This window comes from Rhinolophus hipposideros (assembly GCF_964194185.1).
Source record: "Rhinolophus hipposideros genome assembly, chromosome: 15".
Taxonomy (NCBI): Eukaryota; Metazoa; Chordata; class Mammalia; order Chiroptera; family Rhinolophidae; genus Rhinolophus; species Rhinolophus hipposideros.
The window spans coordinates 30,844,615-30,988,793 of NC_138061.1; the positions used below are offsets into that span (position 1 = coordinate 30,844,615).

Consider the following 144,179-nt stretch of genomic DNA (forward strand, 5'->3'; position numbering starts at 1 on the left):
TGATTGGTCCATTTTCATGCAAATGAGGAATCCAAATTTACACGGTTCTATCGGAATAGCATGGTCTGGTTTAGTCAGAATCATGCATTCTGATTGTATGGAGCAGTTCTGATTGGTCAGTAAAGATGCAAATGAGGATATAGCTGCAAGTTTCAGCCTGTTGGTTGAAATATGATACCAGGAACTCCTTTAAAAGGGTTGACTCAAATAGCAGGAACACAGTATAGGAGACTTGGCAACCCAGTCTCTTGCTTTTTCCTGAAATGCTGTGTGTGTGAGAGGCCTCTGTAAACAATGGTTGCTAGACTGAATATGAATTTGGGCCCAATTAACCACAGGGGGTCCTTTCGGATAGGTATATTCCTTCTCAGGGTCAACAGTGGTGTGTATCCCACACATTTAATGTTTCCTCATTTTTGGACTTCATATAAATGAACTCTCAACGATTGATAAATCAATTCTCCAACAATATAAAATTGTAGAACTATAATTTGCTAAGTACTCACCCACATATCTTATTCAAAGCAACTGTGAATTAAGTACTGTGTTTTTGTGGGTTTTTTTTTAGCAACAAATACATTTTACATTGGAGAAATCTAAGGCTTAGATAACAATGATTGAACTACGTGTGGTCCCAGGAGATGTGGTTCAGTTCTCACTTCGGATGTGGTCTCTCCCAGGCAAAGCAGGCAGAAAGGAGAGTTGGAGGCATGGAAAGGAGGAGGGAGAGAAGAGGAGGGAAAGGAAGAAAAGAATGGAGGGCTGGAGGAAAAGGAAAGAGGAAGTAGGGAAAGAGGACAGAGAGGAAGGAGTGGAAGAGGGAAGGGAAGAGTGAGAAGAGGGAAAAGATAAGACAGAATAGGGAACAAGGAAGAGGGGCTGATGCTGGCTTGGAGAGTAGCTGAGGCAGCAAGGATCTGAAGTTTGAAGAAAACCATGGAAATTTCTGACTAGAGAATAATAGTACTGTCTAACTACTCTAAGTACTTTGTTTCCATTATCTGATTTAATCCTCACAACCAACTGATGAGAGAAATACTGTTGTTCCTATTATATCAAGAAGGAGTCCTGGGTTCAGAGAGGATGATTCAAGTCATTGCTTCTTCCTTGGGAAACTTAGAAAGAGGGTGGGTTTGGCATTCAAAGCAAGCTTTGAGCCCTTCTCAGTCTTCCCAAAGTCTTCTCTTTCTCAAGCTGGGACCTACAATAAAAGTCAGTGTGTGTTCAGTTAGTCTTTGATCTTAACCTCTTTTAACTTGGTTTCCCTCTCTTGCGTGAACTGAGAAACATGCCACCAGGCCCCTGTCCTCTGGCAGCTTAAGGCTGAGGTGGGGCAAGGCAAGAAAGCGAGGTACATAATTTGCACAGATGTGACAGGAGCATCTGTGTGTCTTCTCCCCCAGATAGAGGGGAGTTTAAGAGATTTGGAGAGGATAAAGGAAAATTTACTGTAGGAAGTAATATTTGAATTAAATTTCAATGCATGAAATTGAAGAGCAATAAGATGTAGAGGTCTGGGGTATATCCAGAATTGGCCCAAAGTAGGTGGTACTCAGTCAAAAGTGGCAGAATCAATGATTGAACCCACATCAACACAATTATAGCACAGTTGGATATATCCAATTATCTAAACACATTCACTGAAAGCACATTTGCCAAAAAATTCATTGAACTGTGCATGTCGTACACTCGCATGATATACCAGCAACACAAACAGAACCCCCTTTCTTGTTTCCAATGATGAAGCACTTACAGGTACTCCTGGACAGGTCAAAAAAGATGCCTTCCTCCAGGCAGACTTGCATTTGCCCCTATTCACCACCTGCCTGGTAGGTCTGTGCAGTAAACCGCTGCCCAATTTCCCCCCAGAGGCCCTGATAAAGCATCCTAGAGGAGTTAATTGCTAAACCTAGAACTCTAATGGGACTTGACAGGACATCACCAATCCAGGAAGTCTCTCTCAATAATCCCTCCCTCCTTTTCTTGCCTTGCCCAGAAACTCCCATTACTGACCTGATATCATGAGAATCTGTCCATTTTCTGAGTTGGGGTAGTCTATCCCTGCTTGCAATGTTAGGTGTTGTTTTTTTTAAGTTCAATTAATATGAAAGTGAAATATTTTTTGTATCTATGTTTCCATCAAAAGTTTGAAAATGAAAGACAGATGTTGAAGGCTTGTATATTATAAAAATCAGCAGTGTGAAAATAAAGAGTATTCTTACGTCTTTAATATGTAATATATACCCATGACAAAGAATATAATTTAAGAAGTCATTATGAAAGAAATCAAAGGAAGAATTATAACTGGTATACAGAAAAGATATTTGATGATAAACTTAACGAGTGGAAAGAAAAGTACTGAAATTTCAACAGGTTGGCTTTTTAATGCAAGTAGAATAAATGATTGTATTAATCATGGTTCTCCAGGGAAACAGAACCATATATACATGTATATACATACATCTATACATGTATATATATATGTATGTATGTATATATGTATGTATGTGTATATATATTTACATATATATATGAATTGGCTTACAGTCTATGAAGGCTGACAAGTTCCAAATCAGCTGGCAAGCTGTGGGCCCAGGAGAGCTGATGGTGTAGTTTAAGTCCGAAAGTAGGCAGGTTCAAGGTACAGGAAGAGCTGATATTTCACTTTGAGTCCAATGACAGGAAAAAGCCATTGTCCCAATTTGAAAGCAGGCAGGCAGGCAGGAGGAATCCTGCTTTATTCGAAGAAAGGTCAGCCCTTTTGTTTTATTCAGGCCTTCAACAGATTGGATGAAGTCCACCTATATTAGGGAGGTTAACATGCTTTACTCAGTTTACTGTTTCAAATACTAATCTCATCCAGAAGAAACATCATACACACATCCAGAATAATGTTTAACCAAATATCTGGTACCCCACGGCCCCGTCAAGATGACAGGTAAAATTAACCATCACGGTGATGCTGCCTTGAAATTGTTGCATATTAAGTGGAAAAAAAATTGCTCAGAGAACTAAAACTTTTTATTGAAGGCAAGTTTACAAATAATATTTATTGAAGGCAAAAGAAAAAACAGGTCCTAAACAGAAACTAGCATTTGCAAATGTAATAACTATAAATTCTATTGCTCACTATGTTGGGGATATAGGTAGGAACTTACAGGATAAATTGCATGCAGAAATGAAATTATTTCTGGTATTTTCTATGGAAGCTGATAAGCAAGAAGATTTATAAAAGCTATTTTAATTGATGAGAGTTTTAACTTGCCTAAATATCTTTTGGAAATGGTGCACAAAATAGACACACCATTAGGAAATGGCTAATTTTTGTGTATGGAGAATTTTAAAGTAGACTTGTCAGAATTGGTAACCATAACTAACACTGACTCTTGCAGGGGTCAGTGTTAACATCAAACGATGCAACATAAGCACAATGTGACAAGATTTTGCCAACACACCAAATTTTAGCCTGTTTATTATACTACTGACCACTTAGAACTCTAAATGTAAAAACTATACAAATAATAGCCATGGTAATTAACCATGCCCCCTCATACAGTTCACGTTCCAAATAGCTGTTGTGGAGGCAGTGGATACTGAAGAAATTCTGAACTGCTAAATGATACACTCATTTATTAAACTTTCCACGGAAGTTCTCTTTTTTAGAGGAATAGATTGCCCACTAGGGGGTGTGCATGCACCACTTATATTTCAAAATGGTCAGCAGGAAAAAACTAAAAAAGTAAACAAGTGTTCTTGGATCTGTTATCTAATTTTCTATTCATCTTTTTTAAATGACATTTTTAAAGGTTACATTTATTTCACAAAGAGAATGAAATTTTTCTCAGTGGTAGGAGCCAAAGGGGAAAAAAGTACATTTCTGTAGTCAGTATTAAGGGATAATGTAAATGAAAGTAGCATAATTAAAGGACAGAAATATCTATATTAAAACAAAGCTCACAATTCACTTTTAAGCTGACTAATTATTTTAAATCATGAATGACTCTTGGTTACAGGCATTCTTCTACACTAAATTGTTTCAACAAATGTTTATTAAACACCTAGTATGTGGCAGAAACAAGAAAATATCCCTGCCTTTGGGGAGTTCACAGTCTAATGGAGAAGACAGTCACATAAATGTAAAGCCTAATGCTTTACATTTACAGTGAGTGCTGTATAAAGATTTGAAAAAAATATGCTTTAGGAGCCTAGGGAAGCTGAGATTAGCTATGGTGAGGGGGGATTGTCACAGAAGAGACATTCCTTTTTCCTACACTAACTGCTTTTATCCTAGTTGGGCCTCCTCAGTGCTTCTGTCAACAGATTTCAGTTCTTGTCACTAAGTTGTGTGTTCTGTCTCTGTGCTACTGCTTTATAGCTCTACTGGCAGCCACAGGGTAGTGTCTGCATATTTATATACAATGATCTTAGCACTACACCTGTCTAAGCATTCTGGTTTTCTACTCTTTTATCAACTAAGTCTGGGTTCAAGGGTCACCCAGACAATTAGTTTAGTTGAGTGTGTCAATGGGATGTAAAAGTGAGCAGCTGAAAAGCTTTGGAGAAGTGAAAGAATAGCCCTGTATGAAATCAGCTGTGTTGGCGTTGGAAATTACTAGAATCCCAGTCAGCATGACATTAGTATGCTTAACTGACTAGTAAGTTGCTAATGAATCCTATGACATAGAAGCCTTTATTTTACTTGTGTTTCTTAAATAAATCTAGATTGTCCAAGTATGCTGGTTTATGGGAAAATAAAGCTTATGTCCTATGGATGGGTATTTGTGGTTCTGCATAGATATGATTAAGTACATGAATTTAGATGAGCTAGATGAGTACCTAGAGGGAAAAAAAGGCTTATAAAAAGGCGTAATTCCTGTTGTAGGACTTAGCTGCTCTTTTGTACTGCCCCAGAGCAGTTTTGAGAGTGGGAGATTGCCAACTGGGAGATTATATCACAAAGCCGTAGTCTCAGGTGCGCTCGTTGACAATTTAATGAGAATGGTGTTACAAGCAATGAGAATCTGCACAAGGTTTGGTACTTTTTAATGCAGCAGAGTTATTTTTTAAATAAAATAAAAAAAAGAGATTGAAAACTAAAGACAACTCAATTTAGATGCCAACACTTCTCTTATTATCTGCAGCATAAGTGCCAAAGAGTGGGCAGGCAGTGGAGGAGGGAGTTGAAGGAAGCAACACCTTGATATGGATTTTAAAACACCAGGAAATCAAGGGCAAAACAAATAATAAATTTAGATGACTGTTTAGGTATTTTATAAGTATTTTATGAAATTGTATCTTTAGCTTTTCTTTCTGAGAAAATTATGGAAAAGTATACACAAGATTTTAGCATTTTTATGATTATTTGTTAGTCAAGGTTAGAAGGAAACTGAAAGAATTCCAGATTGTTCCATCAAGATTTTGGAATAATACAATGATAGATGAAATTTAAACTCAACATAAGCAAGGTAATGCTGCAGAAGCTGAGATTTTTCAATAACTATGTTTATGCATTGTGACAGCTTATAAATTAAAAACCTAGACCTCTTAGGAAATACACGCAGCCATCACCAGGGATGACATAATAGAGGTGGCTGCTCTATAAAACGAGGAGTTTGGATCTGATGCTCTATTGAAATGGAAGAGGAAGTAAGTTTGAAATTAGCATTTTACTGATCATTTGGTGAGTTTATATGACCTGCAATTAGAAAAGAAATGCAAAAGAATATCAGAAGCTGCTATGAAATATAAGTTGGTTGGGTAAAGGCTGGTAAGAGTGTAGGTGCAAATTATATTAACTGCAGATTCAAATAAAAGTAAAACTATTACTTTTCAAATTCTTTATCTGATTAAATAATGTGTAATGTTATTTAAAAGAACCATGACAGAATGTAAGCTGACCTGATTAGAGTACTCAAGGAAAAAAGCAAGAAAAGTCAGAATTATCTTGTGAAATTTACTACCTTGAGGAATTTTTAAGAGGTTTTGAGAGAATTCTAAACAGCAAAATCAAAAACGGAGACATTTCAATGCACTCATGATCTTGGACAAGGCATTCAACTTCTTCCTGTTTCTATTTCCTTCTCTGTATTGAAGGGTCAACAGATGGTTTCTTAAATGCCTTCCAACTATAAACGAGCTTTTCAGCTGAAATGTTAAAACTAACGTAAGTAAGATTGAAGAAATTTCCTCATCCATCTTCTTCACTACTAAACAGTATTGCTTTGTGGCCTAAATATTATCTTCTACTCTTCCTCTGACTCAATGTATTGATCTGCTTATCCCAGGCAGAAGAGAGCCTTTGACATTTTCATAATGAACAGTGGTCCACCATCTAGGGATTTTTTTTCCTACTCAAAAAAAAATTTTTTTTAATGTGTAGAGGGAAGAATATGGACATACCGTGTTCCCCCGAAAATAAGACCTACCCCGAAAATAAACCCCAGTTAAGATTGTCAGCCAGACGGACACATTTAGTACGTTATGATGATGTTCCAGAAGAAGATGACATGACTGTATTTGAATAAATGTAGATTGTTATACATGAAAAAATAAGACATCCCCTGAAAATACACCCTAATGCGTCTTTTAGAGTAAAAATTAATATAAGACCCGGTCTTATTTTTGGGAAAATATGGTAGTAATGGGAAAACCCTGACTTTGAAATCTATTGGTATTACTTCCCAGTTGATGGCAATAGAAATGTTTTCTTACCTGGAAAAATTGAGCTATTCCCACCTTGAAGAGGTTTCTGTTCTTTTTTTTATTTATAATATCTAGGGCCTAAATAGAAAACAGATTTGATTTTTAGTCTTAAACTACAGAAAGGCTTGCAATAAAACCTTTAAACAAAATCAAGGAAGTCTCACAAATACTACAAATCAGCCCTTCTGACAAGGTTTGAATAACAAGAGGATTTTAGGCAATAGGCATTAAATCAACATACACCTCCAGGATTCTTCTGCACAACATTAGAACTGGTCATTTCTTCCCTTCTGTGCAAGATTTCCAGAATGCCATGGGAAAATTAACCCTCATTTCAATGGTAGGGTTCGAAATCTGAATATAAAAGTAGACAGGGTCTATTTTCAGGCTTGCTTCTAGACGCCTGGAGGGTTAATCAGGATGGATTTCAGCGCCCTCCTGGCCCTATCCCCTTAATCCCCCTGCTTCTCCTTGGTGCCAGGACCCGATGACATCCCTCCCTCTCCCTTTTTCTTTCTTCTTCTTCGGAGCTCTCCCCTGTACCCCATTCGAATGCTTTTCCCTTTCCTCTTCGCTTTTTCCCATAAGTGGTCAAAATAGGAAACGGAAGTATCTATTTGTTGCTTGGTGTAGTGCTCGAAAAGACTATTTTAACTAAGGGGGGAAAAAAATTCCTCTCCAGGTTCTTCATTTAGCAATGAGTCCCCACGTCAACCAGCCCTAGTCCTCCCCCACCGAATGGTCGTTTACTACGGTGAGGAGGTTCGGCTCTGTCGGAGCGGGTCTGCACCTCCCGTTGCAAGGCAAAACCTGCGGGCGAGCCGGCTCGGGGTGCACGGAAGCGCGGGGAGCGCAGCCCCCCGCCCTGGGGGGCGGTGGCGGCCCCTGACGAGCGGGGGAAGCCCATCCCGGGAGCCCGAGGGGCGCCGGCAGCGGCCAGGCGGCGGTGGCGGCGGGGACGCGACGCGGCTGCCGCAGGGGAGCGCTGGCGGCGGCGGCGGCGGCGGGCGCGAGGGGCGGGGCGCCCTCCGCAACTTCAGCCGTTGCCTCCCGGGCGCTCTCGGCCGAGCCGCACGGCGGCTGCGGGTTGCGGGCTGCAGGCTGCCGTGCGGCCAGCAGAGGCCCGTCCGCCGGCACGCGAACCCGCGCGTCCCCGGCGTCCGTCGGGTGCCCGAGGCGACTCCTGAAGGGAGTCCCCGCGCGGCTGTCCTCCCGCGTGGTCCGCAGCGGCTGGGGGCCCGGGACGTGCGGGGTCGAGAGGCCGAGCCGGGCGCCCCCCAGCGGCCGGCGTGAGCCCCATGGCTGGACCGCGCAGAGCGGAACCCGCGAGGTGAAGCCCCTGGGCCGGCAGCCGGAACGTGTGGCGGGGGCGCCGGCTCCATGGGCAGCAGCGCACAGCGGCACGATGATGGACGTTAACAGCAGCGGCCGCCCGGACCTCTACGGACACCTGCGCTCTTTCCTCCTGCCAGAGGTGGGGCGTGGGCTGCCGGACCTGAGCCCCGACGGCGCCGGCCGGGTCTCGGGCTCCTGGGCTCCGCACCTGCTGCGCGGGGTCCCCGAGGTGACCGCCAGCCCCGTGCCCACCTGGGACGTACCCCCGGACAATGCTTCCGGCTGCGGGGAGCAGATCAACTACGGCAGAGTCGAGAAAGTTGTGATCGGCTCCATCCTGACGCTCATCACGCTGCTGACGATCGCCGGCAACTGCCTGGTAGTGATCTCGGTGTGCTTCGTCAAGAAGCTCCGCCAGCCCTCCAACTACCTGATCGTGTCCCTGGCATTGGCCGACCTCTCGGTGGCCGTGGCGGTCATGCCCTTCGTCAGCGTCACCGACCTCATCGGGGGCAAGTGGATCTTTGGCCAGTTCTTCTGCAACGTCTTCATCGCCATGGACGTCATGTGCTGCACTGCCTCGATCATGACCCTGTGCGTGATCAGCATCGACAGGTAAGGGTCCCGGCCGCCCCTTCCCGGGCTCCGGCGGGGCATGTGCTTTCTGGGAGCTCAGCCCCGCGCGCTCGCCTTTCCTGGGAGGATAAACCAGACTTCTCCGCGGGATGAAGGGCTGCGCTTAAACAGCCCCCACACATCAACCCTACACCAACCAACTTCGGTTACAGCAAAGCCTATGCACACTTCTAAAAGAAGAGCCCGAAATATTCTGGTTTACTGTAGTGAGGATTTTAAGACCAAAGTTAAAGACTATTTCAAGCATTAGCAGGTCCACCAGGGGGTCCCTTGTCTAGATTTTCAGGAGGAAGGAATTTGATCCGCTCGGAGCTGGGCAAACCCTTGCTGTGAGCCCGAAAGGGTCAATTATTGCTTAAATCAGTAGAGGAAAACCGCTTTGCATCTCGTATTGTAAGAGCTACTCCCTAGGCCAATGAAAAGACCTACGATGGTCCCCGATATGGGGTTCTACATGTCTTAGCGTTGCCACCCTATGATTGCAGATTTTGCCTCTCATTGTTTTGGAAGTCTGATTTTAGTGTTTGACAACGCAGTTTGCATCCAGCAGTCTTACTGACTGGAGCCTTTACTCCCCGTGTGAAGGGTTGGTTCTAGCCTTTCATCATATTCATCCCTTGGGAATCTTCTCTTGAGAACTCTGCCACTGGAGTAATTGAAAACAGAGGCTGACCATCTGTTAGGGATTCTGGGGAAAAAATTTCTGTCTTGAGTATCAGATTGGACTAGGAAGTCACCAGGGTTTCTTCAGTCTCCAGGAGTACAGGGTTCTGCAATGGAGCTGGTCGTTGGCCCTAAAAATATTGTGCAGTTGACAACTTGAAGTATGGTCCCCAAACCTTTTGGTCACAGAACAACTCTGCTTCTCTTGAAACTGAAATATTAAACCTTAACATTCACGCTCAGAATTCTGGTATTTTAAAACCAGCCAAGGACTGGTATCCTGTTGAGTTTAATGATTCAGAGAAACGGTTGCTTATTTTCTTTGTGGACCTACAGAAGCTTTAAATATGTAAACCTTTCAGCATAGGAGAAATAATTGATGGCTCCACACTTAAAATGACATTGCCTCAAAGGATGGTCTAGCACGAAACTGAGATTTTCCTCCATTTCCTCCCTGTAAACACTGCTACTTGTGGTTTGTTGATATTTAACATATTCTGCTATTTCGCTCCTTGATCAGGGTTTATAATTACTGAATAAAGGGAATGAATAATGGATAGGGGATATTTTCAAGGAAAAAATACATAGTAGCTGCATTTAGTTAAAGACCGATTATTTTTTAAAAGTTGATCCTTCCATTTTATGTGTATTGTGTTTGGAGCTTCTGACAGCAAACAAGGTATTATTTTTAATAGTAGAACATGAACTGCATACATGAGAATATTAGTTCCAAACTTCACAGCTGAAGTTTTGAATTACTGTAGTTAAGAATGACAGAAACATGCATTTACAGTCTGGCTGTGGCAACAGGAACTAGGAGAATGCACTCATTATACATAACAAATATAAACATGAATTACAAGTGCAAAAATCTGACGGCTCAGCCAACCCAAACGTGCTTCTTGTATGAATGGAGTCTTTTTTAAATGTAGCTTAGTGTAGTAAAACAAATCATTTTTGCTGCAAGTAATGCATTTATAATCTTTCTCTTTTCATTTTATAATTGATAAATGATAAATAAACAACACAGTGTGCTAACGTGTCTCCTAAGACATCCAGTACTTCTGTTCTTTTGGGCACATTCATGTGTGGCTGGGACCACCTTGAGATTCCTGTTCGTGAGCTAAAGGCTTTCTTCACTTAGTCTGCATGTATGACTTAGCAGCAGCAGCAGTAATATCTTGAGTACAGACAGAGAAGATTTAATTCTCCCTGGCAAGAGCTTCTAATTTCTTCATCAACTATATCCTTATGATGTCACAAATTGTGGGAATATAGGGATATTGATTCTGTCTCATTTCCTGTAAGAATTGTCCCCTTGATGAATTCTGCTTAAACATTATTTTAGAAGATGAACATCTCATTTTTTTAGATAAAGTGAAGACTTGATAACATTGGAAGCACAGATTGCTTTTCTTCCAAGAACACACAGAACTAAAAAAATGGGAAAAGGAAAATGCATTTGACATCTAAGGTCAAAATGAATCATTTTTGAAAAGACTTTTCTTCACTTCCATTGTAGAATATGACCATTTTATTCCATATTTTCTTAGCTATTATGTGCTAAGAAAGTGTGCTAATATGGAAAAAACTAATCTTCGTTCATTTGTTTATTCCTTCCCTCTTGAGTACCCAATACAGGTTATGCTGTGCTTTGTGCAGCATAATCAAAGGTGAATAATAATCCTGCTTTTGAGTTCATACTACATTGTGAGAGTTTGGATTTCTGTTGGGCATTTAAACTTTGATTAATGGAAACTTTGATTTTTCTTAACCACTCCCACCATTCCAAGGTGCTTTTCCCACCTTTTCCAATACAGTTGATGCCATTTTTCTTCACAGGCTTCCACACTCTTTTCAGGTTATGACTCATGATCTTTGAAAAAGTAGCAGCCATTGGATGAGAACTCCCTTATCTTTCCACCACCAAACAGTCTTTCCTGCATCTGTCCCCTTTTGATTTCCTTCTAGTTAAAAAGCAAGAGAACATTGTGTCCCAGCAAAGACCAGACCACCTGCACTACACCTCCCACCCCCTTTCACCTTCTCGAGAACTTTGTTCCTTCCTCCCTTGATCTTCCTTCCTCCCTTGATCCCTCATTTCTTCTTTGTCTTCGTTGTTTCCTCTCAGCTGGGTCAAGCTTGATCTTCTGTTTTTAAGAACTCATTCTTTGGCCTCACTTCTCTCTCTAGGCACTGCTCCCCTTCACAGTTAAGCTGCTCAAACCCATGTCCACAACCTCTCTTTATTTCCTTACTCCAAATAGGTGAGGTTGATACTGACTAAATCCACTGCAATGTTTTAACTGGCCTTCCTGCTTTCACTTCTGTCCACCCCTCTTTTATTGCCTATGAATAAGCTAGAAAGAGCTTTTTTAAATTTTTGTTTTTGTTTTAATGGGATACAATTTGGTGAGTTTTGACAAATGTAACCCATGTAACCACAACTCCAATCAAGGTATAGAATATTTTGCCATCCCAGAAATTTCCCTCGTGCCCCTTTTAGGATGATCTTTTAAAAATACCTTTCATATACAGTTTAAAAACATGCAAAACAGTTACATATGTTAATTAGGTGAACTTATACAGAGGGTGCCAAAAACGTGTATACACATTTTAAGAAAGGAAAAAATTGTGTTAAAATTGTAATACTCAATATATACCGATAGCAGATGATGAATACAAGTCATGTGTATACATGTTTTTGGCACCCCCAGTATAAGCAGTAAAAGTATGAAGCAGAGGAATGGTGAAGACCAAATTCCCGCAAGGGGTTATTTCTGGTAGGGTGGGTGGAAGTGTAATCTACAAGTAGCACACATATCAACTATATTTTTAATGGTAAAATATTGTTTTTAATATTAGTGGTTTATAGTCTTGTTATTTTTTGTATAACTTTCTGTATGTCTGAAATATATTTTTAAACTTTTTGGGGGGAGGGGGAAATAAATATGTATAGAAAAGTTAACTGTACTATACCTGTGTTCACAAGTGAACAAACACATTGGTGTAATCTGCAACTACGTAGATCAAGAAATTGAACATTACCAACCTCCCAGAGGTCCTCTCCTTTGCCTTCTCAGTTTCTAATACTACCAAAGATAACCATTGTCCTGACTTTTAGCATCATAAATTAGTCCTGCTTGTTCAGAACCTCATATAAATGGAATAGTATATTATGTACTCTGAAATCTGACTGCTTTTGCTCAATGTAATGTCTATGTGAAACATTCATAGTTTTTACCCTGTCAGTATTTTATTTATTTTCTTTTGCTTAGTATTCCATTTAAATTATTTATCAATTCACCTGTTGATGGACATTTGAATTGTTTCGAGTTTCAGGATATTACTAATAGTGATTCTCTAAACATTTATTTGTATACAAGTTATTTGGTGGACATGTTTTCATTTCTTTGGGGTAAATAAAAAGCTGGATAATACATTTTAATTCTATTTGCCTCCTCATACCATTTGTGTTACCGTTGTCATGCATTTAAATCCACGCTTTAAAAACCTATCAGATGTTATTTTTATTATTGTAAACAATTAGTATTCTTTCTTATTTATGCACATGTTTACCTTTTCCATTGCTCATTATGTTTCCCTACATTACCATGCTTTTATCCAGGATCATTTTCTTCTACTCACTTAGACTTTCATTATAATTTTCAAAAGTGAGTGCTGGTGACAAATTTTAGTTTTCATTTGCCCAGAAATGTCTTAATTTTACCATGATTTTTGAATGATAGTTTCTCTGAGTATGGATTTCTATATTTGATGGTTTTTCAGCACTTTAAACATTATTCTGCTGTTTTCCATCACTTCTGTTGAAAAAATCAGCCATTAATCAACATTATTATTAATCCTTTGAAGATAATGTGTCTTTTGTTCTTCTGGCTGCTTTTAGAATTTTCTCTTTGTCTTTAGTTTTTGTCTGCTTTTCTATGATGTCTCTAGGTCTGGCATTATTGATTATTATTTTGTTGTTGTTGTTGTTAATCCTGCTAGAGTTGTTAGTAATTTTTGTATTTGTGTATTGATATCTCTTAACCAGTTTGCAGTTATCTCTTAATACTTTTACTGTTGCATTCTTTATTCTTCTGTCTTCAAATTTAGACCTTTTTATTCTAGTACGTTTCTTACACTCTTTTCTTTATTTTCCATTTTGCGTTTTTCCCTGCGCTTCAGTTTTGAAAAATTTTGACCTGCCATCCAATTTATTAATCATCTCTTCTGCTATGTCTGTTGTTCATCCTTATCTAATAAGTTCTTAATTTCAGTCCTAGAAATTTCATTTGATTCTTTTTGTTGTTGTTTTGCATTCGATCCTTTTTATTAATTCTAATTCTCTGGTGAAATCCTCTGTGTGTTTTTTTTAAATCTAATTTCTCTACCTTGTTATTATATTTTTGGGTATATTAATCATAATTAAGTTTTTTTCTACAACTCCAGTATCTGAATCAATTGTAGTTTCTTTGTGTGTGAGCTCTTCCCCTTACCTCTCGGTTTTGGTTCTGTGTCTTGGTATGCCTAGTAAATTTTGATTGTGTACTCAGCATTTTGTATGAAAAATTATAAATATTGTAGATAATGTTATTTTCATCCAGAGACAATAGCTGCTAGGCAGGCATATTGTGGTACTGATTATTATAATCCGATTAGGGACTAAGCTGATTGTATACTATGTTTTAGTTTCGATAAGCTCTGTCTGTCTGATGCCTCTGGCTGATGCCTCATTCCACAGTGTAGAAGTCTTGGGATTTCAGCTAAGAACTTGGGTGTTCTGGATGACTTCTCCCCTTGGCTAGTTCAGAACTCTAATTTTTGTCTCCTCAGCACTGTGTTACTGTCAGAACTCCCACTGAAAGCTTTGTGGGAACTTTCTTTTTGGCTTCTTAGTGTCCTGCCCTGTACAGCTTCAGTATCAGTATTCAGCAAATGTTTTGATGGGGATATCAGCCAAGTGTTGGGCTTAATTTTCTGCTCCTTTCTTCTTACTGGGATTTTGGCCACTCAGGTGTCTAATGTTTGTCTTTCTATCCTCAAGAGGCTACCAAAATTTCTTCTGGTATTTTTGCCTCTTAAGAAACTTTGCTGAGGCACTTTACCTGGATCCCCAGCGCCTTACTCCTCACGTCATTTTAGAAAATGTCCCAAGGGAAAGAGTGGCTACAGAATTTTGGGTCACTTCTCTGTGGTTTTCTCTTCTCCAGGATTTTGTCCCCTCAACTTCTGGTTGTCTCAATAACTCTGTGATGCCTTTCAGCAGGGTGTGTGTGTGTGTGTGTGTGTGTGTGTGTGTGTGTGTGTGTGTATGTGTGTGTGTGTGCTTTATCCAGCTTTTCTAGTTGTTTTCATCAGAAGCATTGTTCTGAAGCATCAGGCAACCCCATCATAGCTAGGAGTGGATGTGTGCCTGAGCTATTTTAGATATGTACAAATATAGAAATGGGATAGTGTAAATTTCTGCTTAAAACCCTTCTTTGGCTTTTCACTTCATTGGAATAAAATTCACTCTTTAGCACACCTACAAGTTCCCTGATCTGTTCCTGCCTTACTCCTCACATTCCTTCTGGCTTTCCATAGTATAGTCATGTTGACCTTTTTGATTTCTCCATCATGCCAAATTCTTTCTTGCATCAGGCCAATTCCATGCAAACCCCCCAACTAATATATTTACTAAACTATAATTTCATGTCAGTTCTATTCCCTAATACATGTTTTTTGATCACAAGTTGGAAAGCTTAAAAGTGTTTAATTAACCCTCTAGAATGGCAACAATTAAAATGTCTTAAAAATACCAAGTTTTGGCAAGGATGTAGAGCCAAGGGAGCTTTCATACATTGTTTGTGGAATTGTGAATTGGTGAACCCCTTTGAAAATAGCTTGCATTATCATGTAATGTTGAAGATACATACACCTTATGATTCTGTTATTTTACCACTAGGTATATAAGAGAGATTCTTGTCACAAAAGTCTTATACAAGAATATTTATAATATCCAGAAACTTGAAATCCCCAAACTTGAGATAATAGATATGTGTATCAGGAGTAGGATGGATAAATGTATTGTGCATTCGCACAGTAGAACACTATTCGGTAGTGGTTATCAAACTTGAGCATGCATCACAACTCTCTGGAGAGTTTATTACAACACACATTATTAGGCTCCACCCCAGGAGTTTCTAATTTAGTGAATCTGGGGTGGAGCCCAATAATCTGCATTTCAAACAAGTCCCCGGATGATTCTGATACTCTTGGTTTGAAGACCTGACTTAGAGAACTGTTGCTATAAAGCAATTAAAATGAACAAACTGTAGCTAAAATGAATCTGACAAAGTAATTTAAACAATTTTTCATTATAAAAATTTTGAAAAATATTTAAAAGTCAAGAATATAGTATAAAAAGCTAGCGCATCTGTAACCTAGCATCAACAGTGATTAATTTATGGCCAATCTAGTCAACATATACTTTGCAACTCCTCTATCTTCACAATGTTTTAAGTCAAATTGCAGAGGTCATGTCATTTCACTCATAAATACTTCGGGTCACAAACATAACGCTGAGCAGGATGAAGCAGAGTACAAAAGAATATGTATAATGTGATTCTATTCATAAAGAAAAATTGAAATAGACAAATAACACTGTTTAGAGACATACATAAGTGAAAATATTGTAAAGAAAAGGAAACACATATCACAAAAATGAGAAGGGTGATTTCTTCTAGGTAGGAAGGAGGGGGTTGTGATTAGAGAGGTGTGCTTCTGTTGTAATGTTTTCTCTCGTGACAGTAGTGGTAGTTGCACCAGTGTTCACTTTTTAAATGACTATTGAAGTATCCATGCATATTTTAGGCACTTTCCTACGTAGTATTTTATAATAAAAGGGGCATTTTGTGAGGTGTATTTGGATGTACGTTAGATGTAGGATTAGTCTGAGCAGATGCAGTTGCTGTTTTAATGCTATCAGCAGCCATTAGTTTTTAGCTTCATGTGTGTAGACAGGGTCATCTTTAGGTTCTTTATGGTTACAGGAACTCATCTGGCTTATTAGCAAGAGCTGTAATGTTTAGTTCTGACTGGTGTGTGGCTGAGCTTTGCTTTCTGGCCAGGTACTATGACTCATTTGCTTCGATGATCTGAATTCTGCTTTTGGCTTTAGTTCTGCTGCGATCAGCAGTGCAGGGTGCATTCTGGATTCTCCGATCGCCTTTCTCTTTGAAGGAAGTCATCCTTATTCATCTCTACAATTAATTTTCAGCTTGTAGATACACTTTAAGAGTTGATAGAACCCTCTTCTACCTTTGCGATGGGAAGGTGAGAGTGAGGGGGAACCAAACAGGCCTGCTGTGTCCTCTCATGAGGTAACATTTCCCAAAAACTACTTTTGCTGCTTCTTATGTTCATTAACAGGAAGTAACACCTCAGGGTAGAAAAACTGGCAGCTAATAGATGGTTAGTGCTTTATTGTTCACAGACCACTTCGCAGGTATAGAAATCTTTTTTGATCCTCCCTACAACATTGTGAGGTGGGCATTATTATCCGGACTTAATGTAGGAGGAACAGGAGCAGGGAAGTGACTTGTCCAAGGACACACAGTTTGTATGGGTGGAACCAGTGCTATGCATTTATGAGTATGTGTGTGTATTTAAGGAAAATAGTAGAAGTTTAGACATGGGCTACAAAATAGGAGATAAATCCTGACTTAGGTCTTAAAAGTAATGTAGAATTAGGTGATAAAAAGCTACAAGAGTTTCCATGCAAGGGGAGTAGCAGATGCCAAGAGCATGGAGGCCGTGAGTCACTCTGTGAGTGAAATTATAGATAGGGAGCAGGGAGGCATTCCAAGTGAGGGAATAGCATAGGAAAAGCCCAAGTCCATCAGTCTTCACCTCTTGGGGCAAATGCTGCTGGTTGTCCATCCCAACCCCCATTCTCCCTTTCCTCCTTAGTTATGGGAATTCTTGTTTTTACCTTGGGTGTATGGCTGCCCAGAATAAAGACTACATTTCCTAGTCTTCCCTGCAGATAGGGGTGGCCATGTTACTAAATTTTGACCTAAGTAATGTGTTTCGGTGTCTTGGAAATTTCCTTCAGGACAGTTGGTATGTGACCTCGTCCTCATTTTTTTTTGTCCTTTCCTCCATCTTGTTGCCTGGAATGTAAATATGGTGGCTAGAACTCTGGCCATCAACTTGGTCAAAATGGACAACCAAGGCCACACTTAGGAAAGAGGACCAGTGCACTGGAAGGGTAGCCTGGATATGGGGTATTGTGTATGCCACAAGGAGCCCTGGAACCCTGACTTCTTACTACAATGAACAGATACCACTATGTTGTCTGGCACATGCAGCTGAACTCAGTCCCAACTGCTGAACCTCAGGACCAGTTCTTACCCCACTCGCTCATCCCTCCTACTATGTCCACATGCACTTCCAAATTCATCATCGTGAGGTTGTCACTGTGTCATTCTCCTTTGGAAACCTTTCAGGAATCACAAGTCATTTCTGAGGTCTTTTTATGCTATATGAATTCCTAGAGACTTTGCACTTGGTACCTAATTTATTCTTCGTAACACCCTTGTAAGGCTGTTCATTGAGTGTCTCTTCTAGCCAAAGGTGAACAAGACCGAGTGTGCCTATTTTTAATCTCATTCTGTAGATGAGGAAACTGAGGAAACACACATTCTATGTGGCAGGAACAGCGTCTGAATCAAAAGCCATGTGTGTCCCCCCTACATCATTGTAGCTATTGTCCGCTGCATGAGGAGAAGAGTGTTAGGATACAACATTCAAGGCCTTTTATAATTTGACTCCAGCTTCCCTCATAGCCTTACTCTGACTAACTCCATCATAGGTACCCTCTTTTTAAACAATACGTCAGAAGAGGACTAATGCACTTACCCTCCCCCACAAACTTGTTCCTTTTTCAAGGTTCCCATCCCAATAAATGGCATCAGTCTGCACACAGTGTCTTTACTAGCCATTTTGATATCATCTTTGAGACTTTTCACCAGCCCCTTGCTCTCACCAGATCATCACCAAGTCCTGCTCCTTGTCCCTCCACTTCCTTCTTTCCCCGTTCCGGTGCCAGCAGCTCAACCTGTGCCCCCATCATCTTGCATTTGGACCATTCAGAATAACCTCTCAGGGGTGTCCCTGTATCTACCCTTGCCCCTTGTTAATGCAGAGTACCCTGTTCCCCCCAAAATAAGATCTAGCTAGTTGGGCAGTCAGCTCTAATGTGTCTTTTGGAGCAAAATTAGTATAAGACACAGATATTATATTACATTACATTACATTATATTATATTATTATATATATCACATCATATCATACATCATATCATATCATATATCATATCATATCATATCGTATTATATAAGACCTGGTCTTATATTATAGTGAAATAAGGCCGGGTCTTATATTAATTTTTGCTCCAAAAGACTCATTAGAGCTGATTGTCCGGCTAGGTCTTATTTTCGGGGAAACACGGTACGTAACCCTCACTGCACGTTAGAATCACCTGGGCAATTAAAAAAAAGACCAATACTTGAACTACACATTCAGAGATCCTGATTTAATTGGTCTGGGTGGGCCTCTCAGCATGTTTGAAAATATCCCCCAGGTGATTCTAATGTGTAGTCAGAGGGAGCACCCCTGAGTTAGGGTGATCTTTAAAAAATGAAAATGTGGATTTATCCATGGTTCCCAAACTTACCTGCATGTTAGAATCACCTAGAAATCTTAAAAAAAAATACGAAAGCCCATATCCAGGCCATATACAAACCCAACCAATGCACTGTCTTGGGGTGGGACTCAGCATCCGTATTTTGGATGTTCCCTGGGTTAGTCCAATGTATAGACAGGTTTGGGCACTATTGGATTATACTGTTCTCCTGCTTCAAACTCTTCAATGGGTTAATAAGTTCCCCTGCTCTTGGGATATGATCCTGTATCTTTGATTGTTCTGAAAGATTGTATAATCTGACCATCCCTATTTTATTAGATCAGGGGTTGGTGAACTTTCTTCTGTAAAGGGCTGAATAGTAAATGTTCTAGGCTTGTGTGGTCTGTGATATCTGTTGCGATTACCCAGCTCTGCCACTGTAGCATGAAAGCGCATAGACAATATGTAAATATATGGGCATCACTGTGTTCTAATAAAACTTTATTTGTGAATACTGAAATTTGAATTTCATATAATTTTCATATATCATTAAATATTCTTCTTTTCAATGTTTTTCAACTATTTTAAAATATAAAAACCATTCTTAGCTGGAGGGCTGTAGAAAAACAGGCAGGGGCCAGATTTGACCTGCTGGAGTTTGCCGACTTCTGCCTAAGATCCCGTTCAATTCAATTCAGTTCAATTCTGTGATCTATTTATCTATCAATCTACCAAATATCTTTCGTCCTCCCACTGCCCTCCCCCAATTTTTTGGCAACTCTGGTCTTCTTTCAGTTCCCTGACATTTTGATGTTCAGGGCCTTCACAAGTCTTTTTGTTCCCTCAGTCCTCCACTCCCCAGCACACTTTTCCACCTCCTTGGCTGGTTAATTTTTGTCACTATTCAGATAGATGCTTGATTAGATGTTATTGTCTCATGGAAGTATTACTAGAACCCGCAGACTATCTTAAATAGTTTTATAACTCCCTGCATTTTTCCTCCTAGCACTCACCACCGTGTTCATCCAGGGCATTCCCTCACTCCAGTCTATCTGTTAGTTTTTGGGTTAGGGTTAAGGTGAGGTCATTATAGAATGTCAAGATCCACTCCTTCACAGGTTTAAGATAGGATCTGAGCACCGGTCCCTAACAGAGAAGCTAAGTGAGTGTGTGTGTGTGTGTGTGTGTGTATGAGAGAGAGAGAGAGAGAGAGAGAGAGAGAGAGAGAGAGAGAGAGAGAATGTATGAGCAAGCTAGAGGAGATGGTGGTGAGATTTATTTAATAAACAAACTTGTTATTTTTCTTCTAGGCGTATAAGCACTGTAGGGATACAAAGGTGAATAAAGACACAGCCCCGTCTTCAAGAGGTTATCTTGCTGATCATAAATTAAGATTATTTTATTCATATATCAGAAAATTTGGATCTTTAAAAAGTTAGGTTATACATAGTGCTTTGCAGTCAATCTCTGTGTGATATGACCTTTCTTGAAGGAGTTTATGAGTCATTTAGCTTCTGGTTGCAAACAGTTGGGTTTTTTGAGCACTTCCTTCAATAAAAACCCAGGTACTCTGTGGTCTGTTTTTGAGCAGCCTTGCTCGGAGAATTCTTGTTAAGGACTGCTGTGAAATGATGCCTCCTAAGTGCTCACTCTTCTGATGTTGTATGTTAAAGTACAGGCTGTCGGTCTCTGGGGGCTGAGCCGCGGTGGGCCTTTGCGGGGACATCTCTAGTGCCTCTCTTTGGGGAGCTTTATTTTGGTCCACTTAGCCAGTCTGCATCCTCACTTTTACTATAGCCTCTGTTCTGATTCAAATTATACGCATTGTACTCATATTTTTCTGGTACTTTCCGCTCTTTTAAAGTTGGACAGCTTTCTTCCTTCCAAGCGGTTCTTTCATCTGGAACATCAGGCAGAACCATCCACCTAAAAGGGCTTATCAATATTTATGGTTAAACATAGGGAGACTTAAACGGCATGCTCCAACCCATCTATAATAAATCTGATTTAACTGCCTGAATGTTTTAGGGAAATGTATATTCTGTATGTTTGGTTTGAAAAAGTCTCTGATAAACTCAACAAATGTCTTTGAAAGTTCTTCCATTTTGATGAATAGATTGCCTTGCAGTTTCATATTTGATCGTTTTCTGGATACTGCAAGCCCCTACCACTCTGGCTTCCTTTCTGGGTTACAAAGGTGATAGTCCTTTATTAGCAACTTCTTAACATATCAGAATTGCCTTTTCTTCTTATGGGAATCATAGGGATTCATCTATTCACTCCTTCAACATTTATTGATTATTTAATCTTTATTGGTTATACTTCCATATCCAAAACAAGGCAAATGAAGTCTTTGCTTTCTTGAGTCTTATATTCTAGTAAGAAGAAATAGGCAAGAAACAGATAAATTAAAACACACATACACATGCACACTAATTCGTTATAATAAGTGCCACAAGGAGAATTAAAATGGAGCAATGTGTTAGAGTGGGTGACCATGGATTGTCTTTCTGAGTAGGTGACATATACATTGAAATGTAAATGAAATGATGGAGCTGGCTCTATGAAGATCAGGAGGAAGAACATTCCAGGAGAAGGCAGCAGCTGGTGCAAAGGACCTGGGCCAGTGTGATTGGAGTAGAGAGGGATCATTTCCTTCTATTGGAGTAGAAGGAAATGAGAGCAGAGCAGTGGTCACAAATCATATTGGGATTTAGGCCAGGTAAAGAGTGGATTTTATTCTAAGTGCAGTGGAGCCCTTGGAGAGTTTGAAGTTTAGAGTGACATGATCTGATTTTTGGCTTTATAGTTCATGTGGTTACTCAATGGAGAATGAAATGGAAAGGGGTGAGAGTGAAAGCTGGGAGACCAATTAAAAAGCTTCTACAGTAGTCAAGGTAAGAGATAATTGGGAGTAGTGAAGATGGAGAAAAGTAGAAGGATTCAAGATAGGTCTTTGAGGTGCATTGGCAAGACTAACTGATCGATTGGATGTGGGAAGTAAGGGGCAGAAAAGAATAAAGGATGACTCTTGTGCATTGGCTCAAGCAACTTAGTAGATCGTGATGCTGTTTACTGAATTAGGGAGCAGTGGAACTGCTGGTAAAATGAGTTCACATTTGAGTGGTATGTGTGATATCAGTAGACATTTGGAAGTAAGAGTCTAGAATTCCAGCGAGAAGTCAGGACTAGAGATACAAATTTGAGTGTCATTGCAAATAGTATTTAAAGTCATAAGGTGACAGATAAGAGATAGGGAAAGGGATCTGATCTGGTGCCAAGCCTTAGGGAGACAAAATATTTAGAAGTCCATAGAAAGGATGATCTAGACTAGGAAAGTTTCAAAAGGGATGGTCAGTGAAATATGAGGAACACCTGGAGAGTATACTGTCATGCAGATTAAAGGAAATGTGTTTTTTTTAATTTTATTAAATTTGTTGGGGTAATATTGGTTAACAAAATTATATAGATTTCAAGTGTACAATTCTCTAATACATCATCTATATATTGCAGTGTGTTCACCACCCAAAATCAGGTCTCCTGTCACCATATATTTGACCCTCTTTACCTTCTTCTACTTCCTCCCACCCCCTTTCCTAATGGTAACCACCCTATTATTGTCTGTATCTATGAGTTTTTGTTTGTTTCTCTTGTTTTTTACTTTCAGTTTTATAGTCCACATATAAGTGAAATCATATGGTTCTTGACTTTTTCCATCTGACTTATTTTGCTTAGCATAATATTGTCAATAACCGTCCATGTTGTCACAAATGGCAGTATTTTATCTTTCCTTATGGTGGAGTAGTATTCCATTGTATATATGTACCACATTTTCTTTATCCAATTATCTGTCAAAGGATGTTTCTATGTCTTGACCACCATCAATAATGAATGCCTCAGTGAACACAGGAGCACATATATCTTTATGAGTAAATATTTTCAAATTTTGGGGGTAGATACCCAGAAGAGGGATTACTAGGTCATATGCTAACTCTATTCTTAATTTTTTGAGGAGCCTCGGTACTGTTTTCCATAGCGGCTGCACCAATTTACATTCCCTTCAGCAGTGTATGAGGGTTTCTGTTTTCCACAGCCTCTCCAACACTTGTTATTTTTTGTTGATAATAGCCATTCTAACAGGTGCGAGGTGGTATCTCATTGTAGTTTTGATTTGCATTCAAGAGCAATGTGCTTTGACAAAGATAAAATATCAACTATGTTAAACGCTTTGTAAGATAAGGTTAGAAAAATGACCAATCAACTTGATGACCTTAAAGTCACGGTGATCTTGAGAAGAGCACTTTCAGTGAAACAGTGGAATAGAAGCCCAGGTGGAGTGAGGTGATGAGAGAATGAGAGAATGGACCTAAAGGGGATTATGCTAAATGAAATAAGTCAGCGAAAGACAAATATACAAATACTGTATGATTTCACTTATATGTGGAATCTAAAACAAACAAACAAACAAAATAGACACTCATAGATAAGGAGAACATTTTGGTGGTTGACAGATGGGAGGTGGTTTGGGGGACTAGGTGAAAAAGGGGAGGGGACTAAGATGTGCAAATAGCCAGTTATAAAAAGTCACAGGGATGTAAAGTACAGCATAGAGAATATAGTCAATAATATTGTAATAACCATGTACAGTTGCAGGGAGGTACTAGACTTAATCGGGGATGATCACTTCATAAATTACACAAATGCTTAATCCCTATTTGTGTACCTGAAATGAAAATAATATATGTCAACTGTGATTGAAAAATAAAACTATATAAAAAACCAAAAAGCAAACAAAAGCTAGAGGAAAGAAGCAGAGACAGTGACTAGAAACAGCTTTCAAGAAGTTTTGCTGATATCTACTCACCTGGGAGTCAGGAAACCTAGATTCTAGCCCTATTATCTGCTGCATTGTACCCTAATGATTATTATTTATGTGCATGTCTTAAATTCCATTAGAATGGGCAGGAACTTTGACTTCATTTTTCACTTCTACTTCCTAGCACTTATAAAGTTCCTGGCACACAGTAGGTACTTAATCATATCAGATGAATGGATGGATGAATTGATGAATATTTTCCTGGAGTAGAAGCACTTTAGGCTGACACCATGTCTGATTCACCATGTACAGGCTCCTGTACACTAGTTAGGATGCAAAAATATTCCTGGATGAATAAGTGAGTCTGGTAAACTTGGGAAGGGTAGAATCTCCTGGATGTGCCATTGACTGAACCCAAACAGAAGCCAGAGAGCAGCATATCTGTTTCCCAGGGAAGAGAACAGAGTGGGGAAGGGTAGAGAGTAGACCTGCAGATGTGAACTGGAGGTCCCTTCCAGTTTTAACATTCTCGGATTCCGTTTGGCTGGTAATTTGGGGGAAACCTTGACCTCACTTGACCTCTGGCATGCCACAACTGGAACTTCTGGGCAATTGAGAATGGATGTGGACCAACATAGACCCTGTCCTATCTATCACTGTATAGACTATTTCAAGGTGCTGATATCATGCCCCTAGCTGAACCTCAAGTGTCCAGATGTTATTTGATCTTCATCTTTAGAAGAAGATACATGATCTATCAGGAATAGACCAGATTTTCCATTCCTTTCTCTGTGAAACATAAGAATTAAGACGTGAGCTCTGAAATCGGACATACCCCTGTTTGATTCCAGGTTCTGACCCTGGCTAACCAGGTTAAACTCTAAGCCTTTCCTCATTTGTAAAATGGGGATGATAGAACCTACTGCACGAGACTGTTGGGAAGATTCAGTGAAATGGTCAGCATGTAGCACAGGGTCTGACTGACAGAGAGTACGTTTAGTCCTTCACTGGGCATTATTTATCCAAAATTTCTTGCGGAGTTGTTAATGACTTTTACCTGAGTTCTTTCCTTTTTCTTCATTCTGACTCTGAAGGACTCCTTCACATGACTTTTAGGGTTCCCCAAATTGCCAACCTCCCATCGGGTTTTTACTGACTCTAAACATGAAATGAATTTGTTTGAAGAGTTATCACCATAGGCAAGGTGAAATTAATAGCTTTCAGTAGAAAAATTGTTCATTTTGAAACTAGGAACCTTACACATTGAAAATAAAATCAAATTTAAATAAAATAAAAATCAATCATCACATAATTCCATTTGAAAAATATAATTTAGAAAAAGGAAACTTGGATTCTTCTCAAAAGGCTTTCTTTTGGCTGCTGTTTTTTTTATGACCACATAACCCTATTTTTAAAAAACTTGGGGGACTTTGCTATTTTCTATAGACACACTTCCTGTAGGGTCACCTTTCCCTGACTGTGCCCCTTGACTGGAAGTCACTGCCCCTCTCAAGGTGGCCCTTGCTGCATAGAGGACTCCTTTCTTTTGGGTCCTGTAACTTCTTCCTTTCTCCTCCGTTCCTTCTATTCATGTAATTATTCCCCTTCCCTTTCTTGTAAATAGTCCCTGCCTTCACCTCCTAATCAGAACACTATTTGAATTTCTGCCTGAGTCAGTGCTTCCAGAATAGTTATTCTTTTGGATCTCAAATAAATGCTTGTTGCCTCTTACTTTGGCCTTTTATTTTTAGGTTAACAGCTGTAAGACATCATTTCACTTTTTTGGAGCCCCAATTTCCACACTATAAAGTTAGGTTCATAATACCTTTTGCATGGAGTATTTTGGTGGTTAAGTAAAAAATAAAAAAATATATGCAAAAGTGCTTTTTTTGTAAATTGTAGAGATTATTGCCTTTCCTGTAGTATTAGGGCGTTACACCGGTCCTTTGAATCGACAGACATGGCAGGACTGTCGTCCTCCGGGGCCTCGGTTAACATTTTGCTCGTGTGCTGTCCTAGTTCATATGCTTGGGATCTTCTCCCATTATCTGTAACACTCGCTTGTAGTTATGATTCTGAAGAGATAACTCAAGGAAATTCTCAGGAAACACATTTCCTCCAGCAGATACCCCCATCTTGTGGGCTAGGAGTCTGACAACCTCCAGGTCGCTGCTCCAAGTGGTCATGATGGTCTGAGTTTACATTCACTTCCTCTTCCTGTCAGAACGTTTCCCCCCAGCAACTCTTTCAATGTGTTGGGGGTCCTTCCTCCTCTTTTGCCTACTCATTCGCCCACACAACATAAACAAAATCTGAACGCTGCCCTGAAACAACTTAAAAGATCTTTGTTATTTTATTATGCAGAACAATTTATTTCCGTTCAGCCTGTGTTTCTCTCATCCAATTACCCTAGAACCTTCCCTTTCAGACCCGTGTCATCTTGAGCAAAAGAATGACTTTTTCCCCCCAAGGTGAAATCTGTACTTTCCCAGAATGCAGAAGCAGCTTTTTAAAAAAGTAGCATATTTTCCTTTCCAATAAATGTAGATGTGGTTATGATTAATAAAATGCAAATTTACTTAAGAGCATAAGCCATTATAGTAGTTTTTTGTCATTCTGTATTTTTTCAATCAACTTATACTAAAAGTACCATTACTATTAAGTATGGGTTTGAAAAATGTTTTGACATTTAAAAGGGGTCCTCATTTTTGAAGAAGGATGAGAATCCCTAGGATGTAGCTGTTAGCTTGGAAAATGCTGCCTGAACCTCACCCCTCCTCAGACCTAGTGGGAAGCTAGCTGGTGCCAATCTGAATGAGGTCCTTGGCCTGGGGTCTAAAGTCCTTGGTATTTAGGTTTTTGTTTCAGGTTTATGCACTGAGGAATAAGGCTGAACTAAAGCTAGTGTCTAGAGCAAAAGTGAGGTCGGGAACTCACTGAAGAGGATAGTTGGGCATTGGAAGACCCTAGGAGTAGAAACTAGATAGCAGGTTAAGCCTTCATGGGGCAACTTAGGTTGTAACTAAGTTATTCACAAATCATTGGATATGTGGGAGAAGTTTAGGGGGGATGGGGTACACTGTTTAAACACAGGGTCTCAAACCTAGAAAATTCCTGTTGACTTTGGGTCCCCATCCCTAGGCTTCCTTGCTTGCCATAGTGGATAAAGAAACAGTATTAGTGGTAAAAAAATAGGAGAGATTTTCTGGGAAGGGGTCCAAATGAACACAGTTGTTCATTTTCACATGGTTCCACAACACAGTGTGGAAACACATTTCCATGACGGTTTTTATTTGATATTTTTGTTGTTGAATAGCTTTAGTGAAGTATAATTTACATACCATAAAATTTACCCACTGTAAGTATACAAATCAGTGATTCTGAGTGAATGAACAGAGTGGTGTATCTATCACCACCATCCAGTTCTGGAACATTTCCAATACCCCCCAAAATTCTCTGTGCCCATCAGTCTATAGCCATTCCCATCCCCCAGTCCCAGGAAACCACTCTTCTGCTTTTTGTCTCTATAGATTTGCCCTTTTTGGAAATTTCATATGAAGAGAATTGTATAATAGGTGGTGTTTTGTGTCTTGCTTCTTTCACTTGGCATATTTCTGAGGTTCTTCCATATCGGAGTGTGTATCAGTAGCTCATTGATTTTTAGTGTTTTGCTGAATAGCATTCTATTGTATAGATATACCATATTTTTTTATTAGTTCAAGGACATTTGGAATGTTTCCACTTTTTTGGTTATTATGAATAGCTGTGTTATGAACATTTGTATGCAAGTCTTTGTGTGGACATTGTTTTTATTTCCCTTGGGTAGATAACTATAAGTATATGCTGCTTACTTTTTTACGATAGTGCCTGATTTCCAAAGTGGTTGTACATCTCCAAAAGAAGTGTTAGTGCCTGATTTCCAAAGTGGTTGTACATCTCCAAAAGAAGTGTATGGGAGTCCAGTTTCTTCACATTCATACCAGTACTTGGTTTTGCCAATCTTTTTTATTATAGTTACTCTAGTGGGTGTTTAGTGGAATTTCATTGTCATTTAAATTAGCGTTTTCCTACTGACTGATGTTGAGCATCTTATTAGCCAATTGTGTATCCTCTTTGGTGAGATGTCTGTTTAAAATTTCCCCTCACTTTTTAACTAGGTTGTCTGTGGTTTTATTATTGAGTTATAGTTCTTTATATATTCTGATACAAATCCTTTATCACATATATGATTTTCAGATATTTTATTCCATCCATAATCTGTTTTTAGTAGTATGTGAATTATTTTATTCATTTATTGCTGGCAAATATTTATTAGCACTTACTATGGAATGGATACTGTTTAACACAGAGGGAATAGAGAGTGAACAAAGCAGACCAAATCCTCTGTCTCACAGAACCTTGGATCTAATGGAGGGAGTTAAACAACACATAAAAAAAATGTAATAGGAAGTAATTCCTGCTATGCAGCAAAATAAAATATGGTAAAGCATACATGAAGAGACCCTACCTACATGAGAGGTTCAGAGACAGAAAGTTAAAATAAGGTACATATGGTATTCTGAGCTAAAGATGAGGTAAGACGCCTTGGGGCTTCAGAGTGTGGCAAGGTTATTCACCGGATAAGAGCAGATATTTCGTAATTTACAAGTTTGCCTGGCCCTATAGGTAGGTCATAAAAAGTTATTTCTGGTAATAATTCTTTTTATGGGCAAGGCCTCAAATTTAAATTCTTTAAGGGAGAGGTAAAAGTTTCTCATGATCCCACAGGTTCTCGACTGCCTTCAGCTCAATATAATTCACATGCCAAAGTGGCACATCTTAGGGAGGCCTGTTCTGAACTCCTTCAGTCCCACCTTTGAAACTTCCTGAGAAGTTTCACGTTCCAGAGGTTGGGTTGATAGATTGTTCCATATGTCATTAAACCAGTTTCAGTCTTGAGCATAGGTCAGTTCAGTTAAAGAGTTGTGTCTCATTTCAGGAGGTGGTGATGCAGGTGGGCCCCCAAAGTTAGGCCAATGGTGGAAGTAATCAGGTATTTTTTTTTTAATTAAATTTATTGGGGTGACAATGGTTAATAAATTTACATAGATTTCAGGTGTACAATTCTGTATTACATCGTCTATAAATCCCATTGTGTGTTCACCACCCAGAGTCAGTTCTCCTTCCATCCCCATATATTTGATCCCCTTTACCCTCATCACCCACCCCCCACCCCCTTACCCTCTGGTAACCACTAAATTATTGTCTGTGTCTATGAGTTTTTGTTTCTCATTTGTTTGTCTTGTTCTTTTTGGTTTATATACCACATATCAGTGAAATCATAGGGTTCTCTGCTTTTTCTGTCTGACCTATTTCACTTAGCATTATACTCTCAAGATCCATCCATGTTGTCACAAATGCTCCTATATCATCTTTCCTTAACGCCGAATAGTATTCCATTGTGTATATGTACCACAACTTCTTTATCCATTCATCTATCGAAGGACATTTTGGTTGTTTCCATGTCTTGGCCACTGTAAACAAAGCTGCAATGAACATTGGAGTACACGTGTCTCTATAGAGAAATGCTTTTATATTTTTGGGGTAGATTCCCAGGAGAGCGATTGCTGGGTCATATGGTAATTCTATTCATAATTTCTTGAGGAACCTCCACACTGCCTTCCATAGCGGCTGCACCAGTCTGCATTCCCACCAACGGTGTATGAGAGTTCCTTTTTCTCCACAGCCTCTCCAACACTTGTTACTATTTGTTTTGTTGATGAAAGCCATTCTGACTGGGGTGAGGTGATATCTCATTGTGGTTTTCATTTGCATTTCTCTGATGATTAGTGATGTTGAGCGTTTTTTCATATGTCTATTTGCCATTTGTATGTCCTCTTTGGAGAAATGTCTCTTCAGGTCCTCCTCCATTTTTCAGTTGGGTTGTTTGTTTTTTTGTTGTTGAGTTTCATGAGTTCCTTGTATATTTTGGATATTAGACCCTTATCGGAGGAACTGTTTGCAAAAATCTTCTCCCATTCAGTCGGTTGCCTCTTTATTTTGTCGATGGTTTCTTTTGCTGTGCAGAAACTTTTCAGTTTCATATAGTCCCATTTGTTTATTTTAGCTTTTACTTCCATTGCCTTTGGAGTCAAATTCATAAAATGCTGGAAGCCATTGCTTTTAAGTGTACTTTTAAGTGATCTGATTAATGAAATGTTTCTCATAATTGCCATTGTAATTTTAGGTTACAGTTTCATTAAAGGCTGGAAGCAGTTTGGTAGCTCCCTAGCCACGAATGGAGTTTAGCCTACATTTCTGTTGGGCCATATTTTGGAGTTTCCAAACTAACATTTAGGTTGGCTTTTAGTAAGATTTTGCCATTTTTTCCCTTTCTTTTTTCTTCTTAAGTACGGGTCAGTTGTACTTTCAATGTCCTGATTTATTTATTTGTTTGTTTTTTTTAGTTTAATATCTGCAAATATGTAAACAAATAGGAAGGAGTCTGAGTGAACTTTGATTTTTGTTCTAATTTCTGTCCTTCCATTCTATTAAGGGACTCTTAATGCCTGCCTATTATAACAATATGAGCTCTCTCTAAAATTTTGTTTTTCTTTTCAATTTAGAAGTTTTTCCAATTTAAAGGACCCACTGTTTGGCCTTGATGAATAGGCTCTTAATAGTGACTCAACCAGTAAGTCTTTTTATGACTTCACTGGGAATGCAAGAGACATCTCCAAAGGAGAGTGCAAAAAGATGCAGCCCTCACAAGATAAAGTTAAAAACTCGTTTGAGAGCTTGACACAGTTGGACAGAAAGACAAAGATATAAAGACAGGCGAAACCTTGTGCTTCTAACCTACTGTCAATGGCTGACCCAGTTGCAAGGCGCAAGTGCATTGCTGTGCTTCTGTCCTGCCGGATACAGTTTCCTGGAATCCCCAGTCTAATTGACTGACTGCTAAGGTGCACCTGGGCACCGATCACAGCGGTCAAGCTCTCAGGACATGTAACAAGATGACAGGAGAGACACCAGACAGAGACGGAGAAAAACAATTAATGAAGCCTGTGAGTACTCATACCAAATAACCAGGAGTTGCAAAGCCTAAGAAGGTAGTTCCACAAGTATTTTCTCTGGCTAATCTAAATTTAGCAAAAAAAAAAAAAAAAAAAAAAAAAAAAGGACTCTCACCACTCTGCTTACACCAAACTCTGCAGGGAGAGTCCTGGGAGTCTGACTGGGCAAACATTCTTACCTTCGTTGGCTCATGTTAGAAGTCTCAGGATCCTTCTGCTCCCACAGCTTCAGGTGACAGGGACTAGCCAGTGGTGAGGTGTCCTCCCAGCACCATCTGTAGGGGAGGAACACATTCTCTCCACTCTTCAAAGTTTGTTCAGCTGGTCTAACAATCCAATCGACATGAGACAGAGTAACAGGAGAAAAGAACCAAATTGAATTACATATGTACATATGGGAACCTCACATATATGAGAGAGTCAGAGACCCTAAGTATAGGAGAGATTCAGAGATAGCAAGTTAACATGTGGTGTGTATGGCTAAGGTGTTCTGAGCTAAGGATGGGGCAAGAAGCCTTAGGGCTTCAGGGGAAGATCATTCGCAGGATGATTAGAGCAGATGTTCAGTAATTACAAGTTTGCCTTGCCGGATAGATGGGTCATAAGAAGGTATTTCTGATGATAACACTTATTCTGGGCAAGGCCCCTGATGTAAATTCCTTAAGAGAGATGTGAATGTTTCTTGTGAGCCTACAGGGTCTCCATTGCCTTCAGCTCGAAATCATTCACATGCCAGAGTTGCACATCTTGGGGAGAGCTGTTCTGAACCCCTTCACAGTTTACCCCAAATCCCATAGTTCGTAAGGCAAAGTGTTCCTCTTTCTCAGAGGATTAGTGTTCTTTATGTGACAGTCCTGGAAACCTTAGTATTATATTGTAAACACATTCCCCAAACCTGAAGAATGGAAAAGAGGCCTCCACGTTACCACAATGTGTGGCCCAAGGGAACCACATTAAAATTCATACTTTGTATTCTTAGAATACCTTTTCATGTAGATCATGGTATAATTCTAACGAGGTTGCTTATCTGGTTTCCCAGTTGTCAGATTAGAAGCAGAAAATTAGGACAGGGAGGAGAGTTGCTCATGGTAGGTGCATTAAAACAGCAAAATGTTGAAGCCAGAGCCTCACAGTAGAGAAGGAAAATAGTCTCCTCTTCTGTAAGATGTGTGGGTCGAACTGGTTAATCTCTGAGGGCTCTTCCAGCTCTAAAATTCAGTGTGTTTAAGATAAAAGCTATAAAAAGCTGCCGAAGAACACATAAGAATGAAAAAAACCTAGAAATCTGGACCCAGTGTGGGGGAAAATAATCCTACAGAACTCAGTAGCTCCTGAGGGCATAACTGTATCATAGACAGTGCAATACTTGATGCTTTCGATGACGACACTGAGTTATCAGGAAAACATTACATTTTGTTTCAGAATGCAAAAAGCATGCAAATTACTTTTGAAAGATTTCACTCAAAAATGCTTATCAAAATGTTTGCTACTTAAACACGTACTGTTTGGAAAATTTACTTAGTGGGGCATCTTTGATAACTTATTTCATTGTTTTATGGGGTTTTTGTTCCTTGATAGACTAATTTGGATAGTTGTGACAATATCTTGCATCTATATATCGCTTTATACTAATTCAAAGAATTATTCCATCTTAGTTTGCAGTTAGCACTTTGACGAGATTTCCAGTTCTTCTACAGTGTATCCTTAGCACCTAGCCTTCGTCGTATAGTGCTTCTCACATGGTTTTATGGTGAGCTGTTAGAGTCTCGTGTGGCTTCTTAAGGGCAAGGATTTGGGTCTCCTTCATTTTGGTATCCTTTGAGTCTCAGAACATGTGTTACATCAATGAATCAGAGAATGAATGAACTATGTGAATACAGTTGCTCAGTGGTCCTGCTTCTAAATCCTGTAGATTTATGTTTGACAAGGCAATGCTTCTTGGTTATCTTTCTTTCCATTCCCATTACCAGTACCCTGTTTTTTTTCACTGCACTCTAAAACCACCACTAATAAATAAAATGCCACTTGCTGGTGGTAGAAAGTTTAGAAAGTACGTAAGTGAATACACATGAAAAGGAAAAAAGGATCACCAGGAGAGTCCCACTATCCAGAAATAACCAATGTTGACTTTTTAGGGTATGTTCTTCCAGTCTTTTTTTCTTAGACATTTTTTCCCCCAATTAAAGTTCACTGGGGTGACAATGGTTAGTAAAGTTACACAGGTTTCAAGTGTACAATTGTGTAATATATCATCTACAGATCACATTGTGTGTTCATCACCCTGAGTCAGTTCTCCTTCCATCACCATATATTTGATCCTGACATTTCTTATATAACCCAGATGTCAGCTGCTACCCTCCCTCCTGAGCTTCCTCAGAAGAATCTTTATACAAGAAAACACTTGTATAAAAGCGTTTATAAGCAATTTATGCAATATTGTAAATTGTATTTGACAATGGAGTTTTGGGTTTCTCTTTTAAGTTTCCCCTCTCTTTTGTGGACTACTTTCTATCTTGCTAGCTCCTGTCTTCTTCCTCCTAGTTTTTCCCTAGACTTCTGATACAGTTTTTGTTATTAATTATTCAGAGGACCTTTAAACATTTGTGTTCCTGTCATTGTTCCCCTTAGAAGATAGTGATGGTGGAGGTGGTAGAGGGAGGTGATTATGTTTTTCTCTTACATATAAATGTCTTTCAAAAGTGGATTCATACTTAGTTTTATTCCATTTAAAAAATTGTGGGAACTGCACATAATATAAAATTTACAGTCTTACCATTTTCAAGTACAGTTCAATGGTGTTAAGTACATTCACATTGTTGTGCAGCCAATCTCCAGAACTCTTTTTATCTTGCAAAACTGAAACTCCGTAACTATGAAACAACTTTCCACCCCCTTTTCCCATCAGCCCCTGGTAAGCACCATCCTATTTTCTGTCTCTGTGAATTTGACTACTCTAGGTTTCTCATATAAATGAAGATCATACATCATTTTTGTCTTTTTCCACTTAGTATAATGTCCTCAAATTTCATCCATGTTGTAGCGTGTGTCAGAATTTCCTTCCTTTTTAAGGTTGAATAATATTCCATTGTATACATGCACCACATCTTGCTTATCCGTTCATCTTTTGATGGACACTTGGTCACTTCCACCTTTTGGCTCTTGTGAAAAATGCTGCCGTGAATGTGGATGTGTAAATAATCTCTTTGAGACCCTGCTTCCTGTTCTCCAGGGTATATATCCAGAAGGGGAATTACTGGGTTATATCCTAATTCTGTATTTAATTTTTTTGAGAAACTACCACACTCTTTTCCACAGCAGCTCTACCATTTTACATTCCCACTGTATACAGAATTTTATGTCTTGCTGTTTTTCACTTAAAATTATGTTGAGAGCAATTGCCACACCATTAAGTCATTTTTCAAAATTATGATTTTTGGTGACTTTCAGCATAATTTTCTACCATAATTTATTTAGTAATTTCCCTAGATTTTGATATTTAGGTTGTTTCTAGTTTTTTACTATTATTAAGAATATGGTGAAAATACTTATTTGCTTCTCTGATTATTTTATCTGGATAATTTCTTATAAGTGGAAATTAAAAGAGTTGGTGGATTTTTAATATTTATGGCACATATTGCCACTTTCTTCAGAAAGGTTATATGAATTTATGTTCCTATACAAGTGTGTGTGAGAGTATCTGTTTCATTGCGTTCTTGCCAATACTGAATAGTATCATTAGAAAAAAAAATTTGTTTTTAAACTTTGACAATTTAAGAAACAAAAATAGCATCCAATTTTGGTTTGTAATTTTGATTAGAGATGTCCAACTTTATATTGGCTGATCTTGTATTTCTTTTGTTGTGTGAATTGTCTTTTGTGTTCATTTTCATTTTGTTGATTTAGAAATATCTTTGTTTCTGATTATAAGAATACTCCATTTGGGCTGGCCTGGTGGCTCAGGTGGTTGGAGCGTCGTGCTCCTAATGCCGAGGTTTATCATTTGTAAGTTTTATGGTATTTTTAATATACTCAAATCTAGTTTTTTGTATTTCTTACATTGCTTTTGTGCTTAAGGTGTCTTTGTTTATACTTTGACAATTTAAGTATTTGTAATTTATTTCAAATATTTCATGGATTTAAAAAAAAACAAAAACCATTTAGTTCTTTAGTTATTTTCATTGTAATAGGCTTAGTGCACACCCAGAGGCTCTGTCCCATGTTTCAGAAGTCATTTTCTCTGAGCGTTTTGGACTGTGGTTTCTCTTTTAATCTGATCCAGTCTATTTTCTGTATTTAAGGGATACCAGATGAGTTTTGGTTTGTTGCAGCGCACCCCTTCTTTCTCTCCAGTACTGTTATGGATTTTTAAAAAACTCTCTTTACACATCAAGGAATTGGTGTATAGGGGGTCTATGCTGCCATATACACTGGTCTATAATTCCGAGCTGATCTTAGTTTTTTGCTTTTTGGGAGGTTTTAAAAAAATTGGTTTTTAACATAGTTAAATTTCTTTTCACTATTTATGTATTCATGAATACATATTTTTAAATAGATTGATGTACTACTATATTATATAAATAAATTTCCTGACATTAAATTATGCTTACATTCATGGGATTAACCTCTGCTGTGGTCATTATGAATGATTCTTTCAGTTTATTTTGAAATTCTGTTTGTCAGCATTTTGTTGTGATTTTTCATATATCACATATCTAACCCATCACACTTATAATTACTTGTTTAATGGCTAGACTCTAAGTATCTGGAAGACAGAGACCATGTTTTTTTTTCTTGTGTTTTCACATAGTGCCTCGTAGATAACAGGCTCTATATAATATATATTAGAATTAAACACATGGGACTGGTCTGTAGATAATTTTGGCAGTTTGTTCTTATCTGGAGCTAGTTTTTTCAGATATTACAATTATATTAGATGCATAAAATGAATTGGGTGGATTTGCATCTTTTTGTCTGTATTAGAACATTTAGTTCTAGAACCTTTTTATTTTCTTTAATCTTTCAGTTTCCTTCTTTATTATTGATCTATTTACATTGTCTACTTCTTTTGGGGTCAGTTTGGGAAATTTATATTTTCCCATAGACGTCTCAAGGCAGCTGAATTATACACCCTGCTTTACCTGAAATTAATATGGCCATCGGTGCTTTTGTTTTTTTATTTAGTGTTTGCCCAATGAATCTACTTACCCTTTAATTCTCTGTGATATTAATAGGTATATTTATTTTAAGCTCTATCTCGTTGAATATTTTTAAAGCTAATCTGAGGGTCCTTGTTAATAGTTAGATTATTCTTTTAAGTGATTTTATAGTTTCTTATGTTTTTGTTTTTTCATGAGGGGTGGGTGTTTTTGTGGGAAGTGGGGAATGGCTACTACTGAAATGTTGATGTCAGATGTCATTTTTAGTGACATTTTCTTATACAACTCTGAACTGAACTTTCTAATTTTTGTTTCCCTCTCTTCAACCTATTGATTTTTGTTTCCCTCTCTTCCATCCTCTTGATTTCCCACAGCACAACTTTGACACTCATTTCCCTGTAGAGAGCCTCCCTGTTGCCTTCCGAATAAACTTAAGATACATTGCGTGGCATTTAGAGTTTTCTACCCATAAATATATCCTGTAGCGTCTATCATTAAGCCCTCACACACATTATTATTCCAGCTGAATTGATCATTGCATTCCCCCGACTTCCTCCCCAAACCTGCCTTGTAGTTTTTTATGTTTGAACTTTGTTCAAGCTTTTTCACATTTTTCACATTTCACATTTCATCTATACAAACACTACTGATCTGCCTTGGTGCAAATCTGACTAACTCCAGTGAGTCTTCCCCTATCATCATAGGAGTGGACTTTTCTTCCTGTGCGAGGGAAAGCAGAGAAAGGGACGGAGAAAGCACCAGTGGGTAGATACGATTGTCTGCATTCTGGTTCTTGGGATGGATAGTGCATTCACGGTGTTCACTGTGTTATTTTTAAATATAAATAAAATAAGTAAAAAGAGGGCCATGCATGGAGCAATGTTGGTAATGTGTTATAAACCAAGAATTATCATTATTTCCATCTGGTATGGCTATAGCCAAAAACAAAACAAAAACACAAAAAAACCCAAAACCGAAAAAAAAAACACCCTCCTTCTTTTTATAGACTTTATCTTTTTATCTGCTGCAGTAGACATTGACGTCTTAGAACCAGGGACTTGGTCTTGTTTTATTATTAATCCCCCATTGTACCCTGCATGAAGATAAGATTGGACTGCACGTCAAGAAATTTGCAAGTTTGATATCATGGTGATGTCGCTAGTACCGAGAGCTTCTGTAATGAGCTTGTGTGACATTTAAGATTTTTTTGCGTGTGTGGTTTTTGAATTAGAGTGATTTCACATTCTGTTTCATTTCATCCTTTCAACAGAGTCATCTTTGACTTCACGGGTCATAGATGCCTCTGAAAATGAGGAGTTTGAGTTACATGATTTTTATCATTTCTTCCATCTTTAAAAAAATTTTAATTCCATGATGTCTGTTTGTAAACTATACTGAAAAGAGATTTGGAGATTCCCAGGTAAATACCAAAGCAGTAGAGGGAGCAGCTGTGACCAGATACTTCAAATTTGAAGACCCAAAACTCCTGTCAAATACTGGAATAAGTTTCATGTTTGTGAGAAATTGTTAGGAAAGAGCAGAACTGGGAGGATTGTCAAGCTTCAACTTACTGGACATTATTATGGTATCTTGAATTAAAGCATTAACTGGAAGTGAATATCAACAGGGTTAACTTTAAACATTCTTCTCTTTGGGCTCATTACACATAGAATATACAAAATGTATGTCTTTATTCCAGGTACAATTTTAGGGGTTATGATATATTGTAACTTAGGCTGGCCTTATTTTATGTTGTACTTCTTCCCCCACATTTCCCTTCATTGTACATGAACAAAAACATACACACGTACACGTGGACAACTCATCTTTTTTGAGCATTTCCTGAATCTTCTACCTCTGAATCTTTCCTTGGTATTTTTAATTTAATCCTCCTAATGAATTCTATTGAGTGTTCAGTATGTGACTTAAATACTTACTATTTATATAACCTTCCTTTAACTTCCCAGTTGAAATTCATCATCTCCCTTTCTATCTCCTAACTCCTTTAGGTATTATGTATATAATAAACACACACACACACATTTTTGCGTCACTCTCCAAATATGCTTATTCTAAATATGTATATGTCTGTTTTCTCTAGACTTAGACCTTCTTGTGGAGAGATGCTTGGTGATATTTTTCTTTGTGTTTCACCTAGGAACTAGAATAGTTACCAGCCTGTGGTAATTGCTCACTAAAGACAATGGCTTTGAACAAAGTTTTCTGACACCCTCCCCCACCTCCCTACTTTTAAATGAAGTATCCTGTAGTATTCAAATACGTAGAATAGACTAAGGGGTTATTTTATTGGTATAAATTGGTTAGTTCAAATTTATGACATTTGATTATTATAAAGTCATCCAAAAGAACAATGAGGCTGATTTAATAAACTTCTAATGAAATTTGTGTTCATGGAAGACAATTCCAGTCATATCAATCTAAGCATCCAATTTAATTTTCTCTCTCTGTATCTATTTTTCTCTCTCTCTCATATATACATACATACATACATACATACATACATACATACACCCTCTTTACATGGTATCAAGAAAATCTGGATTCACATAGATTAATAGATGCAAATGACAGTATTTTTTAATAGCTTGCTCTTTAATTTAACCGATACACTAGCTAAACAGAGTGGAAAATGCTTGTTTCAAATTAACATTGTAGCAAGGAATAAGTGCGTGCAGTTATTAATTGCTAAATATTCAGTTTAAAGAGTCAATTAATAGGTTCCTCAGCCATTTAATTTGTCACCATTTGACAGAAAATACCATAGGACTGTATCTTGTCATTTAATTGAGTGGAGCACACCTATGTTGTAGGATTGTATTTGCTTGTACAATTTTATGTGAGTAGACTTGTTCAGGTCTGAATTTAAAACAAAGCAAACTATGCGATGTCAGGGGTAGCAGATTGGGGGAGGGGGGTTATCACTGTGTGAGGGATATAAATGATAAATGTCTATTACATTGTTTTTTTACACCTGAAACTAATAAAAAAATAAAAAAATAAAACAAAGCAAACAAAACAAGACCTGCAACCTTCTTAATCAGTGTCACCTTCCCAAGGAATTCAAGTATATCCTCAAGGAAGCTTTATTGTGAGGGCTCCAGAAAGAAAAACCAGAGTTAACCAGGCAGAACAGATTAATTTTGAGGGACGGGGGTCTCCTTTGTGTTAAATTTGATAGAGAACACAAATGTGTGTGGGTAATGCTTTATATTAAGTTTTTAAAATGATTACTATATTTTAACAAGGAAATTTGAATCAAATGTTTGCAGAACCCTAGAAACAGTTTGACTACCACATGACTGGGATAAAAGGATGTTGGATCAGAAAGGTTTATTGTGTGTATCCCTTTCATTTTTCCAGATGGGAACTGTGATGATGCGTGTGAAAGTCTCCAGCCCAACATATTTATTTTCTTGAAATAATGAATAAAATGAGAAAAAAGAATGAAAACCGTTAATATTTACTGAATGTTTACTATAGGCCAGACACTCTGCTAAGTGCTCATAGTAAACCCAGGATTGTACTGTTAGTATTCCCATTTTACAGTTAAGAAAACTGAGGCATAAAGAGATTAAGTAACATGTTCCAAGTTGCCTAGCTTATACATGGAAGAGCATTGATTTGAATTCTGGCTCTGTGACCATTACACTATACCAACAGATACATTTAGCAAGTACAGTGCTTTTCCTAGTGATTTAGTTTTGTTGGATGTAGCTGATCTTATGCAACCATGCAAGGCTGATCTTTCTGTCTTATTTGTCATTTTCATGGAACTACAGTGATTCTTACTTGCATGTTAACCTTCAGCAGTATATTTGCCAACAGCATTTAAAGGAATAGATCCTGTCTGGGCACTTGGATTTATAAAGTGGGTCTGGGTCTGACGTTCCCGGTAAGCCTTTCCACATTTTTCTTTTTCAGGTCAGGTGGATGCACTAATATATGTGGGGTGTCTCTCCTGACACAGTTTTATCTCTAGCAGAACAGATGAAAATAACATTGAAAACCAAAGCCCTTGGTTATTTTTTCTACTTTACATTTCAATGATTGTTGATTTTGTAGCTTGGGAGGACTAGTTTTGAAGACCAAATAGGAAAAAAAAAAATCACAAGAGTCAAAGCAAAGGCCTTGAGAATTGCTGGGTCTTTATGCTATTTTTTTTTAAAGCTTTTTGTTGTGTAACAATACTAAGTATAGCTTAGGAAGAAGGAAATGATATTCATTTCAAATGATCGTTATTTACTTCTGGTTTCAGTAGTCATTTAGCTGGCAGATGTGCTGAGAAACTTCAGAAGAAAAGCCTCAGTGTCTGGAGAAGAAAGACAACTCAGTGCATAGTTACCATATGGTATTATATTATGTCGTGGTGTCACATATCACGTGCTGTAGGATCTCAGTAATGGGAGCAACTGTCTGGGAGAGGGGCACAGAGCAGAACTTCACTGTAGAGGTGACACTTGAGCAAGATCTTGAAGGATGAATAGGAGTTTGCCAGATTAGGAAATAGGGACCAGAAGTGCACCCTTACTGACTTCTCCATGTTAGCCTATTACTGAGTTTCCTTTCATTTTTTCATTTACCTCTCCTCTTTTTATCTTTATGTCAAAGGAGAAAAGCAACTGAAAATGACTAACTAGAATAAACCCCTCTTTGATTTTTCCTGTTATTATTTTTTTTAATTAAAGTTTATTGGGGTGACACTTATTAGTAAAGTTACATAGATTACAGGTGTCAAATTCTGTATTACATCATCTATAAATCCCTTTGTGTGTTCACCACCCAAAGTCAGTTCTCCTTCCATCACCATATATTTGATCCCCCTTACCCTCATCTCCCACCCCCCCTCCCCCCTTACCCTCTGGTAACCACTAAACCATTGTCTGTGTCTATGAGTTTTTGTTTCTCATTTGTTTGTCTTGTTCTTTTGTTGTTTTTGGTTTATATACCACATGTCAGTGAAATCATAGGGTTCTCTGCTTTTTCTGCCTGACTTATTTCTCTTAGCATTATACTCTCAAGATCCATCCATGTTGTCACAAATGGTCATATTTCATCTTTTCTTACCTCCGAATTTCCTGTTATTTTTGATAAGATGTCTTTAAAGAAAAGGTTAACTCAATTTGTTTTGTTTTGTTTCACTTTAAACAAAGTATAGGTAGAACCTTTATTTTTATGTCATACTAATACATTGATATCGCAATTAGTATTTAGTAGAAGAATGTGCAAAGAGAGTTGAGTTCCTGTAGAAGTGGAAATCAGGAATAATCATTCTTTCAGGCTTTATATCTGGACTCAGTCTAATTCTTGTCTCCAAACGACTGGTTCTATCTGCTTTCACAAGACTGGTAGACTGGTGCAGTTATGTGTAGATACATATACGTAGGCCTTCCCTTTAAGAATTTGAGATCTTCTCCATTGTATTGTGACCACGATCATGGGTGTTCCAGAAGAGCTCAGCTTAAAATGTTCTGCTTTGTTTGATCCCTTAAGAATACCAAGGGGCTTGATCTGTTTGGAGTTTGCAATATTGTTAACTTTATACACTAAGTGACTAGTTTTGGTCATCAAATCAAGTGTCAGGTCTGTCGAATGATGGCAAAGCACCTACCTGCACACATTCACCTGAATCATCCAGGGGTTGCTGTAACCTCTGGCTGCCTTTGCGCTGTCAGCCATTCGGCAGTGGTAGTGTTTCCTGTGCCAAGCCTTTCTCCACTAGATGGTGCTAGTATTTGCTGTTGCTGCTCCAGCCCAGGGTAATTTAGTAATAAATGGTGCATTATTTATTCAGTAAATGTTATTGAATACACATAGGATGCAGACCCTGCCCTGGGGAGGATACACTCACTGTTGTACACAGTTAGCAAGGTCGCCAGTGGACAAGGCCGTAAGAGCGAGGCAGTCTCATGAAGTGGTTAGACGGCTGATGCTGGATCCAGACGTCTGGTTGGCGTCCCAGCTCGTCCGCTACTAGTTCACCAGCTAAATTACTTAACCTCTGTGCCTCAGCTTCCTCACCTTACAGTGCGTATAATAGTAGTACCTCCCTCGTAGGGCTGCTAGGGGATTACAGGAGCTAAATATATAAAGTACTTAGCTCTGCAGCTGATGTAAGTGTTGGCTCTTCACCCCCCAGCTGCTGGCATGTAAGCCCACTGAAGACAGTGAACATTATTTGCTGATAGTTCCTAAGCTTGCCAGTCACATAGCTGGTACTCCTCCTGAATAAATACACTGAATAATAAGGGCGAGTTTGAGGATAGGCTTTGGGAATCTAGCTGAGTGAGTAAAGTGTGGAACTTTGGGTCTTACAGGGACTCACAAGCTGTCTAGTTTAATCAATGTCTTCTAGATTTCTGTCCTGCATATAGTCTAAAGAGGTATCTTGATCATTAATGCCATTTTTATAAGAAGGTCTTCCTGAGAAGATGCAATAAGGCAGAAGATGGTTTTCCCCATGGATTCATTCTGCTGAAAGGGAAGGAGAGCTCCTGGGGTGACCTTTCACGCCCTGGGGACATCTGATGGGGGGGCCTCCTGGTGCTGGCTCCTTTTGCCTGCTTCTCACTCGCTCTTTCTGTCTACATTGAACAAACATCTTGAAGGCAAATGTCAAGACTAGGAAGAAGACCTTAATTTGTCACATCGAGTACAGCTGTGTGTGGAACTGCAATTTGCATTTTAATGTCCTGCTTATTCCAGAAAAGTGGCATTTTACAGATTTCTGTATTATTCATGAATTTCAAGGCTTTGTAGTTAAAAAATAAAAGTGCAGGTAATGACCAAGAATAAGGGACATTAAACTCTGTCAGGTTTTCTCACTCTTTCCTTGTCTCGTCGCTTTTCCATCCGTTTGATCATTTCTTAGCCTGTTCCTGTGTTACGTACCCCGATAGCAGAAACAGGCACACATGGAAATGTCAGCCCAGGCACCACGTCTGGACACCTCACTAGCTTCCAAGTTCCTAAGAGAATGTGTGTAGTAAAAAAACACTGACGTGCATAGAGAAACAGGAACAGCTGAGCAGCAAGCACGTATCACAAGCAGTTTCCTGCCGATGGAGTGGATGAACCACCCGTAGCCAAGGCCTACCCTTGGCCAGGTGGCAGTTTGTTAATGCCCCCATGGTGGTTATTCTGCTTGTGGGATGTGTGGGTGAATGTTGAGCAAGCGGGAAGTGTTAACCCGGCTGCTCTTCTACATTACGTGTTTTTAATGAAAACACAGGTTAGAGACAAACCTAGATGTAATGTGCTGAGGAAGTTTCCTTCCCAGAAATGTCTGGAATGAGCATTATTGAAGATGGAAGCTAGGTGGTGCGAAAGCACCTTGCAGGAAGGCCACGTCCCTATGGTCACATGAATTTAGATGTGAACGCACACTCCAGGGGCAGATACATTGCCATGTGGGGCGGCTGAGCAGGCAGCAGTGACTGCTCCCTGGCTCTCCTGCGAAGGGGTGTCAGCGGGCTGTGGGACTTGGTGGATCGTTGCATTCTGTGCTCAGTCCTCATCATCAGGTGTTATGATGCAGTCTGGGGAGTGGTGAGCCATGTTTGGGGGGGCAGGATCACAATCTTAAGGGCTAAGTAAGGATAAGAATGAATCAGAGTGTTATTTACAATGGACCACAAAGTGGAGGCTGGAGCTAGATTGCTGGAAATCCAATGCCGGTTTTTGGATTTGTAGAGGGAGAATTCAGGGGTATCACTCAGTTATTCAGATACTAATTTAGTGCCTATTTGCAAGGTACCAAATCATGTACTCTATGGAGAAGAGTGTGTGGGTACGCGATCATGTATCAGAGAGAGAGGTAGGGGGAAGGAATAGACAGACAGATGGGGGACATTACATAGGTAACAAAGGAATTTGCATCTACGATGTAAAAATCCCATAGACTGTTCTTGGCTTTTACCAAGAAAACAATGTTTCATGTGTATGTCTCTGCCCCTTCTTCAATTTGATTATCTCAGATATTTAGGTCTGTCTGAGTGATCAAGCACCTTTGATATTTCTAATGCTTCTAAGTGATGTGTACGGGATAAATAAGTCTCTTGCTACAGTTCTCTGTATGTTTCATTCATTCATTCATTCATTCATTCATTCATTCATTCATTCATTCAAGTAATATTTATTTAATGCCTGACATAACAGCTGTTGTACTAGGATTTGGATTTAGTGCTGAACAAGGGAAAACATGGTTCCTGCCCTAATGCATCTTACATTACTGAAGCTCCAAACAAATAAGCTGGTAGCTGTAGTCCCGGGCAGTCGATGCTATGATGGAGAGATGCCCTAGGAACTCAGAGCAGGGCACTCCGTGAGACTGGAGAGTCTTTCTGGAGGAAGTGGCGTCCAAGCTGATATCTAATGAATGAATAGGACTTAGCCCAATAAAGACTATGGGATGTTCTAGGCAGAGAAGCAGCCTGTGCAATGGCCGGGAGTTTGAGTTTTTCCCAGAGTGGTCAAGAGCACGCATGGCTGATGAATGAACTGGGCAGTAATATAGAGCTGTAGGTACTGGTGCTAATGATGCTGAGTCATGTGGTCAGCTATTAGGTGTTCTGAATCAAGACGAGAAACATCAGGCTTGATCCTGACTGACTTGGAGAGTGGGTGGGCTCCACAGAGGACCAGGTAGAAGAAGTGGTCAGGTCAGCACACATTAATCCCCATTTTTTAAGCAAACTTCTTGGCTGCCTTACACTCTCCTGATACTGGCTCAGTGACCACCAATCCACCTATGGTAATGTTGGGTGAACATTTTTTTAAAAACTAGACGTTAATAGAATTTGTTCTTATAGCTGTCGTTGATCGAAGACAACCTATTTTCCAGGCATTGTACCAAGGTTTTTACAGACTTACTTATTTGAACCCTGACAGGGTCCTGTGAGGGTGGAGCTGTTATTCCTGTTATGCCAATGAGTACCAGAGGTTCCAAGAGGCTCTCAGGCCTGTCACCTTCTAAGGATTGCAGCAGGGATTCAAACCCAGGATGTTTGTCTCAGAGGCTAGGCACAGAGCCCCAGTGCTTGAGCTTCAGAGAAAGAACCACATATGAATATATAGTATGTGATACAGGAACTGTTCATGAATCTTTTCAAAGTCCTTTGTGATGAATTTTAAGATAATGAAGAATTTTAGGGGGTAGATGGTTAAATTTCCTGTTGGCAACATGATGAGAGAGTTTCATGTGTGGTGTATTTTATGATAGATAATGTAGATAATGCTGTACTATTCCCATAGGACTCGTCTTAGTGAAAGTGTAATTAATCTCCAGCTTTCTTTGTGGAATTTATTGTACCTGTCAGGAACTAAATTTTCTAGAAATCTTGCTTAAAGTTACAGAATAAAAATAACAATTATGCAGTAATCTTTCTCCTAAGGGCAGACCTAGTTGGAAAAATTCATGATAAAGCACCCTAGCTTCATGGAAAATGAGAGGAGAAAATAAAAGAAAGCTCAGGCAGAGGTGAGTTGGGAGCGCTAGAGTGTAGCTGGAACTTCATGATTATTGAAGCAGATGACAGGGAGAGGCAAAAACGATCCATTCAAATAATGGGGTAAAGAAAACACTGAGTAAATTTTAACATCAAATTAAAATCCAAGCTATTTCTGATAGTATTACAGAGGGACTAGATAGTCTAAAAAATTCATCTAATGCAAAGTACTAAAAATGCTGGATAAAATTTAAACAATATATACATTTTAATGGCATGACTCATCTGGTAGTAAAGTAAGAGGAATCCTCAGAGGCCTAAATTGGGGAGAAGGCAAGCAGTGAGAGAGGTTAAACCAGTGTGGAAGCTGGTGTCCTCCCATGGGGATGGCTACTGATTCCTGGTGACCTAGAGCCTTGTCTATCAAGGCTGTCTTCTGGAGGCAAGAAATAAACCCAGGGGTTTTACAGACTGGGCAGTGAGACTGAAAGTGCCACCCAAGTCACCTGGGGGGCTTGCAAGCCAGTTTTCATGGAAACTGCCTCTCTTAACCTTGACATTCAGGAGTTCAAAGTCTCCCTTGAAAATGTATAACCATAAGCAGGCACTCATAGGGTTTGGGGTTGAAGTCATACTACTCCTGATGCCCAGGAAAAACAAACAAAATTTAAACTAGAATTTGGTTTAAAGCAATCCTAGATTGACAGTGCTGCCTGGCTGAGCAAAAGTGGATGCAAATTGTCTGTGGAGAAACACACACTCGATACAGACCCAAGAGAATTTCCACAGTGAAAGTTCTGGTAAGCATGGGCTCACAATCACCAGATCCTAGAGCTCCTCAGGAAACCAGGCTCCACTAGCAAAAACTACACACAGCCCAATTGGATCTGTGATATCATGATCAAATCTGAGATACAGTTACCAAATACTGAACATGAAATACCCACCTTTACTGTACTTAAAGAGATAAAAGATGGAATCACAAATAGGAGCAAGGAACAAAAATACTTACAATGACCAGGAAGATTTGTGTGAAGGAGAAAAACAAGGCTCCAGGATGGATGTTAGACCATTGTACAAGCCTCTGCTGAACTCTTGGGTGACTTGGGAACATCGTGTGGGACAAGGGGTTACCTTGTTTTGGAGGATCTGTTGAGTCTAGTTGGCCGTTTAAGGGCACTGTCATAGCTTTTTCAAAGTGCCTTTCCTCTGGAAGGATGCAGGGTATCTCCTTCCTTGAGATACAGGAAAGGTGATGGGACTTGATTCTAGGGAGCTAATTGCTCAAGCAAGTCAGGAAGTCCAAAGGCTGGAGTGGTCTAGCTTCCTCGTCATCATCATCTTCGTCATCTCCGGGAACACTTACCAAGCACATACTGTGCTTTGTGCATGGTGCTTAGCACATACGGACTATTTTATCTTATTAAATAAAATTTTACTTTCTTTATTCTTTTTATATAAGTCCTATTGTTAACCTTGTGTTACAAATGAGCCAATGAAGTCTTAGAGAAATTAAGTGGCTCGCTCAAGCTTACAAGTTAGAAGTTGAGTGGGAAGCCTGTCACATTCCTGAACATTAGTGCCTCTAAAGGCTGCCAGTGGGGCGTTGCATGCATAGTTTCTTGCCTGTGACTGTGGAATTGGAGGTTCTGTGGGCTCAGCTAGGACAGTATCTGGGAGCCTCGCTAGGATGAGGGATGGAGCACTCCTCTTATTAGCGTCCCGAGGGAGAACCAGAGCACAGCCAGAGGTCAGTGCCTGGTCCTGGAGTCCAGCCTGATCCAACCCAAGCAGAGGGGTGAGAGAGCCCAGGTCTGGAGCCCAAAGAGAAAGTGCCCAGAGCGAGAAGCAGGCTGGGAGAGTAGTTCTCGAGTCAGATGCAGAGAGCAGCTTGACTGCTGCCTTCACTCGCTGGAGCCGCAGGCAGAGGTGTGCCAGGAAGTTATAATGGTCAAAGAACAGCAGAGTCAGGGCTACTCATGCAGAAACTCTGACCCATGAATATTTCTTTAAGTTGATGGAGGAAAAAGGCCTTTCGTTCTATTCTCTGCTTATGAGAAAATAAAAAGAAGAGGTCCTATTATGTAACAAGACAAAATGTTTGAAGTAAGGACATTTGAGATCAGTTTTTTTTTTTTTCTGGTAGAAACAGTATTTTCAAGGGGAAGTAAAGTATTTACTTTCTCAGATTCTCATCTTCAGTTAAAAGACAAATAATTGCATCGTGTTGAGCACATGTCACCCTTCTGATGTCGTTAGGATTTTCTGTGTATCATGAACTCAGTTTTCTCGTTGTATCCAGAGGAAAATGTTTAAACACTCTTTTCCTCTTTGAAAGATGTATTTAAGAGTAAAACTCCAACTTCTTTATCCATTCATCTATTGAAGGACATTTTGCTTGTTTCCATGTCTTATATACACAATGGAATACTATTTGGTGGTAAGAAAAGATGAAATAGGACCATTTGTGACAACATGGATGGATCTTGAGAGTATAATGCTAAGCGAAATAAATCAGACAGAAAAAGTTGAGAACCATGTGATTTCACTGATATGTGGTATATAAAACTGAAAACAACAAAAGAACAAGACAAACAAATGAAGGAACAAAAACTCATAGACATAGACAATAGTTTAGGGGTTACCAGAGGGTAAGGCGGGAGCGGGGCTCTAGAAGAGGGTAAACGGGGTCTAATATACGGTGATGGAAAGAGAACTGACTCGGGGTGTGAACACACAATGTGAGATATAGATGATGTATTATAGAATTGTGCACCTGAAATCTGTGTAACTTTACTAACAATTGTCACCCCAATAAACTTTAATTAAAAAAAAAGTAGAACTCCAAAAAGTTGTCACTTGTTGGTTAGGGGTCTGGCTTAAATTTCTTATTCTTACTATTCAGCTTTAAAATGAATGAATATGTATTGATAGGAAGACGTCCAATATGTAATATGTACAGTGAAGAGAAAACAAGTTATAGAATATGTAGAGTATAAATCATTTATATGCAAAGATTGCATATCAATATATAGGAATACAATATACCTGGAGAATATCTGGAAGAATGTAGTTATCAGTGATTACTTCTAAAGTGGTTTTGGAGATCTAAGGTAGAAATGGGGAGAAGACTTTCACTTTTAAATTTATACCATTTTGTATTATTTGAAATTTTTGCTGTGGGTCATATATGAAAAATGTTTCAAAATTTTACATTTTAAGCCATATATGGCACAGATATAAACACTGATACCTTTCAAGGGAGTTTTGTTTGTATTTTCTTCTTTAAGCCAATGCAACTCTTAGCAGGCATAGGAAATGAAGACATATGAAATCCTACAATATTCTAGGTACTGGGCTATGTCTGTCTCTTGCTGGGACAAAACAAAACAAAACATCAGACTACTTCCCAGAGTCCCACTGGATTTTCCTTCTTAAGAGATTTACAAATGTAAAGAGTTTGATTTTATTGTTTGTGATGACGGTTGACCTTCATACCGAATGTGGATCTGTTCCATTTCCCTGTGGCGTGGTACCTCTCACGGTTCCTTGTGCTTCTGCATGTTTATTCATTTAATCATTTATCACACAGTGATGTATCCCTTACCATGTACTACACACTGAACTCCATACTTGAATTTTAAAAAGACAAGTAATATGCCTTTAGAAGTATAATTTTGTGAGTGAGATACACAAATAATAACACAATGTGACAAGTGTAATGATATCAACAGAGTTCTAACAGCCCGGATGCAGGGCAGGAGGAGGGAGACTAACTGATGGGAATAGAAGTTAACCAGGGTAAAGGTTGGAGAGTGGGGCATCCTAAGGAGAGAGGCCACTCTGAGGAGGTAAAGTATGGAAGCGAAAGATAGCGTGGAATGTGTGGCAGGTATTCATGTCTCACCAATAGTTTCATCTGTCCTCCTCCTGGACGTGTGGCAGATAGACGTCCCCTGTTCTGCTGTGGTTAGTCAAGGCTGTGCAATACACTATAGCCAAAGGAGTGGGAGTGTAAGTGACAAGTATTCTTTATGGGTAGGAGCATTCATCTGTGGGTGTGGGGTCTCCAGCACACTCTTCCCCGCCATGGGGGTTATGGAAGCCGGCCTGAAGCATTGCCTGGACTCATAGAAGATGTGACATGAGTGAAAAATAAGCATTTGTTATGACCTTGGAGTTATTTTTGATCAAAATATAACCCCGTTTCTTTGAACCAATACGGTATGTGAGAAACAAAAAGCAGGTAGAGGGAGGGAGTGGCCTGCAGTGAGGTGAAAACAAAAGGCAAAGGTAGCTCATAGAGGGCCTGTCTCTTGCCATTTCCTAACTGGGATAAAACTCTTCTTCCCGCAGTCACAGCAGATTTTATTAGCATATTTAGAAATGTAGAGAGTTTTATTTTGTCATTCCTGATGATGATGTTCTCTCTTACTCTGTCCTAACTCTCCTGTGTTCTAGTATTCTCTGCTCCCAAGGGGAAGAAGGAGGGAGAGAGCTTACCTGTGCTAGAATTCTTTTTAAAAATCTTCAAGAGGCACCCACATTTTCTCAGGACTATGTTTGGGGGCTGTGCAAGAAAACACTACCAAGAGGTGGCATATTTAAAATGCTCCCTCCCACTCGTCCTTCACCAGTGTTCACAGCCAGAATAAGAGCAGCAATTCCCTTGCTGTGCGTGGCTGACTCCTCCCATCAGCACACTGTGTGGAAAATTAGGGGTGCCTGATCTCCTCTCCAATAGGTGGGCCAACACCAGCTGAGGGGTCATTAGGAACAAGGCAAAGGTCAGCGTGCCTGAGGCTGGAGGGAGAGTGTTTCGGTGTCTGGAGGGATGTTGGAGTCAAACCTTGCACTTCAAAAATCAAGTTCAGAATGGAGTCAGGAGAGGCAGGTAGAAGAGGACCATGTGGACAATGGCTGTCCACGTATGGAGCCGTGTTTGGACAGTGGAAGAAACCCGGAAGCCCAGTGTGAGGGGCAGTGGGTTCAGACAAGTGGGAAGTGGCCCAGCTTAATTGCAGAGTAGGGCTATGTCTTTGCGGGGTACCCCGGTTCATTTGAAGAAGCCATGTTTGAGCAGCCAAACATTGAGACTTTTTTTTTTTTTTAGTTTATCACAGTATCTGTTTTAGGATTATCAAGAACCTCAGCATGTCCACCTCAGTGTGGTCTACCCTATTAGCTGAAATGGCTGGTGTGGGGATAGTCATCATCCTTATCCTTTGGGATCCAGGCTTCAGCTAGCTAAAATCAACTTCAGGGGAAATGAAAGGACAGTAGGAAAATACATTCTTGGAAATGGTCGTAGAGGAATTTTCAACATTGACTGAGGAGGAAGAGATGAAGAGGCATGTGAGATTTGGGGTGGTGGGTGGATAGTTGGCGTTGTTACTTGTTGACACCAATTGTGTTCCCTTGTACTGAATCTGCTTCTGACTTCCACTTCAGCTGCCTTGAAACGGAATTCAGGAGCCAACTCCATTGCACACAATTGTGGTATAATTCTCTGGGTACAACTGCTGGTTGCTGTCTCCAAATCTATTCTTTTATTTTTCTTTATTAAAAGCTCTGGTTTTGTTCAGGATAGCAATGTTTCCGTTGATATACTTGCCTCCCAAGCACTCTTGGTGCTATGGTGGTCAGATTGCATAGTCCTGGCCGATGAGACTGAGATGAAAGTTCTTGGGAGCAGCTCCTGGAAAAGTCCTTAAAAACTGATAGATTTGGTTGGCTTTATCTTTTGCATTTTGGCCTTTTCTCCTGTCTTCTTGCCCGGAATATGGGTGGCCGCTTCTTTATGTAAGAACCATCTTAAGATCACTTAAGATTAAGTCTATTAAGAATGGTAATTTAGAAGAAGAGTTCTCGGATGGCATTGTAGAGTCACCATACCTGTTCAACACTCCTGCCCTCCAGAGGAAAACAAGTCCTAATTTGGTTCAGCCACTTTGGTGAGGCTATTACGTTCAGCCAGAAGCATTCCTAACGGGTACACCTTTACTTACTCTATAAAATAATTGTTCTCATTTGCCAGGCCATAGGGAATTCTGGCCAGACCTCAGTTAAACTAAGACCTTAAGTAATTGGATTTTCTTCCTTTGTGTCTCTATACATGGATGGCTATTTAGAATAATAAAACTGAGGCTGTACAACTTCTGGAATCATCGAAGAAAATTCCATTATAGTTAGTAAACTTTCCTTACTTACGTGGAAATCTGCCTAATATATTTTAGAAAGTTTTTTCACCATGAGGAACAAACATTGACTTCAGAATTCAGTTAATAAAATCATCTTATTCCCTAAGTACTCTGGTTCATCAGCATTTTTATAGCTGAAAATTTAATTTTATTCTGTTTAAGTGTTGATTTTAAAATTGATCAACAGAGTTATGTTCTTTCAACCTGTGTGAAGTGTGAGATAATGAAGTTTTTGAAATTACTTATATAACTAAATCAAATTTAGGTCATAAACTTGAGAGACAGAAAAAACAGTTAAGCCCCACATCTTTCCTAAGGTTAACAGAATCCAGTTAATTAAAGAATATAAAGATTTCCATCACTCTGCTTTTTCAAATAAATGTCCTGAACTAGAGCTGGCCAGCGTATATATGTGTGAGTGTGTATTTGAATTCAAGTCTTTGAAAATAAATATTAATGTAAAGAGACCATAGAATGAGGCAATGTCCATCCAATAGATTTGAATGATACGGGATCTTAAAGTTAGACCTTTTATAATTAAAATATTCATGAAATTAAGTTCTCAAATATTTTTAAGGCAAGGAATAACAAAAAGAACACATTATAAGGAATAGAGAATAGGTAGAAGCTATTGCCTCAAACTTTCAGGTCCAATATGGTAATCATTGGACCTGAAACTTTGGAAATCATTGGCCCTGAAAGTAGTCGCCTGTGGCTACTGAGTACTTGAAATGTGGTGAGAGTTATGATGTGCTGCGTGTGTAAAGTATACAGGGAACATAACGTAAAGTATACGTTAGACTTCAAAGACTTTCTGTGGGGAAAAGACTAAAATATTAAAATTTTTATATTGATTGCATATGGAAATTATAATATTTAGGATATATGGGCTAAATATCTTACTAAAATTAAGTTCACCTGTTTATTTTTACTAGAAACTTTAAATTACACATGTGGCTCAAATTATATTTCTTTTGGACAACTGCTGGTCTAAAACAAGTAACAGACTCACAGATACAGGAGAAAGCTAGTGAATGGAAAACATTGTTCTTGTTATTGAGGGAAAACAATGCAATTAAAAAGCTGTCAGAGCTTCTTGAAAAATCTGCTCGCCAGAATCATGTTTTCACAGAGTGTGTTCTCCACAGAGCGGCCTGAGTGAGCATCACAAAGTGTTAAGACAGGCCCTGTCTCCCTGCTCCGCCCTCCAGGTCTGCTCGTCTCACCCAGAGGAAAACCCAAAGCTTCACAAGGGCCTGCCAGGCCCCCGTAAGGTTTGGTTCCTGACCACGTGGCAAATTCATCGCTTACATAGCCTTCTCTATCATTCCATGCTAGCCACTTGGGCCCTGTTGATGGCTTTTGAACATGGCCATGTGCTTCTCTCAGGACCTTGCATATGGGATCCACTTTCTCTGGGTCCTCATGTGACTCACTCTCGCACCTCTCTTGGGACTCTGCTAGGTAGGCCTCGTTTCCCCTCATTACCTCATCTTGCCGTACTGTACCCTCCTCCTTCTCTGTCCCTGTACCTTTTTAAGTTGATTACATGGCACCTTGCACTGCCTGAAAAAACCATGAATAGTTATTTGTTTCCTTGCCTTTATCACCATTGTATCTCCATTACCTAGAACAGTAGTGGAACATAGTAGGTCCTCAATAAATATTTGTCAAACAAATGAATGAATGAAGTAATTTTAAGTGAAGCGACCAAAGAAGGAAAAAAAAGAAACTTTGGAAGGAAAAACACCAAAATGTTAATAAGACCTATCTCTGAGTGATTAGTGTATGCATGATTTTTGTTTTTTTCTGCTACGCACCCAATCATGTCAACCTCCTCTTCCTTGTAAATAGAATCTTATTTTGTTCAGGAACTTCCTCTTCTATTCATGGTTTCTCTAAACCACACATGGTTGTCTCATATTTCTATCTGTGAAGAGGTATGTGATATATTTCTTGCTGGTGAGCTGTGAGCAAAGGGCTGCCAAGGTCAGCTAGGAAACGTTTCATTGCTGAAAGACATGCTTATAAAGAAACCGTTTGTCAGAGTTCTACTGGACTTGGTTTATGTATGAAACTTGGAATGTCCATGGAACTGCTGAGTCCAAACACTGAGGATGGCAGAGTAAAAAAAAGAAAGGAAGGAAATCTGATCCCTGATAATGTTGTTGGGATGAGCTATCTCAGAGCTGTCCTACTTTGAGACTTCCTGTTTTGGGAGATAATAAATAATTCTCATTGCTAAGGACATTTTGAGCTGGGTTTTTGAAATTTTTTCCAGCTAAATATATCTAACTGATTCTATGTTACAACAAAACTCAAGAGAAACAGCCTCCAAATTATAAACCTGTCAGACAAAAGTACAGAAGTCATAACAAGAGATACAGTTATAGAATAGGATTTCTCCCAAGGAATAGACTTAGGGACACAATTAGCACAAAATGAATGCTCAGTACAACTCAAAAAAAGAAGAAATACATTGAATTATCAATATAATTATATAAACTTAAATTATAAATATACCACAGAAAAGTAGAAAAACTATTCCCCTTTTCATGGAATCTGCTGATTCAGACACATTGGGAGTCTTGCGTTTAATTCTGTAGTCAGGTTATAAGATCACCTGCAGATTCTACTGAAACAGGGAAGGTGCATGGGACAAATATTGTTTTTGCTGCCCATAATTGTCTCGTGATCTGATTTTCATCTGGGAAACTGTCACTACCCTTATTCTTACTCCATGTGTTTTGGATAGAGTGGATGCCACCCTTGTTTGGGGTGTCGGATAGAAAGGCCATTTTTTTCCTGGCCTGCATGCTTGGTTCAGGGATGGGCATGTGAACCAATCAGAGCCAGAAAAATGCAATAAGACTTTTTCTGGGTCTGCTGGGAGAGAGCACACATTTTTGAATCAGGTTGAACTTTGTAAAATATAACTCTGGAGCTGTTGACAGCCATATTGCCATAAATTGAGCTGGAGAATTAAGCGTGTCAATGAGTACAGACATGAGAATTGGAGAGAACCTAGATTCTGATGACATCATTTGGAGACCCTGGATCAAGACACTCCTGAAGCATATAATCTCAGCTTTTTTTTTTTTTCCCATTCACAAGCTATTGCATTTGCCTTTTTGTTTGTCCTGTTTGAGCTCAGGGTTATGTCATCGCCAGTGGAAATGACCTAATTGAATAAAAGATATGAAAGGACCATAAATGTCTACAAGCATTGGAATAGTTGTCATACGCGTATGTCAGTATCTCGAAAGAGTGACACCCATGGAAGGGAATCCATTAAAAGGCACATTTGTATTTGACATAATTTGGAACTTTTAAACACTTGGGGTTGGAGGAGGTCATCAAGAAGATGTGACCACCAGTTGATCCGAGAGTTGGAACCGGTCAATTGGAGGCTCCCTTCTCCCACCCATTTTTAGAATATGTGCTTTGCTTGCCTTCCCCACGTCCAGAAGTTGTCCCAAGGACACAGCCTTGAGATAGCAATGTGGTGATGAGACTATCTGGACTGGGTATGTGACTAAATCTAGTTAAAGCCTCTGTGTGCATAACCGAACCCAGTTAAGGCCTCTATATAAACTTTAAAGATTCTGGCGGGTGGATGCAGAAATCTACTCATCTCACAGCCACCCAAGACAGGCCTCATAAGTAAATTCGCCTGCTAGTTAAACTTGCCATCTACATATCTGTAGTGATCTGCTTTTTCTTTGGTCTTCCTCTGCCTTCCAAGTATGGAGGCAATTTCAGATTATACCCAGGAAACTCCTGAGGAGGTTGCAGACTAACTCTTGGGACTGTCCAAACTGTACTGGGTGCTCAAGTAGCTATGACTTCTCTGTCAATGTATGAGTTTAACCCCAAACAGGAGATGCTCTAAATGGAAATTTCTATATTGAGTTAGAGTTGGGGCTTCTAAACTTTTTCAGTTACACTCAGTGGTTCTCCAACATAAATGGAAAACAGGGATTATATGAGAGCATGTATATGGATGTGCTTTATAAATGATTAAATAGACAAGTGTGAATTGGTTAAGAGAAGGCTCTGGAGTCAGGAAAACCCATGTTTGAAACTCAGTTTTGAACTTTATTAGCTACGTGACATTGGGAGAGTAAATTAATCTTTCTGATCCATTTGTAAAATGGGGATAACCTACTAGCCCTATGGGGTTACAAGAACTGAATCCAGTGCTGCATATAAGCATTTATCACAGAGCCTGGCATGCTTTATGCATATTATGTATGTGTATATGCCCAGTTTCAATGTGTTTTCCTTCTAAACTAAATTAGAAGGACATGTTAGCTAGTATTATTCAAATGCTAAGAATACATGAGGCAGACTTATTTTTGCTCTTCCTGTTCTTTTAGCATAGTCATTCTGGGGATAAAAGGAAAAAATTACATGCCATATTTCATTAAACTTACACAAAGCAGGTTGGGTTTCTGGGTAGACACATGTGTAAAAGGAATATATTTTTTCCCCCAAACAAGTAGAGAGTAAGTTTTATCAGCTGCAATTTTAAATTCTGGAATAGTTTTGCTTTAGTATAAAGACATGTAAAAAGGGAATAAGGGAAGAGGAGAAGAATAGAAACAGCCTCTGGACTCAAGTTGTGGTGTTTTTTTAATGGTTAATGTGCTAGAGGGGAAGAAAGAGGAGAATAATCTCCCATTCTTATTGATATATTTTGTGTTTCTTAGTAAAGGAGTAAGTTATTAAGTTCTGTAACTATGGCTCATGTACGCTATTACTACTACTACTGAATATTATTTCAAACTAGTAAAATAGTGCCATTGGAAAAATTTTAAAAGGATATGACAATAAAGGATTAGAATGAAAGAAGAGAATAACCAGCTAAATACCTGATGCTAATTGTTTTCTTAAAGTATTAAGTAGATAAGAGTAAAAATTACGGTGCTATAACCTGGGGTTTTGTTTTTAGGAATTCATTTTCATACTATCTGAATTTAAAGGTTTGATTATTTTATGGTAACTTTGTCTTTAGTTTTCAATTGCAATGTATTCCTAAATATTGACTTTTATACATATGATGATATAATGTAGTTTTTCCCAAAAAGCTTTTTAATAAATTCTTTGTTATGTTTTAATTTACTTTGAAAATTGTGATCCTTCTCTTTTTATTTCTTTCCTCTTTCCATCTCTTTGTCATGTCAATCTATAAAGGGAATTTTAGGTTTTATTCATTTTAAAGAACTAACTATTGATGTTTGTTATTGTGCCAACTATGTTTGCTGTTGCTGTTTTATTTTTGCTTTGGATTTCAGAATCTAATTTTTTAAATTCCTTTTCTAGGTTGGAATATATCATATCATCTGTTTTCTAAATCTAAAAATTCTTTTGTTTGTTCTCATAGTTATTTTAAAATATGTATTTGGTTATAGTTAGTTGTAAGGTCTAAAGCTTATTATGTTTAAAACTTTAAGTTCGAAAATGCATTTGGTAAGTATATGCTAATTTATATTCTACTTTATTTCAGTGGAAATATATCGAACATTTGGGATATCCCTAGATTAGATAAACAATTTAGTTTAGAAGGAAAACAGATTGAAACTGGGTATATACACATACATAATATGCATTTCAAGATTTAATATATTTGCTAGATGATTGTTTGGGGGGATGATTAATAGAAATGGGCAAATTAATTAACAATTATAAACAGTAATGAATAGAAAAGAGAGGATAGGGTAAATTTAATTCATAACTTTCCATACAGTTCACTTAAGAAAGGGAAGTGGTGCTATCAAAGTATTAAATACAGGCACAAGTGTTTTACCTAAAGCTAGAGGGGCCATATTTTTATGTACTTAAAAGATTGAATAATTATGGGTTTAGACTACAATGCATGCTATTCTTATTTATTTATTTATTTATTTATTTATTTATTTATTTATTTATTTATTGTTAGTCATAGTTAGACATCTACACCCCTCACAAAGTCATAACCCCCCCAATCTACAACCCTCTGACATCGTATATAGCTGTTACAGTTCCATTGACCCTATTCCCTATGCTGTACTCCATATCCTATGACCATATATGTATAAAATTGTAGTCGGCATTCAGTATTATTCAGCTTCAGATGTATACTGCAGTGGTCATTATGCATGCTATTCTTAAAGTCGAAGTAAAACAATCCTATTTTAAATTTTAAATAGTTTAAATCCAAACAGTGCAGCAACTTGAGGTATATTGAGGAAACTTGTCTTCTTGTCTCTTTTGCAAGGATGGCTCAAGGACACACATCCCCGGGAATTACGGGGTTTTTGGGTACTAGGCCCTGGACTCCAGTTAATGGGAATGTTCTTGGCTAATGGGAGGAAATACCGATCCTGTTCTGCGTCAGTGGGACCTTCAGTAGCTGGAAACCAGCGTTGGCCAACAATATCACTCCTTTTCTTGAAAGGCTAACCAAAGGACAGGTAGCCAATCAGTTTTAGAGTTCACATCACTAAGGAAGGTGTTGGGTTGTTTCATTCTTTATGTGCCTGGTTGTTCACATCTGAAGTGTGGATTTCTTTAAGTCCTTGATTGGTATATAAGAATGTTGTAGATATTATTTAAATTTACTTATTTATTTATTTATTACCGGATAAATAAATGATGGCACAGCCCTACAAAGGAATGCTATGCAGCTCTAAAAAAGCATGAGGGAACTCTCGATGCACCAGTGTGAAAGTATCTCGAGAATATATTGGTAAGTGAAAGAAAGCTATGTGCAAAATAGTGTATCCAGTATGTTGTCTTATGTGTAAGAAAGTGGAAGCTAGGGAACGTCTACGTCCATTTGTTTGCATTTGTACAAGAAAAGCTGGAAGAGTACACACAATTCTAATAGAAGTGATACATACAGGAGGTGGGTGATGAGGGTGGGAAAAGGATTTGACACAAGACTTGTCAGTATACACTGGGTTATACATTAAATGTTAAGTATGTGAAGATATTACTGGTTCAATGAAATAAATTCACATTTAAAAATTAAAAAAATAAATAAAAGGTCATGCTGGATGCATGAGGAGAATGGATTAGGAAGGAGAAGAATAGATGTGGAGGGCCCATTGAGAGGCCATTGCAGTAATCATGGAGAGAGGTTGATTCTAGAGTAGTGGCAATGGAGACAGAGAAGTTGAAAGTTTTTAGAGACATTGCAGAAGTCCATAGACAGGACTGGGTTAATAACTGGGAGGGGAATGATGAAGGAGAAAGAGGAGTCAAGGATGACCACACCCGTAGGTAGATTCACTGAGGTGAGGAAATAGAAAGAGACTCAGTTTGTGGAGATGATGATGTGTTCGGACATGCTGAGATGGTGCCAGACCTATAGAAGGTGTTGAAGGAAGGAGTGAGTTAGATACTGTAGAGATACCAAATAGAGATGTGAAGTGGGTAGTTGGATTTGTGGGTCTGAGCTTCATGGGGAAATCTGGGCTGGAGATGCAGATTTTGGAATCATCAGCCAATAGAGGTTTTTGAAGCACTGGTAATGGGTGTGAACAACTAGGGGTTATAGAGTTAGAAGAAAAGTGGGGTGAGGACCCAGCCTTAAAGAATTCCAAAACATAAAGGCCCCATTGTGGAGGATAAGGCAGCGAAGAAGACCAGCAAGAGTGGGCCGAGGGGTGGGAAAACCCAGAGACTGGTGGTATTGAACCAAGGAAAGAGTTTCAAAAAAGAGGCAGTGAGTGCAGACCAAGAGCTGCAGACCTATTAAGTATGAGGATGGAGAACTGTCCACTGAATGAAGAGGTCATCAGTGACCCCAACAAGATCCGTCCCAGAGACCTCTTCGGGGTGGAAGATGGATTGCATGGACTGAGCACTACGTGTTTCAGAGAATAGCCCCACCCTCTTCCCAGTCATCTTGGCTTGAAAACATTGATGAGTTTTCTTCAACTCTTCCTTTGTATTTGTCCCTTTCCCTCATCCTTGCTAAACTACTTCCAAGTTCTGTCTATTCTGTTTCAACAGTATCTTTTGCTTCTGTCTTCTTTTTTTCATTCATACTGCCACTTCACCAATTCCGGTCCAGCCAGGTCTCATACCAATGAATTCTACAAACACCTACTCGAGGTCCCTGTACTCTGTTGTATGTAGGGTATAACCACCCTCTAGTCTTGCTTCCTTTCTCAGATGTTTTGTATCACCATCCTCTTACTCTCCTATTGGATCAACTCAAGTTGCCGCCTAATTTGCCAATTCCATTCTTTAAAATGGAGTTCTGATGGAAGGAAGTCGGTTATGTTTTTTTGAGTGTCCGTTAGGTAGGGGTTTGAATGAAAGTCTTCCATACTAGTATATCTATAGGTGGACCCGAATAAACCTGTAAACCTGAAAAGTGAGAGAGAGAGGGAGAGAATTAGAAGTGAGGCCATAGAGGAGTGAAGAATCATAGGCCCAAAGTCAGTGCTCTTTGTGCCCTGGCGGGGGATGGTTTGGGTTCTGTCGAATAAGACTTGGGTAGAAATCTATTGCTTGAGATAGTGGAGATCTACAACCTAAAGACACAAGACAATTTCAAGGTTTAAGGAAAAACTGAGGTCTAAACACCTACTGTGAAAGGTAGAAATGAAAGGGCTTTGAGGTCCTGATCACAATGCAAATCTATAGTGCAACTTGCTCCGAATCCCAGCCTCTACTCTCTATGCCCCTCTCCTGCTTTATGTTTCTCCATTGCACTTAAATAGTATCTGACCTATTTCCAGGCTTTGGGTTATGAAATCAATTTAGTGCATTAAGACCAACATTTAAAAAAATGTTTTAAAATAGTTTTCAATTACAGTTGACATTTAATGTTAGTTGCAGGTGTACTGCCTAGTGGTTAGACATTTATATAACTTACAAAGTCATCACCTTGATAAGTATAGTAACCCTCTGCTGACACCATACATAGTTATTACAATATTATTGATTAAATTTTCTATGCTGTACTTTACATCCCTGTGACTATTTTGTAACTGCGATTTGGTACTTCTTAATCCCTTCTTCTTTTTTTTTTTTTTTTTTTTTACCCAGCTCTCCACAACTCTCTCACCTGGCAACCATCAGTTTGTTTTCTGTGTCTACAAGTTTGTTTCTGTTTTGTTTGTTCATTTATTTTGTTTTTTAGATTCCACATATAAGTGAAATCATATGGTATTTGTCTTTCTCTGACTTATTTCACTTAGCATAAATCCCTCCAGAAAACCGGCATTTAAAAAAATCTAAAGTAGAATAGCATATAATAGAAGAGAGTGAATTCAAGTTATAACAGTCTTAATATTGTGAAACTGTTGTTTCAATTTCATATATATGTAAATATATGCATATCTGTATCTATATACTTATATATGTACATAACATTTGTAGGCCTCTATTTCTTGTGTATACACATAAATACAAGTGTTTTTACTGAGTGACTGTGGAAAATATATTTCTTATTGTGAGAAATACTTATTCTTATTGTCAAAAAGGTTTACAAAACCCTGTTGTGTATTATGCATTTTTTTAAAAATCTATAACTTAAGACATAAAAACCATGCTTTACCTCAGTTGTGTTTGGCATAGTACTGGGAGATAGAACAAATACCTAAGATAATGTAAACATGAGTCTTGATATTTTGTTAGGCCAAACTGGAAGCAAACCATTAGGATTTAGGATGTAGGTAAAGTAAAGCTAAGGTCCTTTATACAATAAGTATAAAGTTTTTGTAATTGAATAAGGGAAGGCTACTCTAATGTCAAGAACTAGAACAGTCAGTACTAAATACGAAGCCCTGGGTCTACATACCTTCTTAAAAAAAAAAAGAATCTGTGGATGGTGGCCCAGGAATGTATATGTTTCAAAAGCTTCTCGGTGATAATCTGACAACTTTGAGAACCAGTGATCTAGGGTGGAGATGCCAATGGGTTTCACCTACTATGAGGGAGGAGGTCTCTCAGGAGAGGAATGCTAAGCATACAAACCTTTTTATAAGCCTAACACTCCAAATGCAGTGCATTTCAGAACAATTCTACCTACTTTCTTTTACGCCTTCAATTATTATTCTATAGCAACACAACTCAGGGGAAGTCATTTAATTAAAGAACCATTATCTATCATTTCTTTTTTTTTAAATTAAAGTGTATTGGGGTGACAGGCAGCAGAGTTAATTTGCTTTCTAATCCCTCTCTATATAGATTATAACTCCCTAATCCTTTTCCTCCAAACCCCTTCTTTAATGGAACTCCTAATGTGAATTGCATACATTTCTCAATTATATAATACATTGGTGCCTTTGTCTGAGACTCACTGTATTTTAACATTTGTGTGCATTTTAAAGTTAAATTCTGAAGGCTTTCTATGCACCCTACTTCTAATTAACAGTGAACATAAAATGTTAGTGTGATAAATATTAACCATGCATAACAGGGAATATTTAGAATCAATCTAGGCTGCTTTTTTCCCTCTCCCTCCAAGGTAAGATTTATACTCTACAAGATTTGGGAGAATGAATGTATAATTTGGACAAATACTTCCCTGAATACCAGTATTACTTTATATAGTAATTATGGGATTTTTAAATGCCAATTAGTTTTGTTTCATTTGTATGAATTTATGAATATAATAAAACACTTTTGAAAAGCTAATCAAATAAAACAATCTAAGATTTAATTATCAGCTTTTTGTACATTTTATGAACCAGATTGTCTCTATTGCCAAAATCACTTAAATGACTTAGGAATCATAGACTCCTCTGAAATCTTTTATTTTGTTCTTAGAATGAAAATGATGTTATTTTTTTTTACGTTTTACGTACTCACAGTTTTTTTTTAACAAGCATAAAAAAGTACAAAGAAAAAGTTTTAAACTAAAATCTCTACAACTCAGATAAAATTGCTATTAATATTCTGGTAGATATTATATTTTTTTAGACATCTCAGTTCACCCGCTACACACACACACACACACACACACACACACACACTCATATAAACACCTAGTTTTTCATAAAAAAGATTAACATATGACACTTTTACTTGTGTTTTATGACTAGGCATTATTTTCTATCCACTTTTTTGTTGTTTTGGTTTTCGTATCAATAAATAGATATATACATCATAGGTTACATGACACATATTTTTAAACTAATCTCCTATTGATAGATATTAAGATTGGATCTTTTCTCCCCTCTCTTATGTGTTTAGTTAACATCCTTGCACATGAATCATTTTGCACCTGTACATTTATTTTCTCAAGACAAATTTCTAGAAGTCTTGATTGCTCAGCCTGAAGGTAAATGTGTATTAATTGCCAAACTGCCCTCTAGTCCTGTTATCTGATTTGACTCTCTCACCAGCAGGATGATAGAGTGCTTTTTTCCCCACACCTCCCTTATATTGGATTTCTTAAACATTGACAAATGACCGAAAAGTATGTCATTATTTAAAAATTTGCATCTCTTTGATTGTTAGTGAAGTTGTACATATTTCTAAGTACTTATTGGCTATCCTTATTTCTTCTTTGATTAATTGCTTCAGTATTTTTATTGGGATAGTTGCTTTTTATTGACCTGTGGGATAGTTGTTTTTTATTAAAAGGAGTCCTTTCAATATTGGGATATTGTTATTTGGACTTCACATTTGTCATTTGACTTTTAACTCTGTAAATAGTGATTTTTAAAGTAAATGCCATTTATTTTTTGTTTTTGCGTATAAAACTTTGTCAAAAATGTATATCACTATGTCATTGTATAGTTTCAGGCTTTTGTATCATGGTTAAGAAAGAACTTTGTCCTTTCGGGATTGCATAAATACCCATATTTCCTCAAAATAATTTTAGGTTTTAATATTTTATATGATAATCTTTGATCCACCTGGGATCTATTTATTATTTTTTTACACTAAACTTTTTATTCCAAACTTTAACCCTATCACAGGGCCCTTACATCACCTCTTTCCAATTCTTAGCATGTTTTTTCTTTTCTTTTTTTAAAATTTATTTTTAATGATAGTCGACGTACAATATTACATTAGTTTCAATATTTACATACCTTATGTAATGATCACCATAATAAGTCTAGTAACCACATGTCATGGTACATAGTTATTTCAATATTATTGATTATAATCCCTATGCTATACATTGCATCCCCATGACTTACTTTATAACTGGAAGTTTGTACTTCTTAATTTCCTTCCTTATTTCTACTCATTCCCCCACCTCCCTCCCTCTGGCAACCATAAGTTTGCTCTTTGGATATATCATTTGCAAATATCTTCTCCCATTCTATTGGTTGCCTTTTTGTCTTGTTGATGGTTTCCTTCACTGTGCAAAAATTTTAGTTTGAGTTAGTCCCATTTGTTTATTTTTGGTTTCGTTGCCTTTGTTTGCCTGAGGAGACATATCCAAAAAAAATTGCTAAGACCGATGTCAAAGACTTTACTGCCTATGTTTTCTTTTAGGAGTTTTATGGTTTCAGGTCTTACCTTTACGTCTTTAATCCATTGTGAGTTTATTTTTGTGTATGGTGGAAGAAAGTGGTCTAGTTTTATTTTTGTGCATATATCTGTCCAGTTTCCCCAGCACCATTTATTGAAGAGACTGTCTTTTTCTCATTGTATATTCTTGCCTCTTTTGTTGTAGATTAATTGACCATGTAAGTAAATGGGGGGTTATTTCTGGGCTCTCTATTCTATTCCATTGATCTACATATGCTTCTGTTTTTGTGCTAGTAACATACTATTTGATTAGTATAGCTTTGTAGTATAGTTTGAAATCAGGGAGTGTGATACCTCCAACTTTGTTCTTCTTTCTCAAGATTGCTTTGGCTATTTGGAGTCTTTTTTGTGATTCCATATGAATATGAGGATTATTGCTCTAGTTCTGTGGAAAATGCTGTTGACATTTTAATAGGATTTGCATTGAATCTGTAGATTGCTTTGGATAGTATGAACATTTTAATTCATTCTTCTAATTTATGAGCATGGTATACCCTTTCATTTATTTATGTCTTCCTTAATTTCTTCTATCAGTCAATAATTTTCAGAATACAGATCTTTTACTTCCTGTTTAAATTTATTTCTAGGTGTATTATTCTTTTTGATGCAATTGTAAATGGGATTATTTTCTTAATTTCTCTGTCTGATAGTATGGCGTTTATTTTTGAATAGGAAGAAAGATAAGCCAGTTTTATTTTTATCCTAATTGCTAGCCAGTTGTTAGACTTCATGAATGTCTCTTTTATTACTGATTTAAAATGACTCATTTTCTTACATTAAATTTCCCGATATATTTGGATCTGTTCTGTTCTATTGATCTGTCTATTTCTGGATAATTCTTATTAAGATTTTTTTTCCTGTGGCGTTTTACTATTTATAGGATAAGTATCCCTTATTTTTTTCTTTTTCAGGTTTTCTGTCTATTTTTGCATATTTACTTGATGCAATTAAAAATCACTTGATCACACTAACCAACATCCTTCTAAGGTTTTCAACTGGAGTTATATAATATTTCTAGATTAAGGATAAATTGGCACTTTTATAATACCAGGTTTTCTTATTTTAAAAAAAGTATTTCCTCCATGGATCCAAGCATTCTCTTAGTCTTCCAGTAGCATTTTATGTTTGCTTCCTATAAGCTTGGCCATTTTAATAGATTTTTTTAGATATTTTAATTTTTTGATTTTTTTTGTGCATGGAATTGTTTCCTTCCATAATATTTTCTAATTGTTAAGTTTTTAAAAGCTATTGAGTTTTGTTTATTTACTTTATTTCCAGACACTTTAATGAGCACTCATTTTTTCTAATCATCTCTTGGTTGACTTTAGCCTTCACTCATAAAGAGGTACCCAGGAGACTAAAGAAGCAGATATAGCTCCCTTACTGGAGAATATGACTTGAGATCATTAGAGAACTTGGCATAAAATAGAAGTTTATGGAATATAATCTGTACATTCAGAAAGGACCAAATATGGGCCAATCCCACATCACTGAAATGTAATATAAGTCAGACTAAGTATGTTAGAATGAATCATGCTGTTCTTATGAGATTATTTAATATTCTGAGATGTCCTTAATCTCAATTAATTCATCTCTCAGGATTAATCTTTATGAATTCTATATTATTCATGTGAGCTGGAGAAAGGCTGGATTTAATTAAGCCTGATGATAATATGAGTAAGGAAAACTGAAAGATGGAAGGGAGAACTGAACTGATTTCCTCAAAAATAGAGTTCGCCAGGTTATGAATTTTAGGCCAGCTAATTTTTTTTTTTGTATAACTTTACAAGTGAAATGTAACTTGTTTTCTTGTCATGAGTAATCCTATTTCCTCCTTCCAACAAACACCTGTTCTATAATGACTACCCACCATCCTGACCCCCTAGTTCAGTAGGTGTAAGATGGTCTGATATTGCCATCTGGTGGCTACCTGGGGAACTGTATGAACAAATCTTTTCCTGTTGGACCTGCAGCCTGGGTTGGTATCTAGGAGGCCAGATCCTGGTTTGGGAATAAGCAGTTTATGCCTGTGACTACAGGAAAAGAGAAGATAATCGAAGTCCCAGTTCTAGAAAATTTGGCTTTGGGGAGCTGGGAAACAAGGAAGGAGCCAAAATCTACATCTACAGGCGCTGATAGACAATTAAGGACTAGGTCCAAAAGGAGAGGTCTGCAAAGGAGTTCTGGCTAGAGAGAGAGAGCTCCTGAACCAAAGCAAAGAAAGGGAGACTTTTTTTCCCCCTTAATGAACCATCTGCATTCAGTGTTGGGGCAGGGATCAGCTTAATTGTGGTCTTCCAGTCAATTCGAACACCTTTTTTTTAGGGGTTTCCTTGGCTACATTTTTCTTTTTCCTTAAAAATTTCCTCCCATAGCTTAAAACTCAGATGATTTCAGATAATTCCACATAAGGCAAAGTCTACTTCACATTGTCCTTCTCTTGCTTTCCCTTTTCACTTTCCCGTCTCTCTTTCCTCTTCCTCTCTTACTCCCTCCTTCTGACCTCCTTTTCTCTTTTCCCTTCCTTTTCAGCTCTTATTCTTGCATTATCAGGAAAACCTCTCTCTTTCTCATCATTCTATTGGGGAGCCAAAACATAATCTGAGTTACAGCTGATAATCCTAGGGATGGTGCTTGTGGGTCAGTATTATCAAGGCAAAGGGAAGGCAGAGGTTGTGAAGTGAAGAACAGGAATCCTTGGAAGGGATCAGGAGTCCTTTCAGCATTACCACGGGGCTGTCTTGTTCAACCCGGACATGATTTTCCTGTGCCTGCATTCAAGAGTTTCTTGTGTTTTATTCGCTGCCATATCCCCAGCATTTAAAATAGCGCCTGGCATATAGAAGGAGCTCTATTAATATTTGTTGAAGGAATGAATAAATAATCTTGATTAATAATCCAAACTGGCTTATTCCTTTTTACTGTATTTCAGTTATGCCTTGTAAGTTTGCAATGATGCTAATTTTCATGGTGAAGGCATGGTTTTTGACTTTTGGGGATGATTTAAGCATAAGACGTGAGGCTATTTCTAGCACAAAAAATAATTATTTTCAAAATTTCAACCTACTAGCTGACAGACATTCAGAAAATAACCTGTTGGTAAATTGGGGACTCTCTGTATCTTTCCTTTTTATGTTTTAAGAGTGTATCTTTTAAATACATACATGAAGTATAAAAACAATAAAATGACTAACTTTTGCCTTAACTTCTCAAGTGCTTTTTGCATCCTCCCCAAAATACAAACCAAGACCATTAAATACAGAGGAGAAAACAGATTTGGAAAACTGAAACTGACAAGCATTCGGCAAATGTCTTACTGTATGTTTTCTGTTTGTTGAGTCTCTTTTGCATTATAAATCCTTGACAACAGTCGGAGAAATGTTTATTCTCTATATAGAACTAAGCATAGAAGAAATGTTGTGTTTACCTAATATGTTTTAGACTTGTACCCTTTCTTGTGAGCCGTCTCAAGAGAGGAGAGAGTGTTTCTCTGACATTACTCTTGTGTGAGAATCTTCTGGGGGTAAAACAGGATCACTTGCTACTGTCTATTCCAAAACCCTAGGATTTCTTAAATATCTCACAGATCTCTGTGATCTTAAAGAAGTGCTTTCACTGCAATGCAGAATAGTTAAAATGAGTTAAAAGCTGAACTGAAGTAAGACAGCTGAGCAGATCAGTGGGTGTATAATATCAGAGTGTGGTAGACCTTAGTTAATTGGTGAGGATGTGTCACAACATCCCACATCAGGCTTCACATTTTGTTCCTGGCTCATTTCGGTGGCAGTGGTCATAGGAGGGTGGATGTTTAATCTTCAGTTCATTGATTACATGGAATGTGAGAAGTTACAAGGTGTGAAAAGAGCATGAACTAGTATTACAGGCACAGTGCTCTTACTGAATCCTGGTAGCACCTCTAGCTAATTGTGTGACCAGGAATAAAATAAGTAACTTCTCAGAGCCTTAGTTCACCTTTCTGAAAAATGGGAATAATGATGCCTACTTAGAAGGGCTATTGTGAGGAATGGAACTACTAGGTATAAAGGCTAGCACCTAGCTGGAGGTACTTGCTAGTTGATGAGCTGTGATCACTGTAGTCACATGTTCTATTTCCATTTCTCACCTAGGTACCTTGGGATCACTAGGCCACTGACGTATCCTGTGAGGCAGAATGGAAAATGCATGGCAAAAATGATTCTCTCCGTCTGGCTTCTTTCCGCCTCCATCACTTTACCCCCCCTCTTTGGATGGGCTCAGAATGTAAATGACGACAAGGTGTGCCTGATCAGCCAGGATTTTGGCTACACGATTTATTCCACCGCAGTGGCATTTTATATCCCCATGTCCGTCATGCTTTTCATGTACTACCAGATATACAAGGCCGCCAGGAAGAGCGCTGCCAAACACAAGTTCCCTGGCTTCCCACGCCTGCAGGAGCCGGACAGCATCATCTCCCTGAACGGCATGGTGAAGCTCCAGAAGGAGGTGGAGGACTGTGCCAACCTTTCGAGACTCCTCAAACACGAAAGGAAAAACATCTCCATCTTTAAGAGGGAACAGAAAGCGGCCACCACCTTGGGGATCATTGTCGGGGCCTTCACCGTGTGCTGGCTGCCGTTTTTCCTCCTCTCCACTGCCAGACCCTTCATCTGTGGCACTGCCTGCAGCTGTATCCCGCTGTGGGTGGAGAGGACATTTCTGTGGCTGGGCTATGCAAACTCTCTCATTAACCCTTTTATATATGCCTTCTTCAACCGGGACCTGAGGACCACCTATCGCAGCCTGCTCCAGTGCCAGTACCGGAATATCAACCGGAAGCTCTCGGCTGCAGGCATGCACGAGGCCCTGAAGCTTGCCGAGAGGCCAGACAGGCCAGAGCTTGTGCTGTAAGGTCATTTATCACTATTTTCCTTTCATCCCCCCAACTGTTCTATAGCCCGTCTTGAATGAAACATGTCTCAGAAAGCTTCCTGCCGTAGTAGCTACCTTATATTCTACCAAGCATATTAGACTTGAATTTAGAATTCTATGGATTTCTCCTCTACCCAACAGAAGTCTGAAAGCCAAAGATAGGTACTTAGTTGGTTTGGAAGACGAGACTGATGTGCTGATGAACTGCAATTAATATGTTTGACGACAAAGAAAATGATGTTTCCCATCCTTTCTCCATTAATAACATCCAAATGATGTCCGTATAGTTCTAATTATTGTAACAGTATAATTTTCATTGCTATTACTCTTACATCCAGTCAAACTTTTTTGATGGCCTCAACCCTTACGGATAAAGGAAGCAAATTCACACCGGTTGGAAGCTACAGAGCTTTTAGGAAGTGCTGCCTGCTCTCTTAGGAGTTGAGAACTGATAGAGAGTTGTTGAGTTTGTCTAGGAGGCATTAGTGACTTTCCAGGAAGCAATTGCAATAGGGTGTTGGGATTTGAAAACAGAGTGCAAAGGGCCAGTGGTGATAAGGAAAGGGACCCTTCCCATGTAACCCACTTTAATGACTTTAGCATTGTAAAGAAGGTAGGAGACAGTATAGTAATCAGAGTTGTTAGCAGGTCAGATGAAGATTTTGCTTTAAATTTGAGGTAGAGGAGACATCGTCGTGATTGAAAGCTGAGGAGAAAGACACTGGAATGAGAAGATGGAAGGTGCTGGTGAGAGAGAGCCCATTAGTGTTGGGCATGTGAGAGGAGACGGCAGTCCTCTTCACTGCACCTGGCAGGAGGGAATGGATCAGAGAACCATGGACCACTGTAGCTGAGAGGGACCTTCCCAGTCATCTTGTCCAGACCCTTCATTTGACAGAAGAGGTGACCGAGTCCTGGAGAGTGAGATGGCCCTGTGAACTCGTGGCACCAGTAGCTAGGTCTAGATTCCACATCATCTGAATCTTACTTCTATCTAGTTTTCATGCATTCGACTCCTTTGTGTGTAATAAAGGTGGCAAGGACACCTCTGTGCTCCCAAGTATCTTGGGAACAGCCCTGCTCAAGGAGAGTACCAAAGTACCTCATGGATTACAGTAGACTCCAGAGGCTCCAAATGTAGGCTACTCCCCCAAATGGCTCTGAACACTTCTAGGAACTCATCCTGTTCTCTAACTTCACTAGAATGAGGCAGGCAGAAACATCCCCTAGCAGGGATGAGGGAAACCAAAGATTGTTTTTTGGCCTGGGAACTCCAAGTTGTGGGACTACAGGTAATGCTAGTTTTTGAACCTGGGTGTAGCTTCACAGGTATTCATTTTTACATCTATTCTATATACTCTTTTGTATATAATGAAAGTGTTCAAATAAAAATGTTAAAAACAATTTTTTTTTGAAGAATACAATTTTTGTTTCTAGAATATGCACTATGGCAAACCTGTATCCCCAGAGATCTTTCCAGGACTATAAGACTGTTATTGAATTGACCACTAGTGTTTGCTCACCAGATTCTAAATTCCTTCAGAGAAGGAGCTGTGTCTTAGTTAGATTTCTGTTTACAGATCTAGTACAGTGACTGGCACACAATAGGTGATAAATAAAAGTGACAATGGCTAACAATTATTAAACACCTTTCACATGTTATACACCCTTCTACCTGTAATGTTAGGTGCTTCTAGCATCCCCAATTTTCTGAAGAATAACTGAAGCTCAGGGACATAAAGTAACTTACCTAAGGTCACATAGCCCCTAAGTGGTAGATGTGGTCCGAATTACCCCAGTGCAACTCTATTTGTCAAATGATTTCAGTCTGTAGTCAGTGAAAAACTATGAAATGTTTTTGAGCTGGGAATTGTCGCCATCAGCTGTCTAAGAAGACCATTACAAAAACCTGTTAGTAGAAGTAAGTAAGTGTGTTAGACTTAGTGGCGTGTGGGAGGACACCTTCTTGACAGAGTCTTGGTAGTTTCTCAGATGGAGGAAGTAAGGAAAGTACAGTATAGAGTTTTAGGGCTTGTGCTGGGTGACGTGAGGTGGGGAGCTGGAGAGTACAGGGCAGTGTTTATAATATAGTAGCTTCGGATTGGTGGGCGCAGCTAAGTGAGGACCTTAAAACCAGGATTAGCGAGCAAACTATTAGTTTTGCAAAGTAAGCTGTACTGTTGGTGTGCAGTCTTCTTTTGGAAGCAACTATTTCCTGGGATAAGTAGCTGGATGATTCTGCCTAGTCCCAGAGCTGTTTAGCACAGGAACAGGAAAGCATGTTGCTTTCAGTTCTCAGGAGTAACATGCTGAGACGTGGGTTGAGGAAAGTGTCTGGCAGCAGTGGGAAGGGCAGTTAAAATAGAAAGTCTGGTGGCAGAGAGTCCAGTTAAGCAGCCAGTGTAGAAACTAGGAAGGAACAAAGGAGATCTTGAACTAGAGAGCACCCTGTTTTGTACGCCTCCTACCCAGTCATAGAACTGGAGAATAATTTTATTGATTTTTTTTTTAGCTAATATTTCACACAATTCAGATAGTTCACAAAATACAAAATTTTCAAATGTCACACAAATAGGTTTTCCAGTTTAAAATAATAATATGCCACATTTATTGAAGATTCACTCTCGGGCACTATGCTGAGACTTTGTGTGAATTATATCACTTAATCCTTAAAACTATGAGAAATTGGTTTTCTTCATCTCTGTTCTGAAGATGAGAAAACAAGGGCTTGGGAGTTCAAATAATTTCCCCAAAGTCATACATGTAGAGAGCGATAGAGCTGGATTTGACCCGGGAAATCTGTGTTGAGAAGTGCTTTTAACTTCCATGCTACTGTGTCTTTTATAAAAGTAAATCAGCTAACGTAACTTACAAGGATATTTACCTCTGTGTCTTTAGCTAGTGTGGACACTTAGGTATTGTTTTCCAGTTAGTCTAAGACAGAGGTCAGCAAACTTTCAAGCTGTGAAGGGCCAGATAGTAAATACTTCAGGCTTTGATGCTGTAAGTCTCTACAGCAACTCCTCACTCTGTCTTAGGAGTGAGAAAGCAATCACCAAGTGAGTATGTAAGACTTTGTCTACAAAAACAGGTGCACAGCTGGATGTGGCCCACAGGCCATAGTTTGCTATCCTCTGGTCTAAGAAAATGACTGTCCTGTCATTACATCTCTCTCTGTTTGAATTTATAATTATTGATTGTACTTAAAATTATAGGATATTAAAATCCTTTCAGATGATTGGCCTAAATACCCATTAACTTTTAAGAAGTTTCTAGGAGAGAGTTGAATTGGTGCTATTTAAAACATTCTGTACCAGGAAGCTTTCTAGTCAGTTCCAATGTGGGAAGACGCCTTTTTAAATTCTTGTTCATAACTGTGCCATGCATTGAGGAGGATGCAGACAATACACGCTGCCTTTTCTGTCCTAGTGCACATATTCCTAATGGACAGACCGTACACAAAAATACACATATGCACATTTACCCTTTTTGTAATGAGAGCAAATGAAAGGGGAAGACAGGAAAGGATTCAAAGGAGAGGAAAGTAATAGGATTCAAAGGAGAGGAAAGTAATTCGGAGCTTACCCTAACCTGATCTGGAAGACTTCCTGAAGGATATGTCTGTGAAGGTGGTCAAAGCATTTATAATGAAAGGAGAGTAGAAATGGTTTTCCAGGTGAAGGGGACATTTCACGTAGAGGCACCCTTATGCAACAGAGAGTCTGGCTGAAGCTAAGTATTGGGTGGGGGAAGATTTGGATATCACAATGGAAAGGTAGAATAAAATTAAATTATGAAGGGTCTTCTATCCTAGCCTTAAGAATTTGAGATTTTAGTGTAGACAAGTTGTTCTCAAGCAGGGGTGATTTTGCCCCCAAGGAACATTTGACAAGTCTGGAAACGTTTTTGGTTATTACAGCTGGGGGAGGGGAGTACCTACTGGCATGTAGTGGGAAGAAGCTGGGATGCTGCTAAATGCCCTGTAATACACAGACAGCTCCCCGCAAAAGAATTACCTGGCCCCAAATGTCTAGAATGCTAAAGTTGAGAAACCCTAGGTGGACAGTAGTAATCCATTGACTCTGCAAATAGGAGAATGGAATTATCGAAGCGATGAAGACTGATTCAGTGGCACCATATGGGACGAATCAGAAGATGGAGGCTGGATGTAAAGAGTCTCTTCAATGGCTAGTTTTCTCCAGAAACATTTGAGGGCCTCCTATGTACAAGGCACAGTGCCAGGCATGGCAGGGGATGGAAAGATGAATAAGTGACTGTTCTTACCTCTGGAATCTCATGGTCCAGTGGGCCGACATGGCAGTAGATGTGGTCTGGTGGTAGCTACTAAAAGACTAGTGACCAAAATACCTCACACAGTTCACACTTTGCACAGTTACATTTAAGTAAACACCAGTTGGGTAACCCCAAACAACTCGTAACTCGACTGGAGTCTCTGGAAGAATGCCATGGTGTCCAACCCATAGCTCACAGCAAACCTTCATAGAAGCCTTTGTTCCCCACCCATCTCTCCGACACTCATGTTTCTTGGGCCATCCTAGACACAAAGCGCTCCATATGCGAATCTCGCCAGCCTTGTTCTCCCACTCTGGATGCTTAGGTTCTAGTCTCTTTTTCTTTACCCCCAACTGCATTCTTGGCTCTAGTGTTTTTCTCCTAGATCATAGTTTTCTTCCTGTACAAAAAGTCTACTAGACTGTGTATTGCTACTTCCAAATGTTTATCCACTTCTTCCCATTTTCTTCATCAGCAAGAGGCTCAGGTGTCTAGCAGGTGCTTAGGAATCTTCCCTGGGATACGGAAGGACTAGAAGGGAAAGGCCATGACTACTTCACTGGTAATTTTAATCCACTATCTTTAACCTTTGTCCTCTTTTCACAAGTATTCAAATACCGGTAATATAAAATCAAATGTGATATAAGCAGGGATTTTTTTTCCTTTTTGTTGACTTTATGGATTTTTTTGAATTGCCTAAATTGCTATTAAATGTCATAGTTTGATGACTTTCGTTCTTTGACACCAAATTGCGAGCAATATTGAAAAGCAGTTTCTAAACTACTTCATATAAAAGACTTTCATGAAATTGTTTTGAAGTAGCTCTTCCTTTCCCACTCCCTTCTTCTCTTCGGTGATGTATTGTCTTTCTCTTCCAAGAGCCTCTTATAATCCCTGTCGATCACAGTGGTTAATCATAGCGGAGTAACCTTGGGTTCCTGCCATGAATTCTGTCAACGTGCTGCTCCAGGGTTTGTGCTGAAGCTTTGGAGTTCAGGGAGATTCTACCTTTTCTTTATGGAAACCAGTGATTAGAAAAATCAAACGAAATGGGTCCCAGTAGGAACTGGGAAGAAATATCTAGGCACCTGAAACTTTAGGTTTCTGTGGTGGGATGTTGCCTTAAGGACAGAAACATACCAAAAAGTTTGCTATTTCATAGATGATTTCCCCCCCACAGCAGTATTTTTCTCATCCTTAACTAGCCAGAATTCGCACTTTATTTTTATTAAATCATCAATGCGTAATAATAATAGCTTTTTTGCTTCATGCTTTACAGTTGTCTATATTTTAATTTTGTGACATCTCATTAAAGGACAGGCAATTGACCTCTTGTGTGTTTTCTAAAAAAAATTTGTTTTTGTTTTCTAAGTAGATAGTAAATACACATAGCACAAAGTAAAATCAAGCAGTACAGATGGGTCTAGAAGAAAAATAAGCCTTGGGGGGATATCTTAGGAAGAAAATTTCTGTGGTGGAAATCATGAAGGAGGTGATCATTGGGGTGGGTCTTGAATAAAGAGTAGAATTTTGATAAGGGATGTAAGGGATGGAGGGGGGTTGGGGTTTTTCAAAGCAAAGGTGAGAGTACGGATGGCGGCACACAGGTGTGGATGCGGTAGGTAAGGAACCTGGGGCATGTCTCCAGCAGAACCTGGAAGCTGGGTCAAGTGGGGTCATTACACAGGGCCAGGTGGCCGTGTGGGTGGGAGGAGAGATGAAGCCTTTTGAGCCGGAGTGAGACCAGGACTGCAGTGTAAATAAGGGTTCACGGCGGGAGAAGGGAGATGGGTTAGGAGACCAAAGTGAAAGAAAGGTCTCCTGTCAGGAAGGCCCACCCTGGAGGGTGGCATCGAGACTAGGAAAGAGGCCAAGGATGTCTGGACGTTTGCAAGTTGACTAGCAGGTGGGTGGCGAGGAAAGGGAGACGTACAAGGTGGCCCAGTGGCTCGAGGCCTGAGGGATTGAGTACAGTGCCCGGGCTGCTAAGAGCTGCAGATGAAGTACGGTCTCCTCTGTGCTGAGAAGAGGCAGGGCCCCTGCTAGAAATTAGTGTGGAGCACTGTCGGCGACACCACCCATTTTCAGAACCTGCTCCCAGATACCCAGGAGCCTGGAACCGTGGACCTGAGCTGAGACGTGGCCTCAGGCGTCATTGTGTGAGGTGAGGGACAAAGCAAGAGGTGGTGTCTGGTGGAGAAACCAATCCTGTTATGGTGAAAACCCGTTTTTGGAGTCTTCGTAGCCAAACGAGGGGGGCACTTTCAATGGGATGGGGAGGCAGAGGCTGGGGGTGTAGTGGCAGGCCCTGGAACCTCATAGACCGAGCTCTCAAGCATAAGCATGTACCGTGGCTTGGTAAGTTGAGTCCTGTGAAGGTACAGAGTTAGGGCATGTGGATCTACGGTGTTTCCACGAAAATAAGACCTCACCGGAAAATAAGCCCTAGCATGATTTTTCAGGATGACATCCCCTGAACAGCAGCCCTAATGCATCTTTTGGAGCAAAAATTAATATAAGACCCGGTCTTATTTTCAGGGAAACATAGTAGAGGGAAGGTGCTTTTTCTACCAGGGAGAAAAAGACTCTTCCGTTGGTCTCAGCCGTTGGTCAAGACTTCACCCATGACTCCACCCATGACTCATGCTACTTCTGTGAATCTGGGAGGAAGGAAGTGCGGGTGGTGGGGTTTCCTGGCCTCTGCGCACATGGCTTACTATAATGCAACCTCAAGGTTTCCAGGAGAGACCATTTGTCATTAGTAGTCACCATTATTCTTTTCAGGCAGGGCAAGTGCAGTAGTAGTTTGCAAGGATTTTTGAGAGTGGAGCCATTTTTGGCTACAGCTGTATTTATACAAGCGAATTTCTAAATGGGGTATCTAGGGCTGATTTGCAAATAAATGAAGGCCCTGGCAACTTGTAAAAGTTATAAAATCTACGAAAAAAAAGTCACAGCCCTTTTTCTTTCCCTTTAGAGATGCTCATAACCCCTTAGGAGCCACAAATGATTCAAATTACTAAGTGCTGTCAAAATTAAATCCACCCACCTCAAAACACTCAACATTTACCATTCTGCTAAAGCATTTTTTTTTTGTCTTCTTTCTCTCTCTTTATAGACAAAACTCTGACTACTGTAGGAAAAAAAGTCATGATTCATGATCAAAAGTGAAATCGTGGAGACAACAAAAACAAGACAAGACAGAGGTGGCAACAGAAGGAAATCATTTGCTGAAACTATGGAACGCGGCTTCTGTCCTTTCTTGGGAGGGCTCAGATGTGACAAGCAGGGTGATCTGTTGTACAAAGTATATTATGAGGGAGATGGTGCCCTCCTTTTTCTCCTGTGGATCAGTGCTATTGTGTGCCATTGGAAATAGCCCTCAGTTAGAGACAGCCAGGTCAGCTCAGCTGTAAGCAGTCGAACAGAGCTGAAGTCCAGAAAGCAAACCGTTTCTGGTGCTTTGCGTACGTCCAAGTCCATGCAAGTGGCAGTGGGTTCCAGTGTGCGCTTCCCATGCTTCCAAGTCTAGGCATTGTGGTGAATATCCAGGAATCATTCATGAGGCAGAACTTCTTTTGTTGTAGGACAGAAGGGTGTTTTTCTAAGCTAACTGCAGTAAGCATAGTGTTGAATATGTTGCATGTCTGTGTTAGAAAACAGAATCCCGCCATCAGCTCATACAAATGATTTCCCAGAGCAGTGTCTGTTTTAAGCTTCTGTCAAACAGTTTGGCTTTTCCGCAGGGTCCCTGTGACTTTCCCACCAGCGTACTTTCTTTGGTAACTCACTTACTGTTATGGTACAACTCAGGAACAGATCTCAGGATGGAGAGGATCATAAAACTGGAATAAAGCTTTTTCTTGGGCTCACACTTCTTCCAAGCAGTCCTGAGACGTGAGAGAGATTCCTTCCCTGAGGATTTCTACCAGGATGAAGAGTGAGTGCCACCTTCCTGCTCTGTAGGCTAACGTGGGTGTCGGCACTAAACGGACTCTCATTACCCCCGGGTGCAGCGGGCGCACAGGCTGGCTCATTACTGTGTTTGGGGGAGGAAGTAGGGGAGTAGTGGGGTTTCCATGAAAGGTGATACTTCTGGAGGTGAAGCATCAGTACTTCAATTCTTGTTGAGTAGCACTGTGTTCAACTGAATTGTGTGAACCGGAGGTCACCTGGGCCACTCATAGTAAACACTCCCGAATACCATTCTGTTCCTTCTGGAAGACTCATTGTTGTGTTCTCTGTATCTTAAATCAAACGTGTGCCTGGGCAATTCTGTTCTCCCCTCTCCCTCCCCAAAGTAGTAGGCATTAGGGCAGACAAGGAAACAGAAGAGGTCCCTTTGCGGATAGTATTTTTTTTTTCAGTTGAACTGTGTAATGTTATGAGCTAAGGAGACAGGAAGACAGTAAATGAGAAAAGAAGAGTACCTCTAAGGGGGGAAAAATGAACGCAAACCTTCATTTGATAAAAGAGAACTGAAAGAGAATACTATTTTCCTACCATAAATGTAGCTGTTCCCTCACAGGATAACGTGGAATTCCAATGTGGATTATGGATTTCTTCCAACGTTCGCTGACATTGCTTCTTATCAGATACAGGGAAGGGTCTGCCTTTCCTGAAAGGGGAGGTGGGCCTGTCCTTTGAGACAAACCTTGTACAAATTCCTGAACTGCAGATTTGCAAAAGTGACTGTATATACTTATACTCATAATTTAAATGGTTAATTCTGGTCAGATAAATGTTGTTAAATTTGAAAATGTTTTATTACCTTACATCAAATAAAGTTTATTTGTAGCTGTAATAAAGTAACTTAAGTAATGATTTTTAATTGACGGTCTGGTGTCATAACTGTTGGCTATGCAGAATGACAGAAGGGCAAGCTTTATATATTTGCTAAATTCTAACAGGTAATCAAGACAGTTATGTAATTAATTGCATTTCACTGTGAGGATTCATCCATTTTATAACTTTTTTAAGAATGAGCATTTATTTCTGATTGATGAACGTTTATTGGACTCCTGCTATATTCAGCACTGTGGACAACGAAGGAACCAAGAGGGGTAAAGCAAACTCTTACTTTTCAGGAGTTTGCCTTCAGGTACAAGGCAGACATTTCTCCATATAGTATATAGTAAGTGTCATAGCAGTTTGCAAAGAGTGACAATTTTTTTTTCCTGTCCAAAAGTCAGGGCATTCTGGTTAACTGGATTGATCAAGGTTTCCAAATGTATTTTTCAAAATATTTTATTAGGACCTTAGTGATTCAAATTGGCTCTTTGTCCCACCTGATTTGAACACCTCATTATGGAACTCCGGTCCCTCCTGGCTACCTGGGCTGGACACTGTTCACTGCGCTTTACATGTGCGACAGCCAAATGAAAGGAAAAGGTAGAAATTGAATGAGAAAAATATCAAACAATTTATAATACCATTTCACACATGGCATAAATTATGGCAAAGGGACAGCTTTTGTTTTAACTAAGAATTGGGAAAATCACTGAAATAAACATTTTACATATATTTTATGTCAGTTCAGCAAGAATGACTATTATGACTAATGTCTCATCTCACTCTAGGATGTTAGCTATCATCTTCTGGAAAGGCAGAGTATTGGGAAACCATGTTTAGGGAGTAAAGTATTTGTAAGAGCTAATGACTGTTGCCTTGTTGTTTAGTTTTATCCTGTAAATATTAAACCAGAGGCACTCAGAGTGTTCCTAGGTTTTTTGGAAACTTTTGTAATTCTTAAAGCATGTAACATGGTGTCATGTGCTTGAGATGCTTATATATGTTTTTGGTGATTATGTTTTCATGCAATTTTATTAGATCATTGATTTCAGGCATGAGATTAGTAATAAGGATAGAAAATTCAGGCAATTTTTCAAATAGTTTATGCTAATATAATGTTCTGAATTGCCATCTGGAGGTGGTGAGAATTTTCCTTTCAGCATTTTGATCATCAACCGAATTCTCAATTTAATGGACATAATTGTTTCCAAATCCTGCATTTTTAAACAGTCCATGCCCCTTCCCATCTCAGGACCTTCACATGCTTTCCCTTTCTGCCTGGAATATTCTTCCTGTTCTCAGTTATTTGTTTAATGTATGTCTTCATCATTGTTTAGGAATTCTTCAGGGGCAGAGACCATGTCTGCTTTCCTCACTAATCTGCCCAGCACCTCACACCACATATTGTAGGTGTATAATAAATATTTTTTAATAAGAGGGGAGGAAGGAAAGAAGGAGGGAGGGATGGAAGGACTTGGAAAGGGAAGGAGGGAAGCGTTGACTTGACACCCTTTCTAATTTTCAGATGAGGAAATTCAGGAGACTTGGATTGATGAAGTGACCTGTGCAATGAGTGGGAGAGATGGACGGAGTAGGAATTAAGCTCTACAGAGTAGGAATTAAGCTCTCCTGCATGCCCTTAGGGCAGGCCCTCCACTCCACAGTGTGGCTGCTTTTGCATGAGTTTCTCATATCAAGAGAACAACCTTTTCTTAATTTTCTGCACTAGTGGAGCAGAGCCGTGTATGTGTTATGGCCCATATGTTGAAACTTGTTTATCTACAGCTAGCCAGATGGTCCCTAACAGCACACAAAGAATCCATTTGGAAACTTTCAGAGGGTCAGCACATTTTGAAACCACTAGGAGTAATGCATATTGTGATGTCATTCCTTACAGTAAGCAGTGCAAATCAAAACTGGGAGACCTTGTTAGATATTACGTGTGAAACATGCAGACCTTGAGCACCAACTCAGGGGATCTAGTTCCCAGAGACAGAAGATTACTTAATTGGATCTTTTTTTAAACTTGCTTTGTCTACACTTTCTCTGGAGAAGGAAAGTAATTTCTTAAAGTATTTTGCTTTTCAGGCTCCTGCTGGCTAAAAAAATAAAATATACAAAACAAAACCCTGCTTAGGCAGGACAAGTAAGAGATGTGATGTGATGTGAATAAAAATGTAAAAGTAAAATTTACTGTGGCTAATCTGAAAGAGAAAGTGAGAAAAGTGGACAACTGTCAGAAATCAATTTGTACATAACAGTTATGTTGGGCATTTGGCATTTTTTTTTAAAAAAACCTGAACTGAAGGAATTAAGACATCATGTAACTATGGCTTCCTGGACAGACACACGTGAAATCTTAGATTCTATTCGAACATAGAATTTATGCTCAGAAATTATGGAACAAGAGTAAGCGAATGGACAAGGAATAGTCAAGCTATTGTAAAGCAAGGAAAACCTAATTCATGCTTCTTCCTTTAACAATTTCATTGATTCATCTATTCACTCATTAAGTCAAACACATATCTTTATATCAAAGACTAAAACACGACAACCCAGTGGTGAGTAACACAGAAATGATCGCCATTCTTGTGAAGCTAAAAGTCTAGCAAGGAAGCTAAACGTTACACAAATGATTATAATAAAATGTGATGTGTGTTAATGATGAGGCAAGCACAAGGAAGTTCAGAAATACACGCTTCAATCTATTGATACAAAGATAAATATTTAAATCTCGGTGGAGGAGACAGTTGATGATCCCAAATAGCAGATGGTAAGAAATATCTAGAGTTTATCTTTGATGTGTATTACGTAATGTATTTGGTGCCAAATTACTTTTCTTAATTACATTTTGATTAGGCTATTATTAAAATGCGTTTTATTCTTCAAACCCACACTGTCTCACAGTGGGAGAGACGATGCAGAGCTACAATGAGAGGCAGCAGAACGTAAGCTGTAAATACAAAATTTTGTCCTGGATAATTTACAAAGTGAATAATTCACATGTAAGAAAGAGATAGCCCTGTATCCGTGGAGAATTAACAGAGCTAGAGAATTTCATGAATGACCTAGTACAGCCCCCCTGTTGCTTAGCAGGTGAAAAGATGCTAAATTAGAGCTCTGCTTTATTTGAATTTGTTTAAAGGAGTGTGATATAGAGCAGTGTTTGCAAACTCTCTTTGGTGAAGAGTTTTTTTTTTTTTTAATCTGTTGCATAGCTAGCTATGTCTTTGGAAAATATAAAAGTGAATTACAAGAAAAGGGAAAAAAACGTACAAAATATAAGTCCAGTTTTTTTTGTCTTATTAGGTTCAATAGACATAAAATTTCATTTCAATAACTATGGTCAGGACAAACATAACATGTAGAAAAAGAAAAGAATCACAAAAAGCTGACCGTTGTCCACCAATGGTGTGCTGTTTATTAGGGGAAACCTAGCAGTTCCCCGGCTGAGAAAGGACGGGCATAATCATTACATGCGCCGGACTACACGCGTGCTAGGCTCTTCCCCAGCATACTGTGATGAGCGTGATGCAAATAGGGAGGGTGAGGACTGACTAGGAACAGCTTGTCTCAGAACTACACCTGAAGCAGTAGTGTGCAGAGAAGTTCCTTGCAGTCATGAATCGGAGCCTTGAAATAACTGAACTTGCCCCTCGTGTGTCTGTTCTTCAGTTATCTACAATTAAATTGAATCCAGAATGCTGACCTGGAGGCACCGAAAGGTATTTCATTTTTAGAATCATTACATTAACTAAACGGTTCTTAAGGCAAAGAGACTACATTTTGACAGTGTCAGAGCTTGGAGGTGAAAGGTTGTGAGAGTCTATCCAGTAACCATACCACCTTCTATCTTAAAATCAGTGTTTTCTAAAGTTCACTCTGAATAAGAATTATCTAGGGAACTTGTTAAATGTGACGATTCCTGGGCCCTATTTCTAGAGATTCATTTTGTCCTAGGGTGCGGTGGGTGCCGAAAAGGGCTTTTTAACCAGCCTACAGGATTCTGATATAGCCGATCTGGGTCCCAAATGTTGAGAATTGCTGTTACGAAACATGCTGGCAAAGTGAATTATCTCGCTGTTTCTGTGCTATTAGTGTAGAAAGGCATGATTAATATGAAATAATACCTAAGCATTTGTATATAGTTATAGAATCTTGTCAGAAACACATACAACATGCTCACAAACTCTTACATTTCATTTTGTACTCAGTGCTTACTGTTGGTACCCAAAATCCAGCAAGCTTGTGGGAGAAAATAATCCACAAATCACCTTAGTTTTTAACTATATTTAAAGACATATGGATACTTAGGGTTCAGTGCAGAGCTGGCTAATTCCTACATTATTGAGCTAGCACAGGCTTAGCTGAGAATGAATGCATCATATTTCTGTCCCCATGGTCAAGCAGCTGATCAAATGCTTGTCAACAAAACAATGAGTAGATCTTTGTGAAATGTGTTGACTATTATCCACTGAGAATGAGGGGTTGACCTTGGCCAAGGTTCACGCTTTCACCATTGTGTGTGTGTATATATTATGGCAGTGATTAATACAGCTCATGTTAATTGAGTGTTTATTACTCATCAGCCATTCTGATTGTCCTCACAACAACCCTAAAATGTCATCTCCATTTTATGGGTGAGGGTGCTGAGGCTTCCAGAGCTCTAGGATATTGACTTGTAAGTAGCAGAACTGAGCTCACCAGCTGATGTGTACTTTTACTTATATCCTTCTATTTTACAAAATGCATCTCATTGGTTACTGACTGGTTTTGTGGACCTGGAAATATGAATCTGAACTCTAAGGGGACTTACGCTTGGTTTGTCAAATACCTCTTACACGGAATCCTCCAAGGCAGTTATTTAAGGTTAAATCTTAGATAATTGTGAGGAGAGCAAAGGTGGTGTTCCTGCTTCCTAATCCTATTCTTGGATTCCTCCATTTCTAGGTACCTAGTATCTTGATGTTTTCTCCTGGTTATGCATTTCTGTTGCAACCTGTCTGTGATGGTAAAGTTTATGTGCCAATTTGACTGGATCAAGGGGTGCCTTGATGTTTGGCTAAACATTATTTCTGGGTGAGTCTGTGAGAGTGTTCTGAAGGAGATTAGCATTTGAATCCATAGATTGAGTAATGCAGATTCCCCTCCCCAATGTGGTTGGGCTTTATCCAAACCTTTGAGGAATTTTTTTTTTTTTAAGATTTTTTTTTTTTTTTTATTATTGGGGAAGGGGAACAGGACTTTATTGGGGAACAGTGTATATTTCCAGAACTTTTTTCCAAGTCAAGTTGTTGTCCTTTCAATCTTAATTGTGGAGGGTGCTGTTCAGCTTCAAGTTGTTGTTCTTTTAGTTTTAGTTGTGGAGGGCACAGCTCAGCTCCAGGTCCCGTTGCCGTTGTTAGTTGCAGGGGGCACAGCCCACCATCCCTTGCGGGACTTGAGAAATTGAACTGGCAACCTTGTGGTTGGAGCCCACTGGCCCATGTGTGAATCGAACCGACAGCCTTCAGAGTTAGGTGCACAGAGCTCCAACTGCCTGAGCCACTGGGCTGGCACTTGAGATTTTAAATAGAACAAAAAGGTGGAGGGAGATTTCACTTTCTGCCCAACAGCTCAGATGGGACATCAATCTTATCCTGCCCTTGGACTGGGACCGTCGGACCTCTGGTTCTCAGGCCTTTGAACTAGGAATGAACTACACCACTGGCTTTTCTGAGTCTCCAGCTTGCAGATGGAAGATCATGGGACTTCTGAGCCTCTATAATCACGTGAGCAATTCTTCATAATAAATCTCTTTATGCATATACCACTCTATAATACGTAAATCAACAAGGCATTAGTTTATATGCATGTGAAGATATATATGATATATATACTGTGTTTCCCCAAAAATAAGACCTAGCTGGACAATCAGCTCTAATGCATCTTTTGGAGCAAAAATTGATATAAGACGTGATATTATATTGTATTATACCTGGTATTATATTATATTATATTATATTATATTATATTATATTATATTATATAGACCTGGCCTTATAATAAAATAAGACCTGGTCTTATATTAATTTTTGATCCAAAAGACGCATTAGAGCTGATTGTCCAGCTAGGTCTTATTTTCTGGGAAACATGGTACATATATATATATATATATGATATATGTATATTATATATATCATACATATCCTTATATAATATGTATAATAACCAACAGGTTATTATATAATAACTTATTTGTTTCTCTGGAGAACCCTGACTAATACACTGCCCTAACTGCTATCACCCTATAATGTGTACCTTTCTATATTCTCTTCATTAAACCTTTTCTGTCCTATGTCCCATTCTCTCATCTTTTGCTGTCTCTTAAATGCCAGCCAGCTAATCAGACACACTAATCTATTATTCAGGGGCAATGTCCTCTTCTTACAAGGTACATAGTTACATTGGGGCAAGTGACTCCTTGTATCAATGTCTGAATCTGAGAAAGTGTTGATAGAAACCTCACACAGTGTGACAAGTTGGTGGTGGTGACAGCAGCTCAAATCACACCTTGTGTGCCTCCTTCATTGACTAGGATTCCTTGAACCCTACAGCTGTTTATGTACAGTGACCCTTAGGGGCCACTGCAGCTGAAAGCATGTTGTTATCCAAATCCATCTACAGGAGGTAGGCCAAGTCACTCTCCTGTCCACGTTGGAACCACTAACTAAGGAAATCCTAGCTTTTAAAATCAAACACAAATGAGGAGAATCAGGTAACAGTTGAAATTTGCCAGGGAGATTTGGCCAGTTGCCCCTGATCCCGGTCTTTGTGGTGATCTATGAGACATCAGCTGCTCTTTCAGCTAAGAGAGCAATTCCGGTGAAGAATATTTACTGTCATCCGCGTTAGTCTATCAACTTCCTCATCAGGGGCCCTGTATGAAATGTTAGAATACATTTTGGAAGTGAAGATAAAATTAACACCTGAAACTATTTCTGGGTACATTAATCAAAAATTACTCTTTGTACTGCTTATTCTCTTGGCTCTTAGGAATTTAATTTAGCAAGCTTTTAAATATTGGCTTTTAACATACCTGCAAAAATAAAAGATTTAGTTAGTTAAATCAAGGGAAATTTTGGCCTAATTCCCATTTATCCATTTGGATCATGCAAAGCACAGATATTTTTTGGATGAAAACCATCCCTTAAATATTATAACATGAATTGTAGTGGGGCATGCAGGTTTATGCAATACTATCTAATATAGACTGATGTAAAATGTTTTCGTTTCCATTTCACCACAGCAAATAGAAAATAGGACACTAATTTATTTATGTATCATTGGTGAGCATTGTTGAGAAAAGACATATTTTCTTGAAAGAAATCATGACCAGAGTTTTAGAATGATCTTAGTAGATAAGTTTGAGCTTCTGAAAAAATAAAGCAGAGCTTTTAAATTTGAGATTTCAAAAACAGTGGAAATGGATGAAGTGTAACACACACACACACACACACACACACACACACACACACACACACACACACACACGGACTTTCCGAATATGAATGGTTGTTAAAGCAGTGGACATCCAGATCCTAAACTTGAACTGCCAGAGGGCCACAGACAAGTTTCCATCTCTTCATTCACCATCTCCTTATCCAATTTTACAAAAGAAAAGGTCTTTTACCCACCCAGGATTTTAATATAGTACCGTGCCCCAAAGAGACTATTCAAAATATTGAGGTCCACATAGTCACCTTCAATTGAGGGCCTATAAATCTGCAATAAAGTTTCATGTCTTTCCTTACACATATTTCTGTTAAAAGCAAAAACTTGGGTGGAATTTAAAATTTATATCAAATACAGATGTCCAGTTAAATTTGCATTTCAGATAAACAAGTAATTTTGTATTATTTTTAGTATAAGTATGTCCTGAAGTAACATGTCTCAATATGTGCCATGGGACCTACTTATATTTATAAATTATTTGTTCACTGAAATTCAAATTTAACTGGTTGTCCTCAGTGTATGTGAATGAGTGAGCATTTGCTAAATTTGGCAAACCTAGTGGAGTTAGAGACGGTTTTATGACCCATGAAGAGATGATCTGGATTTAGATATATTGTAGAGTGGGGTGGCTGAACACATTTTGTTTAATGGTATCTCTTCTTCCTTCTCCTGATTGTCAATAAAACCCACATCACTCCTGAAGGGGACTCCTGTGAGAGGAGAACAGGTGAGACATATAGAGGCCATTGTGTCTTATTTTATTGGGACAGTAAACTCATGGCAACTCCTAGGTCTTTATCCATCTGTATTAGATGAAGAATGTTTGGGAATTGTAAATAGCATGCTGGGAAACACTTACTTGTTAGAAGCACAGCCTGCATTTCTCATTCTTAGAAGGAGAAAGTTTGGAGACAAGGCTTATTCACCAGGGCTCAGTCTTGGCTCCCCTGCATTATGTGCATGATTAAAGGGGGAAGGAGGTTAACACTTACATGTTTATTTCCTAGAGATCAACATTACACATTTTAGTAAGAGAAACTTATGTTGGAAATAAGTTAGTGTTTTATATTTTCTTGAATATTTATTCAGACTTGTAGAAGAAACATTTCCACTACCTTTGCAAAAAGATGATTGGATATTCTAAGTCCATATACACTCTTCATTTGGACTCACATTTCCTGCTCATTGTCATCCATCAACCGATTCTCAGCTTATTTGTTCATTCTTATCATGTGTTTATTAGATTTATATAATTATTAGGTGCATTTAGTGAAATTTATTATTAAAAAATGCACTTAGTCATTAATATACTGTTGGTAAACTTTGCACTACTACTGGTCTTGTTCTTTTTATTTTGTTATTAATTTACAAGGCCTATTTCATTTAACCCTCGGTCTTGAAGGCAAAAAAAGAATCTTACAATTTACCATTCTATACACATTTCTGTAACAGAAATTAATAGGGTGATTAATAAAAGAAGCATAAAAAACATATTACATTAAGATAAACTTCAGTGGTGATGTGGAATGGAAATACACGTTAATAAATTAAAAAAGGTAAAATTTCTAAATGTTAAAGAAGAGCTGTCTGTGTAATTTCAAAAATAGGTAGTATTGGCTATCTGATGCCACTTTTGAATAGAAGGTCTGACAATTAAGTTCGTGAATTCATCCTAGAAAAAGTGATACATACCCCATTGCTACATATCACTACAGTCACCTTCAAAGTACTCCCCTTGGGAAGCTATGCACTGATGCCAGTGCCTAGTCCACCTTTCAAAGCAATTTTGGAACCCTTTTTCTGGAATGACCATCAGAGCTGTTGTCATATTACCCTTGATGTCCTGAATGTCATCAAAATGTCTTCCTTTCAGTATTTCCTTTATCTTCGGGTAAAGAGAGAAGTCATTGGGGGCCAGATCAGGTGAGTGGGAAGAGTGTTCCAATACAGTTATTTGTTTACTGACTAAAATCTCCCTCACAGACAGTGCCGTGTGAGCTGGTGCGTTGTCGTGATGCAAAAGTCATGAATTGTTGGTGAAAAGTTCAGGTCGTCTAACTTTTTCATGCAGCCTTTTCAGCACTTCCAAATAGTAAACTTGGTTAACTGTTTGTCCAAGTGGTACAAATTCATAATGAATAATCTCTCTGATATCAAAAAAGGTTAGCAACATCGTTGCAACAATTTCGCAAACTTAATTGTCAGACCTCGGAAAATAGTGACTTCATAGTTTCATTTTTTAAATGTCGGTATTTATGACAATTGCATAATTACACCTTTTGCAGCTATTTATATTTATGATTTAGAAACTTACATATCTAAAACTTTGCAAGTGGCTGCATATTTTCTCAAAATTATTTTATTGAGTACACGCACGAAAAATGTAGATGCCCAACAGCTCTATGATACACCCAAAGTGGAATTGCTATGGAGGAGGGTGTGTAGATTCTGAAGTAGATTTTGCCAAATTCTAAGTGGTTACCCCATTTTACACTCCCACTAGCAGTGTATGAGAATTCTCATATTTTCACATTTTCTCAAACACTTAGTATTGTCAACTTTTAAGGTTTTGCCAGGCAGGGGTGTAAATTGCTATCACTTTGTAGTTTTAAGTTTGCATTTCCCTGGTTACTGCTGAGGTTGAACTTGCTTTCATGTGTTGCTTACCTAGCCATCTGTATTTCTTCTTCTGTTGAATACCTTTTCATATCGTTGCCTATTTTTCAACTGTTAATGTACATATTTGTAATGTAGGGAACTAGTTTTTACAGCATGTTGACTTTTGTGCTTATTTTGGGGAAAAACACCTTTAAACTTATTTTACTCTCCTAATTCTCAACCTAGTTCTTAATTAGCCAAAAATATTTTCTTTAACAAAGTGTTGATGTTTTTCGCTCTGTTACTAGAGGGTTTCCACTATAAGAATTAACTGCTGATTTTCCTTCCCATATAAAGCATTGAACTATGTGGACAACTTCTGACTACATGAAGAGAATCATATATATTTTCAAATGGCTAAATATACAGGTAACAAAACAAATGAAAAAACAAAGGCAACTTGTCACCTTAATAAAAATCTAGGGTCATGTTTATTGGTTTAATCAGATTTGATTTTAAACATGAAATTGTTTAGGAAAAGGGTTTCCTCTTGAGGTATTGAGTAATTATTTGAAATACAGGCAATCCCTGGCTTAGGAGCTAATTAGGCCGGGGCTGTGGGCATAAATTGAGCCATTGAAATATAATTGGTTTATGAAATGAGCTGAACCTCATGGGTGATACAGAAAATGGCCTTAAGTTTCCTTCCACCATTCTTCCTGGTCCCTGGATATCAACCAAGCTGGAAACTTTCTGGTTAACTTTCAGTGATACGAAAATTTCCTTTCCATGATTAGGATTTACTTTAACGTGTTAAAGAGTTCACACTGATCCAGCTGAAACCTTCAATCCTAAATCCAGTTTAAATCTCTTCCCGCTAGCTCAATGCTAACCAGAGGTCTGTAACTCAAAGACCTTCTGTGGGAAAGAGGGTGTGGTCTCTGGGTTCACACTTCTTATCCTTTGTCTTCTCTGATTGAAAAGAGAGGGAGGGTCAGAGGATAAGGAAGGAAGACACAAAGCAAAGAGACAATAGTCTTTTTGCTTAGCTGGTATCATTTATGGTTGTCTGATATGGCAGGTGCCTGGGTGCTGGCTGTTTTGTGGGTCACGTTTTTGGACATATCCATTCTGATGTAGCTTCTGTGCTCTCTAGATAATGTCCTAAGACCCTCAGTTCCTGCCCCAGTGGCCACTGCACAACCTGTTACTGCTGGTGTTCTTCTGGTTCTGGTATGCAGTCCTGGGTGAGACACTCTAGGGACCTCAAGCTTACCTGCTCCTGCGTCATCTACTTTGCCCAAGATCAATCTCACACATCTCGGCCATAACAAATGCTAGGAGTATGAACTCCTCACCCAAGAAGAGGAGTTCTTCTTTCTTCTCGCCTTGCTGTGGAGAGTTGTTTCAGCCAGGCTTCTTACTTCCTACTTCAGAATTCCCCAAGCTGTGGCTCCTCGAAGTATGGTCCAGGAACCAGCAACGTTGTCATTACATAGAATCGTGTTAGAAATGTGGAACCTCAAGTTCCATCCTCAACTGACTGAATCAGAATCTGCTTTATACAGTGAGGCCATACCTCAATTCCCATGGGGCTCTGCTTACCTCAATACCCCTACTGTCTTCAGGTGAGGTTGCTTTACATTGGTGAGAAGGAAGAAAAGGGTGGAAAAACTTATTTGTAGTCTAAGGAAACCCACACTTTTTAGTTTAACTTGAGGTGGTTCAGAGTGAATTATAATGCTTACAGGCACCTGGAAGAATCAGATGTAAATCCTCTTTGGAGGAAGACATATTAAGCCTAGTCTTCAAAGAATTCCCACTAATATTTTTTCAAGGACCATTCTTTATATACAGTAAACAAGTAAAGAAGCAAACATAAACACCTACTTCTTTGGGTTTCATTCCTTAGAAGGACTCCTGTGTCATGTAAAACTTGTAAATGTACATGCTCTTCTGTTAATTTGTTTTATGTCAGTTTAATTCTCAGGCCCAGCCAAAGCTCTTACGAGGGCAGAGATAAAAATTTGCCTTCCCTACAGTAACCTTTGGTTTTTGTCATTCATCTAATGCCAATCTATGGCTTAAAATAATTTATTTTTTTTGTTGTTTTTATTTGCATTTTAGAAAATCATGAAACTGAACATGTCTTCCTATATTTTGTCCATTTTAATTTCTTCTTTTATGAATTGGTACGTTTGACCATTTCCTTTTTATAATTGATTTGTAAGAACTCTTCATACAGTAGTAGTCATAATTCTTCTTCCATCATGTACGTTACTAAATAGTTTTTTCTAAATCTTTCAAGAATTGTGATGTTTTGTTTTTATTTTTGTTGCCAGGAAGTACTTCATTTCTATGAAAATTCATTTTCTCCTATGGTTTCTGACTTTGGTATCAAGTGAAGAAAGACTTGTTTCACTCTATTATTATTAGAAGTGTTTACTTATATTTATTTCACTTTTTACATTTCTGAAAAAATGTACTCTACCTGGAATTTAATTTATGAAATTTAATTTCCCCCCAAAAGTGGCTAGCCAGTTGCCACAAATTACTTAGTGAAAAACAGATCTTTCCCCTGTGATTTGAAAAGCAATATTTATCATACACTAAATTCTCATAATACTTGAGCCTGTTTCTGTTTTCTACACTGCCCCTTGGCAGTCCGTTTTTTTTTCCTATGCTAGTATCATCCATGTTGTTATTATTACCGGTATGGTTAAATCCATGATGTTTCTATTTAATAGGAAAAGCGTGTGTCCCTTCTCTCCTACCCCTTTCATAATTATTGTTGTGGTCTTGGCAGATGAATTTTAAGATAAATTTTGTTCAATTGTACAATAATCTTGTTGGGATTTTGATTCGGATGATATGTAATTGATCACCTATTTTAAAGAGAATTTACATCTTTCCAATACCAAATCTTTCTGTCCAGAAACAGGTATGTCTTTTTATTCATTAAATAATTCTTTTGTATTTCTTAGTAGAGTTTTATACTATTTATTACTATGTATCTCTTTTTAGTTTTTTTCTATTTGGTGTTTTTTTTTTTTTGGTTGCTAGTTACTATTGTAAATGTGGTAGTTTCCTCACTAGTTATCATTGGTATGTAGAAAGACCAATTGCATTTTTGAATATTTATTTTGAAACTAACTGCCTTACAGATTCTCTTAACAGTTCCACAAGTTTTGCAGTTTGTTTTCCTGGGGTTCACAGGTATAAAATTATATTAGCTGGAAATAATGATAATTTTTGTTCCTCTCTTCAAGTATGCGTACCTCTTCTTTCATTTTCTTGATTAACTGCATTGTCTTGAATGTTCAGCGCAATATTAAATAATTGTGATGATCCAAGATGTCCTTATCTTATTTCTGACTTTAATGGAAATACTTCCATTATTTATCCATTAAGCTTAATACTGGCTAATATTTACAATATGAATTGTTTTATAGTATTCAGGCAGTATCCATTCAATTGTACATTACAATTTTTTTAATGAGAGATACATTTGGAATTAAATGTTTTGGGCAGCTAAGAGAGTATATTATGTTAATTTATTTACTAATATCCAATTATCCTTAGAGTGTAGAATGAATTATAGTTATTCACAATCTACTATCATTTCAGTGTCTCATTCAATTCTATTTCTTAATATTTTGTTTAGGATTTTTTTGGTCAGTATTCGTAAGTGAGACTGGTTAGTAGCTTTCTTTTTTTTTTTCTTTTAGTAAGATTTGGCAGTAGTGTCATGTTGCTTATAACATAAATTTGAAATATTTCTTTTTTTAAAAAAAAACTGTTCCGGGGATCAGTAGAGAAATTTATGCCATATAGATTTTTTAAACTGGCTTATAAAATTCTACCAGGTCTTCTTCTAGGTAGCTTTTTAAATTTTTTTCTGGCTTTGTTTTCAAGTTAAGAAAGACTTTGTTCAATCTAATTTTATTAAAAGTATTTACTCAGACTTTTGCATTGCTCTGTTATAGTTAATTTTGTTTGTTTTTCTTTAAATACATATTATATTTTGGGTTAAATACTAATTAAACATTTTTTGCTTATATTTTGATAAAGAATGTATTTTCCAAGCAGCACAAGTTGGACAACAAAATACTTGGCTGGTTGACACACTTGAGGTAAATTTTAACCAATGGCAGCTACTCCAATTTTATAGTTAAATGTTATTATATAAGAATTGCCTTAGGTATGCAGGGCTCAAAAAGCTTTTCCTCTTTTAGGAATTTCTTTTTTTTTTTAAATAGCGTTTTCCCTATTTATGGGATACATAAATATTTGTGTCACAAAAATTTCCATTTTCTTTCCTAAGCCAAGAAAACAAACCAATCCCCTCTGAACGAATTTATCTTCATGCAATAACATGACCTCATGAGTAATTTTCTGAAAACCTGACTTATGTGGCAGAACCTCTGGTGGACTGATGGAGACTAAAAGACATCACAGTACAGAGAAAAAGAAACAAGAATAAGGATGATTGGGGACAAGGAATGGCTTTCACTGAAACTAAGATCTTAATTGACCACAACCAGAATCAAACAAGCAGCAGATGGTTGCAATAATGATATAGTTTTATAATGATATGCTTTCCCCACCTTCCTCTTGCAACCAAGGGCACGGCTTTCTAGGAAAGTTCATATTGTATCCAGAATTTCCTCACTAATGATTATATTCATAATCTAACTTTAACCCTAGACTGTGTGGTGACTGTTTTCTTGTGTTTGCTATTACTTATAATGATGAAAACATAATTTTCTAAAGCCAAGATGGAATGTTTATGATATAAAAAGATTTTGTGTTGAAATTTAAATGACTGAAATACATAATTAGTATTAAAATGCTTTAAAAATATATTTGAACTAAGCATTTGGCTTGGAAAATAAGGTAAGAAATAAGGGAAACATTTATGTACAAATCAGTTTGTCTCAACATTATTTCTGTGACCTTTAAAAAGCCATCATCCAAAAGTGATGATATGATCAAAGAAACACAGATTAATAACAATAATAACTGAATAGAATTCCAAAAAAAATTCAAGTTTTGTATTAGTTGGGGTCCTTTGATTACACACAATAAAAAACAACTGTGGCTAACTAGGCAACAAAGGAATTTGTTGGAAGGTGTGGATAGATCATGGATGTGAAGGAAAAGTTGAATATCTGGTTCTTGTAAAAGATGAGTGTGGGGACAGAGCCCCAGAAAGCAGTTTCCAGGCTCTCGGCCTCATGTGGAGAGGTGCTGGCTCGGATAGTGGATGGCTGTCAGCTGTGGCTGGTTTAGCCATCAGCTGTAGCCATCAAGCCATTGGTCACTAATATAACTGCCTCGGCTATGGAGGGGAGCCGAGGAGAGTGAAGGAGGAGACTGAAGGAGAGTAAGGAGAGTCGAGGACAGTTGGTCGGTTGGCAGCAAAGCGGACAGCAGATCGCACGTCGTGTAAACCCAGCCTCCAGTGAGACCATAGCGGTATGACTTCCCTACCTATGGCTCCGTGGGTGTTCCTTTTTGGCCTCACCATGTCCTGTGTTCTTATGTGGGGAGCGGGAACAGAGACCCCGCTGGCCGCCCCGCCGGACACCCCGCACGACAATGAGTCCAAGCTATGGTGAGGTTCCTGCTTGCAGGAAGAAATGAGTGGTCATTACAGGTCACCACCATGAGGATAAACCAGCCCCAGTTTTCCATCCTTTTGTCACTTTACTCGAGATACAAATACTTCGGAAAGAGATTACAAATAGCCTTGCTTGGGCCCTGTGTCCACCATTTGGTCAGGGGAACAAAGATACCTTGAGTAAAAGTTTTACCAAGACTTTAGAGAATAGGGAATGATAGCAGAGACTGGCCGTCTCTGGGACACAATAAACTATGTTCCCAACTTCCCTTGCAGCCAGGTGGGCACTATGTGACTGAGTTTTGGGCAGTAGAATGGTGTGAAAGTGATGGTCACCACCACTGGGTCTGGCCCATTAAAACTCCTGCCAAGTCCTCTATGCTCTCTGTTTCCTCATTTTCAGGAAGAATGTGGAAGGACCAGTGCAAGACTCAGAGCCCCTAGGTGATGTCAAACCCACCAGATGGAAGGAGCTGAGTTCCTACGTCACCACACGAAGGCCATGCACTGAACACCCCATTGGACATGACATGAGTGAGAAATAAACGTTAATGATGTTAATTAAGCCACTGAGATTTGGGGGATTTTTTGTTTCCGCAGTAAGGGTGCCTTAAAACTCAAGGATGAATATCAGGCAGGCAAAAACCAAAAAATAAAACACTTGGTTCCATTCCGTTTCTGTAGTTGCATTTAAAAAACACAGTGAAGCAGTTACATAGACTATTGCAGTACTTTTCATCTCCCATTTAATTCCCTCACGTAGCTATGCCCACGTCTTGTCCTCCAAAATTTTCAGACAATCCCTCTTCCAGTCCTAGCTCACAGGTTTATTATTCTTCAACTTCAGCTTCACCTGTTTCCTTCCAAATCTGCATCACAAAAATTCAAAGCAGGCAAAGCAGGCAAAATGGGAGAACTCCTCTCTGAGGGTGAGAGAAAGATAGACACTAAATAGCCGTCAGGCAATGGGGAAAGTCTGGGAAAATTCATATGTTAATAGTATTGTAACATTGATAGCAGTGAAAATTTAAAAACCACCTAAAATGCCAAGCAATAAGAAAATGGTTCAACGATGGCATACTCGTTACTGGTTATATGACTAAGATAGACTTAGTCCTTGTGCGCATGGAGTTTACAGTCTAATGGGAATATTTTACAGCCATTAACAAGAAACATGTTAGAGAAATATAGTTAATCATATGAAAAGAAAACGGATGGCACCATTTTGAGTGAAAAACTCCTGGTAAGAAGCTGCATATGGAGTAGTAAAATCCCAATTAAAAAAAAAGTATATATGTAAGTCTTTGCATGTATACTTACATGTGTATGTGTGCATATCAAACTGTTAAATGTGGTTATCTCTGGATGTTGACATTACAGGTGATTTTTACTTTTTATACTTTTCTGTGTTTTAAAAATGTTTTATACTTTTTCTATATTTTCAATTTTGTACTTTTCTATATTTTCAAAATGGTAAGTACATTTTCAATATTAAATGGGGTTTACTGATTATTGTTGTCCCTTTCCTTACAATTTTCTGCATTTTCCAAATGCCAGTATAATGCATAATTGGAAAAAAAGGCATTAATCAAGTCACAGTATTTGATATTGTGTACTGAGAGACTGTCTGCCACAGTGGCTCCTTGATTTCATAGAATTTGGCCTCCAATAGCTCTGTAGATATATATGTGTGTATATATACATATATATATGTACATATATATCTGTGTTTGAATATAGAATATACATATTCTAATTGGATTTTTTTACAATATACTAGATTATTTCCAAAGCACAAACAATTGCGTATGCTTACCTTGACTATGTCACCATGGACTCTAATGAAATCGAGTTTACCTGTCTTTCAAAATACAAGCACTAGAATTTTATCAGTTTGTTTTTAAGCAAGCAAACTCAGATCCTTAAAATATGGAAATGAGAACATTAATAACACTGGACAATTCCATTCAAATTTATATAGTAAATATGCTGTGCTTTCCTCTTGTCAATACGGAAATCTATAGAGTTATTAAAATGCAATTTACATTACGCTTAAAGGAAATGACTTTTGCTTAATACAGTACAAAGCCATCGAATGCTAACCCTATAACATGAGTTCCCTCCTTGAACTACCAAATACCACTGAGAAGAGTGAGTGAATTATCGGAGGTGATTTTAATTTAGATTACTAAAACATTATCATAGATATAGAAGTCTGAGTTGATTAAACTTTAAACTTATCTGATTAAAGCACTTATTATATTATGATTGAAGTTACAAGAAAGTACTTCAAGTGATGGGATAATTATGAATAAATAAGGAAGGATATGACTTAAAAATTTGTTTTAATTATTTAAGCGATTGCTATAGGAAGGGTATTAAGATACTGAAATTGTCTTGACACTATCAAATTGCCAGGCAGAAGCTTTAAAGACGAATAACTTCATGGTGCCTACGCCTAATTATTTTCTGAGACGTTGTTCACTTAGTTTAAGAGAGAAAAAGGTAAAGAGGAAAAAAAAGAATATTCAATTAAAAGAAATATTTTGCTAATTAAATATTATTGGCAATGTGTCTGTAGCTCATTTCCTTAGATGTTTTAAGAGAAGTCCCCAACAAAGGTGTCGTTCGGTATCCCAAACGGATCTTCCTTACTGGGGACCCTTATTTTGTCTGTAGACGGTCTGTAGTGAGTCTTTCTGATTAAAGAGCATGGTTGATGGACCGTTACCCACTTAAAGTGCTGACCTCCAGGGAGAATGTTCAACCGCCACTACTGTTTTCAACTCAAACTCAATCTGAAAGTTATGCTTCTTGCTCCAGAACTAAAAGGGGAAACCTTTCTTTGTGCTGTAAAATGAATAAGAGCAGGAACATGGGCTAAAAATTGATAAAAGAGCTAGAGAGAAAGTGCCTTTTTTTTGGTGGGAAACCCATTTAAATATCATCTGCATATTCATGTGCTTGTTGACTGTATTGCAGAACTGTACCTGGATCTTGTTAGAAGTTGGGATCAGTCATTCTAATAAAACTGTTGGCATTTTTGTAAAGGCATGTATTAAAGAACGCTTCCATTTATTGTGATGGACAGATTATCTACTCTGAGTGAAACCCACTGACTATAGACGTTAAGATTTTTGGAGTCCAAAGTGGAAAGGACAATTATAAAGCTTTTTTTTTTTTTTTTTAACCTCCTGAGCAGTGCAGTGCTGCCCTAGCCAGTCTTGGCTGCTATCCATTAGTGGAATAGTTCTCAGTTCCTGGTGATAGGCTGATGTTGGACAATTTGTAGGCTTACATTTCTAATTTCTCATCTCTTCAAGCTTCATCCTTTTTTTTCAGATACCAGAGGGAAGTTAAGTTTTAAATCAATTGGTAGTCAGGCAGGGCTTTAAATTACTTCCGCAGAGATTATAGAAATAAAATTCTGAACTTATATTATTCAGATCTCTGAGAGTATAAGATTGGCTGTCAGGTGTTTTTTTTTGTTTTTTTAAAAGATTTTATTGGGGAAGGGGGACAGGACTTTATTGGGGAACAGTGTGTACTTCCAGGACTTTTTTTCCAAGTAAGTTGTTGTCCTTTCAATCTTAGTTGTGGAGGGTGACATTCAGCTTCAAGTTGTTGTCCTTTCAGTCTTAGTTGTGGAGGGCGCAGCTCAGCTTCAGGTCCAGTTGCCGTTGCTAGTTGCAGGAGGCGCAGACCACTAACCCTTGCAGGAGTCGAACCGGCAACCTTGTGGTTGAGAGGACTCACTTTCACCAACTGAGCCATCTGGGAGCTCAGCGGCAGCTCAGCTCAAGGTGCTGTGTTCAATGTTAGTTGCAGGCGGTGCTGCCCACCATCCCTTGTGGGACTCAAGGCAACCTTGTGGTTGAGAGCCCACTGGCCCATGTGGGAATTGAACCCGCAGCCTTTGGAGTTAGGAGCCTGGAGTTCTAACCGCCTGAGCCACGGTGCCAGCCCCAGCTGTCAGGTTTTTTAGAGCAGAGATAGGTTCCTTCCTGCCCTCCCTCCCTCCCTCCTGCCCTCTCTCCCTCTTTCCTTCCCTTATTCCATATAGGATTTGAGAAAGTTTCCAAGCTCTCCTAAACTGCATGGCTAAAAAGAGGAGAGGTGTGCTGGTTCTGTTTATTTCAGTACGTTATTTCCATCAATACCTTAGGGAAGTAGAGGATGACTCATGCTCCTTCACCACCTCTGCTCTTCTCTGATTAGAGTTCATGTGTCATAGTGAGGACAGGAAGAGAGAAGTTCTAAATTGTAACAGGAATTATAATATATCTGTCTCAGAGTGTTACTGAAGCATCAAAGATAATAATGATTATACACGTGCCTTGTGAAGTGCCATACTTTTATCAAGAGTTGGTAGTATATTCAGTCCACTGATATATTTGTGGGATAGAAATAGAAGACAGTGTTGCATATCTTTCCTTCAGGGAAAAGAATGTTGCATTTTCTTTTTTTAAAAAAAGGTGTGGTTTTTTAATTAAATTTATTGGGGTGACAATGGTTAGTAAAATTACATAGGTTTCAAGTGTACAATTCTATCATACATCATCTATACAAGTATGCTCGACACCCAGAATCAGTTCTTCCATCACCATGTATTTGACCCTCTTTACCCTCTTCTACCATCTTCCCTCCCCCTTACCCTCTGGTAAACACTAAACTGTTGTCTGTATCTATGAGTTTTTGTTTCTTTATTTGTTTGTATTGTTCCTTTGTTGCTTTCAGTTTTATATCCCACATATGAGTGAAGACATATGGTTCTCGACTTTTTCTGTGTGATTTATTTCGCTTAACAATATCAAGATCCATCCATGTTGTTGCAAATGGCAGTATTTCATCTTTTCTTATGGCAGAGTGGTAATCTATTGTATATATATATATATATATATGCATATATATACACAATAGAATATCATATATATATATATATATATATATATATATATATATATATATATATATACATATATATACCACATCTTCTTTATCCAATTGTTTACTGAAGGACACATTATTTGTTGAAATGTTTTGGCCACTGTAAATAAAGCTGCAATGAACATTGGAGTACATATATCTTTACGGATAAATGTTTTCAGATTTTGGGGGTATATACACAGGAGAGGGATTGCTGGGTCATATGGCAATTCTATTTTTAATTTTTTGAGGAACCTCCACACTGCCTTTCATAGAGGCTGTATCAACCTACATTCCCACCAACCGTGTATGAGGATTCCTTTTTCTCCACAGCCTCTCCAGCACTCATTATTAGTTATCTTGTTGATGATAACCAGTCTGACAGGTGTGAGGTGATATCTCATTGTGGTTTTGATTTGCATTTCCCTAATAGGTAGTGAAGATGAGCATTTTTTTCATATATCTGTTGGCCGTTTATATGTTTTCTTGGGAGAAATTTCTGTTCATGTCCTCTGCCCATTTTTTAATTGGATTGTTGGTCTTTTTGTTGTTGAGTTATATGAGTTCCTTATATACTGAGGTGCCAAAAAGTGTATACACATGACTTGTATTCATCTTTTGTTATCAGTATATATTGAGTATTGCAATTTTAATACAGTTTTTTTCCTTTCCTAAAATGTGTATACATTTTTTTGGCACCCTCTGTATTTTGGATATTAGCCCCTTATTGGAGGCATTGTTTGCAAATACCTTCTCCCATTTGGTTGGTTGCCTATTTATTTTGTTAATGGTTTCTTTTGCTGTGCAGAAACTTTTTGGAAAAACCAAAAAGTCCTATTCGTTTATTTTAGCTTTTACTTCCCTTGTCTTTGAGGTCAAATTCATAAAATCCTCTTCGAACCCAAGGTCCCTAAATTTAGTACCTATGCTTTCTTCTGTGCAGTTTATTGTTTCAGGTTTTACATTTAGGTCTTTGATGCATTTTGAGTTAATTTTGGTATATGTTGACACATAACAGTCTAGTTTCATTCTTTTGCACGTGGCTTTCCAATTTTCCCAGTACCATTTATTGAAGAGGCTTTCTTTTCTCCATTGTATGTTTTTGGCACTTTTGTTGAAAATTATTTGTCCATATAGGTTTATTTCTAAGTTTTCGATTCTATTTCATTGGTCTGGCATTTTCTTTTTTAGACATAAGTATAAATATTTGATGATTAATAGTGTCTACCTAGGTTTAGGTATGACAGATCAGCCAAAGCCTCCTAGTTATTTTTTAAATTGGCACTTTAAGGAAAATTTATAAAAATAGTAGCACTTTTTTGTGCCCCTACTATATGCTTAATGTTTAAAATGGGTTATTTTCTTTAAGCCTGAAAATAACCTTATCATTAAGATTATATTGTCTCCATATTTTTTTTCCAAATGGTGCAACTGAAGCATAGAGAGATTAAATCACTGGTCCAAGATCTCATAAGTGATACAGACAGGATTTAAACCAACTTGAAACTCCATGATCTAAGCCACCAAACTTCCTCTGCATGTACACTGTGATTTGTAATCAAAATGTGCTAAATATTTAAATCAAACTTACAGAGTGTATGGTTAAATGTCCTCATAAAAACATTTTTACTCCTCTTTTCTCACTTAAAACTCATCTAAAGCAACAAAAAGAATGGAAAACGGGGGAAAATCTTTCATCTTCAATCAAACAATAAAATGGTCACACTCCACCCTACAATCTATGAGGCATTTCTCTACCAAACTGTATTCTGGACCCAAAGAGGGAACTGAGAGCAGAGCCAGGTTTCCCTCAAATGTCCCAGACCTAAAGACCCATCCTACGATTCTTCAGATTCATAGCATGTTTGTGAAACAGGACCCAGTTTACTGAGTGGGGATGCCCCTGTGGAGACCCAGATTAATAATTCTTAATGGTAGGGAGGCATCTCTGACAGAGAAACCTCACTGACACTGTAATTATTGTCTAAGTCCCTCTGACTAGCAGCAGGATAAAGGGGAGCAGGGGAATGGTGTTCACCTACTCACAACCTAGAAAGGAGTAGTCTCCTATTAAGCATGCAGAGACAAAGGGGAGACAGATTCCAGGGGAAAGCATTTGGTGTCCTGCCTCTGAACTTGACCTCTGGCAGAATTCAGCAGCCTCATCAGTCCTCTCTCTCCACCCCACTTTGCCCTCCTGGAGGCTTCTCAGCTCCTGGTCTGAATCATCTAAGGCTTCTCAATTCCTAGTTCCGCAGGAATGGCAAGAGTAGGCACTAGGGAAGGAGCAGAACAGTCAGGGCTGTGATTTTAATATTTGTTCAGCTTTTGGCTTTTCCATGTAGGTACTGGAAATGTAAGTCAGGAGGATAAATGTGGGTTGTGAAAAATTACATAAATGGAGTCACTTCAAAATAGAGTCGGAGCTGTCATCCCAGAGGAACTGCCTTGCACATCTTACTCCTCAAATCTTTGGAATGTTTAAACTGGGCAAAACCAACTTTGGATTGGGTCAAAGCCCAATTGTGTTCCAGACAACTGTGCAAAGCTCACAGGAAAGTAGACATTGTGACTACTGAACTGAAAATTAAAGACAGTCTTTAGAACTAACAGTACCACATATACCTAAAAAATAACTTAGCTTTTTGCACGTACAGAATTTCCTTCCTTGACTTATTAAGACCAATAGAAATTTGTTCCTTGTATTTAAATAATTATTTCCCTTCCCTTTCTCATAAAAACCCCTTGCATTCACCCCCTAATCAGAACACTATTGGGGTTTCTGCTCGAACCAGTGCTTCCTGAAAAGCTATTCTTTTGGATCTTAAATAAATGCTTGCTGCCTCTCGCTTTGGCCTCGCATTTTTAGGTTAAAGGGGTATTCAGAGCTTAATTGATTGTCTAACTGGTGGTGCAGATTGGTTCTGACATTCTGCAATATTCGAACTCTAAATCCCAATATTAGAAAGTTTTATACATTTAATTCTGCCTCCTGCATAATTCTGAGTATGAGTCATGCCCTTTCTCCCTCTCCCAAGCATTCCTTTCAGTTATACATCTTTTGGGTCTAACTAATTTTGCCCTGGGTTTGTTATTCACCAACTGTCTTCAGTACCAACTATCTTCGTTCACTGGGGAGGAGGAAATATTCCACTGTGATGCTGAACAACACTGAACAGAAGTGTTACCTTCAGGACCTTTCACTCCTATGGAAGGCTGGAAAAAGAGAGAACTCTGTCTGATGTAGGTGATGGATCCACATGAGGGGCTGTACATATTCCAATCGCTTTTGTTATTTATGTGTTATTAGCAAGGGATGTTGGAGATGGGCACCCATTTGAAGTGCATGAAGAGCTCCAGATGGCTGTTTCCTTTTATTCTGAGTAAAGCTGTTAGCTTAGCATATACACCAGAGTTTGTAGCAGGTCCTGACAGACTTGGTGAGACTGTCCACAGCCATACACCTGAAATTGTGCTGTGCAGTGCTGTAAATCACTCCCCCCCCCAAATTTATTCTCCATGTAAAGAGGAATAACTGTTTCATTTTAAAAGTAGGGAAAAAAGCATCACAAAAAGTATCACCCCAAAACATAGGAAGAGTTCAGACAAGTAAGTCTGTATATTTTTTTAAAAATGGCAATGTGTTTTGTTAAAGGGAGCTCAAAGGATTCTGAAACTATAATACATCAAGTAGAAAATGAATAGTGTCAGTGGAACTTAGGAAAGAAATGCAAGAAAATAAAATCAGTACAGACATGGAACACTTTACAGAAGCAACAAAAATAAACAATGCTGAAAACCCAGCCAGAAATATGAGTGCTGAACAGGTTTGAGGAATCACAAAAACAAAATGGAAAATACAAAGATATTAAAAAGAGCATAATAAAGTGATCAAACTGGGAGACAGAATAAACATAATCAACGTAAGTATAATTGATTTTCTGAAGAAAAGAACAATAAATGAAACAAAAATGTTCAAATATATTTATGCATTCAAGGAATATTTATTGTATACCTATTATGTAACTCTAAACATAGGGGAAAAAGTATTGTATAAAAACATAAAAGACAACTTGCTTGAACTAAATAAAAACATGATATTGCAAATAAGAAGACATAGTTTATCCTGGAAAGAAAACAACAACAACAACCTTGATATAGAATAATTGAAATTCTGACATATCTTGGGGAAATTACTAAATTTTAGGAATAAAAAATTCCAAGGATAAGAAAATTTTTTTCTAGGACTACATTGTACTTAAATTAAATGGGATAATATTAGAAACCAGAATTCCACAAATATCTTAGGAGTTGTTTTCTGAAAAGTACAAATTATGCTGCAAGATATTACCATTGCTAATAAGTACCAATGTTTGTGTACCATTCTTTTCAACTAAGAAACTGCTTAAAAATAAATATTGCTCCAAGTTAAAGGATCAAAAACTGGAATAATTCCTGAGTTTATATTTTGGTGCCATAGAAATATGTCAGAGTTCAGAGTACAAATCAAAGCAGTAACGTCATGTAAGAAACATTTTAAGAATTAAATATTAATTACTATGATTAAAACTGCAGCATTCAGTATTCCCTCCATTTTATTTTGCTAACTGCTTATGCTGAGATTATATTTCTGGTACTTGGACTTTTTGAAACATGTTCTGTGTTTTGCATTTGAGTTATCTGCCTACAGGCATTTAATTTGCAATCTGTTTTAGATCTGAATGAGTTATTTTATCTTAAAACTCACTGAAAATTGTACAAAGGACTGGGAAGTGGTTCTGCCTTGACCTTATGAAGATTGCCTCCTTTGTATTTATTTTCTCTTTTGACGCCCCTCCTACCCATTTCATAAAAGAAAGATCTTATATAAGGGAAAAATATGTTTGGCCCCATGCTTCTTAATAGCAGCACTTAGTGCCTGAAGACAATGGAGTGGTATCTACCAATATCTGGTGGTTTTGTTATGCAAGTGAAAAGTTATAAAACAGCCTTTCTAAATTATGTGTTCGCTGTAAGCCAATCTTGAAAAATCTACTCCATGACACAATTTAGTTCATCTCGAGATGAATGCTGATACTGTGATGTGTGGAGTAGTTGTGGAACCCAGGGAAATAGAGAACAAATGACAGTGGACATTATGTCTATAGAACAGACTGTGTTTAATCTTGACAATGTGAAATAATTCTATGACTAATAGAAAGTGAAAATTGAGGGTGGGATGATGGGAGGAAGCATAGCATTGATTTCCATATCTTTCAAAGAAAAGAATTAAAAAAAATAAATATTAACTAAAGTTAACATAGGTAATTAAAAATGCATTCTAAGCATCATTTTTTTTTAAAAAAAATAGCTCCATGTCTTTTGTTTTGGGACACTTTTTATAAATGAAATCTCTTATACATGTATAGTAATTTGAGATTTAGTGATTTTTCAGTTGCTCTTCAGAATCTTCTGGTAAATTAAAAAAGCTAAATCTAAAGTGAAAACATGGAATATTGCTTAAGATATAGACTTTAAAATGATCCCAGAATGTGAATATTACATCTAGTCAAAATTTTCTGTGAAGTTCTCCTCAAAAAGTGCATGGTGTGGAGAAGGTCACTTTTGCTTAGTATTTAAGTTCAACATAGTCAATTCAGTTGTCAGCTGTGGAGAGCACTGTTTACTCTGTGAGTGTATGGCAGGTCCTCGAATAACATTGTTTCGTTCAATGTCCTTTTGTTTTAATGTTGATGAGAAAGAAGAAGAAAAAATCAATTCCCTGGCCGGCCCGGTGGCTCAGGCGGTTGGAGCTCCTAACTCCGAAGGCTGCCGGTTTGATTCCCACATGGACCAGTGGGCTCTTGACCACAAGGTTGCCGGTTCAACTCCTCGAATCCCACAAGGGATGGTGGGCTCGGCCCCCTGCAACTAAGATTGAACACGGCACCTTGAGCTGAGCTGCCTCCCAGATGGCTCAGTTGGTTAGAGTGCGTCCTCTCAACCACAAGATTGCCGGTTGGACATCCCGCAGGGAATGGTGGGCTGCGGCCCTGCAACTAGAAACGGCAACTGGACCTGGAGCTGAGCTGCGCCCTCCACAACTAGGATTGAAAGGACAACAACTTGACTTGAAAAAAAAAAAAAAAAGTCCTGGAAGTACACACTGTACCCCAATAAAAGTCCTGTTCCCCTTTCCCAATAAAAAATCTTTAAAAAAAATTTCAATTCCCCGGCTGGCACCATTGCCTGTGTAGAGTTTTCCCATTCTCCCCCATCTGCATGAGTTCTCTCTGGGACTCCCAGAGAAGAGCATGTGAGGTGAGTGGTGTGTCTATGTCATCCCAGTTTGAGTGTGGGTGTGGGTGTGGGTGTGAGTGGGGGTGTGAGTGTGTCCTGTGATGGAAAGGCATCCTGTCCAGGGTTGGGTCCTGCCTTGTGCCCTGAGCTGCCGGGATAGACTCCAGCCATTGTGACCCTGAACTGGAATAAATGGATTGGGAAAAAAAATGTTCATATTTTATTAATCTTTCTTAAATGTATGTGTAGCTCACATTTATTTCAATGTTTAATATGAGAAGTGTTTGGGTCTTTATTTAGAAGTTGGCTGATGTTTTTGTGACCGGAAATATGCCTGAGGAACTTAACTCTTGTTCATATCAATTAGCCTGTGCCGAAATTGGTTTCCTTGTACATCGTTTGACTTAAAGTCACAGAACCTATGGATGACGTTAAGTGAAGAGTTACTGTAATGGGTAAGGTACTAAGTTTGTGTTGGAACCATATTATGCAAAGGATACCTCTGTTTTAATACCAAAGCACATACTCAGTGCAGTGAGATGCTTGCACTATGAGAAGTAATGGAGGACGTCATCCTAGGACGCAACTGCCGGTTGACCTGCAAGCTGGATCCCATCAAAGGGAGGCTCCTCACCCTCTCCCAGTCCTTGAAAGTATTCTGTGCCTACTGTTCCCACAGCTTGAGAGCTTTCAAAAGCCTCAGCCTTGAGAGAGTAAGGCGTTGTTGAGACTGTCTTGACTGAATACCTGACTGAACCCCGTTAAGGCCTCTAAACTTTTAAGATTCTGGCAGGTGGGTGCAGAGACCTGCCTATCTTGCAGCGTCAAGACAAGCCTGGTAAGTAAGTTCCCTTGCTTATTAAACCTTATAAAAACTGCCACGTACAGATCTGGTATGGCCTGCCTTTCTTTGGTCTCTTCTTGCCCTCTTGTACAGGGTGGCCAGTTTTCGAACCGACAAGAGGTACATTGTCATTGAAAATGAATGAGAAACAGCAGATGGAAATCTCCTCTCTTGCTCATGTGTGTGGGAAATGTAAGTTGAATTGTCTGGACTATATACATTTTTACTTTTCTTCTGTCTCTAAGTGTGTGATTGTATATGTGTGAGTTAAATAGATGCTTAAGGTAATGTGACTTCACTAAAATATTTTTATTAAAAATTGTAGACAGTGTAAGTCCATTTTGAAAAAGCCCGTCGTCCATCTTCTTTCCTTCTCCCTCCCTTCCTTCCTTCCTCCTTTCCTTCCTTCCTATTTTTCTATCATTTATTTGTATATCACTCAGTACATCCTTCTATTCATCCAACCATGCCTACATTTATGTGTGTGACAAATAAAAATGTGTGTGTGTGTATTTAGAGAGGTGCATGTGCTTGTATGTATACATGTGTATGTATGTATGTACACACATTTACACATGTATATACATATTATGTCATTATATAGTCTTTATGTGTAATATGTGCATATGTGTATATATACATACATATGGAGAGAGAGAGAGAGAGAGAGAGAGAGAGAGAGAGAGAGAGAAATTTATCTGAAATGTCTACCATGTGGGAACAATGCTAATCTCGGGTAGGTAGGATTTGGGAGTACTTTTTTATTGATTTTTTTCTATTAGGTATTCCTAGAATTGTTTTGTGAGAACGTATAATTTCATAACATTAATCATCATCTTTTTTTACTCTTTACATATGAAGAATTGCATAAAATTAACTCCTAATGTGTTGTGCCATTCTATCTATAGGCAGACCTGCACAAACACTGAATTTCGTGCCTAGATCACTAAGGAGCTGGCAAAAGCTGATTAACCAAGGAAGTGGGTCTTGGTCTCTGCGCTCCAGCTCCTCATCTGTTGGCCAATTCAGTTGGTTTCTCCCATGGAGCTGGCTGGCTCTCATTTCCTAGAGTCACTATTCTTGTTGCTCGTTGGGCTGTAGTCCTGGAGGCGACCTCCTCTCACTAGGAAATATTCTGTCTCATGATCAGCTTTCTATTCATTTGTTCTCTTTGTTCTCTCACTTTCTTCCCCTTTGTTGTTTTTTGTTGTTTTGTTTTGTTTTTTCTGCTCTCTGCTTCTTTCCTCCCCCTACTTCTCCCTGCCCTTTGTGTGGCGCCCTGCTTTCCATTTATTCCTTCAATTTATTCCTCTCAAGAATTCCTAATAGACATATTTTGGATGTCATGCTATCTTTCTTGCCTCTTTTCTATGTTTCCGTGTTTTTATCTTTTTGTGTTGCCTCCTGGCTAATTGTTTCACACCTAACTTCTAGTCACTAATTTTTTCCTTGTGCCTCTAATTTGTTGTTCAACCTGAATTGAAGTTTTTATGTTCAAATATTCTAGGAGTCCTTTTTTTCTATTCAAAAACTTTTTAAAAAAAGACACTGTTAAGAAAATTTTAAAAAGCAAGCCACAGACTAGAAGAAAACACGTGCAAAACACATATTTTGATAGAGGACCTGTATCCAAATATACAAAGAATTCTTAAAACTCAACAATAAGAAAACAAACAACCAATTTAAAAAATGGGAAAATATCTGAACAGGCACTTCACCGAAGATATACAGATGGCAAATAAGCCTATCAAAAGATGTTCCACATTGTATGTCATCAGAGAAATACAAATTAAAATTAAATTTAGTTAATTTTTCTTGATAGTTACTGCTTTGTGTATGTGGTTTAAGAAGTCTTTCCCTGAAGATATTCTCCTACATTATCTTCCAAGAGCTTTATTTTTGGCCTTTGCATTTAGCTCTACATTTTACCTAAAAGTCATTTTTCTGTATGGTGTGAAGTAGGGATCGTGTTTCATTTATTATATTTGGATATCCAATTGTCTGGGACCATGCCTTATAAATAAATAACATCCTTCCCCACTTCTCTGAACTGTTATCTTTGTCATAAATCAAATTTCTATGAATGTATGGGTGTTTCTGGGCTCTCTATTCTTCTATTGTCTCACGTTTTTATCTTTTCATCAGTACTACTGTCTAAGTTTTAAAAATAGACTTTGTGTTTTAGAGCAGTTTTTGGTTCATAGCAAAATTGAGTGGAAGGAACAGAGATTTCCCATATACACCTTGCACCCAAAACATGCATTGTCCATGAGAATGGTACGTTTGTTACAGTTGAACTAAAATTCATACATTATTATTAACCAAAGTCCATAGTTTACACTAAGGTTCACTCTGTGAGTTGTACAGTCGTATGGGTTTTGACAAAGGCATATCTTCTAAAGTGGCTGTACTATTGCATTCTACCCAAAATGTATGCGAGTTCCTGTTGTTCTAGCATTTGTTGTTGCCAGTGTTCTGGATTTTGGCATTCTAATAGGTATGCAGTGGTATCTCACCGTTGTTCTAATTGCTAGGTTTGTTTTGCTAATACTTTGTTTAGGATTTCTTGCCTCTATGCTTATGAGTGAGGATTGGCCTGTAACTTCTTTTCTCACAATGTCTGTGTCAAGTTTTATTTTTATTTATTTATTTATTTACTTTAAAAATTAAATTTATTGGGGTGGCATTTTGTCAAGTTTTAATAATAAAGTTATTATGATGTCATAAACTGAGTTGGATAGTATTCACTCTTTGTGCGTTCTTTGGTAATATTTTCCTGTGAAGTCAAGTGCCTGTGAGCCTATGATTTTTTTTTTTTTTTTTTTGGTATAAGCTTTTAATTAAAGACTCAGGTTTTCATATTGTTATAAACTATTCAGATGTACTATTCTGTACGGTTTTTGTAAGTTTTATTTTTCTAGGAATTGATATAATTCATCTCTCCATTTTTCCTTGACTAATATCTCCAAGAGTTGATAAAAATTTTTATTATTTTTTTAAGCACACAACTTTTGGTTTGCTTGATATTCTCTATTGTATGTATCATTTCTAGTTAATTTCTTCTCTTCATTATCTTCCATCTTCTGCTTTATTTTAATTTGTGAGGAGGTTTTTATACTTTCTTGAAATGGATGTTTATCTCATTGATTTCTAGTCTTTCTTCTCTCATACATGCTTTAGTTACAAATTTTTCTCTAGTTATGCTCCATAATTTTGATATGTCATTTTACATACAACTTAAATAACTTCCAATTTCCACTTGATTTCTTCTTTGACAAAAAATTAACGAAATGTGGTCTTTCTGAAGTGGCAAACATATGAGGATTCTCTATTATCTTTTTGCTATTGATTTCCATGTGGAAATAAATGTCTGTGAAAATAATATTTGATGATATCATCTTCTTCCAATGAAGACCTAAGTTTGCTTCTGCTAGGTAGCTGGGGGCATAGGAATCCAGGATAAACTTTAAAGATTGCTATGAGTCAAACCTGAGCTGAGGTTTCTGTGAGCGCCTGTTGATTTCTAGGAAAGTCCTATACCTTCGGTGTAGTTCCTCAGGGTCCTAGAGGAAAGCTAGAAGCACTCACCGGTCTTCTCCTTTGGCATGCCAGGGCTCTCTGTCTAGCTCTTTAAGACCGTTTGGCTTTCACCAGTCAGTTATCTTTTGAGATTGGCAAATACCTACAGCAGAATGGCAGCCTTAAACATCCTAAAACCTCCAGTTATCCCAGGATCCCTGCATCGTAATCCTCACTATCTTGTGAGCTCTAGAATGCCCTTAAACACATTATGTTTTACATTTCATCTTGCTTTTCTAATTGTCCCCAGTGAAAAAGTCTGTCTGTGTTCCTTAGTCTGTAATTACTGAAAGTTTTATTTTGTTCTATTTCATATCTGTCAATTTTCATAGTAACTTGTTCTTGTCATATACTTAAAAACCTTCTTTTATTTATTCAAACATATTAAACACACTTATTTTGTATTCTGTATCTGATAATACTCAAAGTTTTGTGGGTTAAAGTCTATAGAATTTAGGGATTTTTTCCATTGTGTGCTCATTTTACTAGGTACTTTATCTTGAATTCTTTGAGTCCTGGGCTTAAAATCTGGTAATGCAAAAGAATTTTCTTTGCTGCTTGATGGGCTGACTCCTGAGGGCATAACAAACCTGCACCCACTTTAAGCTAAAGTTTTAGTTTAGGTTTTCCTTGTCTACAAGATCATTTGAGTTTTGGACCCAAATTTGCCTGATTGTGGGATTATGATTAGGAATTTTAAGGGGAGCCTTTTGCTCCTTCCACTCCCAAGAAAGTGAGGTATTCCTGTTGTCTCCCTCAAGGGTGAAAATACTTGGTGGTGGTGTGTGATGAGGAGGTTTCTAGGAGTAATTAGAATCTCTGATTGATCTCTTACCTCGTTCTCACAGGTTGGTTTCCTGTCCTCCTTAGGCCTGTTAAATTCCAGGTTCTAGACCTCCTGGGTTTAATAATATATTTTTGCCTGCTTTTGAATAATTGAGATATAATTTAGATATAACAGGTACGAGTTTAAGGAGTATGACTGGTTAGTTTGGTACATTTATATTGCAAACTGATTGCTATAGTAGTATAGCTAGCTTGTTACCATGTTACATATTTTTATTATGTTTACCACGTTATGTATTTATCAATTCTTTTTTGTATTGAAAATAGTTAAGATTTAGTCTCTTAGTAACTTCAAAGTTTATTATACAGTGTTGTTGATTATAAATTCTATGTTGTGTATTAGATCTTCGGAATTTCTAGTTATCTCCCCAATCCCCCCACCCTTCACCCCTAGCCCCTGCTAGCCACCATTCTTCTCTCTGTTTTCACAAGTTCAATTTTTGGTTGTACATATAAGTGATCTCATACAGTATTTGTTCTTCTTCCTCTGACTTATCTCACTTAACCCAATGCCTTCAAGATCCATCTGCGTTGTCACAAATTTGTGCCCCTTTTGACTAAGTATTTCTTCATTCCCCACAAACTCAGCTATGAATTAAGAAGGGTTTAAAAATAGGTTATCTAGAATTTTATGTTTTAAAGCTGTTCCAGGAGCAGTTTCTATAAAACTCTAGTCAGCCATATCTCTGATAACAGAGGTCTCCCCCTTGTCATTCTATATTTTTGGGATTCTAAAGTGACTTCATTAATTTATATTATGGTTACATTTGTTACACAACACCCCTTCCCTATTTGTATTTGCCTAGAGCTATATGAGTCTAATACATTTTGACTAAAATGAGGGGGAATTAATCCGGATGTTTAATATATTACAACAGGTCAAACATTTAGATAATTGATTAGATTCTTCATCATTAAAATATGCAGTGTTGTTTAGACATATTAACAGTTTCCGTGTCCTGATTTGCTGCTAGTTTTAGGTATAAGAATAATTTATCTATTTTAGGTTTGGATCGTCTTGTTATCTCACTGCTACTCTATCTTTTGTTTAAGAATACCAACCATATTTAAAAGATAGGAGGCATTATTTCAGAATTAGAGGTCTGTATAAGAGTACAATTAAGCTATGGTCAATTGCGATTATAATCAACTCCTTTCTTGCCCTATTCTCTTGAGGATGAGATTACGTAGCAGAGGACATTAGTATCACTAGTTACACTACAATTACTGAAACTTTCATCTTGGAGCATTAAGAAAAACTCAGAATCCAAAGAGTAATTTAGGATTTTTAGGGAGTTTACTAACTGGGTGATTTGTATTATAATTTATTAATTCCATTTTATAAGGAGTCTCATACTAGAAATCAGATGACTTACTGACATATTGAGAAGTATCATAAACTAGGAGAAAATAGAAGCAAACACATTAGTTCTTATGGATAAACCAAGCCTCTTCCAAGAATTTTGTTCAGACAGTCTAAATAATGAGATGTGCCAAGTTTATAGTAGCGTGGCCCATTGCATTTATTGTTCCATTTGTTTTATAAGCTGATATAAAATTGAAACATTTTCAGTAACATCCATCTGAGGTCAACAAAGCACAGTGAGCTCTAGAACAAATTTGTTACTGTTCTGAGCTCTCACTGGTTTCCACGTATATCCTCCTTCTTACATGAAAATGATAGACAGTAGTAATTCACCTTAAGAGAGTTTGGGGATTGATCAGGAATGAAGATAGATTTGGTCCAAAATACCCACCTCATCTGATGACAATAATAAGAGGAATAATAATTAAACAAGCTTATGTTACTGTCTTGTTTTATAATCTACAAAGAGGTTTCTTATTTACCTTATCTTATTGTGATCGTCCCAAGAGCCCCTTAAAGTTGACAAGGCAAGAATTATGAATTTCTCCTTTTACAAATTAGGGAAAACCAAGGCTTAGAGAGATTGCAAGACACAGCTGAGACTGAGTGCCCACTATTTTGTCTCGCAGTGGAGTACCTGTTAGGCACAGCCAGAGGAATGAGTCGCGGGAGACCAAAATGGGTCTATTAGAGTTTATTTGGTGTGTCTGAGCTTCAGGGGGTCAGGCTAGAAAAGACCATAACCTCTCTGAGCAAAAAGGGCTATGGAGTTTTATAGGAAGGATTAAATGAGGTTGTTCCTCCTTCAATGCTTCAGGGGGTTTTTGTTGCATTAGTCTCTAGCAACCAAGGGTTTCGGGGCATGACCAAGCCCTCTGGCTCCAAATCCTGGCCCCCAGGCCTCTATGCGTACCGCCCAGGGCTGCCCAGGCCCACTGATCACAAGCCCCAAGGAGACAAAGTACAAAGCAGGACAGGATAAGATGGTTTCTACATTCCAGGCGGTTTCTCCAGGCCTAAGGCAAACACAAGCGAGCAGGTACAAGGTACAAAGCAAGACAAGATGGCTTTTAAGATAAGAAGGTTCCTGTTCCTGGCCTAAATATGGTCTAACAGTACCCTGTCCCTACACCAGTGTAGTCATTTGGCAGGAGTCTTACTGTTGCTAGAGAGTCTAAACAAAACGGAGCTGGGATGTTGCCCACATGCCCTTGATGTGGTCTGTGGCACAATTTCCTGACACTTTTATGTTATGACTTTCCTGGGGTTTCTCATGTTATCGTAAACTCTATGTGCTTAACCAATACCATAAGCATCAATTATTTTGGAATAAAACAAAATACACCAATATCTTTTACCACAAAGTATTTGGTGAGGGCAATGAATGGAGGGATTGGAAAAGTGAGAGGGCATGATGCTTTGGGAATTTATTCTTTGATCTTTTGTTGATTTCTGTTGTTACCAATCAAGTTAATCTTGTTTCCTTGCTTCTCAGTGATATGAAGTTCTCTGGAATATTTTTCCCATTTTTTGTTTCCTTTTCTGATCCTGCTCTTGGTTGACAATGGATGACGGTGGTTGATGCACTGGAGGCAGTCATTTCACTCTTTCTTTATGGCTGCTTAGGCCTGGAGTATAGTGAAGTGGCCAATCGCATTTCTGGAAGAATCCTCAGCACTGTGACATGAGTGTCTGGCAGCTTTTCTTTCACTTGTATGAAGACCTGAGCACTCTTGTGAGCCGCTTTTCTAAGACCCCTCCAGGTTTTGTCATGCAGGTCCATGCCCAAGAGATTAGCTTCCTGAAACATAGATTTAGGACTTGTCCATTAGAGAGGTTCAGGATGGCAACAGAAGACAGCTCTATGAGATTCATCAATCTGTTGATTTGTAATGTTTGGACCCAAAGTTTCTTGTTCTCTTTAAATTTTATTGAAGTTGTTTTTTTTTTTTTTTTTTCAATGTGTGCTTCTCTGTTTCAACTGCCATATCCAAGCTATCACAAGCCCTGTATGGCCCATATTTTCAATAACGTGTCTCCATTCCGCTCTATGATCTCACTGCCGATGCCCTGGTTCAAGCTTGTGTGTTTCTCAGATCCATCCATCCATTGACTTGCTAAGTGGTCTCTCTGCCTCCGTTTTGGTCCCCCTTCAACCTACCCTTTATAGTGCTAAGTGGGATTGTTCTAAAATACAATTCTAATCATGGCACTCCGTATGCAGACTCTTTCAGAGTCCCCTTCTGTTTTGCAGTAGTTTAGCATGGAAGACTTTCCAGATGTGGTCTCTTACTTCCTCCATAGGCTCATTTTTTACTTAGGTACTCTTTGTCCAGCCAAACTAAATCACTTGCAGTTGTCTGAAGGTACCATGGTATTTTCTGCCTTTGACCTTCATATATTTGCAGTTCTGTGGATCTGACATTGTTATCTACCTAATTCACCTAGCGGGCTATTCTACACCCTCACAACTCAGAGGAAGCATGCTTTTCTCTAGGGAGCTTTCTCTGCCTCTTCCCTCTCTGGCTTAGGTGCCATCGCTTCCATTTGTCTTCCGTTCTCACTTATCCTACAGCACATGTCACATAGTACTTTACTCACCTGTGAACTTGTCTGTCTTTCCTGCTAAACTGCAGATTCTTGAAGCTGTGTCTTATTTGACTCGGTGTCTTCAGTAACTCTTACAGGTTTAGCTTTCACGTAATGGGCACTTAAAACATGCAAAAATGAGAAAAAAAATAAAAAGACTCAGCAGATATTCCAGACAAGTTACCTTAATTGCCTCTTTTCAGAGGTAACCCTACTGGACACCCAGGTGCTGAACTAATCTAGAACTTTTAGACAGTCAAGGAAGAGGTGGCGGTGAGGGCCTGACAGCTGAATCAGCGCCTGCCCTGTTATACAAAGTGGCTGTCCATGTGACATGATTCAGGGGCAAGCAGGTGACCTCTTCCTCCTGCTAGCTCTAAATGCCTGGAACTATGCCGTGAATATAATAAATGTTCTCCCACGAGAGTCATTATCCCATTAAGATTTGGTCTTTAAATGTCAAATAACAATAGAAGTATAAGTGACCATAAAGATGTCAAATCCATTCTTTAGAAAATCTAACCAGTGGTTCCTTCGTAATAGTGATTTCCCTAAGTCCACACCTAACAGTGACAACCTGGGCGAGAACCTAGATGTCATGGCCTCTTTTGGATACTTCCTATGACATGATTCTGCTGTCAGTCACTGCAGTCATTCTCAGTTGTGTGTGTGTGTAAGGCTGACCTAGCCTGCTTACTGCAGTGTACGTTCCTGGGCCCTGCCCTCAGTCATTCTGAGTCAGTAGGTCTCTGTGGATTTGTCAGTCTCCATTTTATGCCACCCCTTGGAGAACTGTGGGGCAAGTTAGAGATGAAAGGCTAAGCGCACCAGAGTGAAGATGTTCCCTCCCAGCATTACTTCTCTTCTCAGACCGTTTGTGTATCCTCTGTGTAAAACCTCGGTCTGCATTAGGCTTCTATGGGATAGTAATGTTTGAGAGGGGCAAGAATATAATCTGCTACCTTGTGCCTTTTATGTAAAATGTTATTTATTTTTAAAAAATGAACAAAATTAGTCTCTTGAACTTTACCTTAGAAACAGGAACTACCGTAAGTAGGTGTGAAGTAGAATAACAGATAGTATACTTTGGGCTCTATCAGTTCTCCACATACCACAGGGCATGGCTCTCCTGTCTGGCTCTGAAACTTTCATTCAGGACCACTCCCAATTAGCCTACCCTAAGGAACAGATGTTGATCACTTTCCAAGCCTCTGTGGTGTGGGCTATTTTTACTTTGTCTCTGGATTTCCTGGTATTTTATCCACAAGTACATCACAGAGGGAGTGGTAGCTTACCATTTACCACAGGATTTCTAATCTTACATCACAATTTCCCGATATTGTCAAAAATGGTTCCTCTTTCCTCTCACTAGAAGATTTTTTTTTTTAAGGAGACTGGATTTCTTTCTTCTGAACACATAAAATTTTAAATGAAGTAGAAAGATCTTTAAAAAAGTATTGTTTATAGACTAGGGAGCTCTTTGGAGCTCCCCTCAAGCACAGTCAGTCTTTAGTATTTGTAGAGTGTAGTTTTCCTTACAGGGTGATCGTTTTGTTCATGGTACCGAAGAGCAAACGAATTTATTGCTCCAAGCTGAAAAGGTCCTTATGAAAAGTTGATCCAGTATTTTATAAGTGAGGAAATGAAGGCCAAGCGTGAAACCGCAGAATAAGAGGGTGCATATGAAGAGAGGAGACTCCAAATAGGAAGAAAGGAAGAGAGGTTAAGTTTCAAAAGGCACTTATGATTCTCTGATTAACCAATCTCACAGGCTTGCCTTCACAGGGTCTGCTGGCCCACACGATAAGACATATCACTGCACAGGTTGGTTCTGAGATTCTCCAGGGTTTTAAATCCAGGTATCTCTTGATGGCTCTCTGAGCACTATAATTTGATCTCCTTTTTGTTTCAAAAAAAGGTGATGTAGAGAAGGGGAGGGCAAAAATTCTGGCACATTCATAACTCATTTCTATTTTTTGAAGGGAGTAGGTTGGGGTTTCAATTAATAATGGAATTGTTTCTTCTTGACAGAGAAAGGAACGTTGTTTCAGTTTATCCTGGATCACACACACACACACACACACACACACACACACACACACATACACACTATAAAACAGAAGAGGCCCAAAGTGGAGTCGCTTATGCTAAACCCCACGTTTCCAACCCAAGACGTATAGTTTTAGCTCTCCCAGAAATGGAATCGTAAACAAGTCAGTCTTGAATCACCTGATCAGCATGAGTTAGGAAATCTGCCTGATAGACCCCTGCCATCTCCTAAAGGAAAGTAACCTTGCAATAACTGACTGACTTTTTTGCCCAATACAACTTCCTTGTTCCTGCTCCCTTCTGCTCCTCGGAGATCCTTTTGACTTGCTCGATGGGATGCTGGCTGATTTGTGAGTTGTTGAAGAAAGCCTACAAGATTTTTAAAATTTCTTCAGTTGAATTTTGTTTTTAAACATATATGTACATATATACATATATATAAACATATGCATATATACATAAACATATATTTAAACATACATACATATATATAGTATATGTATACTGGGATGCCAAAAAAATGTACCCTCATTTTAAGAGATGTTATCTATGCATTACTTTTTGACGTTGAATTGAATTATGGTAGCAATGTGTAGTACCGTGTTTTCCCCAAGATAAGACCTAGCCAGACCATCAGCTCTAATGCGTCTTTTGGAGCAAAAAGTAATATAAGACCCCGTCTTATTTTAATATAACATGAGACCAGTCTTATATAATATAATATATAGGACTGGGTCTTATATTACTTTTTGCTCCAAAAGACGCATTAGAGCTGATGGTCTGGCTAGGTCTTATTTTTGGAGAAACACAAAATGATGTTCGCTCAAAAGATGTTTTTGGGAATGATCAATTTTACTTCCAACAAGTATTACAATTTTAATACAGTTTTTTCCTTTTTTAAAATGTGTATACATTTTCTCTCTCTCTCTCTCTCTCTCTCTATATATATATATATATATATATATATATATATATATATATATAAATGTATGTTGCTTATATATACTACCATATACATACATGTTAGAATACATATAGCCTAATCATGTCTGCCCCTGAACTTGTGGATGTTGCCTGATTTTGTGGCATTAGTATCTCTTGTCATCTCAGCTGAGGACTCGCCACTCTTGATTTCAATCTAGTGTAAACTAGATTTTTTCACCCCTTACTGATTGTAGGCAGGGACAGTGGTGGGGGAAGGTGGATTGGACACCATCAGACACTTGGATGGGAGCTCTTATTAAATATGCCAAAAGGATAATTTTGATATCCCACCCTTAATGATAGAATTTTCCCTCTTTATCAAAAGAACAGGAATTTCAATAACATTTCATAAACTGCCTTTAAAGGTGATAGTAAAAAAAAAAAGAGCTTTCAATGTAAACTAAATCTGCAATATCCTTTAACACCTTTTCTTTTTCCCTCTCACCTTCCTTCTTATTTAAAATTAATTCTTGTCTTAGAATTGAGGATTCTTCCCAGGGACTAGGCACCCAGAGGTGACCTATCTGTGCCGCGTCACAGCATCCCTGAGCTGCTGTCTCTGTTTCCCAATCACACCCCCACAACTCTCCCATGGTTTGCTCCCTCCTCTCCTTCAGGTCTCTATTCAAACCTCCCCTTGAAAAGCAAGGCCTTCACAGGCTGTTCTTTATAAAATAACAATCCCTTACCTCCCCTTTCTCAGCACTCCCTGTTCTCCTCTCCTGCTTACTTTTTCTTACCTTCATTTTATTTGTTAGTTTGATTATTGTCTGTCTGGCTCCACTCTAAAAAATAGGGATTTTTATGCATTTTGTTTACAGCTGTGTCCTCAGTACCTCAAAGACTATGCGGTGCAGAGTAGTTGCTCAATAAATATTTCCTGAGTGAATGAAATGTATGAGTGAATGAGATTTAATTAGATCTAGTACTAGAGACAGAGACAGTAGAGGAAAGAAACATAAAAACATAAGCATAAGCTTACCATCTCCTCTCCTGTCTCCTGGTTCTAGCACTCTTAGATCTCATCTTCTAAGACAAAAGAAAAGAAAACAAGGCACTTACCAGGTGGGACCAGAGTCTGTGTTAGACAAATAGGGTAAGGACAAAAAGGGAGGGGGCACAATGCTATCTCTTGTCACTGGGAAACACAGAGATAGGTCTGGGGGTGCAAAACAGCATAAGAACTGTGGCTCTCCTCTGATTTCCAGCTTTTTTTCTGTTTCTACAATAGTTTTGGCCTCATGCTTGTGGCGCCCTCACCTGGCAGAGGACATGGCTGCTGAGAGTTCTAGAATAATCATTATAGCTCTCAATTAAGGAAATAGAGCCTTTTTCTCATTATCTGCATCTAAAATCCTAGAAAATAATTCCAATTGGTCTAAGTTGGCCAACTTCCCCAACTAAGATCTGAACTTCAAGAGAGAAGGGCATTTTCACTTTTGCTCACTACTGAATTCCAAGATCCTAAAAGAATGCATGACACAAAGCAGGTGCTCAATGAATAATTATTGAAGGGATGACCGGATCTCTGTGACAAGGAGCAGGACACTAATTGGCAACTGCTCTGTAATCAGATAGAATGGAGCAGGAGTTGGGACTCTCGTTCCCCACTAAAAATAATAAATAACCAAGAAAGGAAGGGAAGCTGGGCAGCTAAAACATGAGGTACCCACCCTAGAGTTTAAACGTCTTTAGGATTTTTTTTTCATCAGAAGAATGATTTTCCATTTTAATCTTAATAAATCCCTTCCTGGGAGAGCACCATCTTTGGTTGAAGAGAATAAACATTAAGGTTGAAGTAAACTGTAGGTCTCTCCGAAGTATAGGCATGATGGGGAAAAATGCCATTTTTCCCTAGATACATAATTTTTACAGAAACAAAAGTATTAAATGTATAAATGCACTGAAGGAGGCATACATAGGCACACAGATTATTTTAGAAGTTGGTTAACAATATCACACCTGATTTTTAAAAATTTAAATGTGGGAAGCAATAAATGCAATACATTTTCATAGATCAAAAATGCAATGTCCTTCATGGGCAACTTAACAACGTTTCCTGAAAATCTTAAAAATTGTTCACGTTTTTTGACCAGCAAAATGAGGAATTTTTCCAGATATCTCTCCTAAGGAAATAACAAGAAATGTGCAAACAATTTATGTAAAGTCAAAAATGACGATTACTCATGATAGAAAAAAACACTACAACCATTAAAAACCAGGAATTAAATAATCTGTGGTATAGTCATATATAAAATATGACAAAAATCATGGTTTAGGACACTAATAACATAGGAAGTTATTCACAGTATACAGTTAATTGAAAAAAAGCATGATTGTAGATCAGGATGTAAAGCGTGATTCCAATTTTATTTTAAAAATCTATCATATTAACTGTGGTTCTTTTGACGTAAAGGATTACTGGTGGATTTTATTTTGTTCATTGTGTTTTTCTGAGAATTTTTACGGTGAACATACATGCATTTCTTTGGTAACAACATTGAACATAAAAAAGACCTTAACATTTTTTGTTTGTAATTTCTCCAATCTTCTATGTACATAAAGCTTAAATAACTAACCAACCTTAGGAAGTGCTCCTAGTTATATATCATATCCTGAGATGTATATAAAGACATTAAAAAAGGCATGTGTCCTGTGGACTTCTTATATTTTTGGCTGGAGAAATTTGGTTCTGCAGCTGCAATAACTGCATATTTCTCCATGTTTTAAATGATCTGCATTGAAAGTCCCTGCAAGAAAATCACGTCTAAGTTATTGCAGGGAACCCACAGGGAACATCTCTGGATGTGAAACTTTAAAGGTAACAGAAGTGTTGATTTGCTTTCTCTTATAAAATCTACCACCAATGGGATGCTAGCAAAGCACTGGGTAGAATTAGAATAATGTGGGAGGAATATAAAAGGTGATTTCAAGAGGACTGATCAATTAAAGGAATACCAGAATGGTATTATCCAGTATTACAGGTAGGAAATCAGGGACATTTGTTGTTTTCATGCAAACAGGCTTAGGGGAAAAAGAGAAAATAAATAGAAGCAGAAGAAAATCCAGTGTATTACCTAGGAAAATGTGTTCCTAAATCTGTCCTCAGTGCACAGGAGTGATTCCACGGGGCCTAAGGACAAATGTTTTCTTATTTAATTCAACCCAGAGACAACACTTTATATTGCTACTGATTCATGTTTTATGTTTAGTTCTTAAAGATACCACAGCTTTTATTTTAATTAGTGTCTTATTGATGTTAATGGTTCCACATCCGTATAACAAAAAGTTGACAGAAATATGTTATTTGCCTTGCAGAGGAACCAAGCAATCAGAAAAACTGTCTGTGGAGAAAAACTAGTCACTCAAGAATGGGTATAGATTAAAATAAATGAAAATTGCAGCAAAAATCTTTATGAAGGTTTTAATCATCTTAACTTTGCAAGAACTTATCCATAGTTCCAGCAAGAAAGCCGAAACTCAAAAGAAGATAGATTATTTAAAGTAGGTTTCTGTAGGTAACTACCTTAAGGAAACAACAAAATGGAAAGACTATTTTGCACAAAATCGTTGGAACGTTGGAAAACTTTGTATATCTAGTAATAGGGCAATGTTTATATGATATATTATCATAGTCACTCACTATAATATGATACAAATATTAAAGTGATGGCTATAAACATTAAGCAGTAGCATATAAATATTTATGCCCTAATGTTAAAAATCAGAATATTAAATTTATATATATATATGTATATATATATGCACATATATACGTGTGTATGTACACACACACATATATATAGAAAGATATACATACATTTGTCTAGCATATAAGGGAATATAAGGGAAAATTAATGGAAAGAAATACTCTATCTAGTATATACTCCATTCCATTTTTTCCCTATGTGTGATAATAATATCAGTTAGGATAGTGGTGCTTTATTTTTCTTTTTTACAAAATTTTCATGCTCTGTTTACATAAAAATAACTTAAAAAAACTCACTTGTATTCATCCCAAAATTAAAAAAAAAAAGTTACTCTGAGTCAATGCTCTCCAAGAATCTCCCTAAGGTTAAGATGACCTTATGTTAATTTTCATATTTTGTAAAATATAACGGAAAGTATAAAGTTTATTATATTTTTACATCGGCATGGAACATATTGTTTCCCAAGAAATCTAAATTTCTTTTAAGGCCCAGACATTTCTTTTACTTAGGATTAGATGAGCATTTGGAAATTATTTTAAAAATAACAACTTTGTGAAAATAAAAGCTAATATTACCATCAACATCTTTATTTTCCATGATATAGAGTTGTGAATACAATAAGCACATGTTTAATAAGTGCTCATTAAATGGATGAGTGAACTCATAGAGACTAATGGCACTTGAGTCAAATGATGGTTTTTCATGACTGTGTAAGGACTGGGTGAACTTTGAGTGAGAATCACATTATAAAGTAGTCTGTAGGGGATAAAAGAATATCTCCAAATTCAAATTTATGTCTGGTTTTAATTGAGTTCAAAGGAGTATCAAAGGAAACTTGTATTGAAGTAAGGACTCAGAAGATAGTCTCAGGGCAGCATGGAAGGGTGGAAGGTTAGATCTGCTCACCTAGGTAGAGGAGGGGTAGGAGGGAAAGGATAGTATGGGCTCAGGGGAATCTCAATTTTTAATTATTTTACTTAGCAATTCCTGGAAAAGCAAGTCCTTCCCCATATCCATGAGGAAATGTCAGAGCTGTCCATCCCTGGAGGCCTCTCCCTGCTCACCAGCAAAGATTGCAACCAAGATGGATCTCGGACTCTTCAGTCTGGTAAGAGTAGAGTTGAGGTAACTACCTGGACAAGCTGGGTTTTAATTTTTGTTTGTTCATGTGTTTGTTTAGGGTAAAGTATCTTCCTGCCTTAATAGGATTTCTTGGACTATTTGAAAACTGTCCGTTAGGTGAGGCCTACATTGAAGCTTGGCCTATTTGAAAAACTTAGTTTAATGCGTAAAAGGATACCTCACCTTAAGCAACAAAACTGAAATTTATAAAAAGTTAAACATTCGTTACAGAAACGACACTTCTTCAACAGGTGTGAGGTCACATTTCCCCTTTGTCACCAAATTTGACTGCCTGTGGACATTCCAGGGTATTCCAGGTTTCCCTGCCTAAGGATTTCTGGGATTCCCCGGGAAATGCTCACATTACAGATTTGATCATGGTGTTTGTGGCTTCCTCAGCCATCTAGTTGTGGCTCTGCCCTCTGTCTGTTCATTTCCTGCCCACGCACCCTCAGCCTGCTGCTTCCCAGCTCTTTTCATCTTTCAGCTGATATCCCTTGACTGTTTTCCCCCAGGTGGGCACAGCCACTTCCCCTAATCCCACATAATTGCCTGTTAGATGGTCCAAGACATTATGAAGTTTTAGGGATTCAGAAGGGAACACAGCAGAGAGAATGCAAAAAGGATTCCAAATATTGCAGCATTCAAAGCTCCTCCATCTGAGCCCTGAAGCACATCTCTCGTATCTGGAGTCTAGGCTCCCAAACCATAAAGGACTCCAAACACCCATGTTCCCCATTCCCCTTCCACGATTACTGGGAATAGTCATTCTCTGAAGGAAAAAGGTCACAAGAATAGGTTATCTCTGAAGGCTCTAGAATAAATCAGAACTCTGAAGGTTAACAATAGACATTTTCCTAATTCAGAGTGTTCAGTTGTTCGTGACCCCAACTGTGGAATAAAGAGCCCAGGCCCAGGATGGGCTGCACCAGTCCCAGCCAATTTCTTTTTACATGCTCTTGTTCTATAGGGTGAAGAGAACATTAGCACTCCATGCAGGCCTCTCTCTGATGCTGGCTCTTCTATCCCATCTCTGCAACTCTTGGACACAAATGCTGACAGAGACATACATCACTCTGCCACATGTACTCATATATATGAGTAGGACATAAATTAACACTTAGGGAAGAAACATTTCTCTATTGGCTATATAAACTGTAGAAACATAGATCTGTTAAAAGATCTGCCCAATTTCCATTTCTAAACAGAACTCTTGGCTTGCATGGAACAGATTGCATCTGCGCTTACATTTAGGTCTTCCCCAGAGTGTGGGTGGGTATTGCATAATCATAGAACCCACTCATGTGGCTTTTCACAGAACTCAAGAACAGTCATCCTTCAGGCAAGCCCAAGCCTTCACCCTGGAAGCAAGCATCTGCTTGCAAATTTTGCTGCTTGAAAATAAAACTATGAGGAAAGACTAGCCCTATGAGATACTAAAATGCATAATAAAATTAGAGTAATTCAGTTTATAATCAAGGTAGAAATAGAAAATCAGTGAAACAGATTACAGAGTCTAGAAATAGACCTGCATATGTTTTGTAATTTGACATGCAGAATAGTATTTGAAATCAGCAAAGATTAGATTAGGTAATTAATTATGTTTGGACAACTGGAAATTTGGGAACAATATGTAGCTAGAGCCTTACCTCATGTCTTACACCTAAATAAATTCCAAATGACTAAAATATTTATACTTAAAGGATTAAGTAATAAAAGTGCTAGAATAAAATACCAATAATTTAAAAAATAATTTTGTAGTGGGGAAGCTCTTAGGTTAAACCCAGAAGTTATAAATCAAAAGGTTGACAAGTTGGGTTTTTTTTTAAATGTATAAACTTCAGTATTATAATAATACTATAAACAAAGTAAAAAAATTCAAAGGACAAAGTAGGAAAAATGTGAACCTAGATGATAAATATATAGTAATTTCGTATATATGTATATATTCTTACAAATCAAGAATAAATGAACACTAGAAAAAGAAAAAGTAAAGCATATGAATAAGTAGTTCATAGAGAAAATGTGTTTCTGTGTGTGTATCTTTGTGTGTACAAATAGAGCATTATAAATGCACACTTGGGATTTATGAGTGGGTATATTCCAATTTTATTCATAATCAAAGAAATGGAAATTAAAACAATAAAATACCATTTTCACATGTTGGTGAATACTGGGTGTTGGCAAGAATGTGGTATAGCAAACACTTTCATTTCAATTATTGCTGAGTGCAAGCTGACTTCATCTATCAAAATTTACAATGTAAATTTTACATGCTTTTTAAGCCAAGGATTCCACTTTTAAAATATGCTTGCACAGATATACAAAGATATATGTACAAACAATTTCACTGGAGCATGGCTTATAATAAACAACTGGAAGTTACCTAGTGATCACTTCTGAGGGGATTGATGAATTATGGTCTGCCCAAACAATATTCAGTTCTTAAAAAGAACAAATTAGATCTGAGTGTACTGATCTGGAAAAATGTCCAAATATATGAAGTTTAAAAAAGCAAGTGATGGAACAGTATACTTTGTGTGATTCCCATTTGAATATTTTAAAAAGTATTATATATAGATTCAGTTGCATATGTATAAATTATTTTCTGAAGGATATAAAATAAACTGTGGAGTATGGTTATCTGTGGTGAGAGCACATAGGGCATCAGGTAACAGGGAGAGGAATTTTGCCATTTATCATACGTCATTTTATGTAACTGAAGATTTTATTCTGAATACATAACATGTTTACAATATATAACAAATTTAATCTTTGGGATTCCAGTCTTCACTAGGGCAGCAAATTATATGTCGGAAGTCTAGGTATTTGTGTGTGCCTGGAGGTTGAGGAAGCCAGAAGGGGATAAGGAGCACATGTGATCATTCCAGAAAGAAGTACTTCTTAACCTCCCTAGGAATGCACTGTCACCTTTGGTCAGCCCTGAGGTGAAACAGGAAAGCCTATAAAGAACACAGTTCCCATCTTTCCTCTTCTCTCCCAATTTCCCTCCCCAGAGCTTTCTCCCCTGCTATGGTGCAGTTCCTGGCAGAGCTCTCTGGGCTCTTTGGGGAGTCAGCTCTGCTCCTGGGTTTGTTGCAAGCCTATCATCATACCCCAGGTCTCACCTTCCTCTTGAATAAAAAAGACGGTGCAGAAGAGTAGCCAATGTAACTGAGACGACTGACATAGCTTCCTCTACCAGGCTCCAACATTAAGTTTCTGGAACATTCAGAAGCATCCCATGTCTCATTTTTATAAAATGTGCTTGTGCATTAGAAAATATTAGACTCACTTAATGGCAAGAGTTTGAGAATTGCTCGGAGAGTGTTAGGAAAAAAAGAAAAATCTTTGACATAGCCTGCATTTGTCAACACTATGGAAGGAAAGTACTCACTGAAAGAACTCTGGAATTTGACAATTCTTGAATGTTTTTGTCTTTCCTCCTTCTCCTTTCTTCTCCGAGAAGCCAGACATAATCCTTTCAGCTGAGTGTTCATAACTGCCTAAGGAGGTAAATCGTCTTTCAACTTTGTTTTTTCCTCCTATACCCAAAGCAGCATTTAGTCTCTGGTCAATGGTATGAAAATGATAGGATACTCATGAAAGGACTGAAGCTAAAGACCTGGAACGTTTCATTGTTGATAAGTCACTGCCCTCAAGGAAAAGCCAGAGGGAGTTCAGTTTGATTCTGAGCTCCGCTGACTTGGAGGGTAGCTGCTTCTTGCACGCACTTTTTCTCAGAGTGGAGAGTCTGTCCTTGAGAATTCACTCTCCAGTTGCAGTAACTTACTTGAAGAGCACAGCTCCCAGTGGGTGGGAAAATACTAGGTGTAAGCCAGATGCTGTGTGTGTGTTGGGGTTGTGTGTGTATGTGGGCTGTGGACAGTGCGATACAGTGATGCACTTACATGGTCATACTGGTGTGTGTGTGTGTCTGTGTGTACGGGAGAGAGAAACAGACAGTGACAGAAAGTGAGAGAGCTAGAGATACTCCACGAAAGAGAGAGATTTGGGCTTCATGTGAACAAATTCAGACAAATGAACTTTCGCCACACACTTGTCAGGTAAGAGCTTATATTTTATGCAGATGATACACTAATTAGGGTGTAAGCTAACTGCTGATAAAACTGTTGTTTGTTATTGAAATCAAAGAGTATTCTCCAAACCATCTCATTGCTGTGGCATTCTTAGTAACAATAGAGTGTTAGAGGTAAGGAATTCAGAACATCTGCCTCCCACCACGGTCCTGTTCCTATCCTATCCTCCCTGGAACATTCTCTGGGCAGGTACATCCATATGGAACACACAGAAAAAGCTACATGTTTGACAGTTGGGTTTGGGCTTGAGGTCCCAGTCTATAGAGCTCCAGTAAAACTAACCGCACTGGATGAGCATAATCGTTTTTCCTACCAGCCGGCTGCAAGGGAATGGAACTACAGAGAAAGGGAGAAGGACATAGAGATTGTAAGTAAGAAAGAATGCAACTGTTTCCAACTCAAAGCCTAAAATGACCTAGGCTTCAACTGGAGCCATGGGCTCAGGCTTGGCTGTTGGCAGAGAAGAGAGGGCAAAATGGTGCAGAAAACAAGCCTTAGGCCAAATTTCCACTTCAGCTGCATGGATGAGAGCAAGAAAAGAGAACCACTTCCAAGTGCATTTCACTTCCAAGTGTGCAGTCCACTGCACAGGCACCCTGCCCAGTACTGAAAATGCCCTCATCGATGTCCTGGGTTCTGACAATCAGACCAGCCTAAATAGTCACCCGGGTTTCCAGTAGTGTTTGCAGTGGGAGAGGAAGAAGTGAAGGAGCCTGTGTGTGTATGTGGTGGGAGGAGTAGGAGAAGGAGCCTCTAGGTCTTGAGGCTTCTGGAGGACCTTAGAAATCATCCAGTCTAATCCACATATTTTTGGAGATGAGGAAATTTATTTAAGTGCAGTGAATTCTACCAGTAGGACCAGGATTAGAGCCAATATCTCTGGTCTGGAAACTCTTCCAGTTGCCCGAAACCACTTGCATATGTGAAAGCCGATAAAGTAACTCTGCAAAACTCAGAATACAGAAAAGCTCTGTTGGGAAACCATATGCTGCTCAAGTCCACCTCCCACTTGGAAACAGTTTAAAGACCCATCATAAAAACAAATATCTACCAGTTTAATAATCCCATAGTTTATCCCATAAACTATGACTATCCCATAGTTCAATAATCATGACGTTGCTTTTATGATGTGAATTTTTATGTTTATAAAGATGTTTCATTCCCTGAACAGGTAATATAATTCTGGCCATTATAGAGAAGAATTGTTATTAAATTAGAGCTACCGATGGATATATATTTTTTAAGTTTGGGTTTTGAGACCATGCTCACTGAAGTATGTAAGGAACCAAGTACTGTATGAAATATGGTGATTTTAAAAGCTTACAACTTTTTTTTAACAAACCACTGTCCTCATTTAGCAGACCCATGGAGAGGATTAAGGTAAAATTTTCCCAACATAATGATTGTTCTTCAGAATAATTTCATAAAAATAGAACTAGTGCAGCCCAATTATTTCCACTCTTGTCTGAAAAGCAAGTGAAGGGTCTGAAGCAAGCCTTCAGGAGCCAGTCCCGGGGGTGGAATTGGCATTGCTATGATTTTCTTTATATTTCTGATTATGAAACCTATTTATAAAAATACACAGAAAAGGTTTTGGAGGAAAAGCCATGAGCTAGGAGAAGTTGGTGAGTGAGTGAGGAAAACTTACTTCACATAAACACTCATCTGAAATTGGACCATAATACAAACAACAAAATCATACATGGAGACTCCAGAATTTCAGAATTTGGTTACAACCAGTTGGTCTCTGGAGAGATCAAGATCTAGCTTATTTCTCATTCAACAGAGAATTTGGGGTGTATCTTCATCTCGTTGATATAGGGAGGCCATAAAGTTGTACTCCTATGTGATAGTATCTGTTGCTGTATATTAATCAGAAAATTAGATCCTATACCCCTACTTGCTCTAATTATGTGGGTCAAGATTTTACCATCTGCTTAAGTCAACTGTAGAGAATATGTGGTGGTAGTGTAAGAAATCTTAGACTTCCGATCCAGGTTTTAGGGTTTAAGTTCTTAACTCACCACTTTGTAGATAAGGAACTTTGGGCAAGCTATCCGTTTAGTGATACAGCTTTCCCAGTTGAAAAATGGATCTGTTTTACCAACGCCAAAGAACAGGTGGGATGATTAAATCAGAGAGCGTGGGCATAAGAGTGCTTAGCACAGAGCTTGGCACATGTTAAGGTCACTAAATGCTGGTTGTTAAATACCCTAGCTTCTGGTACATTGTACAAATTTAAAAATAGTAGCTTCTTTTCCCTTCCTTTCCATCTTGAATCCAATAGTCTACTTCTCTTAGGATCCCATTGCTAGTGATAACAATAATCATTTTAAGCTAATTAAATGTTATTATAGGGAACACATGTTTTTTATATTTTATGGCTCATATCACCAAATGAGCACAAATATTTTCTGTGACTAACTCAAATTCCCTCAGCACAAGAAGCAAAATTCCTGAATGGGACTAAGGGACTCTTAACAGTCTTCTCCGTGTGTTAATATTAGAATAACACGTTAGATTGAAATCTTCAGGGTATATAATTCTTACAACAGCTCTGGTATACACTATTACCTTGATCTTAAAGATGAGAAAACAGAGGTTAAGAGAGGTTCAAAATGTAGCTGATAAATGACGGAGTTCAGATTTAAATTTAGGTCTGATCCCAAAGACCAAGGTCTTCACCATTATACTATATCACTTTGCAAGTGAGTTTGAGGTACATGCTTAGGAGGGTGGATGAAGGCCCTTACTATCAACCAGTGGTCATATACCGGTATTATAGTCAACACGTCCTGGGGCTACTAAAATTGTCTGAGAGGAATAAGTTTGAACAAAAATTTCCCTTGTCTGCTATGTTTTAGTTGCAAATCCTGCAGAAGGAGTTCTAGAATAACTTTGAACAAGGGTCTTACCTGTTTCTCTCAAAGCAGGAATGGAACCAGACTTGTAAGAGAGCTCTGTTGGCCCAACTCACTCATTCGCCAACTTTCATTCAGTGAATTCAGTGGCTGCTCTCTGCTGGGTACCCTTCTAGACACCTGCAAAACATTAGGGAACAAGATAAATAAGGTGCAGGCTCTCTTTATATTCCGGTTTATACTCGAGACTCTGAAAGCTCCAGAATCGTCCTAGATTTCCAAAGGGGAAGAGTTTGCTAGTTTGAAACTCTGCAGTGGAGATGGTGCAATGACGTGTTTACGTTTACAGACTACAATGAAATGTCCTCTTTGTTCCTCGAGTCCAGGAAAATGTTAGGAATATTGAAAAGGTTGAAACTGAAATGTTTCTATCAACCAATTTATAATGATTGGCTGTAGTGGGATTAAAACAGGCTCAGAGATCCTTACCAGCTAGGGCTGCTGCTGTACTTACATCATTCGTGACCCATGTGGGTGCTTTCGCTATTCACTAGATTCTTAAAAAAAAAAACAACAAAAATCTTAAATTTTCAATTACAGTTGACATTCAGTATTATATTAGTTTCAGGTGTACAGCATAGTGGTTAGACATTTATATGACTTACGAAGTGATCCCCCGATAAGCCGTTCTTAAAGTGTCACAGCTGTAAGTACAAATGGGGGCCTTAACTGTTGTTTACTTCTGCCCTGGAAAGTCAGATAAATGTGTCCAAAGAACAGAAAAACATTATGATAATTATTATAAGGAGTTTTTTTCAGTATCAGAAACAATGGCCCCCTTAAAAATAAAACAACCCCCCTCCCCCAAATAAGGTTTTCTGAAATCCATCCTCTCTACAAACCCCCCAGGTAAATTGCTGACTGTTTATCTCTGAGGCCAGGGAAAGGAGCACAGTGAGCATAAAACTTCTACTCTTAGAGGCAACTGGAATATGGTGGTTAAGCTCAAGGATTCTGAAGCTGGAATGCCTGGGTTCAAATGTTTAGCTCTGCCTCTAACTAGTTGTGTAAACTTGGCAAGTTACTTAACTTCTCTGTGCTTCAATTTTCTCATGTTATCCGTGGATGGTTAGGATAGTACCTATCTCATTGTTTCCCTATGAAGAGGAAGTGAGTCAAAACAAGGAAGGCATTTAGAAAGGTGAGTATTCAATCCAAGTTAGCTGTCATTGATTATGGGTTTTGTTCATTGTGTTGTGAAACTTCTGATCATCCTGACTCTTCAATGCATCCTCCTAGACAAATACCTGTGGGTCCCTTCAATAAGCCATGTACTTAAGATTAATCTGAGAATTCTCTGACCTGCTCTATTCCTTAACCCACCAGGGGATTGTCTGTAAGACGTTCCCATCCGCAGGATCAAGGGGCAGGTGGCAGTGGGGTGGGGGTGGGGAAAGGGAGAGAAATGGTGTGTGTTGTTTCCTGTTTCCAGCACTAAATGAGCCATTACTTTAAAAGCTTTGGGTATCTAGAATCTTTAAATAAATTAGCCTCATCATTTGGGGAGGAAAGTAGGAACTAAAAACATAAGCTAAGGAGATATACATTTTCCTTTTTGTACATATGGGAACCTGAGGCCATTTATTACCTTGAGTTTGCTTAGGATTTAAGATGCAGCAAATTTCATTTTGGAGACTGCGGCCTGTATAATTGGTTTAGGTAAAAGGCTCACTTTAAATTCACAAGACACTTGCACCTAAGGAGGGAAGTAGTATGTGCCTCCAGTGTATTTACAAGCTACCGTTCTTCCTAAATGGTGCTTTTAAATGTTCCAGGGGCAAGGTCCCAGTAAGGAATTCTTTGTTAAGCACAGAATCAAGTTCTGCAGCAAAGAACTCCTTGGGAAGGGGCGGATGTTTATTTGAATAAACTAGTAGCTTGGTTCCTTAATACATTTTTTAGGTTGGGAACTGATAACGGCCAGAATGACCATTTTGGTGAAACTCTTGGGAATTTCAGAAGTCTCAGTTTTTCTATTTCTGATGTGGAAAGAGTGTGGAATCACCACAGGTAACACAGTCCACATGAACAGAGAGTACTTCCCTTTACCTTTGGCATGACTAGTTAGAACTGGCCTTGTGTTAAAATACGCAAATTGCAAACAGCTAGGAGGGGAGGCCTGGCTTAAGGCAAGGGAGTTTTTTTCTTTTTTGAGAAAATTTTTTTTTTTCCTGAGCCAAGTTTTAATTAAGTGATGATGGAAATAAATGTAGTGACCACAGGTACTATACATCACCTGTCTTTATTTCAATACTTTTTCAATGTTCTTACTCTGGGACTATAGGCAAATTACTGATCTCTAAGTGCCTTAGTTTCCTCATATGTAAAATTAGATTAATAGTAGCATGTATTGCATGGGGTTTTGTTGAGATTAAATGAATTGATATGTGTAACATGCTTAGAATAATACCTGCTTGCTCATAATAAGTAGCCTAAAAGTATTTGCTTTTATTGCTGTTATATAGTTATGTTTAATGAACACTGTTTAGATAATTAAATACATTATTATTCCAATGACTTTTCTGAAGAGAAAAATCATCAAGAAGCATGGAAGTATACTTTATCTCATTTTTCTCAGTTACTCACACCAAATGGGGACCTACTTGGTCTGGCCAACACATCCAATGTAGACGTAGCCCTTTGAGAGAGGGGTCAGTCTGTGAAGGGCTGATCTTTTATTTTTAAACCTATTAAGTGATGGAGAACATCTCTCACACACCAAGAAAAACTAACTGAATGATTTGTTTTACTTATCAGCATCACTTTTTCCCACAAGTATTTGGAATGGCACTAGAAAACCAATGTAGGCTGTTACGTACACTGCTTGAGATTTTAGACAAGGATCTTAACTTTAGAAATTCAGAAGCACAATAGGGACACATAAAAAGCATGCCTCTCCTGTATCTATCATAATTCTCTACTTATTGTTACTGGAGAGACACACAGGTTGCACCGTTCCTGTCACACCTGTGTTGAAAGGATGGTTGGAAGACTAAAGTGGTAAAATAGCTGAGAAAATTGCCAGGATGTATTCTGATTAAGCTAACTGCTGAGCCATATTTTGTTTAATGGAAACAGAAGGAAGTGGGCTCCCTTCTCCTTATAACTGAGGCTCATAGAAAGGGATCAAACATCCTTTTTCCCCCCTTTTTGTCCCAGCCGCATTGAAGTTCGGGGTCCTAACAAAAGCAGCGTGACAGAGGGAGAGGGAGTCCTGTTTTCCTCAGGAGAATAAAGAAAACTGGTGAATCAGCTGGCCAGCAAGCATCTCACACACGGGGAACACTCAGCACTGCGGACTGCCTCCTCCACCTAGTGTCTGGCAGCCCTTGAATTAGCGCCTATTGCTGTATACACTGCAACAGTCTTGAGAGAGACGGTCTAGGTTCACCCACCTCCCTCATCTCCTGAAGTTCTGGCATTGACAGTCCTCTATGGCTAACTCAGAAATATCAGAAACCGCAGGAGAAGCATTGCTACCCTAAGAAGGGACCAGAAGCGTGGAACTCCCTCTGCCCAGGGCCCCACAAGGATGCAGCAGAAACCTTGACAAAGAGGTTTTTGACTTAGGAGGGAAGAAGTGTTACCTAAGAGTGGTGCGTTAAAATAACAGAGTTGAATGTAGGTTCCTGCCTCCAGTATAGAATTAAACTGGTCAGGGTTAAACAGGATGCCGGGAAATGGAGGAAACTAACCAAGGCTGCAGAGTAACTACAGACAGTCCCCGACTTACGATGGTTCGACTTAGGATTTTTTGACTTTACAATGGTGCAAAAGTGATAAGCATTTCAGTAGAAACTGTACTTCAAATTTTGCTCTTTTCCTGGGCTAATGACATGCAGTACGATACTACCTCATAATGCCGGGCAGCGATAACAAGCTGTAGCTCCCAGCCAGCCATGTGGTCATGAGGGAAAACAACACATACTCTACAGTGTATTGTGTTGCCAGCATTTTTTTGGATACTGTGTTTTGTGTTTTCACATCCTATCATGTCTACAAAATGTGCATCTGTGTCTCCTGCTTCTGGTGAGAAGATAAAGACAATTACTCTTCAGATCCAACTGTAGCTAATGTAAGTATTCTGAGCATGTTTAAGGTAGGCTGGGCTAAGCTATGTTGTTTGGTAGGTTAGGTGTATTAAATGTGTTTTCGACTTAAGATATTTTCAACTAACAAGGGGTTTATCGGGACACAACTTCATTGTAAGTTGAGGAGTATCTGTTATCTATAGTGACACAGTGTAGTTGCATTTCTGCAGTTTGGAAGGCTTGCTACCCAGCCATGGGAGGTACCTCCACTCAGCCTTTCTCCACTGAACACAGAAAATAATTTGGATGAGTCTCTTCTCAGATTGTCTAAGGATAACACAGAACATTCCAGATGCATAAGAGAGGTTGATTTGTGGCATACAATAGATGCTTTAGGGCAGTAGAGCTTAACTCTCTCAGGTGAAGAAAGGGTCCCCATTGTTCTAGGCACCACATGTTTCAAAGATGGGGACAGTAATGTAGACAGTACACAGTTGAGAGTACCTGTTTGATCAGGGAGTAGATATGTTTTCCTTATCCTTCTGGCCCAGGGCAGGTTTTGAAGTTCATATAATTGCGAAAAGCCATTCATTCATTCATTCATTCATTCATTCATTCATTCAGCAAATAACTATTAATCTCTTGCCCTATTCTAGGCACTGTGCAAAGAGCAAGGGATGTAGAAATGAACAAGAAACAGATGAAAGTAAGTAAGTGATCCTTTGTACTATGTTGAGGAAAAACTGCAAGTGGCCAGGAGAGAAAGAAAAATGATGGGTTTGGGAGCATGGATGGTGAGTGTGTTGGGATGTAGGCATGCTTCAAAGAGGGAGGTGGTAAAGTGTACACAAATGTTGCCTCAGGTTGGCCGACGCTCCTATCTGGAAGGTGGTGGTAGCCATTCGGGCAAAGTTTACGCATTTATGCACAAGGAAAATGTTATCTCTCTGCCCCATAGTTATTTTCTAAGCACAAGCAATTCCTTCTGAGGATCACTGCCATCGTGCTGGAAATCATTGCATTTTGCCAGTACCTAGGAGAGAGCCTGGGACATATCAGGTGTGCAATAATGCTGAATAACATTGATGAATAAATGAAAGGAACTGTTAGGACAATAGGATGTTGAATCTTTGGTGTCATAAAATAAATCAGTTGTACATTTTCTCTATTGATTATTGAATTTGGGCAATAATGAAACACTTTCATTTTTTTCTGGGTTTTATGTACTGAAATCAAAGCAATCACAGAGAATGTAAACTGAAAAAAGTTGCATTTCTTTTTCCTGTAAAAAGAAAAAAAATACCCTTAGGATTCTGGTGTAGCATGTATTGTGTGTGTATTTTTTTAACTGTAGTACTTCAATTCCTGTCATATACTTCTGTGATGATACAGCATTGGACATCTGACCTTAGAATCCTCTCAAATTCCAATTTATTCCTGCATTTATAGAGAAGGACCTTGCAATATTTTAGAGCTTTCCTTTTGTCTTTAAACAACTCCAAAGCTTATTTATGACATAAATTTCTCATTTACTTTTATAGGGTCTTTACTTTATGTATGGAACAATCATTTTCACATGTCTTGAATTTGTTTTAGAACAAGAAAAAAATGCATATTTATTAATCTGATAGAATGATGTGTAAAGAATTAATTTTTGGAAGAACAACAATTTGAGACATCAGGAGGACATCAGGAGGATGGTTAAATTTAATGTGTCAACTTGTCTAGATTACGGTGCCCAGTTGTTAGATCAAACATTAGTTTAGGTATTGTTATGAAAGTAATATGTAGATGTGATTAACATTCATAGTTACAGTTGACTTTAAGTAAAAGACATTACCCTTGATAATGTTTGTGGGGCTCATCCAATTAGTTAAAGACCTTAAGAATAGAAATTGAGCTTTCAGGGAAAAGAAGGAATTCTGCTTCAAGACGAACACAGAAATCCTGCCTGAATTTCCAGCCTGCTGGACTGTCCTATAGATTTTGGACTCAAGACTACGGCATGAACTCTGGCCTGAATTTCTAGCTTGCTGGCATGCCCTGGGGATTTTGGATTTCCCAGCTCCAACAATCACATGATTTGATTCCTTAAAATAAATCTCTTCATATATATAAAATAGGGTATACCATCCAATTATATATATATATGTATATATATATATGTATATGTATATATATATATATATATATCCATTTTATCTCTGTCTCTGTCTCTCCATATCATATATCTATCTCTGTCTCTATCTCTATCTCTATCTCTATCTCTATCTCTATCTCTATCTCTATCTCTCTATACATATATTCATTTTAAATATATCAACTTGATTAAATTTTTGCCTGCTACAAATATTAACCAAGGGTTCATTCTTGCTTCTTCCACACAACAGAGTAAAATGGTGGGATGTGCGATTATTGCTTGAGTTTGGGCTCGGAAGATTGTCAGCACAAATAAATGGCCAATCCTCCTCCAACTTACTTCGTAATGAGGAGACGTCCCTAGCCCATAGCTTCCCTTATAAAAACATACTGTGCCATCAAATGAGAGCTTGGGTAAGTTGGACAGACCATAACACAATATACAAACACAGATGCAAAAGTGCCATAGACACCACACTTTCTGAGGTAAAATCTATAGTAAGTTTTGAATGCATGATGGCGGCCATTCCTTCTTTCACCCACTGCCAACACACTTTATTCAGATATAATTTACAACTGTTTTTGGCTGAAGTGAGGTTTGCTTTACTCTTCAAATTAGTTTGCATATGTGTACAGATACGGGAAATGCAAGAAACTTTGACACTGGAGGAATCCCATGTTGCACATTGCATATTTAGTTCCTTTTAGGAGCCATAAGAAGTTGACTGGAGTCTCTTTAAAGGGAAATTAGTCATCTCTTCTGCCCTCCAAACTGAATACTTCTAAGCAAGCCCTTTGGTCCTTTGGTCATGTGGGTCTGGCAGACATTCTGTGAGGCATGAGCCTGTCCTGGAGGCAGTGGAAGTGCTTCACATGGTGTCTACACTTCCCCATAACATGGGGGTCAAGGAGTAATGTCATTGCAACATTCTTCTCATGACACCATTTTTATCATCTCCAATACATGAAGTAAAATGATGTGAAGGGGAAAACTAGAAAAAATACAGTACATATAGTTCTAGAAACATAGACTCAAGTATTTTGTAGCTAAGATGGACTTTTGATATTTTTCTTGGCATCGAAGGATTGGGATATTGGTACTTGAGATGACTCATTTTATTCTATCTCCCCAGCCCATATATGTATTGGAACCAGTCAAACTTCTGCAGATTCAGAAGGTTAATATCTAGCTCATTGGATTTCATTGTAATATATACACAGGGTGCCAAAAAATGTATACATATTTTAAGAAAGGAAAAAACTGGTATTAAAATTACACTGCTGCTAACCACTTTGAGCATTCCTTGTAATGGCAGAAATCAAATGTGACGTATTCATCTTTTGTTATCAGTATATATTGAGTATTACAATTTTAATACAGTTTTTTCCCCCTTAAAATGTGTATGCAGTTTTTTGGAGATATATATTTATAGATATGTCATGGTCACCTCTGCCCATCACTTCACTCACTGATGGGAACAGAATGGCTCCTAAGTAGCTCAGACCAAGGTGTGAAAGCAGAGTTTCTATTTCTCCTCCATCTCTCTTCAATATCAAGTGCTCCCACCACCGGATCTTTCATCCTACAGCAGCAATCATTCCTTTCTTGTTCCATGTTCTGTCAACCTGGATGGGCAAGGTTAGTTCCATATTCTCTCCCTTTCTCCTTTCCATTCCCCTTTCCCCAAGACCAACTTTACTCCACATTTCCAACAACATACATTTTACCTACTTCTCATGTACTTACTTTTTCTTGTACTTATACAAGATCTAAATAGACCATTGCAATCTTGATCACTGAAATGCTGGGTTGGGGAAGGACAGTGTAATTCAGATCATGGAGTTTGACTCCAGCTTTTGAATTGGGGAAGATAAATGCAGAATTGCAGAAGATAAATGGGGTTACGTGTCTTTCCCTAGGACACGCAACTCTCAGTACTTAAACTTGTATCTAGTTCCTACTGTCTTACTTGAGTGCTGACATCAGAATGAAGAATGTTGACATTTTATTGTTCTAGGGTGTGGAAAATTGCTTTAGTTTTTGTCTCCTGAATCTTTGGGGGTAAAATAATTTGTAGATTGGACTGAATAATAGAACAGAAATAGATCTCAAGACATCATTGGCTTACCTGCTTTCAGATCGTTTCTAGATCAGCAATGGCAAAACGAGTTTTCTTTCACATAAACAGTCTAGTTAATTACAGGTGACTGCCTCAAAGCCTATGTTGATATGAATTCTGTGATTAAATCCAGGCTTTGGATTTGCCATAATTGATTAGTGATGTGTGACACTGATGAGAGATTAGAAAGTACTGACACTCGTAACACATAATTTCCATTCTTGGATAAAATCAACAGGGATGGAGAATTGCTTTTTCAGTTTAAAGTGATTTCAAACAATGAGCAACGGTTTCAGGTGAGAAAGGGCAAGGGAGGAGAAGATTCATTTTGCTACAGAGAAGCAGAAAAGAGGATGTTGACAAATAGTCATATTTTTTTATTATGATAACTTTTTTGAAAATGTGCTAAAATATAATAGTACTCTTGAGATGATTATGTGGACTTTAATAGAAACTTTAAAGGCTTATTTTCTTAGCTCAACAAAATACTGAGAGTGAAAGTATAAAGTAGGTGAAAATTGGCCTTTTTCACAACTGAGTGAAGATGCCCTTTCCGTGGTCATAAAACATTCTTGAATTGGACTTTCAGTGCTCTAAATTTAAACACAAATATTAAAAAAAAAAACACAAAAAACCACTGTTTTGCTGAACTCTATGAAACAACAAATTTGCCACTTAATGAAAAATCCATTTCCTCATAAAAAGAGAACTTGCTGTTCTTGGTTCAAATATCTTCAGAGAAACTTTTTTTGTTGTTTTAGTTTTAAAATGTGGGTACCCTATACTTAGCTTAGAAATAAAACAAGCCACAATATATTTCTTTCAGAGATGTTAGCCTGATAATTTGATTATATTGTGGATAAGGTCTAACCAAATGTCTGAAGGGCTAATGAAGTCTTTGTAAATGCAAGCAAATGTACTTAACAACTCTCATAAAATGTTGAGAGTAACATTGTGAGGAGTAAAATGTGAGGAGTAACAGAAATAATAATTGTGACCACTTATTGAATAATAAGCTATACTTTATTATTATATACCTGCTTACTTCCTGACTTCCTTCTTTCTTCTCCCCTCCCAACTCCTCCTGTTCTTGTTTCCACAAATATGAAGTTCCTATTATGTTCCAAGAACTATACAAGCTTCAGGATACAATGGCATTGGGGATCCAGATAGATAAGGTTTCTAACTTCACAGAATCACTCTCTTGGGGAAAGTTAGGTATTCATCAAGTATTAACAATAATGTGTTGTATCAGGATGGATTAAAATGTCTATCTGTATCCCTTTTGGTAGACAAGGGAGAAATTTGGGGACTAATGAGTGATTTCAATGTGTTACTATTTACTGCTTATTAATAGGAGGAAAGGAGAGGACAAATGTATCTTTACTATGAAATGACCTGGATATTGTTTTGCAAGGAATTGGGTCAGATTCATATTAATAGGTGAAATTGAATTTTTAAAAATATATGTAGACTTAATCTCTTGATCTTGGAAAGAAATTTGGTATTATAGTGGTAAATTCTGTTCTGTCATCTGGGTTTGATTCTGCTGTAATATAGTAACTGCCAATGAATGGTTCTAGACCCATTAATTTCTCTCTAATCACTATACACAAGTCTCTCTTGATTCCAGGAGGGTGGTTAAGAATGACAAATATTGTTGTGCTATTTAATGTTAATTGTTAAATACTTTTACTAAACAAATTAGTCTGTCATGAAGCTAGCTATAGCTTAAAGAGTTTTAATCAAGACAACATAATTTTATGGGTTTCAAACCTGCATCTCAATTAAAAAAAACACAGGAAAAAAAAAGAAGGACTATTACAAAAGTAAAGATGTACAATCAAAACCCTTAGTTTCTTTAAACAAAAAAGGTAGTAGTCTATGATAAAACAATTAATACTTTTTGGATTACTCCAATTTAAAAATATCCAAATATCTCGAGACATAAAATCTGTGTGCTTCTATCTTTTGTTCCCATGGACTTGTTTGAACTGGGATTTTATATAATGCCAGTGAAAACAAATACAAAAATAATCTTGATATTGCACTAGAGTCAGAAATATACCTAATAGTCTGAGGATATGTGATAAAGAATTGACTTCTTGTATTAAAATATGTTATATCCAAAATGTATAATAAAAATGTAGGATTAAATATGTTATTTTGATCTTAATAAATTAAAATGATTTAAGTCTCCAATAGTTTTGTTACCTTATAAGGTAAAATATGCTGAACATTTCTAGCATCATTTAACACATCTGAGTGACTTTTTTCTTCTTTTTTTCTGACTACATTCATTCAATCATGGATTGCATTTATGGGTGCCCATCTGAATGTATTCAATGAGCTGTCTGTCTTTTTTTGAAAATAAATACTGTGGTCAAATGGAGGGGTATGATGCTACTTTAGAATGAACTTTCTTCAAGATAGGCTCACTGACTCCTAGTTTCATTAGTATGCAGCAGTAGGATTAGTAAAAGTTTAGAGAAAATAAAAAGATATTTTAATCATGCTGTTATTTGAGCAGCAGCCTGCCGATGGGGCCCACTGGTGGAGAAGTCTGCTCAAGCGGCACAGACCTGTGGTTAGCCAGCTAATTCCCTCTTCTGGCTAATATATCACTGGGCAGTTGGTGGATGTTCCCTGTGGAAAGCTGCAAAGAAAGATTGTGCAGCAAAGTAGGCCAGGAGAGCTAGAGGCAGAGTCCTGGGAGGTATTAGAGTGTATGCTTCTTATGTTCTTGACCTGACTCTCACCACTTCGAGTTGAAGTTGGGAAGGATGACCTCTTGGTTATTTGATTCTCTACCTTCCTTTGGAGCAAGAAATCCTTTGAAAATAAATAAATGAATCTTTTGAAACTATTTTACTAACAAAATTAAAAATGTTATTTTTATAACTGATATTTTTTTGCATTTGAATTTTGTCTGGCTTTTTCTTTCTGTTCTTCTTCCTTGCCTCAGTTCCCTGCCATGTGATAATCCAAAATGATAGCCTTGTATATATCTTTCCATCCTTAACTACTTCTCTCTCTCTCGCATATTTTTTGTCAGTATTTTAGAAAATGAGATATTATGCTCACTTTAGTGTATTTTGATTTTATCACTCAATGGTTTTCTCTAAGGTAACTGGATTTTCTAGATACAGGAATCTATCAGCAATAACATGTCATTTTATTTCAATGCTTATCTTTATTATTTTACTTTTTGGACTTACTGAATTTTCTAGACCCTTCGTGATAATAAAGAATGCTGGTATTATGTATTATTCCGTCTGTAATACTGATTTTAATTAAAATACTTTGTAGTATTAGGATATCAAATGTCTTTTCAGCATCTGTTGATATGACATAAGTATTTTAACATGTCATTAGATTCTATTTGCTAAAATTTATTTTAGTTTTGGCATCTATATTCATGAAGAGAATTGGTCTGTTCTTCATTCAAAAGATATACATTAAGTAACTTTTTTATGACATGTATCAGTGTGGGTACCGAGGTTATAATATTTAAGCATAAAGATCCCTGCTCTTATGGAGTTCACATCCAAAGGAAAATTCTCATTTTCCCCCTCTCTCTGTCTCTCTGTCTCTCTGTCTCTCTGTCTCTCTCTCTCTCATTCTCTCTCTCTCATAAATACCTTTATCAGGTTTGATGTTAGAATAATTCTATCTTCCAAAAGTTAGCTGGAGAAATTTTCATCTTCCTCCTAGGAATGGAATAGATTAAGTAAATATTTGTTGGTTCTTTAAAACATGGCTATGGACCCATCTGGTGTTGATGCCTTTTTGAATAGTGGACTTTTAATATCCTTTCCAATTTTATGGTGATTGGAATATTGGAGTTTTCCACTTTTCTTAGGTCAGTTTAAAGAATTTGTGTTTTGCACGAAAAGCATTTTCAGATGTGTTTTTGAATGCATTTTAAACAAAGTTTAGTGATGTATTTTATTATAATGATTTTACTTGCTCCTATATCTGTGGTTATATTTTCTTTTCTCAACTCTAATATTACTCTATTTTTGCTCTTGTTTTATCTTATTCAAGATCCTGACAAAAAAAATTATCAATTTTTCTCTCCAAAGAATCAGTTTGTAGTTTTCTTTACCTTTTTTCTTTTTATTTTTATCCTTTTGAGTCTTTGTTTTCTACTTGATTAGTTTCAATTCTTAATATTATTTGTTCTTTCTTCATTGCTTCTTGGTTCATTCCGTGGTTCTTTTTTCCCCCAGTTTCCTAAAATTAGTACTTAAGTCCTTCACATTATTCTCCCTTACTTTTTGTTCTTTAATAATAAAGGCATTTAAAGCTATAAAAATTTCTTTGGAGTAGAGTTTTTTCTTTATCCCATAGATTGTGAATGACTGGTTCTCGCTTTCATTGCTTTATGATGATTCTGAATTCCATTTTATTGTGTTCTTTTGATATAAGACTTACTAGGAATATATTTCTAAATTTCTCAGTAGTAATTCTTGTCACTTTTATATTATTTACTTCAAGTTTCATTGGTGTATGATCAGAAAGATAGGGTTTGTAAAAAATCTCTGTTTTTGGAATCTATTAAAGTTTTGAATCAAGTTTATTATTAATTTTCCAAAATGTTTCATGGGTATATGAGAAAAACTATGCTCTCTGTTTAGATGTAAATTTTCATGCATAGACCCAGTAGTGTGCTGATATATGTTTAATAACCAGCTCTCCAGATATGATGATTTGTGGCATTTGTAACATTTGCCATTTTCCATGGTGAATGTACTCCCACCATGGCCTACTGCTAGCTACCAACGTTAACATCAACAACTCTTTTATCTTTCTCTTTTCCATCTTGGGATCTCTTTTTGGTTTCACTTATTATTTGATTAATGCTCCCAAGTATTTTCCTTGGATGGGCTATATGGGAGATTCATTCTCTGAAGTATTACATATCCTCTGTGAAGGGGCAATCATACCTTGATAGGATATATAACTAAACTGCAGTCTTTGCACTTAATTGTAAATTTGATTCTGCTGTTTTTTAACTTCCATTGTTGCAAATGTCAGTCTGATTATTTTTCCTTCTTGTGCTAAGTAGCTTTTTTTTCCTTCTTTTTTTTCTCCTTGATGGCTTGTAAGACTTTTCTCTTTATCCTTGAGCGATCAGAAATTTTATTAGGCTTTGCCTAAGAATCTGTCTTTTTCTTTCCTCAGCCTTGAAATTTTGCAGACCCAAAAGTCTTTCATTATCTCAGGAACATTTTCTTCTTTTAGTTGTCTAATTACTGCTTTCTCTCATCTACCTCCCTTTATCCTTCTAAAATGTCTGTTATGCATATATTAGGTTTCCTGGATATGGACTCTAAGTCTCTAAGACTCTAAACTTCTCATCTTTTCCTTTATGATTTCTATGTGTATACTTCTATTCTCAGGTCTTTGAGATATTTCTTGGGGATCATTTTCTAGGCTACTAATTGGGGTTTTAGTGATGATCCCCTTTAAAAAAGTAGAACACTAATTTTGTATGATAAAATTTGTCCTTTAAATGAATCCACGTTTCCAGACACAAGGATGACTTTTCAAGTCACAGAAATCAGGTGCTGGAATCCTCACTCACCCTTACTTGACCTGGGACACAGTACTTACGTTCTGAAAGCTCAGCTTCTTCAATTATGAGGAAGAAGCTGATATCACCCCTATATCTGAAATGTAATAATGATTACATGATAGGATATTAATAGATATTTTTACAAGATACTGGGTACCTAAAGAATGTTCCATAAATATTTGGTATAGCTTTTGATTAAACATCTATATTAACTAATGTAAAATTGATGTCTGGGGAGGGGGGATTGTAGGACTTTTTTTTAACATTAATTATGTGTTCTTATGCATTTTTGTGGCTTTTGCATGAAAAGCCTTTAAAATTTGCTAATAAAATCATAATGCCTTACATTCAATACCGTGACACTTTATCTGTAGCACTGTGATTAAAAACAGGTACTATTATCATGCTGCCACTGAGCTAAATGATTTTCCAAAATTTACTTAATAGGAGGTGTACACTGCACTCAAACGTTCTGATATGAAAACATTTTTCCTGTTGGGAGTCAATGCCACAGATATCAATAACTGAATTTTTAAAAATATAATCATCAACAGTTTCTGGATTGATTTTATTCATTCAATTCTGTATTCAATAAATATGGATAAAAATGTATATGGAAGCATCTTATCATGCATTGTTTTGAATGCTAAGGATAAAATGGTGAGCAAAAAGAGATCTAGTTCCTGCTTTCTTGAATCTTATAACCTAGTGAAAGAGATGTACATACTCAAAGAATCATATACATACACGCAAGCTTACAACTGAGAAGTACATATGACAAGGAGATTGTACAGTGTTAGAAAGTTAGAAAAGTCTCCCCTCCAAAAAATGATGATAAGGTGAGGTCAGAAGGAAGAGTTTCTGTTAGCCAGGGAAAGGAGGGTTAAGGGAGAGAGGGGCCTTCAAGATAGAGGGGATAGCGTAGACAAAGGTCCTGTGTCAGAAGGGAAGCCTTTCAGATTGAGAGACAGAAATCAGACGAGTGTCACTGGAACTCAGAGATTGAAAGCAGTGTGTGAAGGGAGACTGCAGGGGCAAGTGGGGACCACATGACACTGGATTCTGAGAGCCACGTTAAATATTTTGATCTTTACCTT

At 38.1% G+C, this 144,179-nt stretch overlaps 1 protein-coding gene across 2 annotated transcripts; it reads left to right on the forward strand.

The window, feature by feature from the left end:
• The first annotated feature begins 7,713 nt into the window (after positions 1-7,713).
• Positions 7,714-78,226, forward strand: HTR7 (5-hydroxytryptamine receptor 7). 2 transcript variants are annotated; one of them, XM_081074312.1, is made up of 3 exons: positions 7,714-8,652; positions 68,314-69,072; positions 76,509-78,226. In XM_081074312.1, exons 1-3 carry the CDS (start codon positions 8,108-8,110, stop codon positions 76,549-76,551), a joined length of 1,347 nt encoding a protein of 448 aa, XP_080930438.1. In that variant the 5' UTR covers positions 7,714-8,107; the 3' UTR covers positions 76,552-78,226. The 2 variants fall into 2 exon arrangements, with proteins under 2 accessions (XP_080930438.1, XP_080930439.1); XM_081074313.1 differs by having other exon boundaries at positions 68,314-69,077; positions 76,509-78,219.
• Positions 78,227-144,179: the final 65,953 nt, after the last annotated feature.

Excerpts from the sequence above, each read along its gene's own strand:
- HTR7 (XM_081074312.1), top strand. The coding sequence starts at position 8,108 with ATGATGGACGTTAACAGCAGCGGCCGCCCGGACCTCTACGGACACCTG. Across the intron at positions 8,653-68,313 it reads TGCGTGATCAGCATCGACAG|GTACCTTGGGATCACTAGGC; the intron begins GTAAGGGTCCCG and ends TTTCTCACCTAG. Across the intron at positions 69,073-76,508 it reads GACAGGCCAGAGCTTGTGCT|ACAAAACTCTGACTACTGTA; the intron begins GTAAGGTCATTT and ends CTCTCTTTATAG.